The sequence below is a fragment of the Paralichthys olivaceus genome, chromosome 13 (genome assembly GCF_024713975.1).
Source record: "Paralichthys olivaceus isolate ysfri-2021 chromosome 13, ASM2471397v2, whole genome shotgun sequence".
NCBI lineage: Eukaryota > Metazoa > Chordata > Actinopteri > Pleuronectiformes > Paralichthyidae > Paralichthys > Paralichthys olivaceus.
In genome coordinates, this window is record NC_091105.1 from 22,487,658 (window position 1) to 22,590,460 (window position 102,803).

At 42.5% G+C, this 102,803-nt stretch overlaps 7 protein-coding genes across 11 annotated transcripts; 4 read left to right on the forward strand and 3 right to left on the reverse strand.

Annotated features, from left to right (window-relative positions):
* Positions 1–1,467: 1,467 nt before the first annotated feature.
* Positions 1,468–7,923, reverse strand: prdm13 (PR domain containing 13). Its single transcript, XM_020091217.2, has 4 exons — positions 7,563–7,923; positions 6,093–6,224; positions 5,850–5,970; positions 1,468–3,983 (listed from the first exon to the last, which is right to left on the reverse strand). The coding sequence occupies exons 1-4, from the start codon at positions 7,728–7,730 to the stop codon at positions 2,491–2,493; spliced, it is 1,914 nt and encodes a 637-aa protein (XP_019946776.1). The 5' UTR covers positions 7,731–7,923; the 3' UTR covers positions 1,468–2,490.
* Positions 7,924–13,829: 5,906 nt separating this feature from the next.
* Positions 13,830–17,849, reverse strand: LOC109632002 (desmin). 2 transcript variants are annotated; one of them, XM_020091095.2, is made up of 11 exons: positions 17,528–17,846; positions 17,179–17,338; positions 16,886–17,035; positions 16,336–16,455; positions 16,156–16,251; positions 15,942–16,076; positions 15,742–15,852; positions 15,536–15,646; positions 15,278–15,402; positions 15,095–15,185; positions 13,830–14,185 (listed from the first exon to the last, which is right to left on the reverse strand). In XM_020091095.2, exons 1-11 carry the CDS (start codon positions 17,749–17,751, stop codon positions 14,165–14,167), a joined length of 1,344 nt encoding a protein of 447 aa, XP_019946654.1. In that variant the 5' UTR covers positions 17,752–17,846; the 3' UTR covers positions 13,830–14,164. The 2 variants fall into 2 exon arrangements, with proteins under 2 accessions (XP_019946654.1, XP_019946653.2); XM_020091094.2 differs by having other exon boundaries at positions 13,947–14,185; positions 14,364–15,185; positions 17,528–17,849.
* Positions 17,850–21,012: 3,163 nt separating this feature from the next.
* On the reverse strand, positions 21,013–23,914 carry tstd3 (thiosulfate sulfurtransferase like domain containing 3). The gene is made up of 4 exons (XM_020091054.2): positions 23,634–23,914; positions 23,108–23,278; positions 22,181–22,340; positions 21,013–21,919 (listed from the first exon to the last, which is right to left on the reverse strand). Exons 1-4 carry the CDS (start codon positions 23,770–23,772, stop codon positions 21,862–21,864), a joined length of 528 nt encoding a protein of 175 aa, XP_019946613.1. The 5' UTR covers positions 23,773–23,914; the 3' UTR covers positions 21,013–21,861.
* Positions 23,915–24,653: 739 nt separating this feature from the next.
* usp45 (ubiquitin specific peptidase 45) lies at positions 24,654–61,458 on the forward strand. Of its 2 annotated transcripts, none has more exons than XM_020091360.2 (18): positions 24,654–24,928; positions 25,621–25,731; positions 26,085–26,254; positions 27,517–27,617; positions 28,070–28,170; positions 37,533–37,684; positions 41,077–41,172; positions 41,488–41,618; positions 48,452–48,539; positions 50,943–51,024; positions 51,532–51,623; positions 52,193–52,249; positions 52,338–52,469; positions 54,156–54,828; positions 55,553–55,650; positions 55,858–55,944; positions 56,150–56,294; positions 58,375–61,458. In XM_020091360.2, the coding sequence occupies exons 2-18, from the start codon at positions 25,629–25,631 to the stop codon at positions 58,503–58,505; spliced, it is 2,439 nt and encodes an 812-aa protein (XP_019946919.2). In that variant the 5' UTR covers positions 24,654–24,928; positions 25,621–25,628; the 3' UTR covers positions 58,506–61,458. The 2 variants fall into 2 exon arrangements, with proteins under 2 accessions (XP_019946919.2, XP_019946920.2); XM_020091361.2 differs by having other exon boundaries at positions 24,670–24,928; positions 37,536–37,684.
* A 3,597-nt stretch (positions 61,459–65,055) lies between these two features.
* On the forward strand, positions 65,056–72,101 carry pnisr (PNN-interacting serine/arginine-rich protein). Of its 2 annotated transcripts, none has more exons than XR_011245844.1 (12): positions 65,056–65,176; positions 65,684–65,791; positions 65,942–66,118; positions 66,657–66,846; positions 67,295–67,457; positions 67,987–68,177; positions 68,335–68,475; positions 68,584–68,683; positions 69,321–69,374; positions 69,768–69,962; positions 70,067–71,177; positions 71,708–72,101. XR_011245844.1 is itself a non-coding variant. In XM_020091347.2 (12 exons), the coding sequence occupies exons 2-12, from the start codon at positions 65,704–65,706 to the stop codon at positions 71,739–71,741; spliced, it is 2,508 nt and encodes an 835-aa protein (XP_019946906.2). In that variant the 5' UTR covers positions 65,056–65,176; positions 65,684–65,703; the 3' UTR covers positions 71,742–72,101. The 2 variants fall into 2 exon arrangements, 1 of the variants encoding a protein (XP_019946906.2); XM_020091347.2 differs by having other exon boundaries at positions 66,657–66,910.
* Positions 72,102–72,609: 508 nt separating this feature from the next.
* On the forward strand, positions 72,610–80,256 carry coq3 (coenzyme Q3 methyltransferase). The gene is made up of 6 exons (XM_020091190.2): positions 72,610–72,877; positions 74,458–74,595; positions 76,195–76,294; positions 77,846–78,103; positions 78,849–79,008; positions 79,656–80,256. Exons 1-6 carry the CDS (start codon positions 72,699–72,701, stop codon positions 79,841–79,843), a joined length of 1,023 nt encoding a protein of 340 aa, XP_019946749.2. The 5' UTR covers positions 72,610–72,698; the 3' UTR covers positions 79,844–80,256.
* Positions 80,257–80,748: 492 nt separating this feature from the next.
* On the forward strand, positions 80,749–99,553 carry faxcb (failed axon connections homolog, metaxin like GST domain containing b). Of its 2 annotated transcripts, XM_069537568.1 has the most exons (7): positions 80,749–80,958; positions 83,256–83,377; positions 88,579–88,714; positions 90,376–90,572; positions 95,406–95,623; positions 97,291–97,407; positions 97,603–98,071. In XM_069537568.1, exons 1-7 carry the CDS (start codon positions 80,926–80,928, stop codon positions 97,929–97,931), a joined length of 1,152 nt encoding a protein of 383 aa, XP_069393669.1. In that variant the 5' UTR covers positions 80,749–80,925; the 3' UTR covers positions 97,932–98,071. The 2 variants fall into 2 exon arrangements, with proteins under 2 accessions (XP_069393669.1, XP_019946632.1); XM_020091073.2 differs by lacking the exon at positions 80,749–80,958 and having other exon boundaries at positions 82,956–83,377; positions 97,603–99,553.
* Positions 99,554–102,803: the final 3,250 nt, after the last annotated feature.

Sequence of the window (102,803 nt, forward strand, 5' to 3'; positions counted from 1 at the left end):
AATATCATTGTGGGGTTGTCTGCTCTTTATTTGTCAGTTGCACACAGCCAAAGGGAATTGTGTGCAAAATAACACAAGGATGCAATGTAAGTTAGAGTGAAAGAAGCTGCAGTGACTGGAAAATATGGCACAAACTATAAGCAACTGAAAGTTTTATTGAGGCCTATATAATGTTTTGAAATGTAAGTTTAGTTCAGATTATAATAGTGAGCACCATGTGACTGGGAGGCCTCAGAAATGGTTGCACTTGTTTTCTGTCCTCCGGTGTGTGTGTGGAGTGACTGGTCAGTGGGGTACAAGTGTGAGGCTGGCAGCCGCTGGAATGACAGGGTAGCAAGCCTGCTGAGTTCACCTCATCCAGATAGAAGCTGGCAGCACACACACACACACATCTCACCACCCACCAACTCTGAGACGCTAATGAAGAAAACTGAAATCAAAGCTTTTTAAAAACACACACATTCCTTGGGGGGGGGAACAAGGAGTTTCACTATTTTTAAATAGTTTCCAAGGGTTTAATGATGAGTTCTTATATAATGACTTGCCAAACATAAATCTCTGTCTGACCCTCTAAACCGACATTCTCAAAGGATTTCTGGGCCATTTCATCTGCACCCACTTTGTTTGGCATAAGATTTTTTTCTCACTGCAGGTTTCAAGCCACCATGGATGTGTTGTGTGTGGTTTGCGTGTGTTTTTTTCCTTCTAAAAGCGGCTTCTGATCTGTGCGTATTTTTTAAATGACATCTTGTGTTAAATGGGCGCAGAAAGCGCTCCAGCACATTTGTGAGAGAACATTTAAAATCCAACACATTTGTTTTATATTATACGTACAAATATATGATGGAACTGTGAATCGCTCAAATGAACTCCACATTGAAAAGAACCATCACATGTTACACATTAATTCACGTGAATTAATGACTCAATAATTTAACACTCACAGGAGCAAATATATCTGAATATTAATATGTGACTACAGTCTGTCAATAATACTTACACTATCAATTTAATTTATTTTAGTATATTTCATTTATATTCAATACATTTATACATTTTGCAATTTACACCCCCGCGTGGTTCGAAGGATTTATTGTGAATAAAGACAGCACATTATTATTATTGTATTATTATTATTATTATATTTATTATTATTATGTTTCAGACTTCTTACCGCTTCACAGCCACGGAAAAATGTGTGGCAAAAACATTGATATTTCTTATGGACGAAATGTATCGTCTGTATCTAACCTGTGCGTTATCAGGGCTGGTTCACAGAGCGTGAACCAACGGCTCAATAAATTAACCTACTTTGTAGTGCACAAATAATTAAATAATGACTAATTGGGACCAAAAAAAACGAAATAAAATGTTGGTACAGGAACACACCACAACTTTACATGGAAGACGTGAGGGTTTAAAAATACTGAACATCTGACGAGTGAATAAAAACACATCATTTCTTCATATTTTTTAAATAGATTTATTAAAAAAACAACGACTTATTGGACAAGAGTTAAATATTGTCCTCATCACAGACAATATCACTTATAAACAAACGTATACAACACTTTTCCACTCAGATGTGAAATATCATACTTTACACGTCTTATAGCCTTTGACTGCAATCAATACATTTTCTCTCTCTAGAAATAATTCCTTAAATAAACTGGCTGCTGCTGCTTTAAGAACAACATGCCTGCGCCATGAAAGTGCAAATTGAAGTACAGTGTGTTTTTCAGCGAGGCGCAGGGAACACGAGATCTGCAAAGAAGTGCGGAAATCACTTCGATTATAATCATTGTTTTTGCGACTGATTTGTTGGAATGAGGTGCCCATTGCTGTTTTTAAAGTGCAACTAACAGTTTAGAGGGGGGCACGGGATATTTTTCATTATTTTTATTTGGGGGGGGGGGGGGGGGGGGGGGGGGGGGGGGGGGCTTTTCAAACTCATAGTTCCTTCCTCAGGGGGAGACATACAAAAAACAGATCTGGTAAATTTTTACACTGCAAAAATATATCTAACTTATAGGAAATCACTTTCAGCTCTCAAATTCAGCCTTGATTTTTTTATTTTTTTTTACCTGGATCATTGTTCTTATTGGTTTTAGAAGTGCCAGATTTATACAAGTAAATCAAGTTATGGTGATTTGCATTTAAAACAAACGAAAATGTCTGCAACACCACTGTCCGAGTTTTTCTTTTGAATTGGAGAAACATTACCTTGACTCAAAGGTCGCAGATTATTTTTTCTGAAGCAACCAGACTGTAAAAGTCTTTAGAGTTTCAGGTTGAAATTTGTTAGGGGCTTTTTTGTCAATTAGACCTGATGAAAAACAAAGAAATATATATTTGGAGGCCACGTGTCCACTATAATTAAATGTGGTCAATGTGGAGGTTTTGGTTGGATGTCGTAGCCTAATGTAAAACTGATTTGATACAAGACTAAATGACGCCATTTGAAGACAATGGGCAGACTCTGAAACCATCTCAGTCATTGTTTTTGCTGGACTCCTGGTCGCTCTGGTCGTCAGTGAAGCACACGTCCACGTCACTGTCATTGTCGCTCTTCTGCTCCGCGTCCTCGAACAGGCCGCCGGGTTTATTGTCGTCCAGTTTCTTCACCGTCTGTCCGGGGTGTCTGGACTTGACGTGCCTCTCCAGGTCCCGCCTCCGCACCAGCACCTTGCCGCAGAAGTCGCACCTGTACGGGGTGTTTCCCTCCGCGTGCAGGCGGATGTGCTTGTTCAGGTTGCTCGGGTCTCCAAAGGGCCTGAAGCACACTTTGCACTTGAGCGGTTTGTAACCTGTGTGAGTTCTCATGTGGATTTTCAGCCCGTATTTTCTCGAGTACAGTTTGCCGCAGTACAGACACAGGTGTCCCTTTTTCGGTTTGCCAGAACCGGCGTTGCTGGAGGCACCGGCCGGCATCGAGTCCAGCCGCGTCCGATTCTTCTCCGCCGCGATTTCGGACAGCTGTTGAGTGTGCATGGCGATCTCCCGGTCGATGTTGGTGATGGAGCCCAGGTCTTGACTCAACGAGGGCGCACCAAAGTAGGACATGGACTCCGGGTATTTGAGGAGGTTTCCGAAGTGGAATTTCAGAGGATAGTACGGTGAACTGTACAGAAGCTCCCCGTTATAGACAGTGAAGGGCATCAGTGGGATGTTACAGTCTCCACCATAAGTCTTAACGCCATCAAAGTGGGGGAGGGAGAACCGTTCAAAGTGGAGTCCAGGGGGCACCTGGGGGTAACGGGAGGGGGACAGGCCGGAGTGCATCCGACTCTCCACGTGCTTAAAAGCCGAGGTCTCCTCCATGTGAGGCAGCAGCGGGAAAGCCCGGAGAGCGTTTGTGCATGGCACCATTGGGGATGTGGTGTCCATAATTGCAGGTGCGCATTTTGGAGGATGGCTGCCTCCTCCGTTCAGAGTCTCGCCCACATTCCGGATTGGTTTCATGTTACCAATGAGTTTGTTGAATCCCATACCACTCAGCTTCCCGTTGGCGTCCTCTCTGGAGGCGTCAGCACCCGGGACTTTGGAGACCCCGGTCGGCTTGAAGGCAGAGCGCACACCCGGGTGGAAGCCCATGCTGCTGAGCACGGAGGATGTGGCGCCCAGGCTGAGAAGCTGCCCCTGGTTCCTGGCTGCGGTGACGCTCATGTCGAGGGCCCGGTCCTGTTCCTCGGTGCTGCTTTTCTTTGACAGTCCCGATTTGATTAGAAATGACGTGGAGGACACCGCCCGTCTCCCAGAGTCTGGGATGGAGGAGTTGTTGTGATTGGTCCTGGGAGAGATGGAGGTGTTGGGGATGTCTCCAGACTTTGGTGACCTACTGAATGTCTCGGTGCCTCTTGCCTGCTCGCTGCTCACAAACCCCCGCCCGTTGCTCAGTGCGCAGTGGAAGTGAACGTGGGCCTTCAGTGTGTTCGGGTATTTGAAAATTCTCCAGCAGTACCAGCAGATGTAACGCTCCTCACCTGTAGACAACAAGCATGACATTATTAATGAGACGGACGCGGATCATTACCTGACACAACACAGCGTGAAACACGTTATTATGCCTTCTAATGATATGACAGTTAACAGAATATGTCCATGCGTAAAAACACCACATCCGTGCGTAAAATGAAAATAACAGGTTTGGCAACCTGTAGAGACACGACCATAACCACACACAAGCACAGTGAGATAATGTATATTATGATTTGGTTCTATACAAATAAAATTGAAATAAATTTAATTCAAATATTTCATTTACTTTTGCAGCGATTTGGAGTGAAAATCGAGTTACGTATTGTCACATTTGTTCGATTTTCCTTGAATTTTTTTATTTTTTATATTTAGTATGTAATATAATAATTATTTGATATTCATATTAGTTACGTCTGCACTTCAACTGATTCTTAAGGCCTGATACGATGCGATCCCTAAGATCTGGTGCCAAATGGTAATAGCGGGGAGCCATCTTAATGGCCCCCAGGCGAGTACTCCGAGGTTAATACAGATGTAATGATTTTGTAATCCTCATACGGACCATTGTTTATGGCGCCATCAAAAGAGCAAACGCCCTGCCCAATCTGGCGTTCCGAAACCGATGCATTGAATGCGGGACTTTCCCCTCTCATGTGCTCTTTCCCGTGGAAGTGACAGCAGCTGTTGCTTGAAATCGCAAGTCTCCAGAAACAATGGTGCCGGCCCATCTGTTGACGCCTAATAATGGGAAGCGAGCGTATGTCCATGAGCGCACACGGTGCGTCGGGCCGGAGAGTCAGGCCAATATACACCCCACATAAAAGTTAGCATTCATTAGGCCACAATACCTTAACGCACCCACCTAATTCACCGTGAAGCACTTGTTCTCGAATTTATTTGCTTTTTGACTTCATGAATATTAATGACGCGGTGGCATTTGTTAACCTACGTCCCTTGAATCACCAGACTCCTCTTCCTCCACCGCCCTCCCTCAGACACGTCCATTTTTGGCTTTAATTGCTTTTTTAAAAAACCCGTTTCAAGCATATTATTTTTTCAAACTCATTTACGTTTTGCTTTAATAGTTTGCTAATAACCATTCAGCAAGTAAAGACTCGATTCCTGCTCGATATCTGTCTTCTCTTGGAGGAATTCCCTGCAAAGTATCGGTTGATAATAATTTCTATTAACGGATTAGATCCTGCTGAGCTGGTTTGTTTTGCTAAGATTAGACACTAATCCCCAAGCGCAAATAGCAAATCCCCCAAATCATCGTTGCAGCCCAAACAAATAGATTAACAGTCCAAACAAAAACTCAGCCAACAAGAAATCACTCGGAGAAGCAGGAATCGTAGTAAATAATGCGGAGATTAGGCCTTATGTGTGCAATTTATATTTCAGGCCCTGGTGCCGTTAACATTCCTATCCTCTGCAGAACTAATCACCTCTCCTCCTTTCGTCTGGTTTACGGAATCTATGTTTTCCAACATAAAGTATATTGAAAAGGAGAAATGATGCTGGAGGAGAATGAGGAACAATAAACATCCAATTGATTTTTATATCTGAGCGATAAGAAGGGCCATTGCGGTTATTGGCAGATATTTAACTGTGCAGTGATGGAGCCTCAACATGTCGATGACACTGTCAGACCTGTAGCCTGTAGACATGACGGAAACAGACCAATTGAATTTAGTTTCTCTGAGTTATTATTATGCGTATTCGTATAATCATGATTACTATTAAAATAATCTACCTCCGCTAAAATTTAAAAAAATCAGAGTTCCTTATAATTCCAAGGCATTTTATTTCCCACCAGTGACCAAAAGCCGCTTGGTAAAAACTGGTCCTCTGGCATAAACAGTGTCATTTACCTTTCTCGTCGTGCGTGGGAGTGGCGGTGGTGGGGATGTCGTACCACTGGGCCAGAGCGTTGGAGTACCAAACACTGAGCTCTTCTCCTGCAGGGATTTCTCTCAGCACACGGTAGAAAATCTAAACAAATACATCAAATAGGCAAATGGAAGAGGATTAATTTAAAGCGTCTAAATAAATAGAAAAACAAGAAGAAGAATATTGACAAACAGATTTATGTGCGATTAGGGTAAAAAGTTCACCTGTCCACCAGGTAAATCCGACACAGCCTCCAGGTTTTGCTCTTGGCTATTCCTGGCGGCGCGGATGAATCCGATCCAGTCTGGCACAGGACAGCCCGACTCATCCACGAACTCTCCCCGCACCAAGCGGATCTAGAAACGAAACGGATGAGAGTGAGGTTTGCAACTGACCAAAGCAGAACAGGGATGAGGGGAAATATGAAACTTTTTCAGTTTTTATCTCAATCATTTATCAATTAATCCACCAATGTAAATGCATCTATTTCTTCATATTTGTGTCACTGAGCGAATCTCTGCCTCGGATAATGTGGATCTCTGAGGTACCTGGAGGTGCCGCGCGGCCACGCCTGACCAAAAGGCGCATAATGCGCCTCTTTATCCGCTCTGCTGATAATTTACTAAAGAGAATGACACACGGGCCTAATTGAGTTGATATGGGAAACGAATTTGAGGAGTGTCAGAGCGTTTCTAAACTGTTCAGGGACATTAAAGATCGAAGCGTGACATTTGACACAGAGATTGCACCTGATGATCGCCTGCAGCCCGGGGGCCACGCATTTAGACGCATCAATCACAAGCGCTGACAGCCTCAACAATAACAGGGCGCGGTTATAGCTGCGCGCATGGCAGCAAATTGTTTGTGTTTATTGTCTGTTTATGTGTAAAATAATGATAATAACTATGATAATGTGTCAGAAAGGTTGACTTATTTTTTAATTGTCGTATTTCTAAAAAAAAAAGTCAGGTCTGAAGACTTTTACTTTTAAATATTGTTCTGAAGACATTGACTCCAAATACGAAAGCAGCAACACGAACAACAATTGAATCGATTTGTACTTTTTATCCTTGTCGTTATTGTTTTTATTTGCTCAGCCCCGGGCAGCGGCCTCAGTGGCATCTTTCTGTGGCCGGTTTACATTAACATTAAACGGCTCATCGGGATAACAGGCCCGCCAGGCAGTGAAATGTGAGGCGGCAGACCCGGGTCGCCCATTAGGCCGGTTAAGTAGAAGCACAGACTGACAAGTCTGCCACTAATGGAGCTCAATTATTTCCAACATGACAGGCCAAAGCAATTAATAACCGAGGGCCCGATGGAGTTTGACAGTGCAGCTTTAAAAATCCCAAATTGTTTTAAATAATATTACACAACAGAGAGTTTAGACATGCCTATAGGGGGTTATATTTTTTGTAATCGGTGGAGTAAATTTTTGCAGATTAAACTTTTTACAATTTTCTTTTCGAAAATTCGAGTGTTTTGAAATAAACTATACGATAATGCGTATATTTTTATTTTACAATATGACAATGCAGCTCCTAATAAAATATCCAGTGCACCATGCCACTTTAAACAATATTTAATAAAAAAAAACACATGATCTGGGCCACAAAGTTAAAAAAAATGAGCAGCACAAATATGGAAAAACTTGAACCAATTCTTGAAAATGTCAGTGTATTTTTTTAACCTACCTTCTTCTTGGGTCCAATTTCCTTACGATCCGTCACGTACTTCCCCAGTTTGAAGATGCCCGGTACCGGTCCTATCCGGAGCCCGGCCGGGATGCTGCAGTCCGCAAACACACTGACGGTGGTGGACGCCCGGGTGGCTTGCATGGCGTGGGGTGAGATCAGAACCATGAAGACTGATGGAGACCGAGTGTGAGAGGGAGAGCGCTGCAGGGAAGGAGAGAGGGAGAGGAGGAGGAGAGAGAGACAGAGAGGAGGATGAGGACCGGTCGATATCCGTCCTCAAAGTGACGCGGTGGCGTTATGCTGCCCGGCTTTTCTAGTGATGGTGCAAGCAAGGTACCCCCTCCAACACACACACCCCCAACACACGCACGCACACACACACACCATACGCCAACCTCTCCAACTCCAGGATGCAAAGGGGGGTGGGGGGCCAGAGAGGTGATGCTGTGCTATGTTAGGTAGTTTGAGGGGGAGGTGGTCCAGAGTTTGACTGGATGGAGTGCGTGCGCATGTGTGTGCGTGTGTGTGTGAGTGTGAGAGAGTTGGGCTCTCCCTGCAGCTGTGAGGAGAGGGGAAACGGGCCGGCCCGGTCACATGGAGACTTTCCCTCACCCCGCCGCATAATGAATTGCTCCAAACCGGTCAAGAGACACAAAGGGCCAGGCGACCTTCCCATCCCCGAAATCCAATTTGTCAAGGGCAGAGAAAAGAGGGTGCACAATCAAAGGTCCAGAGCGACCATTAATCCTCAGCATGTGGCTTTGTCCTGCAGACAGTTCCGATATTTTCACTGACAAATCCACTGTATAATTTCTCCATAAATCCTCACCCCTTCCCATTCCCTCCTTTCAAGGCAGGTTTTTGGAAATGAGTGGCTACTTTAAATCTACTTGGCTGGCATTCTTTGGGGTTTTATATACTTCAAAGCGTCTTTATTCTCCCTCCTCTTTTTGTGTCCTTACGTTGACAAAAGGCGCAGGAAAGTTTAGAGGACTTGTTAACTCCTATTGACTCTCGGCGTGTGCCGGGTTGCGATCAGGCAGGTACTGAAAAGGCAGAACCACCAGTAGGAAGAAGAAGGAAGAGAAAAAAAAAACAACTAGAAATAACCAGCACCATCTTCCCAACGCGCGCGCACACACACACACTTGTGGTTTTCGTGTCTCGTCCTCCTCATTCAACACATGTTCATTCTGTTGTTTCATTGAAGGAAAAGGGGAAAAAATAATCTAAAAAAATATAAATCCATTTTGATATTTTGTTTTATAAATAAGTAATTTTACCTTAAGGTGTGAGATCATTTTAGTAAAAAATTAAATTCATAACTGTGAGGTGTTCACACTAAAATTAATGACCAGGAAAATTCGCAACGCAAGAAAAACAGGACGCTTTCCCCCTCATCGCAATGAATATCATATATATTATTAAAATGAAAATGTTAAAATAATTGGTGATATTAGAAACATTCAATATTATACGCAACTATTTCACTATATAAAGTCGCCGTCAAAGCGTTATTACATCACAGAGACATAAATACAGGAATACATATTGATTGACTGGCTTGATTGATTGATTTTGTAATAAAAACATGTACAATATATTGTGTCCTTCACCAAAGATTTTTATAACAGAGATTTTTTTGTGTGTGTTTGTAGTTTTGGGAAGGTTTCTCTGAAGGATACTTGAATCATTCAGTCAACCTGAAAATGTCTGAAAATATGTAGATATGTTTTCAAAGTGCTTAGAATCAAGAACATAATATAAAAAAATACATAAGGACACTCAAATGCCACAACAGATATACATTTTCATATCCAGACTATCAGGCCCTATTATGGCACATAATATAATAATGAAATCCTTCACGGACTGACTGACTTGCTGGTTGCACAGGATATTGAGGGAAGTGGAGCCTTCAGCCTTTTTATGTGCAGCAGGTTGTTGAAAGTTGCAGCGAGAGACAGAACAAGAACATGTGGGCGATCAGTTCAGACCACGTTAACCTCTGACCTGACGTCCACGTGGAAATATGGAGAGGCTGTACCTGCACGCTGATTTATTTATCTATTTAAAGAATGCATCAAACAGGCAAAACAATAAATCACAATCTACAGCTGCGTTAACTTGGAGCGTCTGAACGGTTCAGGTGATACATGAATCTCTCTGCTCCCCACGCTCCTCCACACTCAGTCAAAGAGCCTGAGCGACACGCGAACAATCTCATCAATAGGCGCAAGGTTTGCACCCGGCTGTGCGGAGGGGTTATTTATTAACGCCTCGGCATTTGCGGCTGGTTCCCATCCACCCCTGCGCTGCTTTAAGAAACACTTCTCCACAGTGAAATTCATTATTCTCCGGAGAAGAAGGCGAAGACGTTTCCTTTCTGTTCGCGGAGGAGTCGCTGGGGGTGAGTCCCATCTCTCCACCTCCACCGCCTCCTCCCCGATCCACTGTGCGTAAAGTCAAAAGACGGTGTCAGAGTGAAAGCAGTGTTGGAAGCAAATGGGATGGAAAATTAAATGAAATTAAATGGCTTGACCGGCGGTATTGTCCCTCCTCCCTGCTAAAAAGAGAAAAGACATTAATTACATGGTCGGATCTTTACTCTGGGACAATATTGCGGAGTCAATCAACACGAATTCTGCAAGTGCGCTTCTCTTAAATGAACTCGGCGTCTCTTAATGAACTTAAATAACGACCTGAGAAGAATCACATGTGGGGAGAGAAGGGAGACGTTTTTATGGGCGGCTCTGCCTGACTCTTGCCAGCCTTTTCTTTTCTTTCCTTTTCTTTTTTTAGGGGAGGGGGGATTTTAACTGTCTAAACGGTGGGGCTCTGATTTAACTGGTTGGCCATTAGTGAGCCATGAATATAGAGGAACAACCTGTCTGCAAAGCAACGCGGTAAATACAGAGAGCAATGCCCCACCAGGGATCACCATTCATGCGCCCTGACTATACCTCAGGGGTGCCAAGGGTTCACCACCACCTCTCCTGGACTGGTTTCAATGGCCCCTCCATTTAGGACCCCTCCGAGCTCCGAAGAAAACACATTTTTTATGTCGACCCATAAACTTTGTTTGGCTCTATTCAAGAGAAGCCGCGAAATCATTGTCCCACTTAGCAATGTGGCCTATTTCTCACACATTCCCACGTCTCAGAAATGACCGTGTGTTTGTCTGCATCCATCTATTTCTCCACATGTGTAAGCCCGCACCTTCCGCGCCTCTCACACTCGTTTGGTCACACTTTCCTTCAATTCATAAAGAAGGAGAAAAAAGAAAAAGCTAAATCCTTGTGGGGTTTTTTTCTGTGCAGCCTGAACTCTGTCCGGCCAAAGAACCTGACTTTATTATCATATCTTATCAGATATAAACAGAAGGAAATTAATATTCAGACTGATCCGCTCATATTCTTTTTCTTCATCCGCTCTTGTAACCCGGCCTGGTGAATATCTGAGGTGTCTTACACTCTCTGAGAAACCTGGGGAAAGACGCAGGCTGCTCCGAGGCCAGACCAGCTGCTTTTGTGCGGGTGGGACATTTGCGACGCGTTTGAATAGTAATGATGCTTGTATGGGACTCCCACCAGATGACATGATTGGGATTTTAACCCAGACTAATATTCAAAATCGCATTAGAGAGGAGCCGAATAAACGGCACCTGATTCAACGCTGTTCATGCGTGATTTCATTCAAAATGCCTCCCCTCTCTCCCTCTCTCCCTCTCTCCTCCCCTCCTCAGAAAGGGGCTGCACTATTTCGGTATTCAAAGTCTCTGAAGTTTTTCGCCCAGCTCTTTTTATTTTCTTTCTCCAGGCCACATTTCCCTGCCTTAAAGTCACTTTGTCTCGCATGAGCAGACGCAGATAAAGGCGCGCCGAGTTGCGTGAATTGATATGTTTCGGTGTACCTTATAAATTCATACCTTTTCTCACTCGAGCGCCTCAGAAAGAAAGTGTCACTCAGGCCGATTCTCTCTGCTGCGCGGCGCATTTAGCAGCGGATCCATTTGAGGAGTTCATTCCTAGGCAAATGTATGCAGGCAGGGCCGCGGATGAATGGAGCAGCGTGTCAGCCGACCCTAATTGGGATTTAGCCACCCCAAAGCATGTGCACAAAGTGACAGAGGCGCAGAGTTTCAAAGAGAGTCCCAACTTTTGCCCTTCTTGGTGAATATGGGCAGCTCTTTCCCTCGGCTCCGAGTAAAACACCATTTTTCTTGCAGGATGAAGGTTAGTGACCCACTTGGCTGCGCGGTGTGTTCCTGCAAACTGAGTGTGAGGAAAACAAGTACGGTGGCAAAGAGCATGTTTGAAGACATGAAGGACTAACCTTGACTGGCCTGTATGTTTGAATAAGGTCAAACATCTAAACTGAAGTCGTGGTTATTTTCTTTTTTATTACTTTTCTTGTGGATTTTCTTTTAAATAGTAAAGAACGACCATTTTTTCTCACAGCAAATAATAATGTCAATAATTATACTGCTACTAATTTAATATAATATTTTGCTTATGATTCAAAATTAAAAAATGCATAACATTTGATGTATTGAAAATGTAATTTTGATGGTAAAATTTTGCCAAATCACTGCTTGTGTCTTATTCATGTATTTATTTTAATGAGAACGCTATACACTCATCCTTTCCTCCGGTGCATCCGTTTTTTTTAACTCTGAGCATGAAGCACCATGGAGAGCTCCATGTCGTATGTATACACACACACACACACACACACACACACACACACACACACCGACACACACACACACACACACACACCAACATGCCGACACACTCCCTCTCTGGGTAATTCTATTAAAAATCTATTCAGTTCCTTCACGTAGACCCAGTGTGCATTTATTTCCCTGAACTGAATCTTATACCTATACACAGGCTGATTCAGGATATATGTAGCTGTACGCTTGTTTCGGGTTGGACGCACATTATTAATTTGCTGTAACAAAATGTGATCTAATGATACGAGCGTCTCGCGGCTCCTCATTATTTCTCCGATTGACAGTCTCGGGTTCAGACTAATTGTCTCCCGCGTGTTCGGGTGGGATGAGCTTGTGGAAGTGATGTCCGGGAGAAATATTGATTATTTTATTACACTGTTATAAAAATTATTCACAATGTGGTGATGTGGCTATAAGATGCTGGTGGCTCCATGGAACGAGGTGAGCTTAATTATAACTCGTTTTATAGTTTTATCATTTACTTATTTAACAATGTGGAATTACACGTTTAGATGAATTAAAAACAACAAATATTCTTTATAGTTAGGATTTTAATGGCAAATGAAAACAGTTATTCAGTTTGCATTTCTTTTTGCTGGGAAATACAATACATTTTGATGCACATATTGTACATATAGATTGATGCTATTTATCAATCTCAAACTGGGATGGGCTGTTACAGCAGTAAGGTATCCCGCACACAGCACACTATACAAAATATAAAAATAGAAGAATACTTAAACTATGCATTTTTATATGAAATGTTCTAATTGTTAAATAAACATGTTCAGTTGTTTGTGAATAAAATGAACACCAAAATTGCTCCAGTGAACAAGAAACAATAATGTGTTTTTATTATCACTTTTCCATGTTCATTTCCATCTTCATTAAAAGAACAGCCCTTTAAGGTTCCACTATATTTAATGAAGAGGCCTTTCAATAAGGTCATTAAAAATTTATGTTTTTTGATTTTAAGTTTAGTCAGTTGTGTTCTATTGTAATTATAATGCTATTTCTGCCAGAATAAAACGGGTCATCTTCCTCTTCTCATATCTTTGTTGTGTTTTTGTTGGATTGGTGTGTTGCATGTTTCTGCTCTTAGCCCTTGAGCAGGACACTGAGAGTGTTTGGCATCTGCTGGCCAGATGCAGTCGCTCCCAATCAGCAGCGGGAGTAAAAGGTGTGGATGTGGATGGAATGAGGACAGAAAACGGCTGTGCTCCGTCAGTCCGCTGCAGAGCAGAATTTGACTGATGGATTCCTCAGGCCTCCAGAAAGTGTCAGGGCAACCGCCTTGACCCTCAGGTGACTCTGTCTCTCTCTCTATGTTTTGATTTCCTTATTTCTTTTTTCCACTCTTCTTCCATCCAAGCCAAAGCTATGAACAACAACATGATGTCTCTCTGCTGAGCAAACCTATACTTTTACATTTCATGTAACTACAGTGTTGGATAAAATGTAGTGACCTTATAGGCACCTCAGAGAAAAACCTAAAAGAGACATCAAATAAAAGAAAGACAAGGTAATTGAATGCTGATAGCTTTATTTGCAGTGGGAAGAAAACAGAGGGAGTGTGAGGCACACAAAAGTTTAGAGAGCATGTTGAGTGTTCTTAGGCATATTCAAACTCGGGGAAGGTTTAACTTTGAAGCAAAGGGTCAGTCATGGTCTTCTTGTCCAGGGCAAAGGTCGCAGGTCAGTGCCCAGACATGGCGTTTGGTCAGTGCAAAGCTCAGAGGGGCGTGGAGGTTTAAGGGTGAGAGGAGGTCACTGGGGAGTTTGGGTTGCTCACTCTTCGTCAGATTCATCGGCCACACCGCTGATGGTGTAGGTCTGTTCCTGGCGGTCTGTCTCAATTACGTCACCCTCTTTTTTCACTGTTCTGTTTGGGAGGAAAGAACAAAGAGAGGGTTGGACATCTAGGCAGGTGGACACTGGTCCTAACTCTGTCATGAAGGAGGTTAAGATTCTTGAAGTTGCTGCTTCTTAATCTGGGTTTAAATGCTACGATATACAAAGGCCCTGTTTAGGAGAACACAAATGACACCTGGTACCTTTACCTAATGAGCACTGTCCTTCTCTCCGTCAGCTCCACAGCCTGATCTGCATAGGCTTCACTGTTGCGGTCATATGCATCTGATCCATATCCCATCCCGGGTCCGCTGGTTTCACCCCCCCCTCCTCCACTCCTCCCACCAATGCCTGACAATGCAACATCCCCACCAACACTCTCAGTTCCTCCACTGCCTCCTGTTCCACTGCCCCTGTCTTTGCCTCCATTGCCTCCAATTCCTCCACCAGTTCCATCCCCTCTCCCTTCGCTTCCACTGAACCCCACGCCACCAGAACCTGCAGAGCCGCTACCTGGACCCATTCCAACACCGCCCACGCTGCTGTCCCCCATGCTCCCTGCGCTGAAGTTTCCTCCTAACCCAGTTCCCACTCCTCCAGCACCCAAACCTGCACCTCTAGGTCCAGTACCGTGCCCTGCAACACTAGAGCCACCACGGGCACCCAGTCCACCAGTACCCACACCGCCAGCACCAGCACCTGTACCTCCACCAGCAGCCCCAGCTCCCAATCCATGACCACCAATCTTGTTTGCCCCATCCGCCCTACCTCCAGTGCTCATTCTTCCACCTATACTTCCAGCAGTACTGCCTGAAATTGCACCCATGCCCCCTCCCATTCCTCCTACACTCCCCATGCCTCCTGCACTCGCACCAGCACCTCCTATCAGTCCACCACTTATTCCACCTGCTCCACCCATGCTCCCTCCACCAAAGCTCACCCCAGCACCAATAGCGTTCGTGGAACAGGCGGTCAGAGACAGCGTCTGCATCATACCAGCCAGCCTCAGGTCCTCTCCCTCAATCAATTTTCTGCAAGGAAAATACAAACGATGACAAAATTCAGACTAAGATGTATTCAAATATGTAGTAATAAGTCCGTTTTCAGGTTGCTATTCCTTTACCTGTAAGTTGTTATCTCAATCTCCAGAGACATCTTGATGTTCAGGAGGTCTTGGTATTCACGCAGGTGCAGCGCAATTTTCTCTTTTGTGGATTTCAGCTCCAGCTGCAGGGACTCAATCCGAGCCTATTAACAAAGCCATGTAATTACCTGAACCATCGTTGTGGCTTTGTGTCTGCATGCATGAAAGTGAAGCTGTGTGTTCATGACTGACTCAGGTGTGACCAGGTGAGCACCCTGCATCTGCGTCTACACTTACGTGCATGTCTTCTTGTTCCTTCCTGTATTTTTCTTGCAACTCTAGGATCTGAGCCTCAAGAGCTTCATTCTTGGTCCTCAGGTCATCCAAGTCACGTTCTTTGTTTTGGATCTGGAGATAGTTTAGCATTTTTTTGTTTATTAATAGCCATTCATTATTGATTCTCATTCAAAATGCATGTATAGGTTTTCACTTTTGACACCCACTTCCTTTTTGGCACCAGCCATTTCTTCTCTAAAGCTTCGAACCCTATCCACATGTCCCGTTGTCTTCTTTGTAAGATCTTCAAATTTGTTTTTATACCATGAATCCATTTCCTAGAAATGAAAGGGGAAACAATTCCATAGATTAACATAGAATAGAAGATTTCACTGAATACTCCACTGCTAAAGTGTAATTATTTTACCTGGAGATTTTTGGCTGCAATGTCATCATACTGGGTTTGGATTTGTTTCAGAGCAGCTGCCAGGTCAGGCATTGTGAATGCACTCTCAGCTGCAGCATGAGCTGAATAGATCTGTTTCATGAGCTCATCGATTTCCTGAAAAAAAAAAAAAAAATTTACCATCAAAATGAAAGGTAAACTAAATATGTACATCTTACGTAAAGATGTTATGCACCTGTTGATGAACACGTTTTAGGAATTCAATTTCAACTTCCAGTTGCTCCAGCTTCTTCTCCAAGGCAATGCGTGAGGAGGTGGCTTTGTCCACATCCTGAAGAACGCACACCATTATCATTACAACTTTAAATGAATATGGTAAAGACTAATTATAATTTCCTAATTAGATGCAACTTACTGGACGGAAGGTTTCAATGTCTATCTCAGCTTTCTTCCTCAGCTCCACTGCCTCCTCGTATTTGATTTTGATTGCCTCTAGCTGAGCAGCTGTGAACTCCTTCGAAGCCAAGGAAACATCCTGAAAACCAAAAAGCCATAAGTAATTTGCTCGGCCATGAGATTTGAAGGTGTGTGCATGGCTGTGTGAAAAATGCAGATCAGCCTTTTTTGCATGTCCTGTCTTTAAACCTGACCGTGGGTGTGTGTGTGTGTGTGTGTGTGTGTGTGTGTGTGTGTGTGTGTGTGTGAGACAGACAGATGTACTCCATGACACCGTAACATGCTGAGGCACTTCTCTATTTGCCTGCCAGAAATATGCCTGTTACCAGGTAAGGAACCTTGAAAACACCAAGTTGACGTCTTGTATCATTGCTTGGATGGGTCTAACGCAGATTAGTGAGGTGTAAAGCTCGCCAGAAGCAAAGAATTCAGTCTTTCTGCTTTTGAGCATCATACAACAAAGAGAGAAAGAAAAGAAACAATGTGCAGCTTGGATAATCCTGTCTCACCCGCTGAATCCTCATCTGCTCAGCAATCTTTTTCAGCTCCTTCAGCTGTTCCTCATACAGGAGGCGCAGACCTGTTGGCCTCTCAAAGCGGTTCTGGTAGGCCTCGATCTCGGCCTCCAGTAGTTGGTTCTGCTGCTCCAGTGATCGAACCTAAAAGTGCAGGAAAACCTCAGCTGAGGTATTTTAATTGGCCCAAACTAGACACTGTAATATGTATTCCTGTCTATGTGCTCACAGAGGTGAGAATAATGCCCTGATTGGAAAAATAGTGTGTGTAGCATGAATGCTTTTACCTTGTCAATGTATATAGCCAGTCGATCATTGAGGACTACCATCTCCTGTCTCTCACTTTTGCGTGTGCTGAGGAATTCCTGGTTTTCAGCTGCAGCCACATCCAGGTCCATGGCAGGCTCTCCGTTAGGCCCAACACACACCATGGCCCCTGCACTCACACTGACAACACACACCAATACACATGTAATGCAAAGCCACAGAACTCTAGTCTAAAGGAGGGGAAATGGCTTGAGGAAGTGGAACTTTCACAAACACTCTCTTTTTGCAACAAGCTCACCTTAGAAAATAATAAGTGTACAGCCTGCTCACAAACCTTAGTCCATAGGGGACTGCTCTGACCCAGCTTACCCTGCTCCAACTATGCGAGACCTGCGTGCAGCCGAGACGCTCCTTCTTCCCACTGACTCCACACGCATGCTGCCAGCCCCGGCTCTGCAGGAGTAGCCGGCGGAGGCATGACGGGCCTCTTTCCTCGTGGGGGATGGGCTCGACACCCTGACCTGATGGGAAAAGCTGCTGATGTCCTCAAAGTGACGGCGGTAGGATGAGATTCTCTCTGGGCTGCGGCTCATGATTGCGGCAGTGTTTCCTGTGTTTCCTCTGAAAGAAATAGCAGGTTTACTGCTCTCAACTGCTGCTCCAGCTTCCTGGTGTGCACTCTGATCGTCAGCCCGTTGTGAGGTTTTTATATCTCCTCAGCCCCCTTCTCTGTCTGAGACAGCCCATTGCATGAGCCAACACCTGTGGAATCTCGAACCTCTGCACCAATGCAAGCTTGACCTGCAGCTCAGATATCTGTCAGCAGCTTGTGAGGAGCAGATCTGGGCTGTGACAGTAGCTGATGGCATCAGTGGAGGGTCCACCTATTAGTCCTTCCGCAATATACAGACAATATATCAGTCTAACTCACAGCCAGTAAAGGTTTTGCCAGGATTATGGTACATGCACCACCTCAGTGTCCACCCCAGCACTGGGCGGCAGGCAGGCAGGGTCTGTTCAGTCATGGCAGCCAGTAGGTGCAGCACTGACGTGATCTGCTCTGATGGGATGAGGGACTTTAATTGAACGCTGAGCAGAGGCTGGAGGGTGACCTGATGAGGCTACGGCTGCTGCAGAGGAACAAAGGGCCCTGGCGAGATTTGACATAAATTAGTACTTATTAGTCTGGTCTGTTTTCGACATATTAAAACTGCAGCATGCAGGAAAAAGAAATTGGAATCAAGCGCTTCTGAGGGGAAAATATAGAGGCAGGAAAAAAAGGAGGAGGGGCGGCTGTAGTCTGGAGTTTACGGTTGACATGGCACAGTGATATGAGGGGAGAAAACAGTGGTCTTCATTGACACCTTCACTTGGTCGAGGGTCAGTAAACACTGTCACTGTCCTTAAAGTTTACTGTAAACATTAACCTTCCTAGAAAACCTAACTTTCAAGCTTCTTACACAGAGAAAAAAGAACAGAATGACCAAAATAAAGAATTCATAAAACCATCTTTAAGCCAGATGATAAATCATCAAATTCAACTTCTAAAAGGATTTTTCAAATGCATTGATCTTGTGAGCTCTGACTCGATGGATTATGTGAACATCTGTTCTTTTCCACTGACCTCAGATCTGGCAGCAGTGTGGGACGTTTTGGGAAAGTGGAGGAACATTTCATTCATGAACAATCTGACTCCTCTAAATCTTTTCATGTTGCAATCAACTAACATCACTCATCACTTGAGCATTTCACAATATTTATTATGTCTCACCTCAAATGTCAGCCTGACTTCCATATTTCGTTTTTACTTAACCTCTGTATATACAGAAAGCTAACAAAGAAATTCCAAAATCTTTTTAATACATACATGTTCTTCTGAGAGATAGTGCTTGAAGTGTCAATGTAATTTACATAGCACTTTTCCAGTTGTATCGTTGACTGAAGGCACTTTCAAGTCGCATGTTTACAGTGCTTCTACATAGATCACTTTTTCTATCACACACCATTCATACACTGTCGGAACAGCCATCGGGGGCAATTTGGGGTTCAGTATATTGCCCAAGGACACTTCGGGATGCAGGCTGGATGAGCTGGGGATCAAACCACCAACCTTTTGCATGGACAACCCTCTTTACCTCCTGAGTCTCAGCCATCCAAATATAGGGCATATGAAAATTCAATGCATTCAACCTGGTTTCATAGCTGAGGTCTCAGACCCCAAACAGAATTATTAATTTTCCATAGCTTCTGATTTGAAAAACTAATCATCAGATCATGTTATTTGTCATTCTGATAAAATAATAAAAAGGTCATCAAGTATACGGTGATAAGACTATGTAAAGAATATCCTTTGAAAAGAGTGTTCAAGAGGGTGCAGCTTAAAATGACCAGCAATAAAGGAAGCACAGACATGATGTATTAAGTCTTTCCCGCTGTAACAGGCCAGACAATAATGAGTAGTGAAAATGGTGTTTAATTGACTTATCTACTGTAGTAGTTAAATCGTGGGTGACTCCCTCGCCTGTGGGGAGAAAGCTGATAAATAGTCTAAGAGGAGAAATAGTATTAAAACTTCTGAGATAGATTATTTACTCATGCATCAAGAAAAGTTAATTTGAGGTCAGTCTTCCTTCTGAGATCCGTGATGGGCTTTGATATTTTTTAAATGTTGCCTAATCCGGTGATTTTATTTGTTTCATTTCTTTTTATACTTTCAGTTCAGTACTGGGATGTGTGTGTGTGTGTGCGTGTGTATGTGTGTGTGTGTGTGTTCCATGTACATGGTCTGCATTCTTCCCAGTTGAAAACAAACACATTCATTATCATGGATGACGAAGGAACCTGTTAATGTTCCATAGAGAGTCGGTGGCAAATTCATACTGAGAAAGCCTGGGTATTAGACATAACCCTTCAATACTGTAGATCATCATGGTCGCAGCAGCTGTCACCTCAGCCAGCCTGTGGATAATTATGTCACAAATCATCAAAGTCAGTGTCCTCTCCTGTCTTTTTAAACATTTTAATTAGTTTTGTGGTACATGGTGGTACATGAGGATTCAGAGAATACAAGGTGTATTTCTATACTACAGAGTTAACCCCATTACATAGAGAGAGAAAACTAGGACACACAGAAAGCACATACCTACAGTTTGACAAAGCCCAACAGTCCACTTGTTAAACAAGACATTTTTGTCATAAATATTCATGAATTATTCCCTGAGAAATCATGGAAAATGTTGAAAAACTCATGATGTTAAAGAAAGCGCAAAAATAAATGGATCTGCCCCCTGACCCTGCAAACCAAAATTGTATGGCTTCTTCCCCAGGCCATGCTGTATCCTTCCAGCAAATATAATGGAAATATATCCACTAGCTTTTATGTATTCCTGCTTACACAAAAACAAACGAACAGGGATGAAAACAGCCTCCATGGTGGAGTTAATGAATAAGTCTGGAATGAAACAAAGGAGAAGAGAGAACACATGGCATATATATCCTCATGCATCACAGAATCCCAGTCGTAGCAAATTCATGATCATTTAGGCTTATCTTAACTTTTAGTATAAACCCAGAACCCCTTCTTCCTGATCACCACTTATTCTACTCTACTAGCATACATTCACAAGATACTTAAAAAAGTTGTGGAGACATTGTTGTCTTCTGCTGTCAACAGACCATTATTCTACCGACACCAATAACAGAAAATAACATGAATATAGACATGCAGGCTCATATTTCAGTTTTAAATATCCAACAAATATTATTGTTTTATAACTTCAATAACTTTTTTTTATCCACATAATCAAAAATGTGAATTATACTTACAAACTGCAAAATAAATCACACACTTAATGTTAATGGTAATCAAAACTATAACTTTATTTATTGAATGATGCTGGCAACAACTACACAGACAGTCGAGCAACACACTATTTTATATTTACAAATATGTAATGGGAGGCTCATTCACCCACAATCATACACAGGTAAGCAGTCATTTGCATAGTTATTCTGAAAATAAACACTTAAGCACATTTTTTACATGGTCTGATTATAATTGTGCTGATTATTACAGTCACTGCCCAAATGGTCCTGTTCAGACCTGGTTTTAACATCAGCCCTCAGAGATGCAGTCACAAGTAGACAGTGTTAAATTTGTCTGTTCACACCTGGCACTAACGTGTGTCCTGAATGTGTCTCCTGTGACCAACTGTGGTTGAATCTCACTTCTCTTCTCTAAATGCAAATAATCAAGTACGACGTTTGTGTTTGCGAAGACCGAGGTATATTGTTTTTACAGTTCGATCAGTCATCTTGTGGTGGTCAGTTTTGATATTGTGTTGGTGGCTACAAACAAATCGACACATGGACAACTAAGAAGTGTAAAAATATATTTAAACTGTTGCAACATTCATTCGTATGTGGCCACATGCATCCCAAGTGTGTTCACTCACACTTGTACTTAGCGCTGAACAATTGTGATCACACAACATATTTACAAGAAAATTCAAATCATTTTTCTACCACTGTTGAAATGATTATTGCTGATGTGTGTCGAGTCCTCTGTTTTCACTCTTGAGGAGAACAACTAACATCTCAGGCTCTTAAATTAACAAGACAGTGGATGAACTTCTGACTCAAGTTTGATGTCAGATAAATTAAAAAACAGATTCATATGCTTTATGTCTTCATTTAACCCTGGATCAGTTGTGTTGCTCATTTGACGCCCAGTCTTTCCATCCACCCGGGTAATGATGAATGCTGAAATGAAGAAAAACAAAACAGGAAATAGATTGAACTGTTGGGAAATAACCTCAAACTGCTGTCTCATGATAAAATATAAGTCAGTCAATGAGTGAGAAAGTCTAACAAAGTCAGCCATAAACGTATACTGATACTCTAACCTTTACCCAGACCCACACTTACTGTACACGACTACAATAATTCAATAAGTGGTGGACTTTGAGTTGAGGTGAGAATGAGTGATTTCTGACAAACATATGTCAAGGAGAAATGTCTCACTCTTTGTATCCCAGCGACACAGCTGCCTTGACTGCCTTCTCGCTCCGAATCCCTGCCAGGCAGGTGAACACGATGTTGTCTGTCTGCTCGGGCATTTCACCACCATACTTTTCTCTGAAATCTTCCGGACCAAGCTGGAGGGCGGTGTTCACCTGTCCCACTGCGATGACAAAGAGGCACAGGTCAAAGTGGTCCAGATGTGTTGTTAGGGTTTGAATATCTACATACTAATTCCACAAATGTCTGTCTTTCTGTCTGTCTGTTTGACTCTATGTGGAGCGAATATCTTGCCAACTTCAGCGAAGTTGGGTCTGAAGATTGTGTTTACTGCTTCAATAGTTCTGAAATAGCTGACATGTAATGAATGAAAAAATAGCACCAGTAAAGTAAATCATTTAAAACTTAAAAGATGTGAACAGTAATACAGCAAATTCAGTTTCTTTTCATTAAAAACATCATTGCAGATAAACCAGGTATGATTAACACAAAGTTTTCTAACTTCACTCTGCACCAAAGACTGTTTATAAAAAGCTCTGCATGCAAACAATAAAAAGTGACAGTGCATTGCAGAAACTGTCTGAGGAGGACTCACTAATGACAGGGAATAATTCTGAAATCGACTCCAGAGCATTAACACAGACCAAGATAACAGTCCATTCCAAACAGGCAGGTTTAGAACAGGCACTGCACTAGTTATTTCCATTTGCAACTGAAAATAAAATGTAGAGAATTTTGCTTTTAAATAAACATTCTGCAATAAAGGCCATGGTCTGTTACAGACCTGTAGAGGCTAATCAATGCATTATAAGACAGACTTTATGAGTGAAGACACTCCCAGATGTGATCATGACCTGCAGAAAACACAAAAGATGGGATAAAGCAATTCCAATACAACCATTAGTGTACTTTAGTTGGATAACCACTCACAGGGGATGTTAATGGCCCCGGGGATGAAGCCGTACTCTCTGAGCTCCCAGGGCTCCCTGACATCTATAACCACAGCTTCGCTGCTGGCCAGGAGCTGCTTCAGCTGCTTGTATGTCACATCTGTGCTTGGTGGCGCTGAAGTGAAGGCCCTGCACAGAAGCAACGCTTTGTCTGGAAGCAAAACAAGCAAAACATGTGACCTGTGCTAATATGTAAATGATAAGATAAGATGAGCTACAGCAGCAAATAAGACAAAGTCAATATATAGACATCAGTTAAACTAATAAATAAGTAAAAATGCAATTTAAACGCAAGGAAATATAAGGAGTATTAAGAGTAACAGTGTTTACAGTGTTAGCAGGACATATACAGAGAAACAGGACTGCACATTAGTCATTGACTTCTACAGATAGAGACGAGGGTTGTTATGTGAAATATTATGAAACGTGGTAGTGAGCAGACACTCATGTGGGCGGTGGACAAGCAGACAAATGGACACAGCTCCAAATGTGTGGGTGAAACTCACTTGTGCAGCCGGGCTGAGTGTGATCGAGGCTGGACACAGAGCTCCGTCCCCCCGGGACAGAAGCACCGGGCTGGACGGTTCTCCGCCACAGCAGCCGCGGGACCGCTCCTGTGAACCTCCAGCACCTTCTGAGAGCCATGTCCGCTGACTTTACCCTCTGTACCTACACTGGATCAACATGGAGCCACAGCGTCACAATGGTGCAGGGTGGCAGAGTCACTCTGGTCAGGTTCACCCTCTCACTGCGGACATGCGCCTGCGCCGCAGTACGGATCCCTGGAAGGACAAAAATAGTCCGCAGCTCGTCATCGTCCCATCGCTCCATAGGTCAGAGGATCATCAACGTAAATAAACAGCACGAGCTCGAAGCTGCTCACGTTCATGTGGCTCAGTGTTATTAGATCCTATCTGATGCCTTCCAGGTCGTGGAAAATGACAACACAATGATAACCACACATGTGACATGTACCCACTTCACCAGCTTCTTTGAAATCTTTTCTTGAAGCCTTTCTCTCTTTGAAAGCCTTTGGCAATGTCTGATTTGCATCTATACTGTTTTAGTTTATTTCTGTTTTAGTTTTTCACTACTTTATAGTATTGTTGCTGTAGAAAAGCGCTATATAGAAATAAAGTTTATTATTACTATTATTAGAATGTTATTATTATATTATTACATAAAGTATGTCCGCATCTGGTCAGATTAATTTTAGAGAGTAATTCATGCTGCCATGCTGATCTCATTATATTAACCCTTAATCTTAAACTGAGTTATATTTGTTTGATCGTAAAACACCACAGGAATGAATTTGAAAGAGACCACTCATTTTATATTAAAATAAAAACGCTTGAAGCAACACCTCATTACATAATTCAGGTTCTTCTTAGAGTCCAACTTTCCATTTTTATTCCTACGTGAATTAAATATCCCAACAAACCGATCACACGTTTTCCAAACGAGCTCCTGAACGCAGCCCCGTGATGTTTCGCCTCCTCCAGTTTCGGGCCACCGTCCCTGAACGCAGCACTGGGCCTAACCGAGCCGCCGTAGTGCGTCACATGTTGACTTGTGTTGCTAGTCGATGCTACCACACGAGGAGTTATTGAGACACCGCTCAGCTGTTGACGGAACTGTCCCACGAAATGTCTCCATGTCTCCGTGTGCTGTTGGACAAACACACCCTATGATGTTTCATTTATTCTGCTAATGCAGCTAGCCTGTTTGCTGGGCAGAGTTGACATCTCACTGTTGGCTTCAGGTTAGCTAACACAGTCAACATAGGAGCTGCAATTAAGAGGTGAGTCCACACCGCCTTCTCCTCGATTCTGAGTATGGAGACAACATTTCGACATTTGAAGTTATTTAGATGTTGTTAGATGAACAACTTTTATATCCATCTAAACCCGACGCTCTGGTCTAATTGAGGCCTCTTAATCGTATTATTGTCCAATACCCGGTAGTTAACCTTAATATAGTAACACGTGTAATCTGAGGTATAAGTATTTACACAGTCAGATATTTATTGATTTGGCTCAATAGTCCTGTACGGTGATATTGAAATGATAATCTGAGTGGGATTAATAACTAGCAGCTCTACTGATCCTGAAGGGTCGTCACGTCTTATATCAGGTAAACAATGTAGAAATGGCCTCAAACATGAAACCCACATTGAAGACTAAGCCTCAGGAATAATAATCATTTGAATTCACTAAGGTTTGGTCATGTCCGTCCACCTGTGGATGTGTTACTGAAGGTTTGTTGTTGAGGTACAGCAGAAATGTGTCACTGTACAAACACTGAAGAGCTGCGTTGTGTTGCTGGTTACCTGCAACAATAAGCAACATGTAAACGCACTTATTGGAAGTCGCTTTGGATAAAAGTGTCAGCTAACAGGAAGACGGAGACACGTTTAAGTATCACTGTTCAAACACGGTCACGTTGTTTCATTTTGTGTTGTAACACTGGTTTGTCCTCTGTGTTCACCTCCAGAGCTCCAGATGCGGCTAAAGGACCCTTTCTCTTTGAAAGCCGCCGATATGACTAAGCGGACAAATAAGCCGAGGAAGCCTCGAGACGAAGAGTCGTCAGATGAAGTCAGTGGTAGGTCACTGAAGCAGTGCTGGACACCAGGCTGTTAAAGTTAGGGCCGTGAGTTTTCATGTGCATAGTAAATGGGATCAACTCTTATGTTCTTAGTAAGATCTGTGCTCTTTATCAAGTAATGTTCCACAGCCAATGAAAGTGTTGGAAACAGGAAACACAACATAAGTCTCAGCTGAACACCAACAATTTGTCATTTTTGTCTGTTTTGTTCATCAATGGGGTATTATTATTTCTCTATGATGATCTATGTTAGTAGGTATGGCAGAATATCCATAAGAGAGAATGTATCTTGCAATGAGTAGAACACATGGTTTTTATCACCAATTTATTTTGTGTTGTTTTGAAATTAGGGTTGACTTGCCAGCATGTGAGTAAGGCAGTGGAGCTGAGTTCAGTGAAGAAGTCGGTCCTGTCCAGCGTGTGGTTGGTGTGCTCTGAGTGCCTAAAGGAGAGGACCATGATCGACGGAGAACCGGCAGCATCGCATGACATCCTGGTGTGTTTAAAGTGTGGTTTCCAGGTAAGATTTGGGTTTCTTATAATATATGGTGAAGACACAGTGTATATTCACGTGCTCCTCGGAAGGTCCCGTTTCCCGAGTTGTGACGTCGCTGTTCATACTTTGGTGGGTTCGTGTACTTCATAATCATAATGTTAAAAAAAAAACATGGACAATGTAAAATAATGTGTTGTATTTATGTGTTAAAACAACACTTTGACACGTCTTTGCAATATTTGCATAATAACGAGGGGCAAAGAAAAAGTGATTAGGTGTGACAGACATATAGGTAATTCAAAACATGCACGTTAAGCATAAAAGTCTGATGTTTGACACTTGTGACAGAAACTTACAGTTTGTAATTTACAAACATTTCAAAATTCGACAAATTCACATTAAAAGCTACTGAAGCTGATTGTAAAATTATGTTTATTGGTTAATTGTGTGGTATGTGCAAAACACAACCAGGGAGTAGGAGTAGTGGCTAAAGCGAGTAGCCAGTAGTCCTACTCCCCTGTTGTGTTTTGCACGTTACGCACAATTAACCAGAATAAATACATATGATCTATATAGGCATGTTTAGGGTGTTGCAGAAATTCGCACTGTGTTTGTTATGAACGCACAGATTCTGGTAAAAGGCTGGGAAAACTTCAAAAAAGAAGAATGCAACAGTTTGGGGATGTCAGTTGGTCACAGGCTTGATGTAGTTATTGCAAGCATGGGCTATACAAATAAAAACAATAAGTGTTATTTACTTTAAGTTACATTAAAACCATCTGTTCCGTTACTTTTGGACATTTACAATCTATATAAATTGCAAACAATAATTAATATCAGCTCTCTAAACATGCCTGATTTTTTTGTTTCATTTATTCATTAATTATTCTCTTAGATATCAACAAAATGATGAAGAGTACCCCATCTCACAATGTATAAGAAAGTAGAAAAAAATGTCCTGGATCTGTCACCTGATGTGGATTTGCAGTTTCGCACCAAAATTGACTGGGTCCTTACTGACCGGTACTACATCCTTCAACCAAGTTTTGTAGTAATCTGTTCTGTAGATTTTGCATTATCCTTCCAACTAACAGACAAACAAGCAAACGAACCAAGATAAAAACATAGTTTTGAACCCAGCTTTAAATCATCATGGAAAAAATGAATATGCACTTTTTTGCTCGACATGCAAATTTGAGGTGGGAATGAGTCATGGTCTTTAAACATAGACATGTATGTTTTGTTAAGATTTTTAATACAGTTTTTTTAATGTATCTATCTTGCAGGGCTGTAACCACTCTGGTATCCAGCACGCTGTCAAGCACTATCAAGCGTTCCATCCCGAGTTTCACTGCATCACCATTAGCTTGAGCACATGGAAGGCTTGGTGAGAAACCTAAGAACTGCATTCATTTTGAACTGTGATGAAAAAGCCAAGACTGCACACAGTGCTAGTCAACCTCTATTGTCACATGTCAAGATGCCGACAGTGTGTGGGTTTATATAGGAAACAGTAGTTGCTAAGTGTTTTTACATACATACATCATACACTGAAGGTGCGTTTTGTCCTAAATTCTCCTTGATCTTGGCGAACTCAATTTTCAGAAACCTTTATATATTTTTATACGACATTGTAGGTGCACTAATCTGGTACTAATGCTTGTTCGCTCCATTCTGATATTTGAAGTTGATGATTTTCCACTTCAGCCAAGAAATTCTGTTGTCACATAATGCTTCATTTCAACATTTAGTTCCTTGAGGGCTGTTCAATTCCACAGTAACTTAAAGCCTTTCTGTTTCTGTCTATGACCCCCCCCCCCCCCCATCTCATTGTAACAGGTGTTTTGAATGTAATGAGGAGCTCTCCACTCACTGCAACAAGAAAGCATTGGCTCAGTCCCTGGACTTTTTACAAAAGCACTCTGTCAAAGCAACGTCAGGTGAGGAGTTCTGCAGCATTCCAAAGGTCTCGCCACCGACTGCTGTTGAATTTAGCTTTTATTACGAGACGTGTCCATCCTCAATGCATTTTCACCGAGGCAAGAAGTCACTTCATTTTGCATTTTTATCAAAGCATTCATTTAATCTAGCAACCATGTCTTCATTTAAAGTACAAAACAGTTGACCTTGAACACACACACACACACACACTCACACACACTCACACACACACACACACAATCACATATTATTGCTGCATAATTATATGTAATAATTCCCACTGGTGAATCTCGAACAAGATTTCATGAGCCTTTGTATCCGAAATACAACAGACACATCGAGAATATAATGTGATAATAGTAGAAAGTGAAGTGGAGAGGTACTTTTCACCAGAGGCTGGAAACGCAATAACACCACGACTGCATACCAGACTACTCATGTGACGGCTCCTGCTCATCTTTTTATCGTCAAATCAATGGGTGTTGAACAAAGTGATACTGATGAAGTGACTTACCAAAGGCCTGTACTATGAAGCATGATTTGCGGTTATCGGGGTATGTATTGATGCACTGCGTGTGTTCGTGGTGGAATAACCAGACATAGTTTTGTACTTTTATTCCTCTCTTTAAGTAGGTGAAATTAAATATTTATTTGGAATGGGGGATAGATAGTTTCCAGACTTACTTCTTGACGGCCCCCCATCCCTCCCTCCCCTCTCTCTCTCGGAGACTCATGCAGTCAGCACTCACCAAAATGACACTACACTGTGCACACTCTCCTTAAAGGGAAGGATAAGGGAAGTTTAAAACAATGTCTGGTTTGTTAAGTCAGTGCCCGCTGCTAACATACCCAGTACATCTCAATCTCTCCCTATTTCCAGATGCACCAGGCGCATCCTGTCACCGAGATGCACACAGTCACTTTCATGGCGCACGAAAATAGGTCCATATGTTTTTATTGACTAGTAATTACAAATGGTTCCACCACAGTGTGTCCTCAGAGTCAGTGCAGATAGTGTGTGTCAAACTAAACTAAAGCCCATTACAGAGGCTACATTATGTGATTAAGTGAAACGTTCATCTCTCATCAAGAGGCTTGTTCAGTTCAGTTCGACAGGTCTTGTTAGTAAAGAACAGTGACCCAGAGTTATTATATCGTGGTCATGAATATATTCTTTCCCAAATGTCATTGGGGACTCCTTCACTGACACATTCACACAATCAGAGATGTTCTACCAGCTGTCCTTTCTGCATTTAGCAGCTCTAACTGTGTTTCTTTTAGTCTGGACAATGTGTTTGTACTCCTCGTATTTTACTAATGTATTCGTTTGCTCCTCGTTGTAAACTAATCAGCTCTGCTGTCAGTTCACTTGTCCATACCTGTGATTGGTCTTATGCAGTAAACACACCCCTTTCATCTGCACCCGCTCAGATCTTGATGAGATCCTAAGCCTGATTGCGATTGTTAGGTTAAGTTCACCCGGATATGGAAAAGATATCCTGGATATGTTGAATTCACTTTGTATTAACAGGCCCCAGGTCACAAAGGTTCACGTTGATGATTGTCATTGAATCACCTACACACCAGGAGTTGACAGCAGTACACCTGCTCCCCCTGGTGGCTTAGGTCATTAGAAGTACAGGACTTCACACTGCAGCTCAACCTGATACATATGTATGTATATGCTGTTTCTACATTGAGTGTGATGGCTTGAGAACACCCTGCATTACAGGCATGATTTATTTTTTATATACTGTAGCTTCTTCTGCTTGATTTACCAGGGTTTCGTGAAGAATTTGAGTTTGAAGAGAATTTTTGTTTTGTCGTAGCCTCATGTACTTTCACCCTACTCAGACCACCTGAGCCCTCCTCCCCTAGTCAGTCAACCATATATATATTTTACACCCCCACCCCCTCACTGTACTTCAACACACATGCATACACCTTCTGTTGCTGTACCGCTCGTAGTTTGTGCTGGAGTGCTGAGAGGCCTCTCAACAGGCTGTAGCTGAACAGGGTGGTGGGTCTCATCACTTTCAGTCTCACTGGCTGCCGCAGCTTAGCCCCCTGCCCAGTGCCTAGCTGCCTGTGGCCAGAGGCCAACCATCCAGGCCCAGTCAGGCTTGTCCACCCTTAGTGTCTCAGCCATGGCCGCAGAGTTGTGGGATATACACTGCAGCAGCCCCCCACCCCCTTCATCCTCACCCTGCAAGTCGCATGAGTGCACACATTAAAGGAATTAGGCGCCTGAGTGACGCTTCCCGGCTGGGTTCCCTGAAGAACAAGAGCAGCTGTGTGGGGTACAGCCTCTGTTCTGTCCTTCTTTGTCTTTCCATCATTATCTGTTTCTGTCCCTTGCTTCCCCCCGCCGTGCTGCTGTACGTTTCACCACCTCTGGGCCTGTGCGCTGCACTAGTGAGAGCCAGGGTCCTCAACAAGTCAGAGCAACTAAATCCTAACAGCTGGAACGCACAAACTCTCAGTGGACCCACACACACTCACAGATACACATACGCAAAATGTTGGAACAAATGTTCAACTCAAGCAGATACTGTTTTCTCTTAATGTTGTTTATAATATCACATTTTATTACTATCTCATTTTCTGGCTTTTTACATTAAAGTTTCAGTAATAATAATCATGCTGCCATAGTTAAATAACTCATAATTAAGTGCTGAGCTCTCCAAGAGTACAAGAAGTTGATTGAAGCTAGGGATGTCACGATACGAACATTTTGGTGCCACAATTATCCGAGGAAATATCACGGCTTCACGGTTTTCACAATTATCGATACTGTGGCCGCTCCTGATAAGCACGCACACACACGCACACACACACACACACACACACACACACACACACACACACACACACACACACACACACACACACACACACACACACACACGCACACACACCTGGTCAGAAACCGAAAGTAAACAAGGATTTCACCTCTCCCTGTGAACTCCTCTGATGAAGTTGTTTGTCCAGCGTTGGTGGAAATAAGGCCGTTAAGTCAGTTTCCTCTTCTCAACTAACGGCTCGTGCACACAAAACGTGACTGGCGAAAGATTTCACTGTGCAGCGCACACACACACACGTGACTCGCAAGAGGCAGTTAGATATCGTAGTTTTTACAATTCTTACGGTTATGAAATTGTGACGTTATCAAACCGCGGTTATCGTAAAACTGGTTAATCCTGACATGTCTATTGAAAATTTTTATCTGAAGTTGGTTGACACTCTCACCATTACTATGTTCCTTGTCGTTTTCCCAGTAATGCTGTTTTTATCATCTAGCAATTAGGGATCCACTGTTGTTAGGAAACACCCTGGTGAGCTGGACAGTTGCTACTTTCATTACAGCCACCTTATTAAATTACCTGTCACCTTTCTCACCACCTAACTGTTCCACACCGGTCTGCCAAATAGGTATAGTAGCGGGCAGCCACTGTTGCAGAGGAATAGGTGGTTGTTGTCTGGAAAAGCTTGAGAAATTGCATTTCAGTGTGAAGGCCAGCTGTTGTGCTCTGTTTTTCCCATAGACCCCAACCACAAAAGAGGGCCAGCAAGTATTTTTTTCAGAATCCATAATAATCTTGTACAACAACAGCTCAAGGAAGAAAGAAAGTCGATTAACTGTGCTCTCTCACCATCAAGGCCTTCAGCTCAAGTACCAGAGTCCCAGTAAAAAGCTAATTGACCTCAGAGAGCTAGACTTCAGCTTGTAACACAGCTGGGGAGTCTTTGTGGAGCAAATTAAAATGTTGCTTCTGAATAGATGTCGGAGCTTGTTTCTGTCAATTCTTTCTTGTTTTTAATGTTACTTATTGTTCTGATTCTCAATCTTACTGTATCATTGTGTTGCTGTGGAATTTTTTATTATCATACGTATTTTATTTATACAATTTAAATCATCAAAAACTCACCTTCATTTTGAAGCTATAGGTTCATTTTAAAATTTGATTACCACTGTCTTATGAATATGAAGACATACAGTATACTTTTTATAGTTTATGAATATTGTTATTCCAAAAATGTTTTTATTTTTGTAAACATATATCACCTTTTTCTTCCTCAAATAAATCAGAAAAACAGTGACTAATATTATTTTTAAGCACTTTGACAGTATGGTAGCTCAATCGTAATGAAATATCTCCGTCTAAATGTTTTTCTCAATTGTCTTTTCTAAGGAAAATAACTTAGACTATACTCCTGTAAAATTTTAATTCAACATTTTTAATGATAATTTTGTAATGTAAAGTGTTTCAAATTAGGTTCTGGCAAAATACTTGTATGTCCCTTCAAAGTGCTGTTCCAGGCACCTTACGTCATTAGTCAAATGTATGTACTACGGCTCTTTGATTGTGAGGTCACGCACACGTGTGTCTGTGTTCTCAGTAGTGGTGCGCCCCTCTGATACTACCACTGAACATTGGTCTGATGCTGACAAAATAGCTGGATTAAGTGTGACAAATATGGTTGATCTATTAAATTGAAGTTTATGTTATTCTTTGTTTATATCTGCTTGTGCGTTCAATATCATATGTAAGCAGTGCGCTGGTGGACCCCTACATTTATAGGAGGAGTAACAATATAGCACGGAGGGAGCAGAATACTACAGAGTGTGGCAAATCTGTTCTTAATCGACAAAACCAAGTGAATCTGAAGAAGCCTCAGATGAGAGCTGAAGCATTTCAGTTAATAACATGGTGTAGCTTTAGTTAGACACACACTGTATGCACCAAATCTAAAGTGCAAGGCGCATTTGATTGTCCACTGCACAGTGGACGAGAAGGTGTTCGTGAGGTGTTTGGGTGACCAGGTGTGCCTGGGTCATATTGCAATGGGGAAGGATTGAGATGTACTGCGTGTACATGTGTGATGGCAGGGCTTGACCAACCAGACATATTTTTTAACTTCTGTCCTTCCCTTAAAGGAGAGTGCGCACCATGTGACAAAGTAGTATCATTTTGGTGAGGGTTGACCTCACTAGTCTCAGAGATGGATAGATATAGAGATAGAGAACACAAGGTAAAGCTGTAAACTATTTATCCTCCCTTCTAAATTAATATTCAGAAATACAAAATGAAATCATACAGATACAAAATGATCCCTACTGAAGTCGGTTATCTGCACCAACTGTCATAAGTCGGACTCAGTAATCCTCTGAAATGAAATAAATGTATACTCAATAATAAAACATTTCTATCTTAATCAAGTTTGTTACCAAGATGTTTGTGCACTTATTAATTATAACGATAAATTATTGAGCATCAGCTGATAATTTTCAGCTGATGCTACAAGACCAGGTATCAGTATCGGGACAGAAAAAATTGGTTGGATGAACCCTGTGTCTTGTTTGCTCCTGGGCTCAAAATTTCCAGGACTGACATCTCTGTTGACTTCTCCTCTCAGAGACCTGGGTGAAAGGCTGAAGTGGAGGATATAGTGTTTCATGTATCATCACCTGGTTTCTTGCCTCTGGTTGTTGATTTTTTGGAAAGCACAGTCTTTAGTATACTGTCAGTTTAGCTTAGCTGAGTCAGTAGCCAGGAAGCTGCTTGTCCCCTGGTGGTGCGTTCATGGAGGTAATCAAGGGTGATTTTGTCTTAATTCCCACCACCGCACATGAAAGTAGGCCAGATAGTGGGTAGCAAAAGCTTTGTGTATACATTAGTGTGTTTGTGTGTCTGTAAGTAACATGGCACTGGGTTCTCTTGGCCTCAGATGGCAAGGAAACAGGCTTTTCATGCCCTGCAGTCACAACAAATTAGCGAATTAATAAGACATTTGGTGTTGCCTGGCCTTCCTCTTGACTGCTTGCTCTGCATGAAGGGAGCTGACCCTCCACATTGCTGCACTGCCCACTGGCCATACAATTTCATACTCTCAGCCCAACTGTAAACCACATGAAGAAGGCCATAAAAATGTATTTTTTCTCATCCTTGTTTTTGTGTTGATTATATCAGTAAAGTCTTTTACAATAAGCATAAAGAATGCATTTTGTTATTATTATGACATGTTTTATGAGGTTGTTATTTTTTTCATGAAGTCTAGTGTTGACCTTGCGTCAGCTTGACAGAATGTCAAAAAACAAATGCACAACACAATAATCTATAATATAGCTAAACTTGCTTGTTTTTTCTCTTTTTGAAGTGCTCTAGTTCTGTTCTCAGTGAAAGTAAACAAGTCCCATGTTTCTTTGTGTATCTCTTGTGTGAAAAAGAGCAGGGAGTGCAGGAGGTGTTGGTGTACATGCATGCATGGGGATGAGCCTGAGCACCGTGATGCTTTTCCTCCTACCCTGGGGAAAGGCTCCGCAGTGTCACTGCTGCCCATACTCGGTGGCTGAGCAAGGAGGGCCAGGTGGTGGTGCCGAGTGCAGCACAGTCAAGCGTGGACGCAGCGCATGCTGACATTTGCCTTCACTGACTGCTGCAGGGAGAGGAAAAATCTGCTTTTCCATATGCTTGTGCTCGTTGCAACCCTTTCCTCCACCCACTGCCCCCCCCTCCACTGCCCTCTTCCGCCCCCCCATCCCCGTTCTTAACCAGATGGCTCCCTGAACATTGTTTACCTTGGGTGATGGTCCCAGATGCAGAGTGTGTCCGTCGGCATCCCCATTCCGCCCAGTTAGTTTCCTCATTCCTCTGCTGCCTCTTAACTTAAGTGTCAGACATAGCTCTCCGACTTGAGTTGCATTAAGTCTGTTGATTTTGGGTCTCTGCTCAAAAACACCACAACAAGTAGACACACACATTCATGAATGCACTCTGTCTTTCTCTCAGTTACTTTCCTTTTAGCTCAGTTGTCTGCACTTGTGTAAGTTTTCACACCTTCCCAGTCTCACACCAAATCTGATAATACACAGTTTGTTTGTTCCTGAGTGGGGGGGGGTACAATCTTTTCCCCATCTCCACTTGTCCATGCATTTTGTGTGTTGACATATGGGAACTCCCTTATGGCTACATATTGAGGATGGAAATAGGCCTCCAGATGTTGCCAGTGTGGAGGGCCAGATGTATTTAGCACCACTGGGTGGAGTGCCACAACAGCATGTTGTCCCGGCAAGCTGAACCTCGCCCTTGCCTCCTCGATCCCAAACCTAGAGCACAAAGGACAGGACGCTGCTCTCTTCACATCTCAGTGTTCAATCTCTTTGCAGCTAAAGCAATTTCAATTCAAAGCAAAACTAATCAGTTTGACAGAGTTACGCTTTGACTTTCACACCTTTTTAGAGTGGCAGTTGATTGAAAGAAAATGTTTAAATGTCTAACATGTAAATTACCAGTCCATGAGTGAAAAGCCCAAGGTTCACATTCCACAGGCTCAGACCATCACGCTGACGTCCTTGGCCTTGAGGAGGAAAAGCTGTAGGTTGAATTGACTTTCCAATGAATGTGTTATGCACAAGGAGTGACTCTGTGAATGGAATATGTGCGAAGGCAAGGTCGTTTTTGTGTTCTGGAGCAGAATGGTGAGAGTAAAAATGCAGGTTGTTATGATGGTTTACGGGTCAATTGAATTTCTTTTGCTCGGACATAAGCGGGTCCTGGCCAGTGATCTCTCTGTCAGCCTGCTCTCTTGACTGGCTTGTGGGTGAAGTGCTCATGGACGAACACTTTGTTTACCAGTATAGGATAGGCCTAGGGCATCATTACATGCACAATATGATTGGCTATCAGAACAAAATGCATATTAATAAAAAAAATATATATTATATTTTATTTACTATATAATACAAATCTCATTGTATCATTTAAGACAATGATGGCATTTGTATCATTGTACATGCATTACCATGACTGACATTTTCTTTAGTGTATTAAAGAACCATAGGCTTTTTCATAGTGACTTGGGTATCTTGTTGCAGTGGAGCAGCTACACAGTGTAAACTTTCATGCTCGTGTATTCAAGGATGCCCCAACATGTGATATTTTAGAGACTGCTGCTGAAAGAAATCCATTTACAATGAAAACAATAATAATTCAAGGTGAAGTGGGAATATTGTTGTAACCTACATCACATAAACATTAAAAAAGGCTCTGCTTAGTACATTGCTCTGAACCAAAAAAATGTAGTCTATTCAATGTTAACAAGAATACGCAATGTTGCATCCTTAACAAAATCAAATCCCCTCCTACCAATGAAGTAAAATCAGTCAGATAGTAACATAGTCTGTCCCGTAGTTTGTGTCCTGCTAAATACCCAACAAACAAACATATACGAAAACATAACCTCCTTTTTGCAGCTAATTACATATTTCTACTTGTTCTCCAAACTCAATTGTACTTCAAGTGCTGTTTTTTTCAGTATGTGACTATAGTCATAGAGACTCTGTATTAAATTACTCTAGGGTCAGAGAAAAATCACCTCTGTATTCTATAGTTTTTGTTTGCATGTTATAACACTGCTCAAAGCTTCAGTAGATTGTATCTCTTCTTACCTCCATGGCATAATGCAAGGTGTAGGAAAATTAAAAGTATCTGTTATCTGTTGTTGCCACAAAGGTTCAGTGTCTGTCTTATCCAAACCTGTCTCGGTACATGCTGATAGTTCAGGCTGTAGACTGAATACACTTCATTCTTTTTTAACTAAACAAACTGCATGAAAGATTTAACCTCTTCAGATCTAATGTCCACTTCTAAGAATCAGTAGTTGCTATCACATGGTAGTAAAGAATTATTGTTATTGAGTCATTGTGGTGTTAGCTTTGTTGTTAGCTGCTGGCACGCCATCACACAGCTACAGTACCTACTCTAGTCTGCCTAAGCACACTGTATGACACCGTAAGCTTTGGACCATCTGTGTCTTAGTTGCTGTTTAGGTTAGTTTTCATTGGTGATCGGGACAAACAGCTGGCTCTGGAGAATCTTCTCTCCAACCCCTGCCCCCACCCCTCCCTCACTAACCAGCGGAAACTTCTACAGCTGTCATCTGCTTCCCCAAATGACCCAGCTTTCCTTCCAGCTGCCATCCCAGCAGCCTGCTCCCAGCCCGTTAGCTTCAAGGCCAAGCCCCTTTTTTTTCTGAGTCGAGCTGCAATCCCATTTTTAAGGGAAGCTGAAATTCTTCCAGCTGCAAGGTCGACTTCCACCCTCAATCTCAACCAAATTGACAACCCAGCCACCATCTCAGCTGCAGCTTCAGGCTCGGCTGCCAAGTCGTGGCCAAAAATAACTATACAATTGAAAACAGAGTTTAGAAATTGAATCATTTGTCAGTTGCAGAGATTTCCCTCACCCCGAAATCTCAAAACGTATCTCTAACTTCAAGGCTACACTGTTGTCTTTTGCTGCTTTTTACCAATATACGTACATGGTTTTTGAGATCCTGCATCTGTGCTACTGTGTTCTAGCAGCATCACCCAAGATCATCAAGCTGCGAGAGGAACCATCAGATTATTCTGAGCCACCCAGAGGCAAGAATCCAACCATCAACAACACCTTGGTTCCTGTCAAAGGCATCAATAACCTTGGCAACACCTGCTTCTTCAATGCGGTCATGCAGGTTGGTATTACTAACTGTTCAAACATCATTATTATTATTATTATTGTTTTCTGGTCGTGCAATAATAAAAAAGGAACAGTAACAGGGAAAAACAGCATTCATATTTTTGTTATGCATGATGAAATAATAGTGCAGTGGCTGTTCAGAACCTGCCTGTTTGGGATGTACTTTGCTTGGCCTGTGGTCATGTTCCGGAGCTACTTCAGAATTATTCTTTTTCATTAGTGATGTTTACAACATACTGTCACAGGTTTTGCTTGCTGTACATGTTGTGCAGAGCCTTTTATAAACAGTCAATGGTAAATTGTTTTTTATTTATGTGGTTTGTATTTATACAGCGCTTTTCTTGTCTTGATGACCTCTTAAAGCACTTTACAGTATAATTTGCCATTCACCCATACACACACACAGTGCATCTATTAGCAGCAGTTTTTCTCTATGAGGGGGCAATTCAGGGTTGAGCATCTTGCCCAAGGACACTTAAGCTTGCATGGTGCAGAGTGAAGTTAGAAAAACTTGCAATCATCTAACCTGGTTAATCTTTAATGAAGACCTTATGCATCCAATATCAATCAGATATTGGTTTTTTTGCAATGATTTTATCGTAGAAGATGAAACTGAATTTATTTACTGTTTACGTCTGTTGTTTAGATATAAGTTTAAATAATATACTTAACTGGAGTTTTTCTTCAAAATTGCATGTCGGCTAGTCTTCAGACCCAAGTTCACAACTTTTCTAAATAAAATCTCTTTAATTAAGCTGACATGAAAGAGATCAGCACCTGCGACACCTGCGAACGACAAATCAAATTATCAAAGTGATCTTGTGGGACAAAGATTATTGTTTGGGTGGGCCCAAACCAACCCCATGTCCTCAGGCCTTTAACAATACACATGGCGAGTGTAAGGCTGATAAGATGAAGAGTTCTCTAGATATGCAAGACACATACACAGAGATTTCTGCATTAACTACATACTGTGGATGTGCAGATAGATGCTGCATAGTACCATTTAGTCAGAATGTATACCTTGTGAGATAACATAAGTAGGTACAATTGCTTGTATCTGTCATTATAAATCTTCTGCATGATCACGTTATTTTTAAGTGGATCTCTCACTGAAGGTAACCTTCTTTCTAGTCCTTGCTTTATCTCAAGAGACTTTGTGATAGCCTAATGAGTCACAGGGATTTCCATTCTAACATGACAATATGCATACATTTGCCTTTACAAAGCATAAACACTCCCCACACAGTGCTTATGAGGTGTCTGACCAATACGAACCAGATTATGTTCTCACAATGACTGATTGTAAACAGGTTAGACCTTGAGATCATTTTGGAGTATGTTCAATGCAGCAGTAAAAGCAGTGCCGGCTTGGACACATTCACCTGCCCATGCATGAGTGGCACTCAGTTGGTGCAGAGCATGTTCACCATACAACACAGCTATAGAGCCTCCCCAGTCTTTCTCTGGTTGTGTCATGGTGACTGCAAACTGACATGCCTCTTCAACAATGAAGCTGTTTTTTTCCCTCCATTTTGTTAATCACCCTCAGGGCCTTCCTCGTTGATTGAAATTCGAGTGAGCGCGCTTTACATGCTTTTCCCTCCCTCACCTTGTCTGTTTGTATTGTTTCCTTGAAAATTGCAATCTTTCTAGTGAAAACACATAATTGACAAAGGATGAGTTGTGTCTGCATTCACAATGCCAGCTCCATTGTGTGTTTTCCATAGCAACTGTCTTCATTGCCAGGATGTGACAAAACAAATATCTCTTGAAAGCGAAGGAAAAGATGCTCCTCTAACATGAAGGGACAATGGCTGCTTCAGGCTACCTCCTCACCAAGGATCTTCTCATTTCTACATTTCTAACTCACAGATCATAGACGGATTTGAAGGCCTCTTTCAGAGTAATGAATTCACCACAAGATTTTCAATTCTGATTAAAATGTAGATAACTTTCCACAAGGATATTTTAATTGACCATTGAATTGCCACAGAATAATTGTGGTAATGGTATCTTATCTTTAAAGGATTATAAAAGTTCTTTGTTGTACCTGTATTTGATGGCACTTTTTATTTGATAAATAGACAGTATACACCCACCGGCCACTTTATTAGGTACACCTTGCCAGTACCGGGTTAGATCCCCTTTTGCCTTCGGAAATGCCTTAATTCTTCTGATGACTTTGACATGATAGCACCACACAGTTGCTACAGATTTGTCGGCTGCACATCCATGATGGGAATCTCCCGTTCCACCACATCCTAAAGGTGCTTTATTAGATTGTGATCTGGTGACTGTGGAGGCCACTGGACTACAGTGAACTCATTGTCATCTTCAAGAAACCAGTTAAAGATGATGTGAGCTTTGTTACATGGTGCATTAGCCTTCAGGAAGTAGCCATCAGAAGATGGGTACACTGTGGTCATAAAGGGATGGACATGGTCAGCAACAATACTCAGGTAGGCTGTGGTGTTTAAACAATGCTCAATTGGTACTAAGGGGCCCAGAGTGTGCCAAGAAAATATCCCCCACACCATTACACCACCACCACCAGCCTGAACCGTTGATACAAGGCAGGATGGATCCATGCTTTCATGTTGTTTATGCCAAATTCTGACCCTACCATCTGAATGTCACAGCTGAAATTATGACTCATCAGACCAGGCAACATTTTTTCCAATCTTCTATTGTCCAATTTTGGTGAGCCTGACAGGAGTGGCACCCGGTGTGGTCTTCTGCTGCTGTAGCCCATCTGCTTCAAGGTTCCACGTGTTGTGCGTTCAGAGATAGTATTGTGCATACCTTGGTTTTAACGAATGGTTATTTGAGTTACTGTTGCCTTTCTATCATCTTGAACTACTCTGCCCATTCTCCTCTGACCTCTGACATCAACAAGGCAATTTCATCCAGACTACTGCCACTCACTGGATATTTTCTCTTTTTCGGACCATTCTCTATAAACCCTAGAGATGGTTGTGCGTAAAAATACCAGTAGATCAGCAGTTTTTGAAATACTCAGACCAGCCCGTCTGGCACCAACAGCCATGCCACGTTCAAAGTCACTTAAATCCCCTTTCTGCCCCATTCTGATGCTCGGTTTGAACTTCAGCAAGTCGTCTTCACCACGTCTAGATGCCGAAATGCATTGAGCTGCTGCCATGTGATTGGCTGATTAGCTATTTGTGTTAGCAAGCAATTGAACAGGTGTGCCTAATAAACTGGTCGGTGAGTGTATATGACCAGTTTTATTCTCCTCTGATTTTTGAACTTCAGTCTTTTATCATACCTGAATACCCTTTCCCAATGCCATTCAATGCATTGTTAATGCATTATGATGCATATGTTTCGAGACACCATTAAAATAATATTATTCTATCCCCACAGAATTTATCCCAGACACACATGCTCATTGAGCTCATCCAGGAAGTGAAGGAGAAAGGGTACAAGCTGAGGATCTGCCCCCCTGTGGACACCAATCTGGTAGAGTTTTCAACAATGTATTGTCTTCTTCTCAATGTTTAGTCTTATTTAACCAGACCACAGAGAGGACAAACACTTATTATTTACTGTAGGGTGCCCAATGAATGAATAAATTAACATATGTTGCATTTGGTATTTTTGCGACTGTATATTTTAGTTCTACAATATGTATCAGTAGGTAAAATTGAAACCTCACTTTGAACACCAACTCTTTTCTCACATTTAGGAAACAAGTCATGATTAATGGTTTGTAATTCCTGCCATAGTATCCAATTTAATATCCATTTTTCTTAATTTTGTCTCCACGTCTTCCAGAGTCTCTTGACAGTAACACTGCCCAATCCAGAGCCCCTGACGGCAGCCATGTTTCTCTTCCTCCAGACCATGAAAGAACCAGGGAAAGGCCACGTCAATCCCAAGATCCTTTTCAACCAGCTCTGTCAGAAGTAAGGCACTACTCTTTATACTTCTTTTCACCATAGATCCTGTTATTTGTCAGTGCTCATGTATTGAAAATCTTAATGCATAGATTTAAGTGTGGATGATACCTGCGGCATTAATTGGAAAGGGTTAAACAGTAGGAAGTCAACAGGAATCTGGCACAATTCACTTTGACTCATGGATGACCTAATTAGAATTTGGTGTTTAAAGGTCAGAGGTCATTGTGACCTCTTAAACATTTGTTTTGCCTTGTGAATATAATATTCCAGAAACATCTCATGGAAATTAATTCAAATTTGGCCCACATGTTTACTTGTCTGATCATTTCACTGATCATTTCGGTGGTCAAAGGTAAATGTCACAGAGGTCTTAAAAAGACATTCGGCCTTTTGAATGTGATATCTCAACACATATCTCAATACTTAAGGGAATTTCTTCAACTTTTGATCAGTTGTCACTTGGACTCAAATATAAAGTGATTACATTTCAGTGGTCAAAGGTCACAATGACCTTATATGAATCTGGAAAAAGAATTATGTAGAAATATCTACATAAAACCCTCTCTACGGAGGCCACCATGTTTTTTACAACACTTTAAGACAACTGAAGCTGCCACAGGTTCTTTTTCATGTTTCGAAGGAGAGGGTGAGGTGAGTGGTGTTCAGCTGCAACATGCGATTTCAACAGTAGATATCACAAAATTCTACACACTGTACCTTTAAATTCAAATTTCCTGTTACATACGCATAACAGGTCATATTTAAATACGAAGACATATTTTGAGTTTGCTTTGATTCTTCAATTGACAACAACTAGGCTTCTTTGTTTTTTTGCCATAAAAGTAAGAGACAGATTAAGAACTTAATCAAACTACCTACAACAAACATGTAGAAATGTGTTAGAAACAGTTCGGTGGCAGTGTGCAGGAGACATGTTTTACCAACAGTGTAGTGATAAAGCCAATACCAAGACGTTTGCCTTGAATATGGTTCAACTCTAGACAAACTTCCCCCCGTTACAGTGGTACCAGTCTTAGCAGCAGAGAGGACTGATACTGATTCATTGAACATTAGTTAGTTACGTCAGATTCTCCAAATCATGTTCCGTAAAGTAAATATGTAGCTTCCTGCAGTAACATATGTATGATTTAAAAGGTTTTGGTTTTTCAAAGCATACATTTTTTTGTGCCTTATATTTAGTTTGTCACTGAATCATTTCCTTCTGCTTTGTATGAAACAAAGTGAATGTTCATTCTTAATTTTCCTACTCCTTATTTTCCTTTTAAATAATTCACTGCATGTTTGCATGTGTCTTAATTAACATCAGTGTGTATGAAGAAGTATTGGCATTTATTTTTTTCCTCTGGAAGTTCATGCCCCCGGACACCAGCTGGTTGCTTTTTCCCACTGGCCTGTTCCTTCATATCCTTGTAGAAAACCCAGAATCTGTATGCACATATTTTACCTCATGGTCAATGAAGTCATCAAACTGTGCCATTGCAGTTTCCCATCATAACAACAGCAACACATAATAGAGGAGCCTCAGCTTTACATCCCCTCAATGTGGCAGTGACCATTTGAACCAGCCAGACCCAGGTAACACCTGGTCGCATGCTGAATGCCTTTCACGCACTTTAATCTCAACATACAGCAGTGGACCATGGTAAATAAAGAGCAGCAGCTAGGTATTTGTAGCTCTTTCTGCTACTTGCCACACTGCTGTACCACCTGTGTCATGTTTGATCCACCACAAGGTCTAACAAGCTGTGTGACAGGCAGAATCACGGCCTCACTTTTGTGCACTGGGCAGTTGGTTTTCTCTCTTTTATGAACAATGTGAATGTTTGGTCGGCTGAATTCTTCTTTGAGCACTGCTGGTTGGGTCCACCCAATGTGTGTGTATGTGAGATAGTGATGGGGTGGTGGGGGTGTTGTGCACTGTTGAAGTGCAGGTGGGTGACCAGAGAGTTTAATGTTGGATGACTGAGTACATCTCTGGTATGGCTTTGAAAGTTATTCTGGTACCAAGCTTTCATCAGGCTGTGTGTGTCTGTGTGTATGCGTGCATGTGTGTAAGGGCTGCCACCTCACCTGGTACCACCTAAGCGTACAGAACACATGCAGGCAATTGTGCGTTCAGACAGCAAGCATCACTCACACCTTTATACACTCATGCATGGTTTTTCAAGTAGGGTTAATCTATCCTACATGACATGCATTTGAATAGAGATATGACTATTATCCATATGGTACCACAAGGGGCCAGTTTGTAATAGTTTTGTAGATCCTCCTTATAGTAAATGTAAAAATTGGTGCTTCAAAATATACTAAGAAAATGTGATACGTGCCTTTTGAATATTTGTCAGCAGTTTCCTAAAATTAAAGTCACAGATATAGAGCTCATTTGATAATTACAATCGACAAAAATTAAATCAGACACAGTTTCAAATTGATTTGTCAAGAACGATAGAAAGAAAAGGTGTTGATCACTTTTTTTACAGTTTTAATCTTAAGATATTCACTGGAGCTGTAAACATCCAAGTCAATAATGAGTGACAAAATGCTTTTAGCATCTTTTGCCAAGAATTCCCCAGTGGCCTCTGTTTCTCTTTGACCTTGTTTGTTTCTCAAAAAGCGTAGTTTCATTGAGAGCAGCGCTGAGGAGGAAAAGAGCAGCAGGTAAAAATCTTTTTTTTGATGTAAAAGAATCTCAAACTCCAGATGAACAATGTGTTGGCTTCTCAAATAGACTGTGATATGCAACAGCTATTAAAAAAGTTCTATTTGAAAAAAATACACACAATTCTATTCTGTTTTCAGCTTTTCTTATTTTCTTAGAAAATCTTGAAGCAGAAGGTCGCAGCTCGATCCCAGTCTTCCCCATCCCACGTTTCCTTGGGCAAGATACTAAACCCAGAATTGCCCCTCATAGAAATAGTGCTGCTAATAGATGCACTGTATGAAAGTGTGTGTGAATGGGTCAATGGCATTAAACTGTACTGTAAAGCACTGTATTCTGATACTTTTGAGTGTGTAGAGTTTGCTCTAATTTGATCTGACTAAATTGAATGTGGTTACTGTTGGGCTTTGGTGGAGGTACGCTCTCTGCTGAGTGACAGTGTACTTTAAGATGAAAGACATCACAAAATCTTAATTTTCTTACTAGTGATACTGTCTCAATCAATTCTGCTTGTTATAAAGATTTAGACGAAATCTGGCAGCTCTGACAACAGCTGGAATATTTTCTTGCATGTTACTCAATGCATGAGTTCATATTGTGTGTTGGTCTTGAGATTCAATAGAAATATGACAATTTTGACCATTCAGTTTGTTTTTATTACCTCTCTGTAACGATGAATGGCTCTTCAGATGAAACTGGACTGTGAAAGCTATTATGTTTATTTAGAAAATTCAGTTTAGGTCTCATTCACCGATATATTAACATCCATAAAGTGTGATTGATTGCAGCTGCATTCTGAACGAGCCTGAGCTTTTCTATATTTCTCTCTTAGACTCCTCCACACAGCAGCTCGTCCACTTTCAGCCATGTCTTAAGCTTTGAGTTGAAATGACAGGGTCAAGAACTGCTCCTGTGTACTGGGACATTTCTCTCCATTGTAGTGACCTTTATGATGGCCACACTCTGAAAATGTAGCCTGTCATCCTTACTTGTCACCGCTAGCTCTTGTCACTCCAGAAGGGTTGGGTCTGCCGGAGACCCGAGGAGAGCGACAGCGCTTTTCCATTTCTCTTTTACTGTCTAATCTAGTGTTTGTGTCGACAGGCAGGTTAATGAAAGCTTTTTTGGCTCCGATCAGGTCCGTCTAAGTGCTTATGTGCAACACTGGAGCCTGATCGAGCCCAGTTTTGTGCAAGTGTATGTGTGTTTCTCCGTGTGTGTACACATGTGTTTGACCTCTACCAGCTGAGTACCCCACAGCCTGCCTCCTCTGCTCCTCCGGCCCTTGAAAGTGGTCTGGTCTGTGCTCACACTCGTGCCAAGCTATGTGGGTTGGATGGTCTGCACCACACTCTATCTGGTGCCAGGGAGGGTCCCAGTCTGCAGTCTAAGCTCATCTGGGGAAAACATAATTTAATTACATGGTAATATAGTTGTTCACCCATTTTCACCCAGTCTGGGTTCATAGTCTTCGTACAGTTTGTCTGTATTAAGTAAATTACTAATTTTTGCTCTCAATTCATGTCTAATGCATACATTGGACAAAAAGGCCACTCAGAAGCATTTAACCACACGCTGTCCTGGGTGTACCCTGCCTTTCACTGGAATTGGCTCCAGCCCCACTGCAACCCTCAAAAGGATAAGCAGTATAAATAATGGAAGGATAGAAAGTCTGGATGCAGCAACAGGTCACCACAACTCATGTGTGTGCATGTGTGCTGTCATTTCTGGTGTCATGAAATCCCTATTGTCACACCTTTTACTATTCATAATCTATTATTTATTTCCTGGCATGTCTCCGTTGGGTGAGATACAAATGAGGTCACTGGTTACTGATGTCGTCATTGGTTACCAATGTCAATTTCGAATTACTCAAATTCAAACATTTAGATACGTCACTCACCACATGATTTTATCTGAAGTTGATGTTTTCTTCTGCCGACTGTCATCGCACACTTACTCACACTCTTCATAATTGGTCGAAAAATTGTAATGGTTTTATTGTTGGTAAATCGAGGAAAATGTAACAGCGGTTAACAGTGTTTTTTTTCTTATTTTGTCAAAAGTAGTCTCTCTTGTATTGATTCAAACCAGAAATTAATAAACTTGAAATTTGAGTGCATGTTTTTCCCTTTTACATATGGGTGTACAGACTTAGTTAGATATGCCCAGCACATGCCACTATTTATAAAAAAAAAAGTATGAACATATTGTTTGTCATATTTTTATAGTTCATGGCTGTAAGTGAGTAAATGTTGGATGGATTTATTTTGTGAACTGTTGTGCGGGTACAATGTTTTGTTCATTCGTGTGTGTTTTTGAGGAGGGGCTTGTGTGGTCTTGTGTGGTCTTGTGTCTGGTACTAACTCATCCGGCTATTAATTGTGTTAACACCGCAGCTGTTTGCATGGGCCAGATTGCGAGCAGTGCTACAGGGCCCTTCTGCTTCTCTCAACAGGGATGAGCTTCCAGACCTCCTCATTCCCACTGATCCCAACCAAGCTTTTTCATTCATTCTGCTTCTGTTTTTCCTTTTTTTCTCCCTGTTTCACTCATTTCATCTCTGTTTGCTTTATAATTCACTGTGTGTGTAAATTTCTCTTTCGTGGGATACATACAGTCAGCGGGACAAGAGGGAGACATTCCTTCACATGCTCTTCATTTTTAGAGCCGGCGAATAAATGGCATATGTGTTCCCCATCCCTCCATCCAACCCTCTCCATGTGTCTGCACGAACAGGGCATAAGAGACAGAGATCGTGTCAGCATGTAGGGGGGGGGCATTAGGATCCTCCAGACCTCCTGGTTATAACCTGTGTTGAGGGCAGGTGGTTGGCCGTCTCTCCCCGAGCCTTGGACGTCCATTTTTGGCAGCTTGTCTCAAAGATAGATTTTATATGAATTACATTTTTAACTAGGCTTATGAATGAAATATCAAAAAAGAAACAATATCAATGATTATCAATATATACATTTCATCAATAGAAATATAACAAATATACTATATACCGATATATTGCTTAGGTATTATGTAATCACAGTGAGGCTGGATAAAGCATAACTGATCTACCTCAGATCTCCAAATTGTTTTGGTGCTAATCAAGTAATTATCATTCTCTGCTTGAAAATAAGGGTTGAAATGCACAACCATTAGTCAGGAGCAAATATTTGACTGTAAACTTATAAGAGTTTTATTAACAAATTAGGTCAAAATGTAAATTTAAATTTTAACATCTCTCAATATTAAAGAAATGGATAAGGGAATTCCTGGATCCACCCCTGATGCAGATCCACACCAAAATGTAATGTGTTCTTACCTGACCCATACCTCATCCCTCCAAGGTTTTTGGTAATCTGCCCAGTAGTTTGGACAGACTTTTTGTTTACCCACCAATATTAATTGCCAAAGTGACAGACGATCCATTAATTATGGACCCCGAGGACCACTGGTCATGAAGTACCAGTAAAGGGCTTCATAGAGCTGTTAATGGAGTTGACCCCCCACCTCCCAACATCATCAACATTTGACTGATGGCTCCTCTAACCCCAAACATGGCCCCTCACTGTGTACCGTGCCTGTCGGACCAACCTGTCCTGTGGTTATGTGGCTGGCTTGGCCCAACAGGTTGCGGTGGCTCTAGCCTTGGCTGCCCATCTGGCCTTGGCATCTGTCCTCACATCTGCTTCACCGTGGACGGCCAGGGGACAGACCCAAGGAGAGCCTCCCCTCTAACCGCCCTGGCATTCATGTCCAGGATGGCGATCCAGCCCTGACAAATTGCTCAGCAAGTTATCATGGAAATAAATGCTGATAAAGAGCATGGTAGAGCTGTGATTTAACTACTGATTATTTCTGTCTGTGTTCTGTCTTTGTATTGAACCTTTATATTGTCCAGGGTTAACCCACTGGAACAAAGGCTATTAATATTTATTTTGTTCTCAAGGATTGAGAAGGATGTTTCTTGAATTTTGCTCTTTTTGTAAAACCATAGCAATATATTTACATGCTGTGTATGAGACATGAGAAATGATAGCAGTAGTACATTATTTGCACATTTCTGTCTCCTCCCTGCACAGAGTGTTTACGATTCCTCTCCTCATTTCAAGAATTGCTGCATCTATGTTGTTCTTGACTTTCATCTGTTTTTATTTTGTTTCAGAGCTCCACGTTTCAAGGGCTACCAGCAACAAGACAGCCAGGAGCTTCTGCATTACCTACTGGACTCCATACGAGTAGAGGAAACTAAGGTGAGCATACATCCAGTGCAGTTTACACACTGCATGCATTTAATGATGACATTTAAAACATGTTGGGATCTATCAACACCTTTTAAAGTCTGTAAGTAGTTTGTTAATCTTTCGTGACAGAGAGATCCTTAAGGTTCCTCTGATTTGATGGTATTTTAAGTTTCTTTGCAGATGCATTTTTAATGAGGATACTGTATGTGCTGTCGATGCAAAGTCAGGTCAATATAAACTTGAGGCAGTCCAGGGTTTTAGAACTTGCTTCCATTTTTTTTTTTTTTAAAGTAATGCCAATGGAGACAACTCCACCAACCTCAGCATCCATCAGTACCTTTGAACTCAGTGAACATTTTCACGTTTAGCTCAAATCACTTACTTATTGATCATAAGTACAAACTCACAGGAACATGAACATCGCTGCAAATCCCTTATTTATTTTTGTTATTTTTAAATGTTGGATGAAATAGATGACAAAAGCATCATGTTTATTATGGACTACACTGAGCAAGCACCAATAATGAATTGGCAGAATTATCAAACATATACAGACTGTATATCTATTTTTCTGTATTTTGTTTTTTAAAACCAATAATCTCACCTGTGATTCTTATCACTGACATTTGTAGTCAGTCTCATCAACCCTCAACAATTTATTTGTTTTATGAAGTTCAGTCATGATGGTATTGTCCAGTTAACATTAAAAGCCATTCGTTATCATAATGTAAGACGTGCGTGTTTGTGGGTGGCTGTGTGCACTCAAACTGCCCAGTGGATTTTTTTTTTTAGCACGGCTTGCCAGTTTTTGTGTTTCAACCTTATGGTGCCATGTTTTTTGGCAAGCAAAGAGAGCGCCCACCCCCCAACCCGACCCTGCACAGGGCAATTAGGAGACCCCACGGCAGAGCTGGCCCCTTTGGCCCCACCAGTGGTTACGTGAACCAAGGAGGAGAAGTTAGCGGGTGTGTTTAGTGGTCAGCCGCAGGCCCAGGAGGGGCCGTAGGCTGGGCTCGCCGCTTCCATTCAAACTTGTGAACGCTGACAGTTGTGCCACTTAGAGGACTTGCAAGTGGCACGACCGGCATCATTGTGTGATCTTGGGAAACCCACAGCTGCTGAATGAGCTCCAGGGCTGTCCCATTGTGCTTGAGGGTCACCCACAGCCCCCTCCTGCACACACACAAACACACGCGCACATACTCATCAGCCTGTCTCCCAATCCAATCAAGAAGGTGAAGAGGGAGGGGGTACGGCCTTCCCTATTCATTCACTCAGAAATTCATTTATACAACCAAGCACATTCAAAAATACAGTTGCATTTTAGATACAGTGATAATTTATTAAATGAACACGCATTTTTATCGGTAAAGTTTCCACTCAGCATTGAGCAAACAATCATGTTGTTTTCAAGCCCGCATCAATTCATCCATAACATGCTATTAAAAAAGAAGGTAGACTATGATCATGAATAGAATCATGAAGTAAAGCAAATGTAAAACAATTAATATACTCACACTGGCCTGTGTGTGTGTGTGTGTCTGAGAGTGTCAGAGAGGGAGACTGGGTGGTAACAACCTTTTAGATGCCCTAAGTGTTTGTGTTGATTGGCCATTAGTATCAGAGATCTAAATATGCTAATATGGCCCAGTCAATTATCACCAATTAGCTGAGACGGTAGGTCTTACTCTCTCAGGGCATGGACTGTCCTTCTTCACCCGTCTTAATTTTAGTTTCCACCCCTGCACCCTTGTACCAGCAACCCTCTCCACCCTCCCCCCAGCCCCACAGCCGTCCTTCCACAGCCCCGCCTGTGTGGGGCAGTGCACAGTGTTACTTTATGGGGGGTTACTGGTAATTAATTAGTGGGAGAGCCTCCGCCTGGTTTTGGCTGCGCTGGCTGAGTGGGGTGCAGACTGGCCGGGCTGGGATTAATGGGGCTTTTTGACCTAAATAGCCAGTCCAGTGCGTGGGTCCCGGGACAATGGGGGCTGACTGGTTTCGACCGCAGACACAGACCATGGCCAATTATCTATTGATTGGTGATTTACTGTGGCTGTGCCTCTTCACAGCTCCCTCGCCAACACACTCACTGACCATGTCACCTTCAATAAGTAGGCCCTGTCAACAACTTCTCCACACACACACAAACATGCACAGTTAATTAATAGATTTACATGTTAATATAGTTAGACAAGCACAATAATTATTTTACACAAACGATGCTTATAATAGGTAAATCTGTCAGTCTCAGATATCGGCCATACTGTGATATGTCAGTAATGGATGTAATAGAGAGAATTCTATAAAGATGCAGTAAAACCCGCAGAGTGAAATTTCCTTTAATTCATATAATTATTTTTTGCATTAATGAATGTCACTTAAACTGTGTGCCTCTTTTTTTGTGTCCAGCGGGTGAGGGCAGGCATTCTGAAGGCCTTCAATAATCCCACAGAGAAGACAGCAGACGATGAGACCAAACGCCAAGTCAAAGGTTCACATGCATGCTGCACTCCACTGAAGACCAAGATCAACAGTTCCACCTTGTGGCAGTGAATGGAAATGCAGCTCAGAGATTGATCAGGCACAGGATAGGTTTTGACGGAGGAGAAGAGTCTAACAGTCTGTTAGATGATCTTATGACTTGTACATGTAAATTTAAAAAATGAATAATCAAGGAAAATCGTTGTATAAACCTGCTAAATGTCTGATGACTCTTAACTTGGACTTTTAGCCTGTATTTTGCTTTTTACATGCCTAAGAATTAACATGATTTATTTTCTAAATTCTTTTTTTATAAGTACCCCTGCCTCAACGCTGTTTAGTCTTGATTTGGTCAACGCCATTGATTCATAGCATTTCGTGGAAAGAATGGTCACATTGTCAGTTAAATTATAGTGTTTGATGATCATCATCACAAGTAAAATTGGTAACATGTAATAAGTAGTCAAACATTGTTCACATTTATAATTAATCCATAACTGTCTTTTTTTCCCACCAGCATACGGGAAAGAAGGGGTGAAAATGAACTTTGTCGACCGCATCTTTGTAGGCGAGCTGACAAACACAATTATGTGTGAAGAGTGTGAGCATGTAAGTGTGTGTGGGTGAATTATAACAAAGCATCCGAATAGTCAGTATTGTTGTCTATTGAACACAGCAGGGTCGATAAATTCTGTGTTTCACAGTATGTGCATATATATCTGTGTGTGTGTATAGATGCACTGGCATTACAGTCATGAATTTGCATATTTCAACGTAACTAACATTAAGTTTCCTTTTTCTCACATTGATGCAGACAAAAAAAACAACCAAAAATCTGTCAGGAAAATGAAACAGAAATCAACGGAATAAAAAAAAAGCACTTCAAGGACCAGCTCAAACACCGACTGTTTGCAGCGGGCGTTTACAACAAGATGTTTGAGCTGTGTGTTGTTAACAAAGCAAGCGGCACTATGCAAACTAGAATATCCTTGAAGGTAGAGAGTACCAGGTGTGGAGCTGGAGAGGAAAAATCAGAGAAACAGCTGCTTCCCACATTTCTTCTTAGACCTGTTGAAAATGTGCAGCAGGCGTTTATTGTTCGCTGCTGCCTATAATTTTTGACTTTAAAGAAAGATAATAAATGCATACACTGACTTTACATGCAATTTTTATTTCAGATCTCCACAGTAAAGGAGGCTTTCATAGACATCTCCTTACCCATCATAGAGGAGAGGGTGAGCTGTTTCAACTGCTTTCAAGAAAAAATAGTAGAATTGATTGTATGTGATGTTTTCACCCATAATGCGTTTTTGTTGTCCTCAGACGTCAAAACCATCCAATCCTGGCAGGTTGGGTAAGGGCAGCAGAGAGCAGGACGCCCACTCGGCTCACGCTGACCATCTTCTTTCTGCAGCGCACTCTGCCAACCGAAACACCAGGAAGCTTAGTGGACAGGTCAGAGTGTGTATAGTATGTACTGGTGCACTAGTTGCTTGTCACCCTGTTCCATGAAAAGGTTTTTATCTTTTCTATTTACAGTCAGGCTTCCCATCTTGTTGGTTTGCTTGTTAGATTTGTTTGGTTGTTAATCTCTTTCTGGATCGTAGCAATATGTATGTCTCTGTCTGTAAACAGATTAGTACAAAGCCTCATAGTGACATTGTAATAATAAAAATACAAGGGAATTACATGGTGTCAAATAAACCATGGCACTGGTAGTGGTAAGTTAGGACTCATCCTATTTGTAAATATTTATCAAATGTGATATTTACCCTCTGAAGTATTTCACATCCATGGTTACTTCCAGTTTCCGAGTGGATTTAAACTGCAGATATATTTGACATGTGACACATCAGACTGGGCAACATAGAATAATTAAAAGAAGGGTATTTGTTTGTTATGCTGGAGCTCACCGTGCCGTGGGAGGATTGCATGGAGGAGGCTTAATGGATGAAAGAGGGACAAGTTCTAGGGCTTTGTCAGTGACTGCCGCAGACATGGTTGGAGGACAAGTTGCTTGCTTGTGGAGGTAGAGTGCCAAGGCTTAGCAGAACAGTCTCTAGAGAGCTTTCACAGCACTCTGCATCACAGGCGAAAGGAGGAGGATGGCTATTTACACAGAGGCTGCAGAGAAAGTCTCCAGGTGGCTCTGGATCAAGACAGCAGATCAGTGGGAGAGTGCAGCAACAGGTTCAGGCTTGATCGCCCTCAGCTGGGTCGCCTGAGTGAGGTTGTCAGAAACACCCAATGACCTCAGGATACATCACTGATGATGTGCCCTAGCTTAGCATCAGAGGATGTGTCATTACAACAGTTTTACCACGCTGTGTTTTTGTATCTCTGTGCGAAGCTGTTTTCAAACATGAACTCAAGACAGTGTCAGGAAAATTGGGTCTGGGCATTTTCTGGAGTTTGCCTTTCACATATGAAAATCGTAGAAGGAGACTTTCCAGGTCAGATGCACTCACAACAACATGTCTGGAACAATCAGGCGAGGGGTGGCGTCTGAGTAGATCACGCAGGAGGCAGTACAAAACATATATATTCCGCTTCTGATATCATGTGTTTTTGTTTGCTTTTGTTTTGTTTGTTTAGTTCAGTTTTGTATCCGTCACGTTAGAAATGTCACTGACACGGCCACTCGCTCGTGAGGAATTTTTTTATACATTTTCCAGCTGCATTCTCACATGGGCTCATTTTCTAATGGGCAGGGAGTTTTGCAAGTTTTGGGAAATGTCAGGAACAACTCACTTGGACACTTGCATTCTAACTCACAGCCCCTCCAGAAAGTTTCAAGACAATGTCCAGACTTCAGTGCATGTCTGAAAGCAGCTTTATATTCAGAGAGCAGATTCTTCATTCTTCAGTGTCAGTGGCGGTCGCACTGGAGTGTAGATTTATAAGTGACACAGAATTCAATACATCCCTTCCTCTCCATTTGTGAAAATATTTTACACAAGAATCCTTTGCATGGCTTTACTGGCAGTGTGGGAGCTTTTCTACACAGTTGAGCTGTGCCAAAACATTATTACATAAATCTTGTGTCAGTATGTGGCCAAAAATAAATAATAAATCAATATCTTTCTTAGATATGATGCCAACAAGTAACATTAACAGAGTCTGTTGTTCTCTTTTCCTCAGAAGCAGCAGACCAGAAGGGCATCGAGCTCTGTGGAGGAGAAGGGAGCAGGCTGTGGTGCGGAGCGACCAGAGGAGGAGGGGGTCGCTGGTGGATCGGCCCAAAGTGTCACAGTTTGCAAGATGGCCACTGCCGGCAGCCTATCAGACGGCAGTGAAAGAGACTCAGGTGCTCAGGACAGTAGTAATGACGCTGACAGTGAGGCCTCAGAGAGTGAGTGGGCCCCACGCACCTTCTCCTCCAGCCATGGGCACGGGCACGGTTCCACCCCATCGTCTACTTCCACCCTCACTCCATCCCCTACGCCCGTCTCTGCCTCCTCCCCCTTATCGTCGTACTCCACGAGGCAGGGTGGCACTGTAGAGCAGCTAGTTACTGCAGTGTCTAAAGTCAACCTGGGCTTTAGCTCTGGGGACTGCTCACCTTCCACCATGCACTGTTCTCCAGAGGAGCAGGGAGAGGCACAGTCACGAGATAACCTCCACCATCACCAGCACCACCAGGGGGCCTTCCAGTCGCTGTCCCACAGTTACACCCCGAGCTCCAAGGAGTGCTCCATCCAGTCCTGCCTCCACCAGTTCACCTCCGTGGAGCTGCTGATGGGCAACAACAAGCTGCTGTGTGAGAGCTGCACTGACCGCAGACAGAAACAGCTGCGGAAGAGTAGCTCAGCTGGTAAGACCAAACATCCGGGACCATGGTGCAAAGAACTATGGGAATTTACAAACAGTCAGTTGTACTGTTCAGACCTGGTATTGACATCCATCCTGAGAGATCCAATCACAAGCGGTCAGCGTTGTTTGTCTGTTCACTTTGTGCAATCACTTGTGATCTAACTTCCACCCTCTGATGATGTTGTTTTTACCCAGTCTGAGATTACAGATGGGTCAGATGTTAATGTTTGTCATTGTGTGTGCCTTGACGCAAGCAAGAGAAAGAGAGAGCTTGGGGCTGAATGGATGACTGAATGAATATGAGAAGCTTGGAAGAAAGATTTTACCAATATAAGGAAAGTATTAATTATTTTGCGGTAATCAGTGTTGATATTGCGGCAGTAGCTAAAAACAAATCAGTGGACAGGATGGATTTGCGTTCAAGCAGTGAAAAGAATGTGGCCACATGCGTCTCTGAGCACCTCAGACTGTGGTTTTCATGATCAGACGTCAGGACGCATTCAGGGCACCCAAAATCCATCTTTTGAATATCAAGATCTCATCATTACCTTTAGGCTTTATTGTTGGCTGGGTAAAGTAGTTTTTACCTTCATGGAGCGCTGCACCTGTGGGAAACTTGAAATCCCAAGTTTTTATGATCCTGCGATTGTTATTTGTTCTTTTTCAGAATTGTTGTTTTACAGGTTTAACCTGTCATTACTCTGGGTCTTCTCTTGTTTGCATAGATAAGAAGGTGGAGAAGATTTACACCAGCGCCAGAAAGCAAATGCTGATATCCTCGCTGCCTCCAGTCATCACATTGCATCTTAAACGCTTCCACCAGGTAAGCAGCCACACACAGCCTTTTCATCACCGGCCATTTTAGCAAGCAGATACAGTATTCAAATGCTGTTAAAAGTTTTTGATGCACTTCTCTGTGTTTTTTGTTTGTCTTGTTGTTTACCTATCCTTCACAATGATATTTAGGCTTTTGTTTTTGTCTTCAGGCCCAAACGTTACAAATGGCACTGTTCTGTGTTTGTATTTTAAGGCAGGGATGAACCTACGAAAGGTGAATCGTCATGTTGACTTCCCTCTGATCTTGGATCTGTCACCGTTCTGTTCAGCATCCTGCAAGGTATTTAGCCACAAATTTAAAAGTCAAAAACATTCAGTTTGAAAGTGAATGGATCTTGGTTTTTAAACTTCTCTTTTAAACAGGCTAAAGGTTTCTGCCATTCCAGTTTATTAAGTTTAGTAAAGGTCCTTGGTTGGGGCTGTTTCTGGAGATGTCTTTCTCTGTTCCTTCACTTTTTTAAGCCCTTTTTTCTCATTTCTTATAGAACCTGGCTGCCGGTGAGCGTGTCCTCTACAGTCTGTATGGGATTGTGGAACATAGTGGCTCGATGAGAGGGGGGCACTACACTGCATATGTAAAAGTGCGCTCTTCCCAGAGGAAAGCGGATCAGCACCACAGGAACCTGTCAGGTCAGGGTTCAGCTCTCCTGAGCTCTTTTAAGATCTTTTATTTGTTTTCTACATCTGCACGTTTGTGTTAAGTTGATGAAAGCATTCAGAGGCCTCACCTCTTATAAGCTTGAAGATGTCAAAGCGCACGATGAATACAGGGTTCTGTGTTCTATCGATCCATGTTTTTGTGATACTGATACTGTCAGACTTGACACATAATTAAAACCATTGGTTGGTGATGACAGAAAGTTCAGCCATATGAATAAAATAAAATCTGAGTTGGAGAATGAAGTCCTAATTTCATCAGAAAAAGTCACAATATTATATAAAAAAAGACATTCAACTGCTGCAAGAAGAGCCCATGCTAGCAGGAGTTCAATTTCTGCATCCAAAATCTTGAACCAGTCAGTGTTTCTTAAGAAATTACAAAACCCATTTGAATATCACACCAATGTAATAAACGATAACCTCACAGTCAACCACGGCCAAACGTCGCCTACTCCACAAACAAGGCAACTTCCCCCAAGTCTGTGTGGTTCTTTCTTTAGTATTAATAGTTTGTTGCACAATCTTTTCCTGATACATGATAATGTGCTGATGAACCTAAACATGAGGTATTTTGTTATTTGAGAAACATCTCCATCATCTAAAGTATTCAACTCAACAAGATGCTCCAAATTTCAAATTTTAACACAGATGTCAGGCATGATCTTCTGATAATCCCCCTCTGGCACATAGCTTAAAATTGTGTTTTTAATTCTCCTGATATCACAACTTTATTCTCATAAAAAAAAATTCCATCAGAACATCATTTTCAAAATCTCAGATACATTTTTCCCTTAAAAGGTTCAGTGTGTAGGACTTAGTGACATCTAGTGGTGAAGTTTCATGTTGCAGCCTAATACCCCTCACCTCACCCCCCCCCCCTTCCAAACATGAAGGAGAACCTGTAGTGAACTTCAGTTGTCATAAAAACTCAAAAGGTTTAAGTTTGTCCAGTTTGGGCAACTGTAAAAAAAATATGGCATCCTCCACAGAGAGGGCCCAATGTAAATAAAAAGGGCCCAAACAAACAACAATATATTTAGAACAATTTGGGAGCACTTGTGAAAACTCACTAGGATTATTTTACATTCAATTTTGCCAATAGACCCCTCCTAAATCTTAGACACTGAACCTTTAAGTGGCCCTAATACTCCATCATAATGGTCAGGGCATCAGTTTCATAAACATGTTGAATCAAATCTCAGTTATAGTGGCTGAGTTAGATACAGAGACACTTGCCAATCAAAAGAACAAACATACTTTCCCGAAAAACTGTCTCGGAGAAAATGTTCGCAGTCTAAAATAAGGTCTCCTTCCTGACCTGCTTCTAGAAACAGCTGTTGTACGACACAAAACCTGTTTACACAGTGTCTCTTATATATCATTACACAATATTGTCTTCAGGGTAACCCATGGTGAACATGCTTTGCTAACCTACCTACCAAAGGAAACATTTATACACATGTACTGTATATAGAAGAAAAAGTAATAACCTGAAGTTCTTAGCTGAAAATAAACAGTTGAAAAAATTGGCTTAAAGAATGAGACCATTTTCCCTGACAACTTCCAGGATTCAAAGAATTAGAGTGTAACTCGTATTGCTTTTTATACTATGTACAAGTTCCTTATGTTCTAGCACAAAATCTCACGGTGAAAATATCAATGGTAAAAAAAATGGAAAATAGTTGAAGCCCAGCAAGAAGCTGAGAAACCTCACTTCCAGTGGCAGCAGAGGGTTCTTTAGATGATCCCATGCTCTCTGCCAGCTCACATCATCCACATCCACACACTCACACATCAACAGAACACTGGTATGGTTTGGTTAGGTTCAAGGTTTCTGCTGCTTTGCTGTCTGTCTTGTACGTTTCTATTCTGTGAACAGGATTGTATAACCACGATGAAGCCAACCACCAGAGGATGAGTGCCAAACAATATGTGCAATACTACTTGTTTTTTTATCCTTTTTTCCAATATTTGTTCATGACATCCCACAACACACAAGTATCCTCTCATTAAAGGGAAGCTTTGTATTGAAACTGTGTGTATTTTCCAGGTGCGAGGGAGGCCAGCGGCAGCTCCCAGGGCCAGTGGGTGTACGTCAGCGATACCACCGTTCAAACAGTACCGGAATCAAGGGTACTCAACTCTCAGGCATACTTGCTCTTTTATGAGGAAATGCTGTAATGTGACCAGTGAAAGCAGTTGTCCATAAAAATCTTTTACTTTGTATTGTTTTTTTTGGTACAGCCTGTACAACTCTTTCTGCACCTGTGAGTGAGTGGACGCACGAAAAAAGGGAAAGGCTTCACTGTACGCTCACTTTTCCTACAGGAGAAGGGCCATTGTACCATTTCCATGCAAACTCTAAATAGAAATCTGAAATGGGCGCTTTTAAATATCTTAGATATATGAAAGATTAACAAGAGAGGTTGAACTTACTGTTTTCTGCTCTGATATAGTCTTGATTTCCATTTGTTTCCATTATATAAAATCCTACCCTTCTAAAAGAAGCTTGAGTAAGAGAAGAAAAAAAGATTATTGAACCTGAGCTGTTTAGATTTATCGTCTTCGTCCGTCTTTTTCGTCTCTTGGTCACAATCCCGTGCCTGAGATAGAAACTGCATGAAGGAGTTTGCTACAGTACCTAACAGGAAATAAGCAGTTATTGCATGCTAAACTGTGCTCAGCACTGACTAGTTGATGTCAATATAGTGTGTGTGTGTGTATATACATGTGTTTGTGTGTAAGCACATACACATGTGTGTGTGTGTGGGTGAGTGAGAGACAGGAGAATGTAATTTTAAGGTGCTGTGTGTAGCATTTTCTAATCAGTATATGACTGCCAGGTTAATTTGGCATACTTGGTATAATTAATATTAAAACTCAGGGCCAGTCTAATAAATATTGGCTCCTGTGTCAGAGCTCTACACAAAACATTTCATACAACAAGGCACTGGCTACGATTTGGTGACAAACAGGCCTGATCATGTATTTAATAATAGATAATGGTCTGTAAAAGAACAATGAATTCAGACATGTTCTGTCCTTCACACTAAAGACAAGTAGTAATATCAGTCATGACAGAGTTTATGATCATACATTTGAGAAACTCCACTGCTAACTCGGAGGGTCCGTACCTCCGCCAAGGCTGAACAATGCTACACATGATAGTGGATTTCTTATAGTAGAAATAATAAAGACGAAAAGGAAGTGGTCTGATAACCTAAATGACTTACGTCATAAAACATGATTAAAGACATTTCCTGGAATTGCCCTTTAATTTGCATCTGCACCTCATCATCATCAAATGTATTTATATAGCACGGTATTAGAACAAACACCTAAATTGAATTGGTTCTTTTCAGGACCAGGTCCCATTCGTCCACCATGTTTGGTGGAAAATGGGTTTAGTGTGGTCTTTAAGGGAGCAGGACTTACTAATTTCATGTTCAGGTGTTCATGTTCATGTTGAAATGCTCTCACTCAAAACCCCTCACGATTTGCTTTGTCTGTGCTCAAACTGTGCTTGCACTCAGATTTTGTTGCTTGGGCAGATTTCCTGAGCTCCAGCTTCAGCTCCGCTCCCTGTGCACGCATGAAAGATCTGCTGTCGGAATTCTCTGCTCTCTGACAACTTGGAAAATTGAATTGTGCCGCCCTTGTTGTGGGTGTGTTCGCTTTACATCTTTGAGAGTGCCATACATATGTTCATGCAATGCTGCCCTCCATGGCTTTGTTAACTCACCCACAACAAGGGAAGGACAATTTCATTTGTCATCACAACACGCGTTCTGTTGGTTGGGGACTTTTGACAGACTTGTTACCCAAAAAATCCAAGAACAGAAGAAATAATCGGAGAGCAGAGGAGATATCCGAGAGCAGACGTTAGACCCGGGCAGCGTGAAGCGCCGAAGGTGGATCTGAGTGCAAGCAACAAAATATAGAACAGTCCTGAGTGCAAACTAATCTAAGCAAAATCAGTGGCTGTGAGTTCGTGTGCAGGGTGTTAAATCAACGCTTTAAAAAATCTGAACGTAAAATCGATTAATCCTTAGTGGAGGAAATAATCCCAGTTGTGTTGTATAGGATCATGTAATTGTCTCAGCCTCGGCCCAGTTTGATTATGATAATAGAAACAACAAGTTAATCACATCTCACAGTAGTTTACATCCGGAAATAGCTGCACACAGCTCCTTTTTAAATAGTAGCACAACAGTTATTTTACAGCCTACTTTAAAGGGATTGTTCTATTTTTCATCAGAATGTATGAATGTAAGACTATCAGTCAGTTACATTTGCCAAAGACGCGTTTTTGTGGCTGCATGTCAGAGCAGAAAATCCAAACCAAACATGCGAGGTGTTTACTTCAGCCAGAGTTTCTTTAGCAGTAGTTCTTTCAATCAGTATCTCGATGATTGTTTAGTGTTGCTGCACAGACAAACACACCCGATCCTCATCAGCCCAACAAAGCACCTTGTTTGCCTTCCATTGTATTTCAGCTCTAGTGCAACTCTGTGGACGCACACACAAACCCATTAAGAAGCCCGACAGAGTCAGCACTGCAACACTGACTCTTTATTCCCTAATATTATCAATAAGGTCGAGCAAAAAAAAATATACATACAAAAGGCTTCAAGCTGTACTAGAAAATCATCTTTGATGTCATGTGCATGGGTCAATGTTCTCATGAATGTATTGCCTATTCTTGAAATGTCTGTCTCATGAACTGTTCGTCTTTTTCTATGAAAATATTTTGAATGAAAAACGTTGTTTTCTTGGTTGTTGGACTTTTGCCAAAACAGTGGAAGGGAAAGGGTTAAACATATGCATCACAGGCAAATTCAGTGCCTATGTTTAGGTTAAAGAAACCTGTGCATAGTGAGAAGAAAAACATATGCAGAGTTAAAGAGAAACATGTCTGGAACATTTATGTACAGTATAAATTACTGTAAGCAAAAATAATAGAGTTTATGTAATTGTACATACTAGAAACTAGGAAAGTTTGGTGCTTCAGGGTTTTTCCTCAAGACGGATGTTTGTTTTCAGAAAGACATTTAATTTCAGCTTTGAAATAATAAACATTTTGAATGAGTATCACTACATACTGTATCAAAATAAATCTAATTTATGAACTGAACATTCAGCTTGCCTCTCTTTATGTTTCGCCTCACTTGTGCAACAGCGCTCGCAGACAAGAGCTCGCAATAGACTTTTTTTTTTTTTTTTTCTGTCTTCTTTTGCTTTGGAATTGATGTCCTGTTGTTTTTTACTCAAAGCGAAACATTGTCCACCAAAGCTCTAGGCTGTCACAGCAGATCCCAGGGTGCCATATTCAGCCCTTCTTGGCCGGTGATCGGCCGTGACGGGTGCAGAACAGCACTGCTTCAGAACATGTCGCGAGCTGGTGAAGGGGAGGTGGGTGTCGAATCAAGAAAAGGGCAACGTCCAAGACCATCGCCTTACACGTCCTCTCGTATCCACACGCTGTGACATCCCAGTCGTGCTGCTGGAGCATTAAAGCAGGTTGTCACCACCGCCACCAACAAAGAGATCAAATCTTTTCTGAAATGTATTTGTCTATTTTTAAAGTGTGGCTCTGGGGTGTGCGTGTGTATGTTAGGGGGGTGGTTTGGCTCTAGGACATGATGTTGAAGCATTAGATTTGATTAATCTCACTTAATGAAAAGCACCCCACCCCCCCATGTGACAGTTGTAAGAAACTAATAAGGTGGTGCAGGGATGCTCCACCACCAGCAGTGGGGGTTACATTTTTCTGCTCTCACCACCACCGTCACTGTCAGTCTCACTTTTCCTGACACCGAACCACATACGTGCATTAACGCACAACATGGTAAACGCATGCAGAAACATCTACACACTGCACGTGCCTCAGGCTTTGCTCTTTACACTATAATCTACCACCAACACTGTGTTGACCAACAGGACCCTCATTAAATATATTATTATTGGACATGTTATTGGAAAACGGTGACATCCAGTAAGGGCTGCAGAGCAACTTCACATCAGATGCTCAACCTAACACTATTGTTGCATATTTGAAAAAGAGGCCTTCATAATTCAATTTCAATTTAATTTTGTTTGAATAGCGCCAAATCCCAGCATACATTTCTTTCCCGATTCATATAAGGTCACTGTGTCCTTTTACCACTGAAATCTAATCAGTTTATCTGTGAGTCCAGGAGAATGATTGTGTCAAATCTATAGAAATTCCTTCAAGGTCCAACAACATGTTTTGTGAGGTCACAGGGACCTTGACCTTTGACCTCTATCAACCAAAATCTTACTAGTTATATGTTGAGTCTAACTGAATGTTTGTATTAAGTTTGTAGAAATTCCCTAGAGGTGTTCCCGAGATATCTAATTCCCAAAAATGGAACGGACATAGGGACATTCGTACATACTGGACAAATATTATGCATCTGTCACTGGCTGTCGCTGGAGTGGAGGCGAACTAAGAGTACTTATCAGGTAGTATAATATGACTCCTGTCATAATACATATAACATTTAAATGCTGTATTCAGTCTTATTGTAAAAAACAGTGATATAACAGTGTTCTATCTTGTTCTCTGATCTGATGATATTTAGAATCTAAATCTGAAATGTCAAAAGCTGCCACAAATGTTAGTATTTTGTGACTGCATATTTTCAACACACTCAACTTAATCAGCCTATAATTACCTGGTGTTTTCTCAGATGCACTGCTAAACTTTTTTGTGCACTTGACACCAAAAAGAGTTGGCATCTCACCTCCGGTCAAATTCATGAGTTCTCTGTTCTCTTGGTCATGATGCTTTATGTCATTCTATTAACACCAATCTCAAATACACAAAAAGTATTATAAAGTACTTTATGAGGTTTAAGAGTTGCTTGTAGCATCTCCACCTTCAGCTGCTAACAGGTCAATCTCTCCATCCCCCACTGTCCTCTGTTTGTCTGCCCATAAATGGAACACTGAGCTGCTGGGGGAGGAAACAGCCAGAAGCCCTGCAGCATTTTTGAGATCAGCTCTATGACTAACACCCACGGGCCAAGCAGTTTGGAAGTGGGCTGCTGCTGCTGCTGCACTTCGCTGATGTACTTCAGAGCCATACTGATCATTTGGGGATTTCTGTAGGTTACAGTCGTTCATAGTTTGTTTTAAACCCCTTCACAACAGCAAAGAGACAATCAGAGACAACCACTGCACTGGAACGTAATGTGTCAAATGTGACTCACTGAAACTGAGGAGGTGTGGTCAATGGATGCAGAGCAGCCGTCTAATTCCAAACACAGTGCACCCCTCTTCAAACAGTTGTTCACCTCTAACACCTGAAACAAGGAAAGAGGTATGAGGAGAAGATCGGGCGTATTCTCAGAGGAAACCTAGTGCCATGTAATAATTTAGGTCAGTCTGCTGTGAAGTCTTCTCAGGATTGTGTTTGTCACAGATTGATGAGAGATCTGACGTCAAAGTGCTCTGGCTCAAACTACCAGAGCCTCCACGCAGAGAGAATACACAAGCTTCACCTTGACTGTTCTTCCTCCTCATGCACACAGACTGTTAATGTCAGGTGTCATGCTGGACTGTGTGTGTGCATGTGTGTGTGCGTGTGTGTGTATTTAAAGGTTCAGTGTGTAGCATTTAGTGACATCTAGTGGTAAAGTTGCATGTTGCATCTGAACACCCCTCACCTTACCCTCTCCTTCCAGGCAGCCGTCAGTTGTCATAAAAACTCAAAAGATGTTTAGTTTGTCCAGTCTGGGCTACTGTAACAAACATAGATATAAAGGGCCCATTCTAGGATAAAGAAAACAACAATCCATACAACTTAGATGAAACACACTAGTGAAAACATCGCTAGGATTATTGTATAATCAATTTGTGCCAATAGTTCCCTTAACCTAAATCCTACTGAGGACATTTTGACTGGTCCTCTCTTTTTTTTTTACAAAAGGCTGTGTGATGGTTCAGACTTCCTTTTAAGGTTAGAACCAGGTTAGGTTGGAGTTAGAATGCAGCACTTTGAATGAGCGGGCAGGTACATACAGGGATGGTGAGTGTTAGAAGTCCCTCAATGAAATAAAATGGATAAATAAATAAGTAAATAAAGTAATAATATAATGAAAGGATTGAAAGACCACAAGCTCCGGTGGGGCAGCAGGAGTTTCAGGTTTTATAGAAATTATCCAAACCTCCAAGGCCTCTTCCCTCGCTGTTAAATAGAGAAAGCTATGGCATATATCTGTGATAAATATTAATAACAGCAATAATCAATAAAAGAGAATTAAGATTTGTTACAGGAGAGTTACACTTAGGATAAGTAACAACAAATGAATTAACTATATATATACACATAGAGCTATATATAAAGACATTAAAGGGAAATGGTTAAGGATCTGTGCGTGAGTGTGCGTGAGCGTGCGTGAGTGCGCGTGCACTCAGTTCAGTCACAAGTGCAATGAAACTCGCAGTACCAATGATGCATTTACTTGCTGCTCGTAATCTTCTGAGCTCGATAAAAAGGGCATCGTAGCGGAAATCTAAACTCACCAGTCAAAATTACTGATTAATGAGAGTTCTTACTATTTTGGAATATAATATCCTAAAGTTTCCTTTATTTGTTACTCTCCCATTTTAAAAAAATCGTGGGCTGATGGCGCATTTCATTTTGCAGACATACAGAGTTGCATGTGTGAAACGATAAATGCAACACACTTTGAAAAAGGTAAATACTGATTAAGTGCGAACTACAAAATTCCCGGCAGCTCCTGAAGGCACCAGCAAGAGCCTCGGCACCAGTGCAGCCATTTTGATCCGGAGCCGCAGCGCCGGAGGGAGCCTGTGAGGAAAAGGTGGGGATCGTGTTACTGAAAGCAAAGAGCTCCTTTTAGTTTCCTCCACCGTACACATCTGCGCGGACTGTAATCCAAACACCGAGGCGTATTTGTTCAACGGCTAAAATGCTGCTGCTATACGTTAGCGTTCATTTTGATCTCAGCTAACGTCAGCTCGTGTTAGCTTGGCTGAGCTTCTGCTGCTCGGAGGAGCACAGACAGTTTGGGGCATTTTACCGACTACGAATGTATTTCAGCAATATCAATAAATGCTACAAGACATTATAGCACAGAGGCTTTGATCCCATCAGATGGAAGCGCCCCTAACGTAATGCTAGCACAGCTAGCCGAGCAGCTTGAGGTAACGTTAGCGCTGCAGTCGAAGCTAACGCTCACTCGTTGGTGTGTCCACCAGACCAGATCCAAGTGTAATGTTACAGCACTTAAACTGCTATTGCCATGTCAGTGAGAGTGGTGCTAATTTAAAACCAGAAAACTTCAGTGGGCCCGCTCTCCATGTTTCAGGTTCGAATCCAGGGAGAGAGATGTGGGACCAGGGAGGACAGCCCTGGCCGCAGTGGCCTCTGAGCCAGCAGCAGTGGATGCAGTCCTTCCAGCACCAGCAAGATCCAGGTCAGTGATGCACACACACAGTGAAAGCATTTCTTACTAACATCAAATCTGCAGGTCTTCCTTGCTCATCTCGAACACCCTCCAGTGTAAGAGCCTTTGTGTTTGTCAGTACATTTTACATGTGTGTGTTTATCTCTTGACTTGCTGCAGGTCAAGTGGACTGGGCCGCTCTGGCACAGGCATGGATAGCCCAGAAGGAGTCCACAGTAGCAGAGCAGCCGAGCGTTCAGCCCAATGGGCAGGACATCCCAGGCCTTGAACCCGTCGGACAAAGTAACCACGGTGCCTTCCAGGGTGACCCAGCTTTTGGCAGAATGTGGCAGCCAGGTATGCATTCAATCCTCGTGAGCTGTAAGGCATTTATTCTGGTTGTTCATTTTCTCTATTCTCCTCTTATGTATTTAAATGGTGCACTTACATCAAATGCAAAGCAAATATTTTGTGCATTGAGATTACACACAAAGTCAAAGACACAAATTAATCGCAATCTGCGAGTGACATGTCGCGACAAAAGTGAACTTTCGTTTCTCTCACTTGATATACTTTTTGATTTTGAGCATTAATATTTGCATGTTGCGATGTTCTGAAAGCCAATTACTGTTCAGAATATAAACTTGGTGACAGGTCCTGCTACTGATCCAAGCTAGAAGGGCATCAAACTGACCACTGGTCAGCCACAGGTAGAGCTAGAAACAGTTTTCAACCAATGCAGCTTCTGGAGAAAAATGAAATTCTTGATCTGTGTGGTGCTCTGACTGGTCTTGTGAACACACACACACGACAGCCACATTGATTTTTTTTTCCAGTGTTTCCACATATTGCATTGGTTTGTATTTACTATGTCATCTTCGTACATTTTTAATAGAATGGGGAATGCACGGACAGCCACCCCCTCCTCCTCCTCCTCCTCCTCCTCCACCCCCTGATCAGGCCTGGATCCCTCCAGGGTCAGGACCAATGGATGTGGTGAACCCCAGTGAGGACAGCAACAGCCAGGACAGCGTGGAATTCAACTCTGAAGCCCACCACGGGGTTTACCCCCAGAACAGCCATGGGTATGGGGCACAGCCCGACAGCTACGCCATGGCCCCCATGGCCATGAACCAGTTTGATTATCAGGTATGCAGATGCTACGGTAGAAACTGTTGAAGCGTTTGGGTTTTAGTGTGACAACCAAGTAACACAAGAAGGAGCAATCCATAGAAACTGTGCCGGGTCCCAGCATCTAGGTGTATCAGTCATTGCTTTCTTGATGCGGTGCAGAGGAAAGTGTTGGCTTGTTGAGGATCCAGCATGGTTTGGTATTATTTTATCAGCTGTTCTTTTTTTTTTCCAAGCAAACAAATTTTCTAGCACAGTTAGGAGCTATGGATGAATGTTAGCTAAAATAACCTGGGGAAAGACCACAGCCCCCACGCTCATTGAATGCCACCTGGTGGTATGTACAGGACCTTCTGTGCTTTAAAATTCTCTTAATTTTACTTTTGTGCTGTCTCTCCAAAGCATGGAGCTGCCTCGTCCTTCGCCCCCACACCTACGGGCTTCCACTCTCCATACTGGCAGGGTCCTCCTCAGAACAGACGAGATGCCCGACCCCCCGGGTTCAGAGAACGGCCCAGATCCCCCATCCAGCTCCCTGTCAAGCAGGAGGCCGCAGCACCATTAGGTGAGTGGGAGATTTTACTCATCTAAAGTCGTTTTCAGAGATGACCTGCGGAGGAACTCTGGAGAATTAGGTGTGGACATTCTCCCCAGTTTGCCTTTCACACAATCAACGGAGCGGGAGATTCTCTGCTCAGACACATTCACAACAGCAACAAATCCTCCGCAGGTCTCAGGTGAGGAGTGGTGCAAGCAATCAGAGGCGGGAAGTAACATATTCATTTGGTTGCAGAGATCACATATTTCTGATTACAGAACATCAGCACCGTTATCCTCCATTATTCAGACGAGAGGTGGAGCAGCCGGATGCAGCTGACAGAGACAGGAAGTGATGTAGTAACTCCGCTGCGTAGATCACGTGATTGTCTTGACAAAACACAGACACCAGTGTCAGTTCTTATGACCACAAACTCTCTTCACTTATTTGTCGGTGTCCTCTACGTGTGTGAATGGAAAAACTTCAAAACAAGTTGACAAATCTTCATACGTCAGTATGCGGATACAATCCTTTTGACCATGGATTTCTCCTCTAGATGCTGTGAAAAGACGAACACTACCTGCGTGGATCCGTGAAGGCCTTGAAAAGATGGACAGAGAGAAGCAGAAGAAGCTGGAGCGCGAACGAATGGAGAAGGAGCGCGCAGAGATGGCAAAGGATAATAGCAACGAACACGAAGCAGACAAGGAGGGTGACGGGCCACGTGTGCCTCGCAAGAGCAAATTTGTAAGCAACACATTTTTGGCCTTGACTGCAGAAGGGTTATCTTTGAAAATCAGTTTACATTGTTGTGTTAGTGATGATATGTATAGTCCAACTACAGCAATGATCCGTTTAAACGCTTTGCGATTTTAATCTCAGTTTTTTATTGTTTTTACTTCAGGACAGTGACGATGAGGGGAATGAAGACAACAACGAGGAAGAGAAGCCCGTCATAAAGAGGGAGTTTTCTGTCCGGAGCCCATCACCTCCTGCAGAGGACAGTGAACCTGAAATGACTGAGGAGGAAAAGGAATTTCAGCTAGTGAGTTTGACCAATGCATCTACATTGTTGTAATTGATATATCCACCTTTGATTTGAAAATATTCATTGAAAATATTGCATTTCCTATGCTTTTCACTCAATTTTTAGATGATCATCACAAAAACACTTCTGACAGAGATCCTTCTTGAGGTCACCAACGAAGAGATCCTGCACATTGCCAAAGATACTCACCGGAAAGCCACTCGAGGTCTGCTTTTGTTTTTTCCAGTTTATACATCATCCACACTTGTCATCAAGACATTGTTGAAATCTGAAGATCCATTATATTTATATAAGTATTTTAAATTAGATTCAGTGGTGCCCTGTAAAAGGGTGATTGAGCAACTAACTAATCTAAAAAATAAAAACCTGGGAGTATGTCTGAAATGTATTTTCAACCATTCTCTGCTAATGCATCAGAAGGAGAGTGAGCAGAGCCATGTTTCCCACAATCACTTGAAAACATCTTCATCATGGCATTGAAGGTGCAACTGAAAGACTGTATGGCTGAACAAAGTCTCAGCATTGACTCAGACCAGCACCCAGTTATTGACACAAGTGACTTTCTCCATTCAAGTGACTGTGCATTAGTACAGATTGGTTCTTTTCCTCCAGTCCAACTGTTTGACTTGGATTGTGACAGCAGTTTGTTTGTTAACCCTCTCTCTTCTCTCCATTTTTTTTCCTTTTTGTTCTCATTTTTGTTTTGTTTCTTCTCTTACCAACGGCAGCTCATGTGAATAGTCCTTTTTCTGTGACCGCCCTCTCTAGCGACTCTCGTGCCTTTGAGAAAATGGCAGTATGTGTTTTTAACATGTTGTTCCTGTTGTTGATGTGAATCAAAGCTCCTGCAAAACAGCTGGCACAGTCAAGTGCACTGGCTTCTCTGACTGGTCTCAGTGAGTATCCCTTTTTTGTCACTGGGGGGAGGGAAGAAAAATAATAAAAAATTTCAATTTCATGCCGCCGTGTTAGTTGGAACCAGAAAAACGCAAGATAAAGATTCATTAAGACTGAAGTGGCATCCTACTGGGTTTAGTTTTGCACTCTGATGGTAGAAGCATGCGCTCAAAGTATTGATATTAGTATTTTTGAAAGGATATCTGTATGTATTAGTTTGTTTTTAAGGGGATTATGGAAATGAAATACAGCATTAAACAGGATTAAGTACCTTTTTGGGAGAGAGGGGACCTTGGGTTGTGAGTAAGGGGTTTCAGAAGTTGGAACCTGATTGTGAGAATGGATCTGGGTCCTTTCCAACACTCAACAACCTGGGGGCTCTGTTGTGGCAGGCGGGCTCGGTGACTATGGTTCAGATGAGAGTGAGGATGAGGAGGAGCACAGCATGCGAGGATCCGAGTCCTCTGACACAGACGAGGAGGAGTTGCGCCACCGCATCCGGGAGAAGCAGGACGCCTTCCGCCGCAAAGAACGGGAAATGCAGCAGCTGCTAGAAAAACAAGCACAAGAGGCTCTGCTTGCACGCGGTAAGATGTGATGTTTGTGACGTCTAACTGTCACTCGAAGTTGCAGTCATACTGTGTTGCAAATCCTAACAGAGCCTATTTCCTGTTTTTGTTTGTTTCCACAGAGGAGATGGTGAAGGAGAGATTGAGCAGAGAAAAAGGGGAACATGATGAGGGCCAGGCAGAGATTCCACACAAGCAGGAAGTAAAAGAGAGGGAGGCGGAGCCCATGGTAGAGAGACGTAGGTCCCGTAGTGAAAAGGAGGGTAGTGAAAGCAAGCACTCGGGTAGAGGGAAGGAGCGATCGGGACGAGGTGGTAGCGGTTCCCCTGCAAATGGTCACAGCAGCAGCTCATTGTCCACCTCCAGCCACAGCAGCAGTCGTTCTTCATCATCCTCCTCTTCTTCTTCAGCATCTTCCCGCAGCTCCTCTCGATCATCCTCCCCACAAAGGAAGAGGAGACGCAGTCGCTCTTCGTCTCGCAAGGCTCGCAAACGCAGCCACAGTTCACACAGGCGTCGCAGCGAGCGTAGTGAGAAGGTCCGGGACAGGAGGAGGAGCAGCACAGACAGGTCAGGCCGCCACAAGACAGACCGCAGTGATTCCAGGGAGCGCAGGAGTCGCAGGAGCAGGTCCAGATCTAGAGAGAGAGACAGGGGCAGAGCCAGGGCCAGAGACAGCCGCAGTCGCAGCAGAGAGAGAGAAAAGGAGAAAGAGCAAGAAAAAGAGAGGAAGAGGAGCAGAGAGTGCAGGGACAGCAGTCATAGTCGCAGCAGCAAACACAAGCAGAAGGCCTCCAGCAAAGACCGCGAGAGGCGGAGAGACAGGAGTCGCAGCCATGAGAAAGATAAGAAAAAGAAGGATAAAGACAAGGATAGGGAGAAAGATTCTGATAAAAGGAAAGAAAAACCAAAGGGCAATGAGAAGGAAAAGGAAAAAGGAAGCCCTGGAGTCACAGAGGAGAATGGCAAATCAAAGAAACGGAGAGAGAGCAACTCATTTACGGACTCTCAGAGTGACAAGCACTCCCGGCAGGATAGCAAAGGCAGCAAGAAGGGCTCCGCCAAAGTTAGCAAGAGACGCTCAGACTCTGACTCGAGTAGATCCCCTACCCCCGAGGTTAGCAAGGAAAAGAAATCTAAGAAATCCAAACGTAGTCGCTCACGGTCGACGGAAAAATCTCACAAGTCTGGTAAGAAGGCAAGCCGCAAACACAAGTCTAAGTCGCGATCAAGGTAGTATTCGTTTTTATTCTCTCTCTTTCTTATTGTATGTTCTCATTGTACGTCTCATTGTGATTTCTCTGGATTCCTTTTAGTCAATATATTTTTCAATAACTGAAGGAAAATCATAGAAATGATTGCTTGAATGTTTTTGAAAACGTGGCTTCAGTCACATCTGATGCAATAAAGAGTTTTAGCATATAATGATAGTTTTCTTTCTATCAAATGCAAATTGACCATGGATGAATTTCAGTTTCATCAAATCTCGATGCTACCCTCTGTTACCTTACTAGACTAGATATTTTCAGCCCCTTGTTAAAATGTGTTGTCTGTTTGCTGCCCAGAGAAGAGTGGGGGGAACTTAGATAAGGTCTTATCACGTGAACCTAACAAATGCATATCACTTGGCTGCACAGGGTAGATTTCATATACAGTATGTCATACTCTGGCAGTATGTCTGGTGCATGTCTGTGTTTTGTAGTCTGTGTGGGTGAGAGTTCTCGGTGCAGTATATTAATGTTTTGTCTGCGCCTCTCTTACAGGTCAGCGTCCCTCTCCCGTCATAGCAGACGCTGAGGAGCACAGCTAACCTCATGATCTGTGCACGATACCATTTTAAATTCCATGAGTTGAACAGGCTTGTCTCATTATAGAGGCAGTTGTGTAGGTGACCGCCCCTCCCTCCCTCTCTCTCTCTTTCTCTCTCTCTCACATTTCTTTTTTTTTTTTCATCTGTGTAAATATGTTGTTATTTTAAAGTGTGACTGAAGAACAAGACATTTCGAATGGTAGGACTTTACACTTGTAATTTTATGCAAAACTTAACAAGATTCAGTAAACACTAAAGATTCAACTTGTATCATTTTAAACAGTAACAGGGTTCATCTTTTTCCTCCAATATTATTGTAAAATGTCAATAAAACCGTTTGTTCCTTGTTTTTGCTTCTCTGCGTCTTCGATCATGCTGTCAGTGAACAGGAAACCATTTTATGTGAAACTGGAAATGTTGCATGTTCGTATCACAGGACAGAGCTGCTGTTACCGTGTCTGCATACTGGTTCAAGAGCAGTCATAAGCTCTGCAGGACCATAAGCACGACAATGTCCTCCAATCACATCAGTGCAGCAGAATGTGTTCTGACCATAGACTGTATATGAAGACTTCTGGTAAATAAAGGTTCTGACCTTTATTCTCAGTGTAGTTAGTGTGTGAACAGATCATCCTCACAGACCCCATGAACTCACTTTCAAATATGTTCAACTAGTTTATTACAAAAATCCCCAATGACTGATGATATTCATCGTCTGTGTCACAACCCTAAATCAGCCATTACATAAAATACATAGACATACCTATTTTTGTCCTCACCTTGGAGTGGGTTTGTCATTTCCTTCCTGCCGCTACCACCAACTAATCTGCCCGGTCGGAACTAAAGAAGGTGTCGTTTCTGCCCGAGCAGTAAACGCCGGAACACCAGAGGTCCCGCTGCCTGGTGTGTTGAAGAACAGACTGGCAGCAGCGCGGTGCGGTGACATGCATTGTAACAAGTTTGAACGCCTCGTGTCGGCGCTGTACAGATGTACACGCAGCGCAGTGTGCGGGGCGGCTCGGAGCGGCGTGTGCGGGGCCGCGGTGCGTGGGCAGCGGTCAGTGAGGCTGCAGAGGAGCGCTGCTGTGTGGAGCCCGTGTCAGACTGCGTCCTGTCACTTCAGGTTGGTGCAGTCAAGCTTCAGGGTGACAGCAGAGCCTCTGTGTTTATGGTCTGATCGTGTTGGTGTTGTCAGGAGAGAGTTTAAAGAGGGGTCCAAACAAACAGCTGACAGTCATGGGTCAACTCAGCAAACTAAAAGTACTGATTAAAGGTTCAGTGTAATGAAAAATCTATTTTCAAATCCTGTCGTTTCATATCTTTCCACTGTTCATATTATTGTTCGCACCCCTTATCTGGGCAGCCATGCTTGATCACCAATATCTTGACAATTATTGTTTGCCAGCCTCACCATCTTTGTAGGATGGAAAGACAAACATCTTTTCTGTAGATGATCAATACAAACTTGTACTGGCCTACCAATGTACTTATGAGGCCTTTGAATTAGTTAAAAGAACATCACTTCTAAAAGTGAGAGTGATATTGCAGATACTTCAAACCCACATGTTGCCACTATATGATGTCATTCAATATGTTATCCGCATATGCAAATAACATAAATAAAACAAGGTGTGGACGCATAATTTGGTGTTTTCATTGGTCCAAAATGTTCTGTAGCGTTGTATTACAACTGATGGATTGAAGGAACAGAAATATATTTATTAATAGCTTGATTTAAGGTTCCAGTGTCCTTCCAGATTTCCTTTTCACAAAATACTGAATTCTAGATCATTTTACCCAGAAAAAAGGTCTTCCTGTGCCATGGGAATTATAATAGTTGGGGAAATATGTTTTCAGCATTTGGATTGGAATAGATAAGGAAATGGTCCTGATATGTATGTTGAAGTGTGTCTAAACAAGTTTTCTTGGTGGTATCTTCATGTCACTTACTGTATTTGAAGAAAAAATAGTTTATTTCATACTGGTTGCAAAGAATTGGACTGTAATCCTCTCAACCTCACTCTAGTTAAGGTTACTGCACTTTTTTCCAAATCCAGAGCTTTATAGGAAGAAGAAAGTTTGTCTTGAATCTTTGAGACGGTGGCAGAGAGGAATCATAGAGGATGGTTAAATTCAGACCTCGGAAACGTAAGGTGCTCTCAGGGGAGGTTGTTTTCATGACAGTGCTGAATCTACGTGCTGAGAGAGTGCTCGACAGAGACAGAGAAACATTCTATCATATAAGGTTTGCATGGGTTCTGAGGAAGGAGCGCCATCATTAAGGAGACATTACATTCTCTGAGCACAGCCACATGTTGTCTGTGACCTTGCTCTCTACACTTGTAAGATATTAAGGCATTTCAGCACTGATGTACGAAAACACAAGACATGCTTTTAAATCTCTCTAACTGACTGAAACATGAATCTGCTAACATGACCTCCCAGGTGAGACTTGTGAGAGTGTAACAAATAAAATACATCAATTTAACTGAAATGGTTTTCTGACCTTTTGGGACACGATCATTTAACGGTGCTGCTGTAACCTTTCCTGTTTCCTGTCTGACTTGACACTGAATGACCCAACAGGAGGATTCCGCAGCTTGATATTAGAGGCAGAGACTTCACACTTCATGGCCCCGGAACCTTTTCTCCAGTTGTGGACAGTGTTTATTTGTCCCTGTCTTTGTTTTTTTCCATCTGCAGCACTGGGGCATCCTCCAAAAACACAGTGGACCCCGATGAGGTGAGGAGGTTCCAGTCACTGGCCGGCAAGTGGTGGGATGAACAGGGAGAATTCGCAGCTCTTCATGCCATGAATGACCTGAGGGTGCCTTTTATACGGTGTGTGTCTGCACAGAATATATGTTTCAATATTTATCGGAGTTTTGCAAATGCAAAGATGTCACGCCCAAGTTGCTGTCAACACAGGCGACTGGATTGGCAGAGGCATCGAGCCGATGTGTCAAAATATAACCTGAAGCAGCTCCGGCCTTGTGGTGTAAGAGAGCAGAGAACACATCAGGGATCCAGGGAAGCAACAGAAATGTGAAGTGACAGGATTCCTTCGCCGTCAGCACATTTTCAGCCGTCCCTACTCTTCATACGAGTGGTTTTGGGGGCTGGCTGCGACTCTGCTTTGATTGATAAGATCCGCTCCCGGGGGGGGGGGGGTCATTAGGTTAGCCAAGAGCCCACTGAAGCTCCCCCCTTCCCCCTCCATGGTCCTGTTGGTGGTGATGGGTGACAGTGTGACAGCTCCAGTGCCAGTGTATGACTGAGTGTGGCTGATTCTCCTGATCCAGCCTCGTAGCCTCAGGGTGCGTCTAAATGTTGCTGCTGCACCTTTACACTCAGACAGTCTCACTGTGATGCAGTCGATGCTGCCGTGGAACCGTGTAGCCTTCTTTGTTTTATTGGTCCATCCAGGTCAGACCTCAGTGATATTGAAATGTCTTTAGGTTGTTCCAAATGTTGCTCTCTGTTGATGGTAGGAAATATTTATTTATGTCTACATATTATGTAAAAATAATCTGATTACTTTCTAAATTCAATTTTTTTCAATTTGTTATTATTATTTTATTATGTTGTCCTTGTATGTAGAGTAATTCATAAGAATGTTTATGGCCAAGTGGAAAAATATCAAGACTAAATTACATTTGTTAGTCAACATCTGAGGAATTGAATTATTGTCTGATACTGACGTCACTATCAGAAATGATTTACTCCCTAATTTTACTCCTTTGTCAATCCAAAGGCTCTGGTTTATGATCACAAACAGATCTCTGCACTCTTTCGTTCTTTTTTTCCCACTACAGTTAAATAAGTAGGTAGATTTATCTTCTTTTATCATGGCACTCCTGTATAGATCATCATGTGGAGATATTTTGACATCCTGCTCAGACTGTGGATAAGAAGCCTTTGTCAGTGTCTGTGTGTGCAGTGATGTCAGGAGCTAGTTAGGTGGATGTCTGCCAGCATCTAATCTCGTCTCCTTCACTGTTTGCACGAGTGCCCATGCACCGCAGCAGAGCTTTAATGAGGATGATGCATACCCAGATCTGAGGCTGCTCTGCATGTTTCACGCCCGAGGCAGGCGGCCGTTAGACAGCGTGTGAGGGGATGAAGGAGCACAGGAGCAAGGTGGGGCCGACTCTGTAGCCAGAGGATAATTTGAGGTTGTCAGCTGGCCAACACTTTAGCTCGCAGCCAAATGGAGGGGGTGGTTGTGACAGAGGTGTACGCAGAATGTAAGGATTCCTTGGCGCTCCCGCCTCCCATACATGCAGGCTGTGGATGTTTTAAGAACACTCGAGTCTTCCCTCAGTGCTTTTCATGTCAGATTAGACTGCGAGCGTAACATGATGGGCGTCTGTTGGAGAGAGACGTGAGAGCGGAGAGATGTTTTAATTTGAAATTTCAACTGTGTGTTTACCTGCACAGGGATAATCTGCTGAATGTGCATAGAGCACGGCATCCTGGGAAACCGCTGGCAGGACTCAGAATACTGGACGTTGGCTGTGGAGGGGGCCTCCTCACAGAGGTAAAGCGTGTGTGTGTGTGTGTGCGTGTGTGCGTGTGTGTTTTGTGAGAGAGAGATCCAGGACATGGAGACAAAAATATCCTTCCTGTACACAATCTGTCCAGTTGCAATTGTTTCAATTGCTACCTCTCACGTCACATTCAGCCTTTTATTTTAATCCTGCAGATTGCAGTCTTTTACTTTGACATTCTGCTTCCAATGCATTATAGTGCCAGTCTGTTCGAATACATACCAGTGCTGGGAAAACATTCAAACGTCAGACCGGTTCTCGTTCTCTTTTGATTTGACTGGTCTCAGTGTGGTGGACCGGACAGTCGGTCGTTTACAGTTGTTTATCTGTTTGTTAGTGTTGATAGCTGCACACTGAGGACACAGCTCCTGTCTCTGCTCTCGTTTGAACTGAGGACATACCAGCTGTGTTTTGTGATTTGGGAAGACAAAATCAGGTCCTGCATTTCTAAGGCTCTGTCACCCATGCTGTCATATTCAGACACACACACACAAACACAACCCCCCTCTGAAAAAAGTGTCTGTTAAGATTTAAACTGTGTTTGTGTCTCGGGGTGTCTTGTCACTGTAAGTCGTCCCATCAGAAGGGATCAGGGAGGATGGAGATTGGCCCCTGGGCGAGCAACCGCAGCTCTCCACACAGGGATGTGTTTGTACCTAATGTCCAGAAGAGGGCACTGTAGGTCACGTTCAGCCACTTGTTTATTCCAACGTGCAGTTAAATTAAAATCTGTGGAGTTGGGTTGATCCTTCATCGACTGTGTCATGAATTAACTTTCACAGTTACATGTTTATTTGTGTGCTCTCAAATTTGGGGATAATAGATGACAAAGTAAAAATATTCCGTAAATGATGATTACATCTGTAGACATGTCTCTGCAGTGTGAAGTATCAGGCAGCTTAACTTCACAAAAATGATCTGTTTTAAGGAAGTCACACCGCAGGAAGTTAAATGGATTCGGATTTATTGAGTGCACCCTAAACAACTGTGGAAGAATCTCTAACCTGATTGAATTTGCAGTGTTCATTATTCATTCATACAGCTGGTTAAACTGCGGAGACGTCATGCATGCAATCGAGTGGAAGAATGTCATTTATTAGAGTGTATACACACGCCAAGGCCTCATGAAAGCACATTTAAATTCTCTAGATTTGGATTTTTATTTGGATCCAAACTAAATTGCACACACTCATAAATACCAGTCCTCTAAACATGCCTGAGTTGTATCAAGATCAAGAATTATACTCTTTGTGAGTTTTTACCATGATGGAGATCTTACAGATAAAGTGGAGACACCACAATGTGTGTGTTGTCTTTTATACAATGTGCTGAATGCTAACTGTACCCAGGAGTTCACCCTCTAGCTCTCTCCCTTTTTTCTTTCATTTATTTTTAAGGCAGTGTGGTGAAGCCAATGGCAGATTTTGCACACATAGACAATAATGTTTCTAACTAATTTGATGTTCTTGTGTGGCCTTTTAAAACATTTTGATGTAGAACAATCCCTGTTGTGACTTTCCTCATTCCCTCCTCCTCCCCAGCCTCTGGGTCGCCTGGGGGCAACTGTGGTGGGTGTAGATCCGGTAGAGGACAGCATCTACACCGCTCAGCTGCATGCGTCCTACGACCCGGACGTCCGTGATGCGGTCTCCTATCAGGCCTGCACCCTTGAGGAGCTCATGACGGAAGGGGAGGAGGAGCAGGGAGCGGGTCAGTTTGATGCTGTTGTGGCGTCAGAGGTCGTGGAACATCTGGCCGACCTGGAAACATTTGCCTTCTGCTGCAGCCACGTGCTGAAGGTGTGTCCCGTGTGTGTGTGTGAGTGTGAGATTCTCCTCCCAGCTGTTAGCTCAGGTCAGATATTTCTGCATCTGTACAGCGTGTGTCTGTTCACCTGAACGTATGCTAAGGTACATATACAGAATTTTAAAAAATGTGCTTTGTAATGAATCATGACGAGTTTTGATGAAAAGCTGAGCATCAGTACTGAGTCTAAATGATAGTAATCTGCTCAGTCAGTGGGCCAGAGTGTTAAGAGGGAAAAAAGCAGCCTAATCTTCACTTAATGCCTCTGCACTTGGATTAGGAAACACTGGACTTCGCTCTTTCTGTCTGGCCCATACTGCCCACTTCTACTTTTTAAATAAAACTACTGTACAATGTAACTTGCTTCAGGACACTTCAGCGAGGAGGCTTTAGTATGAACTCATGCATTGTATGGATTCATTCTGTAGAAAAAGGAGCTGCACTCTGATTCTTTTATTTTCCATCCCTTCCACTTTCTCCCCCAGTCCACTCTCCCTCTCCCTCCCCTTTTGACCAGGGTTGAACTCTGTTACCTCCCAGGCTCTTGCACTGGACTCTGTCCACTAAAAGCTCTAAATCTACTCTATAAATACCCTCCGGTAGCAATGCACCTCACATGTGTAGAACAAACCTACAGGGATGTTCTGTCTGCAGCAGTGACGCAGTTTAAACAAAACATAAAACTGCAAGTCTCTCTCTCTCTTGATGAACTAACACTGTTGTTTTGTGTGTGTGCAGCCAGGAGGCTCCCTCTTCATCACTACTATTAATAAAACCAACCTGTCGTACGCTCTGGGTATTGTTGTAGCCGAGCAGCTGCTGCGCATCGTTCCCAGCGGGACGCATGACTGGGAGAAGTTCATCAGCCCAGAGGATCTGGAGCGCCTCCTGGAGTCCAGTAAGTCCTCATCACTACATCAAATTTACATTCATCTCAGACCAATTTCCACGTATGGTTACTGTGTTATAAGTTAACTCTAATGGGTAAGTCAAGTCTAATGTATGTTCAATGTTCCTGCCACTGGATGCTTGAGTTTCCTTCTGGATCAATAAAGTATCTATCTATCTCTCTATCACATGGCTGTTAAATGTTAAAACACATTTTTTTTTGTTAATACACTTTTTGTAGTGGTCCTGTCACACCCTCTGGTGAAACTAGGAATTCATTTATTACCAGAAGAGAATTTCATCATGGATGGGGGAATCCCTTCATATCTGGTCCTATCTCTGGATTTGACTTCGTTAAAGCAAAATTGAATTGTATATTATACTTATTATATAAACAACATACAGTCAACATACAGTCAGAATTCTTAATTATAGACTGAAATTGTAATGTTAATCCTTCACATAATTTTCAAAAAACTTCAGTGGCTGAAATTTTGTGAAAACCAGCTACTGAAATCAGCATTTATGTTGCTATTACACGAGTTTCCAATATTCTGTTAAAGATCTAAAAAGAAGGAAATGTTTGTCCGTTGTGTTGCTATGGTGATTTCCTGTATCCGCCCCCTTAACCACTCCACTCTCCTCATCCTTCATCAGACGGTTTCTCGGTGCAGTCTGTGCAAGGGATGCTGTACAACCCAGTATCAGGAGCCTGGAGCTGGACAAACAGCACGGCCATCAACTACGCCCTCCACGCTGTCAAACTGAGTGACGATCCCCAGCCGGGCCGAGCTGAGGAGAGCGGCCCCCACCCAGAGCACCACGGCGCTGCTACACACAGCTGAGCCAACACTGAGGAACCAGTCAGAAACAAAATAGACAAATAAGTTCACACGTGTGGAGCAGTAACTTCCCGGAGACCAGAGGCTGTGATGTGAAGTTATTAAAGGAAATGGACAAACAGCCATTAGATAGAATTGGAGATGCAGTTGCTGATTTGCACTCAGACTGCATCATGCTATCAGTTTTCATTCAGCCTTTACTTTACTATAATCCAGAGGGGCAGCGATTGTTTTACTAGCGTGTGATGAGGGTGCATCCTCCAACAGCAGAGCGGTGCAGCCGCGCAACCGGAGAATCTCGGAAGTTCACACTGACCCTTTATTTATCAGTGCACACTGTGCTGAATCAGATCTGTACTTTGTGTTGAATATTTTGTGATATCTATTAAAATTGTCTTTGAGGAGTGAAAGTACAACTGTGAGGACTCTGATTTGTCAAACAGCAACATGTCATGTCACTGAAAACCATTTTTAGAAGCTAAAGCCTATGTAAGTGGCGTCCACACGCGAGAGGGGCCGGTCACTTCCTCTGGGATTATAAAGGATCTCATGCGGAAGTATTACATAATCCAAATCGTGCCCATGGCAGAGAGGAAGTGGTGCTGGCATGATGTCCTACAATCTGATGAATACAGATCCTCGTAGGTTTGCTCTGTATGATACTGATGAGGAAGTGTATTTGTTATGTGTAATAAAGGGAAATACACATACACAGTAAACAGTATCTGCAGTACACTGTTATTCCCACGTTACTTCATCTGTCTACAACAATAAACACCGCTGCTGCTCCCGGAAGCCGCGGGGGGGGGGGGGGGGCGTCTAACTTGCAGTAGCCATGGTTGCAGAGGCGACTTGGACGCACACGCGTGTCGTGCACGTCTCTGTGGTTCGTCGTGTTTGGATTAAGCCGAGCTCTGTCGCGGGACCCGGGCAGACTGCACCCGGCGGGAGGCGGAGGTGTGAGCTCCACATGTCGGATCTCCACCAAATCTTCTTTGGCTCTGAGGCGTCTGCTCGGCCGCCTCCCGGCATGCTTCACTCTGCACCTGTCGGGACCAGGACACCTGCTGCTTCACCTCGGCACCATGAGCGTCCTCTCGTACTTCAGAGGCTCCAGAGTAAGTAGACTGCTCTGTCTCCTGCATCCATGTTGTTATATATACTATATATACTATTTATTACATATGTTCTTGTTAGTTGTGTTGTTATTAAAGCAGTTTACTCATACAACACAGGGGTGGACCTAGGATTTATCTGAATGGGGGCATAAAGGGGCCACAATTTACACGGAGGGGCAAATCATATGTCCAACATCTATGCACAGTTCCTGATCCAGTAATGTGCAATGTAATTGATTCCTTATTTACTGTCAGCTCTATAGTTATGAACAAACAAATACATATAACATGATATATTTGAATATTGTCCCTTGTTCAAGCACATTGTGTTGAGTTGAAAAAAGAAATATTAACAAATAGTAATTTATTAAGCTCCTTAAGTGAATATCAAGAGTAACAAAAATAAGACTTTCTTTATTAACTTACTTATTTTTCAGTTGAGCAAATGTCTATGAGTTGAAATGTGATATTTACAAGTATCAATAACGAGATATATTTATTTGTGTAATTAGTTAATTGTGTCTGTAACGACTCAATAAATCAGGAGAAGAAAACAGTCCACAGATCACATTATGTGATATAAGGATGAGAGGGTGAGTGTCGTCACCTTGTGTTGACCAACAATCTGAGTGTTTCACCGGGATGTGAGGGGGGCTCGTCAGGGCGGGGTGATTTATTCTGGAGGAGACAATAGGCCGGTCGCATCAAGATGCCAGATGTCAATACAACGATATCGGAAGTTGTCCAAGTTTGTCTTAAAAATAAAAGCACTGAACTCATTTCATTGGATTGATTATATCCATAGTCCCAGCTCCCATTAAGCAAATGTATTACAGTATATGTAAAAATAGAACAAGTAACTCAACTCGAGGTCCACTCACTTTCTCTTTGTAGAACTTTCATCATATTTTTCAAATTGCAGTTTATGATTTTCCACAATATATATTTGTTGCTCAAGTATAACAATATTGGATGTGACACATTTTTAATCCCAAATTATGTGAAAATGCTTATTTGAACATGTTATAATCAGTAATTAGCATCTAATGTCTTAACCAAAGGCAACTCTGTGAGCAGAGACAGCAGCAACACCCACTTTGAACACGATTAACATGTAGAGCTGAAATATCTATCAGGGACTTAATCACTCAACTGTTTGAATATTAACTGATAACTACTAAGACAAAACATTCATTTATTGTACTTATTTTCATCCTTTGAATGTGATGATCTGCTGTTATACGTTTAATGATCATAAACTGAGTTTTAAAATATTGTTTTGTCACTAGACTCAGATAAATTATGATGGGTGACAATTTAAATAATATCCAGTTGCTGTCCTAATAACAAAAGTTAACACTCCACCGTTTACAGAATGAATTTGTAACTGTAGGGTCACGCAGTCCAAGCTTCAGAAGTTTATATTCGTTTTAAACAGTCTCACTAGTTCAACAGTGGAAGGTTGTAAAAATGTGAATAATGTTTGTCATGGCTGTTGAGAAATGGATGTTTAGTAACCTTCTGCAGCTAAATTAAGAAAAGACTAAGTAATTCAGTCTGTTGGCCCTCACCATTGGTGCACTGGCAAACAATATCACATCAACAGCCAGGAAACTCAGTATCACATTAACTCACAGCTAAACCTTTAAGCCCATGTGAACAAATCTTGTTAATTCTTGTTCAAACACCAGACACAAGGCCCATATCTCTCCAATTCTTTTCTCCCTTCATTGGCTGCTGTTAAATTTACTATTTATATTGGGATTCTTTAAATAACTTTTAAAGCTCAGCACGGTCTGGCCCCATGCAGTTACATTAGGGAGCTACTAACTCTATTATTATTGTTGTTGTTGTTGTAACTCCACAAAAACCAACACAAAACAGGTTCAACAGGAACATTTATTTTGAAATGCGAGACCGGATGTTAGGTTGTCGTGTTTCTGACTGTCTTGACGTCACTCTCCAAAACCCGCAAAGGAAAGCGAAGCGGGCGCCGAGCATCGCTGTGGAGACGGTGGCTGTCTCCATGTTCGCCCCTGCCGGCTCTCTGGAGGAGCAGTAGCCGCCATGCCGTAGACACCCCGCCGGGCGATTGGATGAAGCCTATCGGGGAGCGCAGCAGGGAGGACGCGGGGCGGCTGTAACCGAGGGAGTGGAGGATGTACTGGGCTGCTGGCTTCGCCTCCTCCCGGCCGTGTGTGGTCGAACTCGGGCGGAACCACAGCCTGCCCCTCGGGCTGTGCGCCTCCGAGCAGCAGCACTCTTTGTATGGCTATATCATTGCCTTCCCTCTGCAGGACTACGGAGGCATCATGTCGGTGCTGGGCTCGGACTCCTGGTGGAAGAAGACCCTGTACATCACCGGGGGGGCCCTGCTGGCCGCTGCTGCCTACCTACTGCACGAGCTGCTCGCCATCAGGTAGGCGTCTGTGTCAGCTCCTTGTCTTTAATGCAGCACTAATCTCACCTGCGGACACTGCCCGGCGGGGATGAGCTGCCATTGGGTACAGAGGTGCGACCGTATGGGGTGTCACTCCTCCACAGATCTCGCGGTGGTTGCTGTGGTCTCACTCCCTGTTTTCCTCCTTCCAAGGACGAGGAGGAGGAGAGGAACAAATAAATAAAGAAGTCACGCGTCAGCTCATGTGCCACAGCTCCGTGCGCACCTGAGCGCGTAAAAACGCAGCGCTCTGAGTCAGACCGACCTTTAATGAACTGTGCGCACAACTGCTGCGTGGGGAAGCAACACCAAACACAGCAGATGAGTGGGACGTGATCAGACCCTGCGATGGAAACGTGGTTGGCAGGACCATTGTTAGCGCGTCTGTCAGAGCAGGGCTGGGGATTATTTTGGGCAGGGCCGGTCATTGCAGGAGAGTGCTAAGTACATCCTGTCACAGTGGCCTGGTAGTTCCTGCTTTCACTCCCCCTCCCCCCGTCATAATCTGAGTAACCTCCTATTCCGTGCCGCTGCTGCCGCTGCTGCTGCAGCTGTCTGGATCACGTGCAGGAGACTGAAGCCCGTGCCCGCAGCCTGCCGGCATCATCTGCTCATGCCATGTGATGTGTTGTTGGCACTGCAGCTTCTGCCACACTAGCGCTCTGCTGCTTTCTTCTCGGAGAAATTCTCCATGTTTACAGGGTTCATTGAATAAGAGGGCCTCCGGGGAGGTGGGGGGGGGGGGGTTTCAGCACCACACTGAAGTGGACAGAGGCACAGAGGGGAGAGCAGCCACAGTATTTGTTTTTGGTTTCAGCATCACGTGACTACAGCGACCTGAAGCTGCTCCATGTGACAGCATCTCATTTTGTACACTTTGTACGGTGTGTGGTGTAGTTGCAGTAGCACTGAGGAATATGGAGGTTACAGAGAATATGAAGGTAAAATCACTCTAATGCATTAAATGTATTTATATAGCACTTTTCCAGCCTTATCGACCTCTCAAAGTGCTTTACAGTACAAGCCACGTCCACCCATACACATTCACACGCTGCACTCCTTCTATCACAACATTCATACACTGTTTGCACAGTTGTGAAGGGCAGATTTGGGTTCAGTATCTTCAGCTGTGGCTGAGAGTGGTCGTCTTCCAAGCAGAAGGTCGACGGTTCAATCCCCAGTCTTCCTCATCTGCATGCTGAAGTGTCCTTGGGCAGGATAATGAACCCCGAATGGCCCCTCATAGAAAAAAAGTGCTGCCAATATATGCACTGTGTTTGAATGGTTGAATAGCAATAAACTGTACTGTAAAGCACTTTGAGTGGTGGTCAAGACTAGAAAAGCTCTATATAGATACAAACCATTTGCCATTCTATCTTGCCCGGGGACACTTCAGCATGCAGACTGGGATTGAATTACCGACTCTCTGGTTTGTGGACGACCCTCTCTTTCTCCTGAGCCACAGCCACCCATTATGAGATAATCAACTAAAAGCACTGTAAACAAAAAACAAAACAGCCAGTCTACTAAAGAATGTTTGTTGGCGTTTGCTTTATTTACACAGGCTCACACAGACCCTACTACTGTATTTGGAAAAATACAATTTTTATAATACAGGCTGTATATTTGAGGGTAAAGGAAAAACCTGAAGAATAAGTGGGAAAACAGGATGACAATGCATTCATCCACAGGGGTCACAATAGTTTGTTGAGTGGTACAGTTATGTGAGTGATCATGCTGTGATCATCGGATCTCAGCCATGTTAATCACCAACAGAAGGTTTTACACTGATGTACTCTCATCATGAAAACGTAGTGAAACATTTTGTATTAATCCCTCCATTATGTCTGTGCCACAAATTCAGATTGCACATGTGATGCAGGTGAGGAAATGCAGTCCACAAATCTTTGTTCTTAATAATTTAAGACATTTTTATATATGTAACATGATCACAATTACAGTATAATCCTGCTGCTCCCCAAAAACATATTCACAAACAATTCATCCACAGCCAAACATGTCACTGCTTCATGTCATCAGTTCAAAATCATGTCTCTAAGAAAGTCTGATGAAATTAGGAAAAGTCAATCAAGTATGTTTTTAGAACTCAGGTCATCCCTGAGAAAAGCTTGTTGCAAATCCCAGTAGAGAAGATACTTCTTTGGTTGTTTTTTTTATTATTTTACAACACAGTTTTAGCTAGAACCACACTCAGTGGAAACCTCAGCCAACAGCCCTCTCATGAAACCACGTTTGAATTCACTAAATCTGTATTTTGTATCCATTCATTATTCACAATGTTAAATAAATGAAAACAGGAAATAAATGAAATTTCTGGATCTGTCTCTTGATCCTGATCCTCACCGGTTGAGTAGTTTAATTATAATCCTGCTGACAAACAAACAAAAGCAGATGGAAACATAACCTCCATGGCCGAGGCCAGTGGACACAAAGCAAACAACCACAGTAGAATCTTCTGTTTGTGTTGCGACAGCAGGTGGATACAGTGAGACTGTAGATACAGTGTCCAGCAGTGTGTTGGCTTAGGAGAAGTGTGATGACTCATTCAATCATTGGAATTCTAACAGAAGTTCTTCATCCCACTCAGCTCAGTGGGCACAGTTATACAGAAAGTGCGAATCTGACCAAAAGGGTTGATCCAGAATTTCTTTTACTACTTTTTTAAACTTGTGAGATTCGGATGGATCATGGATATTGATGAGAAAAATCCGGCTTGTTGAGGGGAATGATATTTATGAGTGTGTGCAATTTGGTGCAGCTCTGAATAAAACTCCAGATCTAATTCATTTCAATGTGGTTTTATAAAGGGACCATGGGGCCACGGTATGTGCTCTACCTAGTGCCCCTCTAGTTGTTAATACTGTATGATACATTGGGGTGGTTTCAATTCCCTAAACGTACACTTCAATTAAATTAAATGTCAAGACCTTAAACACTATAGAGAAACCCAACAGTTCCCACAGTGAGCAGCACTTCAGCGCCTGTGGAGAGAAAAACTCTCTCATTAACTGGAAGAAACCTCTAGAACCAGACTCATTGTGGCCGGTTGGGATGAGCAGAGAAAAATGGGGAAGAGAGGAGAGATGGGTGGAAAAGAGAGAAGAGAAGAGAGAGAGATAGGAGGGAGGGGAAGGGAGAGACCAGGAACAGATTCGCACCATCAGGTTTCAACTCTGACAGCTCTGTTAATGAACTAATGAAAACAAGATGGGAGTTCCCCCAGCAGTCTGGACCTATAGCAGCATAACTAAGGGATGGTTCAGGACTCACCTGATCCAGAACTAACTATAGGCTTTATCAAAAAGACGTTTTAAGTTTAACTTTAAATGCTGAGATGGTGTCTGCCTCCTGAACCCAGAGTGGGAGCTGGTTTCACAGGAGAGGAGCCTGGTAGCTGAATGCTCTACCTCCTGTTCTACTCTTACAGATTCTTGGAACCACTAGAGAGCCTGTGTTTTGGAGCAGGATCTTGAATTCTATTCTGAATTTTACAGGGAGCCAATGTAGAGAAGCTAAGACAGGAGTAATATGATCTCTCCTTCTAGTTCCTGTCAGCACTCGTGCTGCAGCATTCTGGACCAACTAGAGACTTTTCACATACTTCCTGGTACATCCTGATAATAAAGAGTTACAGTAATCTAGTGTAGAGGTAACAAATGCGTGGACTAGTTTCTCAGCATCCTTCTGAGACAGGATGTTTCTAATTTTCACAATATTGTTTTGTATGTTGGTGAAATGACATGTCGTGGTCGAACATAACTCCAAGGTTCCTCACGGTGGATCTGGAGGCCAAACGGACACCATCCAAGGTGACTATGTGGTCAGAAAGTGGTTCTCTGAGGAACATGACTTCAATTTGGTCAGAACTTAAGTAAAAAGTTCTGTGTCATACAGGCCTTGATATTCTTGAAACATTCCTGAAGTTGAACTGTCATTTATCAGGCTTCATAGATATGAACCGCTGGGTTTCATCTGTGTAACAATGGAAGTGCACTTGGTGCTTTCTGATGATGTTGCCTATGGGCAGCATATAGAAAGTGAACACAAACACAGATAAACTTAGGAAAGTGTAGATAGATAGTGTTCCAGAGTTGGTCAGTACAAGACTACTGATGTGTGGGTTGGTGGATTGTTGTCGAGTGTTCAGAACAAGCACAGCTCAGGGACAGAGGGCCATCAGTGCTGAGTCATCGTGCTGTAATAAAGTAGAGGTGTGACCTGTTCCTCGCCGGAAGGTTTGTTAGAGCCTGAAACTCCTGCTCTCTGTTTGGACGCACTGACCGACCCAGAAAACGAGTAGTAACACCAGTCGCTCTCGGACACACACCAAAAGTAAAGATTGTCATGTAAGGACACCACTGCAGTGTTGAAGGTGGTGCGGTGGTTCGCACTGCAGCCTCACAGAGACGGAGTTTGAATATCGGTTCTCCTGGGGTCTTTCTGTGTGGAGTTTGCGTGGGTCTTCTGCGGCCTGGACAAAAAGGATGCAAGCCTAAAGTTGCCCACTTGTTAAATAGAAAATGTGGCCCAGATATCCAAAAACAAATGTGACCTTTCTTTCAGCAACATGCAATGGTCTAAGGTGTATCCTGGATGTGAACCTTAAGTGGCCCATGTGGTAAATAGTGAATATGGCTCACATAGCATAGAACAAATCTGGGCCACCTAGGGCAACTTTAGTTTTACATGCGGTATTGCTACTGCCCAGATCTGGCAAACAGGAGCGGACCAAGTGTAATCATTCCATGCGGTATGTGGGCCGGATGTGGGATGTAGGCCGAATCTGGGCCAAAATAATTAATTATAAGCAGAATTTTAGCCACTCATTTGAAACCTTGAATGAGTGTGTCAGAAATAGTTTTGTTTTCTATGGCAATTGAGAAATTCCTTAAAAATCAAATGTTAATGTATTTTATATGGTGTTTTTTGTTGGTTGGAACAGTCGGTAAATGACATGTTAGTTTTACAAGGTCAAGTATAGATTTTAAAATGAAATGTGCCAGTAAATGTTGGAAAACTCATAACATACAAAACCTGCTTACTTGTCTTCTACTCGAGTCACCGTGAAATGATGTGGGAATGTATGTCCGAATAAAAATGAACTTGTCCAAACTACACTCTCAAGATGTTTGTGTTCTCCACCTGTGCTCTCTGTGTAGGAAGGAGCAGGAGCTGGACTCTAAAGATGCCATCATCCTTCATCAGTTCTCCAGGCCAAAGAATGGCGTGCCCAGCCTCTCACCCTTCTGCCTCAAAATAGAGACGTACCTGCGTATGGTGGATCTGCCCTACCAGGTGAAACACAGCCGCAAAGCTACAGAGAGTGCAGGGCTCTTGAATAATCACTGATGTAGTGTTTCTGACCATGATGTCGTCCTTTGACTATCTGTAATTTGTTGTATGCAGTTGGCTCTTCAGTCAAACGTCTGCAAAGAAGTTCGCTGTAGTTAATACTTGACATGTTCACAGCAAACATGGTTGAAACATTTATTCAACATTAAGTCCTAACCTTTTTGACCAATGACCCATTTAAATGTCCATGTGTGACTCTTCAATCAAGAATCATTGTTTCCATCGTAACTTGTTTCATTTCGTTACTTTTTAAGAGCCTGAAGAGAGAAAAGTATACAGTTAGAAAGAATTGAGAAAAAAACGAACTGTTAAAGAAATTGATACGAGAGATGTCTTTAATAAATGAATGGTATAAAAGATATCTAGAAAACCTAGTGAAGGTAAAGTCAAGGCAAGTCTCACAGACAAAGTCTTTTAAGGTGAAAAAGATCTTTCTTGATGTAACAAAGATCTGAGTGAGTCTAGAGAACAGCTACCTGACAGCAAAGATTCAGTTAACGTAATGTGACATGATCCCAAATACACAGAGAAACAACATTCATTTAGATTGATTTTAGTAATATGTAATGTTGTAGAGTTATCATGGAACTTGTATATAGATTATATATGGATAACATAGGCCATCACAGTAATACTTCTTAAACACTGGATCCTACACTTCCCACAATGAAAATCAATAGCATCTTTTGTTCAACACTGCTCTTCACACTCTGACCTTCACTTACTTAAATAAGCTTTCTGTATTAAATCTGTCAGTTGGTCCAATCCCAGGTTGAGGTGACCCTGGTGACATCATCAAGGTCATCTCAGTGTTCCTAGGCCTCATTGACGCCATTGCAAATATTTTTTCAACAGATGCTTTCCCCTCCATTTATAAAAATATCTCCATCTACACGACCTTCATTTCAGTAAGTGGCGATAAAGTCACGGTAATACTGGGCGAGGCAGCTTCCTGTGAATGCTGATAATGTGGTGCAGTGATGCTGAATTTAGCTACAAACGTGTATTTGGACCTAGCAGTGCTAATCAAACATTAAGGAACCAGTTTATATGTTGTTGTTCCTGGTTTACACTCATTACACAAAGCAACAGTGGGCATGTGAGGAGTAAGCTGGGTTAGGGTTAGTAACTTTAAACGCTGCTTTCATGTGAAAACTAGTTTTCAGTGTGGACAGAGTGCTTTATATTGGTAAATAGATTGTATTTATATGGTACTTTTCTCATCTTATTGATCACTCAAACAGTTCTATACACAGGGCACACACACACCATTCATGGGCACAGATTTTTGACCTCAATGTCCTACCCAAGGGCACTTCGGCATGCCGACTTCAGGAGCAAGGGATCGAACCACCAATCCTCTGCTTCACCTCCTGAGCCACAGCCGACACTAGAGCCAAAAAAAGATATTACACCAGCTGGTTTCCTGCAATGGTGACTGCAATATGGGGGGATCCTTACATCTGGGTCGAAAACCTCTGAAATAAATCATTAAAAAAATGACAGGAAAATCTGAATCTGGGCACATCTGACTACACTAACATGCTCAGCCTCTATTTTGTCCAGAAATCATACAGATTTCATTCTTTTTCTTCCCCCTGCAGAACTACTTTGATGGGAGGCTGTCGCCGCAGGGTAAGATGCCCTGGATCGAGTACAACCACAAGCAGGCGTCAGGGTCAGAGTTTATCGTGGACTTCCTGGAGGAGAAGCTGGGCGTCAACCTCAACAGGAACCTCACCCCGCAGGAGAGAGCCGTGTCACGAGCCATCACCAAGATGGTTGAGGAGCACCTCTACTGGTAAGTGACTCACAAACAGAGGGAAAGAAGCGTTGTTGCAGCAGCCTTGTTTCAGTCTCCAGTGATTTAAATAAAAAATCATTAGCATGTTATCATAATATGATTATTAAACGACTGTTAATTGGGCAGAATACAGTGATTTTCTGTCATTTTATGCCATAGTTGGGCTTAAGGGCTCAAATTATACATTTACTGACTCTAGTACACTTATATTTACATATTTATATTTAAGCTATTGCTCGTTGAAAACATACCTGTTTAGAATGTGCTGTTTGCTTGGCATACGGTGGCGGTTACTGTCATCTACAGTACTTGAGGTCTCAGGAAGAGATCGGCCGCAGTGACCTGAAGCAGTGCCACCACTGAGGCACAAAGAGCTGTTCACTTGTTTATTCAAAGCTAGAAATTGAAGAATGAGTTGTTGTTGCGGTCGTCTAAACGTGGCCATTGTTGTGAACCGTTATCGTGATCGACAAAACCCCTTATTTTGATGAGGCCCTTTAGTCGTGCTGGCCCCAAAGAACATGTGTGTGAAGCTGATAACATGAACAGTTCTCAAGGTATATGTTCCGGATACAGATAGACAGAGATTTCTGGAATAAGTAGATGGATGAATATTGTAAGTTCAATGTTAAACCCTAGCAGGAGCCAATCTAGTGGAAGATCAATTGAATCACATTGTTAAAAGCTTAAAAAGAAGTTGAGTCTTGATGTTCTGGTATCATTAAAGTGTTATTTATGCAGCCTTCCAGCACAGACTGACTCTCTCTGTACCATCAGCCTTGTTCTGCTGCAGTGACTCACTCCAGTACCTTTGGGTGCTGCTAGGAAATTGTTTATCACTCCTCCCACACCCAAAGATGTTCAGTGTTTTCCATTACCTAAAAGCTTCATCCATCTTGACTCCCTGCACCCCTTACACACATACACATATACACACGTATACACAGATCCAACTCTCTTGGTGTGATGTGGCCTATTTTCCACGTTTTAAAAATATCAGGACACATTTTTAATTAAAAAGTCATCACATTTATAACATTTAAAGGATTTAACCCTTTGGAGCGTCTGTGTTTTTTTTTCTTGCTCGATCATTAGTTCACAAACTTGTTTTAAGATTATTCTTGCAGTGCACCCTGCCTGTTGTAGGCGTTTTTAAATTGGTCTATATAAAGTATTGAAACCCAGACAGAAGCTCTTGTCTCACCGCATGTAGGAAATGACTTCAGACTCCTTCAAGGGGCTGTTTTGTTCTTTGGCTGCCACTATACATTCATCTCACTGTTTCTCAGATCAAGAAATGTAGTTTTTGAAAAAATAATAGATGTGAGATTGAACCATTCATGTGTTGTAAATAGGAACCCCATAACATTTCTCTAAAGCAGTATAGGTCATGTATTTAACCCACATCTCCTCCTCCTGCCTCTTGTCTGCTTGTGTCACCTCCCAGCTCTCCTCTCTGCCCCCCCCCCTGCGCCATGTTTAGACCTATTGATTGAATTATTTATGTTAAGGAAGGGCAGTGGTGAACACAGGCTAACAGCATTACTGAGATATGGTGAGATCATACTTCTGTTTAAAAACAGGATAACAGGAACTGCCAGCTGAGGCAAATGTGCTTTATGTTTTATCCACCACTTCTTTCCAAGCAGTTTCTTATCATGTATATTAGCGATAACATATATTAAAGCAGCACTAAACAGCAATTGCAATTGAGGAGATGTTGATTATAATGGAGGACCAGGAGAGAAGTATTAAGGCTGATTCATGGTTCTGCGTCTAAGCTACGCCGTGGGTGAATGCACACAGCCTACGCACGGGGCCTACACTGCTTTGAGCCGAACAAATTCTCTGCCGTCTCTGTTTACTTCATGTTGGAGTCAGAGCTTATAGATGTTGAAGAGCAATTACTTTTCCTTAAAGAATGCAATGAAGAAAAGAAAGATGTCTGTATGACCACTGAACCATGTGAGGTGAAGCTGGAGATTCCATAAATACTGTCTGCCTTCATTCGAAAGCTGTATTTGAAGACATATGTTGTCACAGCAGCACATCTAGACTGTCCCATTTTGAAGGCTCCTCCAAATAAGGCAAATAAATACGTTATACTTTCATTCCCGATAGGAAGGCGTATCCTTTGTGGCCCTAACCTATCCCAGGATTCATTGGGCTTTAGTGACAAACCGTCTTTCAAAGATGTAATGGAGCCGGAAGGTGACGAGACTTACAGAGTTTGTGTATCAAGCTTTCAACTCAACTTAGCAGCTAACTGTACACAGACAATAATATATACTAATAATATATACTGTTATAAACAGTTATGGGTACACAATTTCAGCTCTGTTACTAGACAATAGGAATGAGGGCGGGTCGAGCTGGTGACTCTGACCATGGAAATCAATTTCTCTTACCCAGCATTTTAATTATTATATTTCACCCAGAAGAAAAGCCACATACTGGACACAGTGTTAATTGTTCTGTAAACTGATTATTCATATTATTATTTGAAACTTCTTCTGCATTTTTATATCATAATCACACACTATGATGCTAATATAATCATTTTTTTCTCTTTATATTGAGGGCTAAGATAAGTCATGAGAATATGCAGCTAATTTTGCTGATGAAGTGAGGTTAAAAAAATTATTTTTGTTTCTGTAAAGCCCACAGTGACATCTTATTATCATGATTTTCTCTCAGGAAACACAGTGTTGCCCTGTGAAAAGCTAAACAGTTTAAACACTGACTGTCCACCAGTTTGACTCCATTACACATCTTGCAGTGTAGAATGTGGCTCAATGAAAAATGAAACCCTTTCCGCTGTAGCTCCCTGCTCTGTCAGGCTCATGTGTTTTTCCTCCAGATCTGGAAACAAAGGACATTATATCCTCTTGGGATATCAGATAATGCAACAGGAAGTAGTGAGTGGCCACTGGACAGTCACCACCCCTTGACGTAATCGAGGCCAGATGCTTCAATTGAATTTTTATTGAGTGACCAGTCATAATGAGTGATCCTAAAGACAGTAGACTGGAGGAATAGAAGTCTTTACAGTCGAAACACAGCTCAGGGGTTGGTCATCACCAGCAGAAATATGACATGAGGCTTCAAGGCTTTCAGACAAGCAGATGGGGAAGCTCAGCCTGTTTCCATCGGGGTGGTGTGACAAAGTGCAAGTGTGTACGGATGTAGCAGCTTAATCTTGTTAGTGTCTGCACACACAAACAGCTTGGCTGCAACAGAGCAAAAAAAAACACAGAATGAGCTGAATAGCAGGGATAGTTACTGTTTCATTATTTTTATAAATTAGGTGAATCCAGGTAGAACAACTGTTCTTTCTTGATTTCCTTTATTAAATGTGTTAATGTTACAACGATGGACATGTTGATTAATTAGACCAGAGTTAAAGAGGGATTGTAAAGGCTTTGGGTCTCATTTGCACATAAATACCGGCTCTGTCTGTTCCCCACTGTGAGACAAATCTCTACTTGACGTCAGGATGCCTCCTGCTGAGTCCTGCAGCTGCCCAGGTTTCCCTTTAGAACCTTTTAAACACAAACAACAGGGAATCTGCATCTCTCTGCAGAGAGATTGTGCTGCGCTGCAACAAGTGGATGTTTTTGTTCTCCAGTTTTTAATCCAATTCTGTAATGGAAGTTCTAAGATGTTTGCACAGTCATCTTTTGTCCTCCAACCTATTCCTGTGTGAGAGGAGGCACCAATAACCGACTTGAGTACATCACAACAAGCTGACAGTTTGAGGGGGTTGAATATATGATGTTGTGTCCTGGCAGCGTGTTGAGAGCAGTGCAGGTGATGGATGGGCAGTGAGAGGGAAGTGGAGGTGCACTCTTTTTGATCAGGATGAGGTTGATTGTCAAGATATAAAGTTTTGTTGGAAGCACGACGTAGGAGTTTAACCCTCTATTACTCATTGTTGACACTACTATACAACACTGCATAGATAGAATCACCATGAGGTTGCTTCCTTTTCGTCACATTCTGAATCGATATGATACGAAGAAATGTTTGTTAACGTAATAAATAGCTTTTGGTAATAATGACAATAACATTATAATGATCATTATTACTATTACTATTATTATCATTTGTTAAATAGATACATAGCATCACAAAATATAAAAAGAAACCCCCCAGAACCATGGACAGCGGTCAGTCAAAGTTTGCTAAGCTTGGTCACGTATACAGTATGTAGTCTATATGTGAAAGTCAGTTACGCTATGACTCCTCCTTCCAGTCTCTCTCCCCCTCTTTTTTTTCTCCCTCCAACCCAACCTGTCGGCCACTCACCCTGAGACCCGTTCTGTCTGACTTTACTTCCTGTTAAATGGGATTTCTTTGTCTGCTCTGTAGCCAAGTGCTTGTTTACTGTGGGACCTGTTTTTTTCTCCATGATACTCTGTAAAGTTCGTTTAGAATGTTAGTTGTGATTTGAGGCTATACTAATAAAAATCGGATTGAATTAGATTGACTGGTGAGGCTATTAGAGGGTGTAGCATCGTCTACAAGCATGAAGGTGTTGTTACAGCCCACTACTGGCTGAGAGTGATGTGTGTGTAGTATAGTGTAGTATAGTTTCAGTTGCGGTGTAAATGTAGCTTTGTTTGATCGTGCAAACTCATTCTGTTTTACCAGAAATTAGAATTTAAGTTAAATGGAGAGTTGCTGGAGAGGGGCAATCCAAAAAAATATCTCAGAGCCTGAGCTGCAAAGACAAAATGACTGTGGGTTAAATGATCCATGATGTGAAATACATTGGTGTCAAACTGATTCCCACTCTCACACAATTATTTTCTTCATTTCTTTCCCCAGGACGATAGCTTACTGTCAGTGGGTGGACAACTTGGAGGAAACCCAGAAGCTTCTTTCTATGAGCGGCCCTCTGAGCGACACGCTAAAGTGGCTGCTGAGCCACCTGAATGGCAGCATGGTGCGCAGAGAGATGTACGGCCATGGCATTGGACGCTTCTCCAAGGAGGAGGTCTACACCCTGATGGAGAAGGACATGAGGACTCTGGCTACACTGCTGGGTAAGAGGGGCGTCCATGTGTGTGTGTGTGTGTGTGTGCATGTTGGATAAGCAGCCTCTTCTCCAAACCTCTGCCATTAAAATGTGATTAGCTAGAAACAGCAAAACAAATCTCTCATCACAACAACCAACAGGGACCTATGAATCTAAGGGATTATCCGAACTCTGTTAGATAATCCGATAAAATAGTTACAGGATTGTTTTTTTTATTTGGGATAATAAAATTACACATTTTGTTACTGCAAATCCCTGGCCATTAGTACAGAGATTTATACAGCTTTTCTTTTACGATATCAAACACAATACAATCTCTGATTTATTCAGAAACAAATTTGACAAAGCTTCTGGAACAAAACATTTTTCTTTTCCCCCATAAAATCCAAAGAGAAAGTCAGTTTATCCAGTCTGTCAAACCATCAATCCTCTTCTGTACAACCCAGTTGAAATGACATCTGTTTTAACTTGCCAGACCACAGTTATCATTTCATTATCTATATGTGGACTTATGAAGCATATGAGGCAGCATTTTTTGACTCTTACACCTTGAATTAATTCAGACACATCATTTACTCTTCTCAGACAACACACCAAAGACCCATTCATATGTGTGGTGTCAGAGTAGTTAGGTTTAAACTCATCATTACCCTTCATCAAGAATAAGGCAAAGATGAAAGAAAAGAGAGAACGGTCTGGATGTCAGCCATGAGACACAATATCAGTGTAAGTGTTCAGATGGAAACAAACGGACGGATGCTGCAAGAAAAGTAATTGACATCGATCTATTTGTTCCACTGTGATGGACTATTATTTGCTATAAAATGGAAAGTTGTTCCTGGAGTGAAGGCATCAGTACTCCCTTCCCATTTAATGGTATGTTCCAGGCTCCAGTGCCAGACGTATGAATCTGAAATCTTTTGTTTCTGCTCTTCCAGCTTCAATGTGAAATGAGTTTATTATGAAGGGGCAGACAAGGAGGAGATAATCGGTTTAGTGTTAATGATATTTAAGGTCACAAACATGTTATATAAAGTAGAGATTTCAGTGTTAGGGGTTGTGTTACTTTGACTATTCATCAGACCACCACCACCAGACTGTCAGCTTTACATAACTTTTGAAATTGTTTTGTGAATTTATTGAACCATCAAACCTCTTATAGAGCTGGTGGTAGTTGTAATCCACAGATAGCTGATCGATCAGATTTCAACTGGTTGTGTGGTAGTTACAGTGTCCACCCGTTCTTTAGATTGTGTGGTAGTTACAGTGTCCACCAGTTCTTTAGATTGTGTGGTAGTTACAGTGTCCACCCGTTCTTTAGATTGTGTGGTAGTTACAGTGTCCACCAGTTCTTTAGATTGTGTGGTAGTTACAGTGTCCACCAGTTCTTTAGATTGTGTGGTAGTTACAGTGTCCACCCGTTCTTTAGATTGTGTGGTAGTTACAGTGTCCACCAGTTCTTTAGATTGTGTGGTAGTTACAGTGTCCACCAGTTCTTTAGATTGTGTGGTAGTTACAGTGTCCACCATTTCTTTAGATTGTGTGGTAGTTACAGTGTCCACCCGTTCTTTAGATTGTGTGGTAGTTACAGTGTCCACCAGCTGCTGGCATGACTCAAAATGTCCTTTTGTTGACACATGTAAAATTACTTGCTGTCTTTTCTCTGTCCTGCAGGTGATAAGAAATACTTTATGGGCTCTAAGATGTCGACACTAGATGCCACAGTGTTTGGACATCTGGCGCAGGCTATGTGGACTCTACCTGGGACACGACCCGAACAACTCATTAAAGGTCAGTGGATCTGTTCAGTACTCAGACATTAGCGAAGCACAAGATTTCTAATAATTATCACCAAGTCATTGCAGGATCACTGTAAATAACGCTGCTTTATTGTCTCCTTCTGCCACTAGATGGCAGTAATGTAATTGCAATGCAACATCTTGCATTCTCTGTCGGTTTCAAAAGCTGCCTGTGTCTGTCTTTCAGGGGAGCTGATCAACCTGGCTATGTTCTGTGAGCGGATGCGGAGGAGATTCTGGCCCGAGTGGTTTGTGGAAGTGGAGGATCTTTATTACGATGGAGACAGTGAGAGCAGCAGTGGCGGTGGTGGCGGCTCCCCTACTGGCCTGCTGGACTTTGGCCTCTTCTCTAGGACTGACACTCTGGACGACAGCGATGGCAGCAGCCACTCAGCCAGGCACACCCACTCCCACTCCCCCGACTCCGACCACTCGCTGTTTGACTCGGATGTGGGCACGGGGTCTGACAATGACATTCAGCTTAAGGAGGAACGAATGCCGGACCTGGAGGTTTGACCTGAGAATGGCTGTGGTAGGCTGACGGATTGAGACTGACAGAAGGCTGGAGCAATCGGTTTTTGCTTTATAAACCTGGTTGAAAGAGCCTGTCCAGATTCAGCTCTCACAGCTGAAGAAACTCTTCCAGCTCCTCCACCTCTAATACCCAACATGTTACAACTCCCTGATGGAAAAACTGGGTATTTATATGCAGAGCGTAAGAACTGAACCTCATTATGCACATGCTACTGTACTGTTTGTCCCCTCTCGTGACATCCAAACTGTCCCCATGGCAGTCTTCTTTTTGCCTTACTTGTCTTGTCCTAAGATGCAGGAGCTGGTGTGAAAGGTTAACACAACAGGAAAACGTCTCATGAAAAGTGCGGCAACGCATAGACAAGAGAGCGTTGTAGACAGGACAGGTGGCACGTCACTTGCTATAAAATGATGCAACTAATCACCATTCTGCCATGTGTCGTTACGCACAACCCATACAGACAGGTGGAGATTGATCATGTGGCTAAAAGGAACAGCTGCTGCATCTCCACTACGAACCATCCATGTGCTGAAGAGGAAACACAGGTGACACAGAGCTCCAGTCCGTGCCCCAGATTCATCGTCATGTCGTCTCCTCGATGCTTCAAGAATCTGTATCAACACAATGATGCGTCTCCATCAGACCATGAGATCCACTTGTAGTTCTACTGAAAATGAGTCCGGAGAAGGGATGAGCGGAATCCTGCCTGTTGAATTTACTTGTTATGAAAATGATTTATTAAGTATTTGTTGGCACGCTGGGATCAGGTGAGCCTGGGGGTTGTTGGTTGTCAGTTTCACCATCCTTTAGGTCCACATTGAAGAGCTGACATTTTTCTATTTTACCACTAGAGGGTGGCAGCAGTCTACCTGATATCCCCTTCATCCTGTAACATCAAGGTCATCCCCCTCTGAGGACCTGCAGTGGATTCAACTCAGCAAATGATTTCTCCTTCAGGCCTAAACTTTAATATTGTGGTTCCTATTCAAGTGTGTGTGTTTGACTGAGCACAGCAACAAATCAGCCTTAGTGCTCAGTATCAAGGGTGAAATAATCTTTGTTGGAATATAATTTCATTATCAGTGCCACTTGATAATTATCATTATTATTATTTTTCTTTCTATAAGAACATATGTGTCAAAATCTATATTTTTTTGTTAATATTTATTTTCTTATTTCTCTCAAAGAGAATGTTATTTTGCACTAGTGGAAGTTTATTTTCACCTTATTTCAGTGGGAGCAGTCTGCTGGGGAGGGAGAGAAGAGAACTCAAATGAATGGCAAACGTAAATATGTATATCAGAAGAGCAGGATGCTGAGTGCGCTGATAACAATTGTGCTGTGAGTGGGACGCCGCTGCCCATGTCGGCCGTGTGTATGTGAATGTAGAATGTATAGCAGAGACGGTCATAATACCAAATCAAACAGAACTGAGCATCGCTAAATGAAAAATCTAAGAAATGGACCAAATGTGTGGAGAAGCGTTCTGTCTGTCATCCTGAGCTGGAAATGCTCATGAAGACGACACAGTGTGATGCCTGTAAAAAGATTGTGGGGCTTATAGGTTAGATGCAACTCAAATTAAAGGATCAGTTCACCCAAATTACAAAAATTCTCACGTGAATATATTAAGCCATGCCGATAGTTTGAGTTAGATTTCCACCTTGTTGTGCTTCCATCCTTGTGCAAAAAAGGCGAGTGGACTTTCATATGTGCTGCTTACAACATTGACTATGATTGATAATGTTGTATGGAATAATACACAGAACACGCTGTTGACTGATTTCACAGGGACTTTTCTGGTTCCAATGCAAATGGCTTATAGAGAAATCAAGTTTGAGAGAATGATAACCAACATGTAGCCTAGTCTTAACCTGTCGGGGAGAGCTGAAGCTGTATCTGTTCCAGTGAGTGTCAAGCAAACGACTTGGCAGAGAAACATGTCCATAAGGGAGCAGCAAACAGCCTTACCTTCATCCATGATCTTTTCCATTCATGCTATCAAACCCCAAGTGCTTGCACACATGACGTCCCCGGTGGTTTGGTCAAACTGAGTCAGATTGAAACACCCCATCCTGCTTTTGGATTCATTATACACACATTATACACATCTTTTAGCAAGAGGGTTTCTTTTGTGACTGACATGTTGAGGTATGTGCTCGATTCATTGGTTAGTTTTTGTTTCCTCATTTTAAAGGTAGAATTTCGAAAATAAAGGGACAGCCTTAGTTCCAGTGAGGTCAGTACATTAGTTTAACCAGCAAGAACATTGTTTCAATATAGATGTTTCTGGCCTGTAATTTAAAGATGTTATAAGAGATCCGTGGTCATTTAGTGTATGCTGTCCAACATCAACCAAAGATGCAGGGGCAGACACCAATGTGCTTTTGTTAAGTGTTTTAAAAATGTGGCAGAAGGAGGAATAGGCAAATGATCATAGCTCGCAAATGTAGGCATCCACGGCCCCCAAATTGCATGGCTGATATTTTGTCCTGACTGACATTTGGGGTTGACGTCTGCGCTTACTTTTGCTCACTATAATCGTGATACATAATTTTCACACCGTTTCACCTCTGCTGTAGCTGCTCTAATCAGAATTTTTCACTCACCTACTAATTCCACAAACATCTATCTCGTGAACCTTTCATCTTATCAGCTTCACTCTTGGCATGTGTATTGTAAATGGCGAGAGAAAGTGCAGTGCCGGGTTTTGTGCAAATTGGACGCGTAATATGTTCAATATTAATCAAAATTTGTCAGTCAGTAAGGGTGGGGGCAATAAAATCTGATTTGCTGATAAATCAGGAAATTTTCTAGCTTCACTCTGAATATAGACTGTTTATAATAAGCTCTGCACATAACGTCCAGCAAACAAACCATACAAAGTGACAGCATATTGTAAAACTGTTTGAGGTCGACTGACTAATGTCAAGGAATAATTTTTAAGTAGAATCTGGAGCATTACAACAGGACAAATAAATAACACATTCCAAATAGGCATGTTTAGAATGGGCACTGCTCTAATATTAACAATTGACCAATAACTATGTGTAATGTGAAATCATTCCACCATATCCGCTCTTTGAGGCGTTTGTCTTGGCATGCTGTTTTGGTTGGTTCTCATGAGCATTGTTTACAGACAAGGCAGGCAGCTGAAAAAGCCTTGATCAACCTGCTGTATATATGCTACGTGTTCAGCGCCAAACGACAGACGGACAAACCTGGCGTCTCGCTTGTGAACATAGTGGAGCGTTGAGCAGCTAAAGAGATATTTCCCTCAGGTTTTGCTAGAGAGAACAGTGAAAAAAGATAGTTAACATTGGTTGGTGGACCCAAACGCAACTTCTAACTTCTAATTTTGCCCTGCTTTTGAAAACAAGTTCAACATATCAACTGATGATAGGTCAGTGGTGCATTAACAAAAAGATAGTAAATGCATCAATGTTTTTCAATGCATCGCACGCATCTTTAGACAATAGGACAGGATCGTGAATATCCCTTGTAGGTTTAAAGGTCTTCCGCACTAGTTTGTTGATAGGTTGCCAACCACTAGTAGATGGTAGGGATCACCAGCAAATGTTAGTGACCACTGGCAGATGCTCTGGTATTTTGGCCAAGACACCTTCTTCTAAGGCAGGCCCACCACAGGCTGATCAGACCTGGTGTGTATTCTTAACACCTTGGGGCCCAGTTGGGGTCTTTCCTCCTGATCCAGAGCCAATGGCTGCACTGTTCTGCAGTCCGTGATTTTTATTTTATGGTCTGGCACAGGGCTTGTTCATGGATTCCAGAACTTGACCAACCTGATGGTGACCTGCAGCCAACCGCCACTGGGTTGACTATTTCTTTCCAACCGTGTTTTCCACATACAGCAGCCTCTTGCTCTCATTCGCTTCATCAACAGCATCCTCTCACGGTGCTGTCAATTCTACAAAGTAGATAACATGCAAGATGTTGGACCAGAATACCAGGTCTTAAAATCTCATCTCTAACACCTCAAAACCTGGACACATTAAACCAAAACTGTTTGCATGGCTACGCACCATACGGTGTAACTGAGAAGTTTTTCTATTTCAGGTGAACAGACCCTTTACAATGAAAAAGTCTAAGTAGGCGAGTTTGTGAAAGAAAGGCCAGAGTTTGAGACTCCAGAAAGAACCTCCTTCCATCATGTCGTCCTGTGGTCTGAGTCCTGACCTGCCAGGACCTGGGTCATGTTTTTTCAGTTGCCTCACCCGGACTGGGCATCATATACAGATGGACTGCTTTAATCAAGCCATATTAAAACTAGAAGTGTTGTTATTGGAAACATGTCATAGCATTTCTGCTGGGGTAATATAAATGTTGTATGTGTGACAAATTGTACCATACTGTATGTAGAGCTGACTGATCAAACTACCTGTGGGTGTGCAGTAATAAAAGCTGGAGCGACTGGATGATTTCAATAAAGGTTAGCTGTGACAATTTTACACCTGCAGTTGTTGCTCATCCTTATCAAATTGGGGGGGGGGGGGGGGGGGGGGGGCACTGGAGGCAAGACGAGAAGACAGAGGAGAGCAGGAGAGAGCAGTGGTAAAGTTAAGGGGGGGGCCTGGGTTTTGGTGGGGAAGTTGAGCCAGGGCATAGGGGAAGTAACCAGAAGCAAAAGGGAAGGGAGGGATGAGGGGGAGAGCAGGTGGAGAGGAGAGCAGGGTTGAAGAGGCAGGATGGAGGAGTGAAGGGATATGAGGAAGGTACGGGGGAGGAGGGGAGAGGAGCGGGGTGTCAGTGGGGGCGATGGAGGGTTCACTGGGTTTCCTTCCTAAGAAACTTACTATTAATTCAGAATAATACAGACACGCTTCAGTAGAACG

Excerpts from the sequence above, each read along its gene's own strand:
- LOC109632002 (XM_020091094.2), bottom strand. The coding sequence starts at position 17,751 with ATGAGCCGCAGCCCAGAGAGAATCTCATCCTACCGCCGTCACTTTGAG. Across the intron at positions 16,456-16,885 it reads AGCAGATGAGGATTCAGCGG|GATGTTTCCTTGGCTTCGAA; the intron begins GTGAGACAGGAT and ends TTTGGTTTTCAG. Across the intron at positions 15,186-15,277 it reads ATTGAGATAACAACTTACAG|AAAATTGATTGAGGGAGAGG; the intron begins GTAAAGGAATAG and ends TTTTCCTTGCAG.
- tstd3 (XM_020091054.2), bottom strand. The coding sequence starts at position 23,772 with ATGGCTCTCAGAAGGTGCTGGAGGTTCACAGGAGCGGTCCCGCGGCTG. Across the intron at positions 22,341-23,107 it reads CGGGGCCATTAACATCCCCT|TGGGACAGGTGAACACCGCC; the intron begins GTGAGTGGTTAT and ends TTGTCATCGCAG. Across the intron at positions 21,920-22,180 it reads GTGTCGCTGGGATACAAAGA|CATTCATCATTACCCGGGTG; the intron begins GTGAGACATTTC and ends TCTTCATTTCAG.
- prdm13 (XM_020091217.2), bottom strand. The coding sequence starts at position 7,730 with ATGGTTCTGATCTCACCCCACGCCATGCAAGCCACCCGGGCGTCCACC. Across the intron at positions 6,225-7,562 it reads AAATTGGACCCAAGAAGAAG|ATCCGCTTGGTGCGGGGAGA; the intron begins GTAGGTTAAAAA and ends TTTCGTTTCTAG. Across the intron at positions 3,984-5,849 it reads TCCCACGCACGACGAGAAAG|GTGAGGAGCGTTACATCTGC; the intron begins GTAAATGACACT and ends TGTTGTCTACAG.
- pnisr (XM_020091347.2), top strand. The coding sequence starts at position 65,704 with ATGTGGGACCAGGGAGGACAGCCCTGGCCGCAGTGGCCTCTGAGCCAG. Across the intron at positions 66,119-66,656 it reads TGGCAGAATGTGGCAGCCAG|AATGGGGAATGCACGGACAG; the intron begins GTATGCATTCAA and ends CATTTTTAATAG. Across the intron at positions 68,684-69,320 it reads TCACCGGAAAGCCACTCGAG|CTCCTGCAAAACAGCTGGCA; the intron begins GTCTGCTTTTGT and ends TGTGAATCAAAG.
- usp45 (XM_020091360.2), top strand. The coding sequence starts at position 25,629 with ATGCGGCTAAAGGACCCTTTCTCTTTGAAAGCCGCCGATATGACTAAG. Across the intron at positions 51,025-51,531 it reads GACCAAACGCCAAGTCAAAG|CATACGGGAAAGAAGGGGTG; the intron begins GTTCACATGCAT and ends TTTTCCCACCAG. Across the intron at positions 56,295-58,374 it reads GCACCACAGGAACCTGTCAG|GTGCGAGGGAGGCCAGCGGC; the intron begins GTCAGGGTTCAG and ends TGTATTTTCCAG.
- faxcb (XM_020091073.2), top strand. The coding sequence starts at position 83,118 with ATGTACTGGGCTGCTGGCTTCGCCTCCTCCCGGCCGTGTGTGGTCGAA. Across the intron at positions 83,378-88,578 it reads CACGAGCTGCTCGCCATCAG|GAAGGAGCAGGAGCTGGACT; the intron begins GTAGGCGTCTGT and ends CTCTCTGTGTAG. Across the intron at positions 88,715-90,375 it reads TGGTGGATCTGCCCTACCAG|AACTACTTTGATGGGAGGCT; the intron begins GTGAAACACAGC and ends TTCCCCCTGCAG.
- coq3 (XM_020091190.2), top strand. The coding sequence starts at position 72,699 with ATGCATTGTAACAAGTTTGAACGCCTCGTGTCGGCGCTGTACAGATGT. Across the intron at positions 72,878-74,457 it reads ACTGCGTCCTGTCACTTCAG|CACTGGGGCATCCTCCAAAA; the intron begins GTTGGTGCAGTC and ends TTCCATCTGCAG. Across the intron at positions 76,295-77,845 it reads GAGGGGGCCTCCTCACAGAG|CCTCTGGGTCGCCTGGGGGC; the intron begins GTAAAGCGTGTG and ends CCTCCTCCCCAG.